This window comes from Rosa chinensis, chromosome 1, assembly GCF_002994745.2.
Source record: "Rosa chinensis cultivar Old Blush chromosome 1, RchiOBHm-V2, whole genome shotgun sequence".
NCBI classification, from domain to species: Eukaryota; Viridiplantae; Streptophyta; class Magnoliopsida; order Rosales; family Rosaceae; genus Rosa; species Rosa chinensis.
In genome coordinates, this window is record NC_037088.1 from 59,142,177 (window position 1) to 59,284,972 (window position 142,796).

General features: G+C 38.9%; 12 protein-coding genes and 1 non-coding gene across 18 annotated transcripts in view; 4 read left to right on the top strand and 9 right to left on the bottom strand.

The window, feature by feature from the left end:
• Nucleotides 1-2,204, bottom strand: part of LOC112170967 (subtilisin-like protease SBT4.6) — a 3,412-nt gene extending 1,208 nt beyond the window's left edge. The window contains exons 1-6 of the mRNA XM_024308231.2: nt 2,048-2,204; nt 1,694-1,895; nt 1,310-1,553; nt 694-1,204; nt 496-596; nt 39-281 (exon numbers count right to left, since the gene is read on the bottom strand). Of these exons, the coding sequence (XP_024163999.2) occupies nt 39-281; nt 496-596; nt 694-1,204; nt 1,310-1,553; nt 1,694-1,895; nt 2,048-2,140 (1,394 nt within the window). The 5' untranslated portion in view covers nt 2,141-2,204. The remainder of the gene's footprint in view (nt 1-38; nt 282-495; nt 597-693; nt 1,205-1,309; nt 1,554-1,693; nt 1,896-2,047) is intronic.
• Nucleotides 2,205-27,044: 24,840 nt separating this feature from the next.
• LOC112182904 (sedoheptulose-1,7-bisphosphatase, chloroplastic) lies at nt 27,045-29,410 on the top strand. The gene is made up of 8 exons (XM_024321462.2): nt 27,045-27,283; nt 27,418-27,537; nt 27,645-27,830; nt 28,046-28,127; nt 28,259-28,480; nt 28,611-28,711; nt 28,794-28,865; nt 28,947-29,410. Exons 1-8 carry the CDS (start codon nt 27,170-27,172, stop codon nt 29,226-29,228), a joined length of 1,179 nt encoding a protein of 392 aa, XP_024177230.1. The 5' UTR covers nt 27,045-27,169; the 3' UTR covers nt 29,229-29,410.
• Nucleotides 29,411-29,534: 124 nt separating this feature from the next.
• On the top strand, nt 29,535-30,368 carry LOC112182907. Its single transcript, XM_024321470.2, has 2 exons — nt 29,535-29,670; nt 29,760-30,368. The coding sequence occupies exons 1-2, from the start codon at nt 29,668-29,670 to the stop codon at nt 30,243-30,245; spliced, it is 489 nt and encodes a 162-aa protein (XP_024177238.1). The 5' UTR covers nt 29,535-29,667; the 3' UTR covers nt 30,246-30,368.
• Nucleotides 30,369-30,740: 372 nt separating this feature from the next.
• LOC112182902 (laccase-22) lies at nt 30,741-33,618 on the top strand. Its single transcript, XM_024321459.2, has 6 exons — nt 30,741-31,001; nt 31,083-31,234; nt 31,319-31,563; nt 31,664-31,792; nt 31,969-32,886; nt 33,104-33,618. The coding sequence occupies exons 1-6, from the start codon at nt 30,906-30,908 to the stop codon at nt 33,232-33,234; spliced, it is 1,671 nt and encodes a 556-aa protein (XP_024177227.1). The 5' UTR covers nt 30,741-30,905; the 3' UTR covers nt 33,235-33,618.
• Nucleotides 33,362-33,434, bottom strand: TRNAR-CCU. The gene has a single exon. It is a non-coding gene; the product is annotated as a tRNA-Arg (tRNA).
• A 10,865-nt stretch (nt 33,619-44,483) lies between the features above and the next one.
• On the top strand, nt 44,484-46,918 carry LOC112182908 (transcription factor DIVARICATA). Its single transcript, XM_024321471.2, has 2 exons — nt 44,484-45,559; nt 46,180-46,918. The coding sequence occupies exons 1-2, from the start codon at nt 45,165-45,167 to the stop codon at nt 46,694-46,696; spliced, it is 912 nt and encodes a 303-aa protein (XP_024177239.1). The 5' UTR covers nt 44,484-45,164; the 3' UTR covers nt 46,697-46,918.
• Nucleotides 46,919-49,269: 2,351 nt separating this feature from the next.
• On the bottom strand, nt 49,270-53,461 carry LOC112182909 (coronatine-insensitive protein 1). Its single transcript, XM_024321472.2, has 4 exons — nt 53,031-53,461; nt 52,349-52,829; nt 50,910-51,405; nt 49,270-50,411 (listed from the first exon to the last, which is right to left on the bottom strand). Exons 2-4 carry the CDS (start codon nt 52,825-52,827, stop codon nt 49,593-49,595), a joined length of 1,794 nt encoding a protein of 597 aa, XP_024177240.1. The 5' UTR covers nt 52,828-52,829; nt 53,031-53,461; the 3' UTR covers nt 49,270-49,592.
• An 11,722-nt stretch (nt 53,462-65,183) lies between these two features.
• On the bottom strand, nt 65,184-66,632 carry LOC112182915 (coronatine-insensitive protein 1-like). The gene is made up of 2 exons (XM_040507884.1): nt 66,495-66,632; nt 65,184-66,002 (listed from the first exon to the last, which is right to left on the bottom strand). The coding sequence occupies exons 1-2, from the start codon at nt 66,630-66,632 to the stop codon at nt 65,184-65,186; spliced, it is 957 nt and encodes a 318-aa protein (XP_040363818.1).
• Nucleotides 66,633-67,739: 1,107 nt separating this feature from the next.
• Nucleotides 67,740-73,704, bottom strand: LOC112182912 (protein FAR1-RELATED SEQUENCE 5). 5 transcript variants are annotated; one of them, XM_040509834.1, is made up of 7 exons: nt 73,337-73,704; nt 72,670-73,135; nt 69,918-71,362; nt 68,637-69,599; nt 68,476-68,543; nt 68,110-68,391; nt 67,740-68,020 (listed from the first exon to the last, which is right to left on the bottom strand). In XM_040509834.1, the coding sequence occupies exons 2-7, from the start codon at nt 73,131-73,133 to the stop codon at nt 67,952-67,954; spliced, it is 3,291 nt and encodes a 1,096-aa protein (XP_040365768.1). In that variant the 5' UTR covers nt 73,134-73,135; nt 73,337-73,704; the 3' UTR covers nt 67,740-67,951. The 5 variants fall into 5 exon arrangements, with proteins under 5 accessions (XP_040365768.1, XP_040365772.1, XP_040365774.1 ...); XM_040509838.1 differs by lacking the exon at nt 73,337-73,704 and adding an exon at nt 71,584-71,657 and having other exon boundaries at nt 72,670-72,806; XM_040509840.1 differs by lacking the exon at nt 73,337-73,704 and adding an exon at nt 71,584-71,657 and having other exon boundaries at nt 69,918-71,366; nt 72,670-72,806.
• A 5,288-nt stretch (nt 73,705-78,992) lies between these two features.
• On the bottom strand, nt 78,993-83,855 carry LOC112182914. 2 transcript variants are annotated; one of them, XM_024321475.2, is made up of 4 exons: nt 83,264-83,855; nt 82,953-83,068; nt 80,912-81,155; nt 78,993-80,586 (listed from the first exon to the last, which is right to left on the bottom strand). In XM_024321475.2, exons 1-4 carry the CDS (start codon nt 83,621-83,623, stop codon nt 79,204-79,206), a joined length of 2,103 nt encoding a protein of 700 aa, XP_024177243.1. In that variant the 5' UTR covers nt 83,624-83,855; the 3' UTR covers nt 78,993-79,203. The 2 variants fall into 2 exon arrangements, with proteins under 2 accessions (XP_024177243.1, XP_040365778.1); XM_040509844.1 differs by having other exon boundaries at nt 82,953-83,083.
• Nucleotides 83,856-84,858: 1,003 nt separating this feature from the next.
• LOC112182916 (probable signal peptidase complex subunit 2) lies at nt 84,859-88,292 on the bottom strand. The gene is made up of 5 exons (XM_024321476.2): nt 88,108-88,292; nt 87,864-88,015; nt 87,593-87,674; nt 85,417-85,559; nt 84,859-85,260 (listed from the first exon to the last, which is right to left on the bottom strand). The coding sequence occupies exons 1-5, from the start codon at nt 88,207-88,209 to the stop codon at nt 85,164-85,166; spliced, it is 576 nt and encodes a 191-aa protein (XP_024177244.1). The 5' UTR covers nt 88,210-88,292; the 3' UTR covers nt 84,859-85,163.
• A 338-nt stretch (nt 88,293-88,630) lies between these two features.
• On the bottom strand, nt 88,631-97,996 carry LOC112182917 (peroxisomal nicotinamide adenine dinucleotide carrier). Its single transcript, XM_024321478.2, has 11 exons — nt 97,773-97,996; nt 97,611-97,688; nt 97,421-97,495; nt 90,998-91,128; nt 90,649-90,703; nt 90,377-90,484; nt 90,229-90,297; nt 90,035-90,142; nt 89,856-89,924; nt 89,348-89,402; nt 88,631-89,071 (listed from the first exon to the last, which is right to left on the bottom strand). Exons 1-11 carry the CDS (start codon nt 97,851-97,853, stop codon nt 88,890-88,892), a joined length of 1,011 nt encoding a protein of 336 aa, XP_024177246.1. The 5' UTR covers nt 97,854-97,996; the 3' UTR covers nt 88,631-88,889.
• A 591-nt stretch (nt 97,997-98,587) lies between these two features.
• Nucleotides 98,588-101,784, bottom strand: LOC112182918 (S-type anion channel SLAH2). Its single transcript, XM_024321479.2, has 6 exons — nt 101,639-101,784; nt 100,997-101,161; nt 100,333-100,851; nt 99,462-100,235; nt 99,254-99,285; nt 98,588-99,153 (listed from the first exon to the last, which is right to left on the bottom strand). The coding sequence occupies exons 2-6, from the start codon at nt 101,126-101,128 to the stop codon at nt 98,778-98,780; spliced, it is 1,833 nt and encodes a 610-aa protein (XP_024177247.1). The 5' UTR covers nt 101,129-101,161; nt 101,639-101,784; the 3' UTR covers nt 98,588-98,777.
• Between the last annotated feature and the right edge of the window lie 41,012 nt (nt 101,785-142,796).

Here is a 142,796-nt window from a genome sequence, read left to right on the forward strand (position 1 = left end):
TATATCGTAATATCCATGGTTAATAGTTCATAAATTACCTTGTTTTGTTTATGTATTTGTAAATGTTGCTATTATCTTCTAAATTGACGTAAGATGCTGCACAAGGGTTATCAGCATATTCGGTTTCCTCGACAACTTGTTTGCCCGTCAGAATAACTCCCATTGAAGCATTCCACCATTTGGCACCATCCCCAGCCCCCTTCCCATCCTTATCGGGGCGATCACAAAGCACAATTTTACCTTTGATCTTATCTGCATCTAAGCTATCTCCAACACAAAACCTGTAGTTAATTTAGTAATATCAAATATCAAACAGCACCATATGTAGTTTTGAGAATGGTCAAATTTTGATGACGTAAAATATAAAACTTGATGTGTGAATGATAATTAGGGTCAACTTCAGCATATTGAACAACAATAACAAATTAAGTTAGAAACAATATTTACCCGAGCTTAATGTCTTTAATGAATGAAGTCCTAATTGAAGATTAATACCTAGAATCATCTCCTTTACCATCTTCTTTACTGGGTGCGTCTCCACCGTAAATCAACGGGTAAAATTTACCTTGGAGGTCATGTATATGTACGGAAAGTCCCTGACAGTTAATATACAAACAAAACTTACGGGATAGAAATATAGAGAAGTACTAATTAATGTGAGTAGCAGTAGCAAAGCTAGATTTAATTAATTACCTGATAGATTTTACCATTACCCAATTTAACCTTGGTGATGAACTGGCGGTTTGTGGTGGTAGCAGCCACAGAAAGTTGCCATGGTGCAATGTTTTCCACAGTTTTTTTTTGCGGACCTTCATTACCAGCGGCCATAGAAACCAATATCCCATTTACGGTAGCGTGAAATGCCCCAATTGCAAATCCGTCATTCAAAAAGTCAGCTGGCGCAGCGCCTCCGGTGGAAGCACTGATAATGTCGACACCGTCAGCAATGGCATCATCGATTGCCGCTAGAAACTCAGCAACACCACAACCTTTGTCCCAACATATTTTGTACACCGCAATACGTGCTGATGGCACCGCTCCTCTTGCTGTTCCCAACCCTAAACCATTTATGCTTGCGTTGCTCACTGCATTCCCAGCTGCTATTGACGCGCAGTGGGTTCCATGACCGGATGAGTCTCTTGGAGACTGAATATCTTCTTCTTCGAAGGCACTATCTTTGTAATACCGTGCTCCGATGATTTTACTGTCAAGATAATAAATTATAAATCCATATCAATACAAAGAGTCATTTATTTACATGCATGTTAGGTATGATGATTATCTTATATGGATCAATTCATTAGCATACTTGTTACAAGTGAAGTTGTTATTGCCTTGACATATGCCTTTCCATTTCTTAGGTGGAGGACCAAAACCAACATCATTAAAGCTGTCCAACTCCGGCCAAATTCCACTGTCGAGCACACCGATAATGATATCACTTTCAAAGGGGCCGCTCCCAATTGATTCTGGAAACCCAACGAAATTCCATGACGTTGTTGTTTTGACGCTCACCTTTGTACTTGGAAAGACAGACACTACACCATCCATTCCTGTATACATGCATTTGATCATATACTTTAACAAATGCATACATAAATTATAATATTTATACATACGTACCCTATGCCATCCATTCTCATACGAGTACTACTATTATTTGTTAAAGGCAAAGATAGGGTTACAGAAGTACCAGCCAGTTTTTGTGCTTCTTGTTCTGTGAGCATTGCAGCAAATCCATGGAAACTTCTCTTGTAGCTATGAAGAAGCAGAGCTTCATGTGCAATATCCTTATTAATGCTGCTATCAACTATGTCTCGTAGAATATTTACATGAAGATCAGGTGTTACTGGCATCCCGTTCTTTGGCTTGTCGCCCATATACACAATATAAGCCTGCATCCAATTACAAGATCGATTAACTTTAAGAGATACAAAGCTTTGCAAGATCGACGCAAAGAGATCTGATCGAAACTTTACATATCAAATGTATAAGCTCATGTTAGTTAATTTAGCTAAATATGACTAATAGAACTTGGGAGATATACCTTTCGGGCATCCCGAGCAGCTGAGTGAGTAACATCAACAAGAAATAGAATACTGCCAATGAGTCTAAGGAGGAGAAACCATCGAAGAGCCATAGAATTACTATGTGTATGGTACTAATAGAGCCTATAAACTGCAGTGTCCTCATCCAAGAACTTCAACATGAATTAATAGCACGAGTTGAAATTTTTCACGCAAGCCTATTTTTTACAATTCTGGACACGTGTAATGATTTCAGAACAATAGTAAACCCAAAAGAGTTTCTTCATGCGGAAGTGTTGCAACATAACCCCGGGATGGTTGATCATTTCCTATCCACAGATAAGAAAGATTGAATTTTAGAAAAAAAAACAGCTCATACAAGATGGAGAGAAATTTGTGGTTATTGAAAGTTAATTAGTTTAATATATAATAGCTAGCTTTTGGAACCAGCAAACAGATATATGATTTATTTAAAGAAAGGAGTAAAAAGCTTGTGTATGCACACAAATGAGGGTCACACATATAAGATTCTATATAAGAAAACTAGTCAATATACATAGATGATATTTACACAGATAAGATTTTGTATGAGAAATTTTGCGACACACACAGATGTTTGTGTGAAAACTATATTCGCACAGACATCCATGTGAAATATGTTTCTGTATGGTTCCGAGGGGAACCGAGAATCATCATGGGATCAATCATCTTAGGGTTCCATACCTGTCAACCATGAACTTAGGTCATAGGGAAGACCGGAGTTGCCGGCCTTCAACTCTCCGATACCTAAGTCAGATACATGTAAGAATGTAGATAAGGTAGGAGTAAGTGGAGAATGGATGCCTACCTTGAACGATAGGAGATGCATGTATATACAGTGTAGGTTTGGGCTTGTCAACCTTTTGTTTCCCATGTGGGCCTAAATGTGGCTTATTTTATTGGGAATGTGCGGCTTATGTACGCACTAGGCTTTGGGCCTGTCTTGTAGAATTAGTACTCAAGTCTCTTCTAGTGGCCAGTTGCCGTGTTCTTCCGGTGTTTGTGTATATGGTATAAACAAAATATATTACAAAACTAGGGCCACAAAAAATTTACACAGATTTCAGTATAAGACCTACAAGGATTCATGTATGAATTATGGTGATAATAGACGTCCATGTGAAAATTTAATTCTATCTCAGAGAATAATGCATGTGTCAAAAATTCACACAGATTTGAGTATGAATTAGAGTCGACACACAAATATCTGTGTGAATTTTATTTTAAAATAAAATTAAAAAAAAATTTAATTAATGTATTTACATTTAGCACATTGTTTGTGGCAAACATTCAATTACACAGAGATATTTGTGTGAAACTTTTTCAATATCCTCTTTTTTGGTCAATGAAAGATATGTATTAGATGGTCCAAATGGTACATCCAAATACAAGAGGTACAAAAGATCCCAGCAATAAGAGACACATAGGTCCCATCAATAAGAGGCACATAGGTCCAGCAATAGAGGCACTTAGGCCCAACATAAATAAAATAAAACCTGTCAAACAAGAACAATAACAAAGGAGGAGGAAAATTTGTGCTAAAAATTTGATGAAAAGATGATGTGAGATCGGATTTGGGTTGTGATGATGGAGTGAAGAAGTGGAGAGGTGATGGGGTTGGTGAGAGTGAGAGCTCGTCCAGTTATGGCAAAGCTCATGATGGCAACAACAAGAGATAGGTAGATGGAGAACTTGAAGGAAATAGAGGGAAGAGAAAGAGGAGGAAAATGAAGGAAAATGGCAGATCTGGTCAAGAAAAAGGTTAGGTGGATGGAGTGGAGATGGAGGTAAAAGTAGTAGTGGTGGTGGTGGTGGTGGAAACAGAGGTGATGGTGAGACTCTCAAAATGATGGCTGATTTGAGAAAATTTCTAAAGAGAAGGAGGACCCTTTCTCTCTAGAAATTTTCCCCTATTTTTCAATATCCTCTTCCAACACAGATTTCCATCTCACAAACACCTCTCTCTCTGAATTCCACTATCTTCTTTCTGATTTCTCTCTTTCGCAAAGGAGGGATAGAAAAAACCTATTGTAAAATCCTAAATCTCTTACAACCTGAATCTCAAGTGATGGGTTTACTAGTCTTTCGGACGGTAAACGACACATGCTTTTACTTTTGACTCCGTTTCGATCTTTTAGGCCCTAAAAGTTGACTTTTTGTATCGTTGGTCATTTGAAAAAAAAAATCTTCGTGAAAGTCATAAAAGACGTTAAACTGAGTCGGTGCATATATGGCACGCTTAAATCGGACTTCATATGCGAAAGTTATGGACAAAGTAGCAAAGTTACTGTTCATTGTAACTTTCTATATTTAGAAACCTACCCCTCGGTCACTTTCTCTCTCCTCTCCCTTTATCTCTCCCCGACCCCGTCAGCTTTGGTAGTTTTTGTGATGGTTACTGTGATAGTTTCGATTTTCAAAAACCTACCCCCCGGTCACTTTCTCTCTCCTCTCCCTTTATCTCTCCCCGACCCTATAATCGCTTTGGCTGGCAGTTTCTCCTACGTCCGACGACGGATTTGGATGCCGGCCACCAGAGACTATCAAACCCTCTCTTCTCCCCTCTTCACATCTGATGTACGTTGGTGGCTTGGTTTGGGCTAGAGGAGTCGCAACAAGGAGGAGAACGCAATGCATAATTCGGGTCTTCGGCGATTTCCCATTTTCCGGTTACTTCCGGCCGCGCCACCACCCATTTCTTAGAGTCCTTTCCTTCATGGTTCAACCCATAACAGTGGGTAGCTGCAATTTTGCCGGATTATGGCTAATCGGCGGCGAGAAGCATTGTACGGTTTTGAGGTAATTTCGGGTACTTAGACTTGAAATTGAGTTTTGTCACAGTTATGAAAGATGTTTGGAATGTTGAGATGATCGTGCTGGTGAATTTTGGTGGCTAGAATCGAAGTTGGCCGGTGGCGCATAATGCTGGTTTTTGATTCTGTTTTTGGTTAGATAATTCAATTGTAAGTTGTATAACATGTAAATGTGTTTTCAGTGGAAATCAGAAGAGTTTTGCATCGAATGTGAAATTTCTGTAATTTGGGATTTCGGTTAACGATTTACGAGAATTCGATCGTCAGATTTCTCTCGAATCTATCAGAGTCTATAAATTAATGAAATGATGTTAGTGATAAAGTTTGGGTTGAATCCGAGAAGAAATGGAGAAGTTGGTTTACGAATATTTGATTTTGGAATCGTTTTTAATTTGCGAATAATTGTGTACATGGCGATGTATCGAGCTACTGTTCGACGAAGAATGTATGGTCGCCAAAATAGTATTGTGAGTGGACTTTTGTTTTAAATAATGATGCATGCGTTTATTTCTTGAATTTATGCTTTAATAAATTATCATATTATTTTATCGAGCATTGAATTGGTTTTGGATTGTAACTTAATTTATTGATTGATTTTCCGTTATGAATTTCATATTTGAATTTATCATTTATGTTGATTTTCAACAAATTATTTTTCCGAGGTGATTTCTGGAATTTCATATTATATTTATTCGTCGATTTTGAGATTTTTGGAAGATTTTCTATGGAATTATATTTATCTATTATTTCTAGCCTATTTGTTTTTGGATTCGAGAATATCTTGGCATCTGGGACATGTCGACGAATAATTTGGATTTCTCATGAGTTTTTCCGAGTACGGTTGGGAATCGTACTCGTGATTTCATTCGCGGGATTTTGGGGAAGCTTGATTTGTTTTCAGTTTTCTATTGATTTTACTCCACCATACCTGGGTCGATTTATTTAGTTTTCCTCTTCACGTGGGTGTAGTCAAGCGTATTATTAGTACTCCTCCCTGCTTACTATGTGTTTGTGGGTGAGTTTAGCAAAGAGCCTGCGAGGCTCCTTTACTCGTATGGTGATTTCTTCTTCCCCATACTTTACTATTACTTGACTAGAGGGGTTGATATGTTTTCACGAGATTTCGAATTAAAAAAAAAAATATGTTTGATAAACATTGCATGCATCGAGATTTTTGGACTACATCAAATTGTGGGAAAGTATTAAAGCTTATTTCATTTAAATAATCTTGTTTATTTATTTTTGTCCACTCATGCTAACGTGTTTTTCAATACTTTCCCTCGGGTCCTTCGGTTTCAAATGCCCAGTTTGCAAACTAAATTAGTTGAGGTCGGGCGTACACAGAGTCGAGGCATAGTCAACACAGGGCCGACTCTGAACAAGTGGATAAGGGCGACAGCACAGGGCCCCAAATTAAGAGAGTCCAATATTTCTTTTTTTAAGGCTTTATGTTTACATTATTGAATATAAAAGACTAGGATCCAGACTGAAAGACTAACACTAATATGAAATAAGGCCCCAAATTTTATATTTTTATATCTATTTATATAAACATTAAGCCTTAAAAGAAAAAAGTAGGGCCCCAAACACTAAATCTTTATCCTCTACTCTTAGTTTTCTATTGAGATTTTTGGAAGATTTTCTATGGAATTATATTTATCTATTATTTCTAGCCTATTTGTTTTTGGATTCGAGAATATCTTGGCGTCTGGGACATGTCGACGAATAATTTGGATTTCTCATGAGTTTTTCCGAGTACGGTTAGGAATCGTACTCGTGATTTCATTCGCGGGATTTTGGGGAAGCTTGATTTGTTTTCAGTTTTCTATTGATTTTACTCCACCATACCTGGGTTGATTTATTTAGTTTTCCTCTTCACGTGGGTGTAGTCAAGCGTATTAGTACTCCTCCCTACTTACTATGTGTTTGTGGGTGAGTTTAGCAAAGAGCCTGCGAGGCTCCTTTACTCGTATGGTGATTTCTTCTTCCCCATACTTTACTGTTACTTGACTAGAGGGGTTGATATGTTTTCACTAGATTTCGAATTAAAAAAAATATGTTTGATAAACATTGCATGCATCGAGGTTTTTGGACTACATCAAATTGTGGGAAAGTATTAAAGCTTATTTCATTTAAATAATCTTGTTTATTTATTTTTGTCCACTCATGCTAACGTGTTTTTCAATACTTTCCCTCGGGTCCTTCTGTTTCAAATGCCCAGTTTGCAAACTAAATTAGTTGAGGTCGGGCGTACACAGAGTCGAGGCATAGTCAACACAGGGCCGACTCTGAACAAGTGCATAAGGGCGACAGCACAGGGCCCCAAATTAAGAGAGACCAATATTTCTTTTTTTAAGGCTTTATGTTTACATTATTGAATATAAAAGACTAGGATCCAGACTGAAAGACTAACACTAATATGAAATAGGGCCCCAAATTTTATATTTTTATATCTATTTATATAAACATTAAGCCTTAAAAGAAAAAGTAGGGCCCCATACACTAAATCTTTATCCTCTACTCTTAGTTTTCTGCGTTCACTCCCCCCCCCCCCCCCCTTTTCAATCTATTCCCATCGATCTCTTCTATCCTTTTTCATTCTCAGATTGCTGTAAAAAAATCCCAAATTAGTTCTCTCCCACTTCAAGTATTCATTCTTCAATTAGAGATTTAGAAGCAAAATGAAGCTCATCAGTAATCCCTATACCCTAGTCATGACTCGGGTATGATTAATTGATTTGTATCCACATATAAATAAATGTTTCTTTAGTATAGTCTTCCTAATGGTTTGATTTGTTTTTCAAATTGCAAAGGCCTGGCAATTTTCTGGGAATTGAGAAATGTAAATCATGGATTAGAGAGGTCAAGGAGTGAGGAAACTCAAGAGTCTCATGCTATACTTTGAGTCTTTGATCTTCAGAGAATCAGGTTCTCTCACTCACATTGATTTGCTTGGATTGTCTGGTAATCTTGTGTTAAAATTTAGAAGCATGCAGATCAAATAGACTAGCTTTGAAAAATCATTTGTGATAAACTAATTGATGATTTTGTAGGAAGGCAAGTAGACTGATTTACAAATGAAAGCCTGATGCTGATATATCAATCAACACTTTGCTGGAAGAATGTGTTATTTTGAGGGTTTTATGTGAGATCTTTCTGTAATTTTTTTTGCTGCAAACTTTTCATTTGTATTGAATATTTGGCCTCTTTTGTAGGCTCATCTAATGAAGTATAATTGATTAGACATTGTTGGATATTGTCAGTTGTTCAAATATAAGTTTCAATAATGAATTTGATGAGATTTTGATAATTTTGTCTTCCTAAATTTTCATACGAGACTACAACTTAGAGGACCGCATTTTAAACTTTTGCACAGGGCCTCTGAAAAGTTTGAGACGGCTCTAAGTCAACAGCACAGCTTCCGCATATTCATCTTATTTCTGTTTTCCTGGTTTACCTTTCATATTACTATTGCTCTGATAACCTGTGAGATTAATATTGTTTAAGTTGAGACTTGTATAATGTGAAATGAAAGATGTTGTGATTTTAGGGAGCATGGTGGCTTCAGGAGTTGAAGATGGTGTTTGATATTAGAAGTGTTTGCGGATGGTGTTTGATATTAGAAGTGTAAATGTCTTTCTACAGGTTTTGGGTAATCCAGTTTTAGGGGAAGTTCCGCCAAATTTTTGGTAAAATTTCTTCTAAGGTGAGCCCGCAAGGCCACTTCGGATTTCAGGGTGTTTGTATGTGGAGTTTATTGATTGTATGGAGATTACTTCGGATTTTAGTTTTTTGATTGTATGTGAATCAAACAAAAAAAAACTAAAATTATATATTAGTAAAAAAAAATTTCACGTACTTGTAAAAAGTAATTGTATGTGGAGTTTATAACCTCTAATAGAACTAAAATTATAATTTAATATTAAAATTTGTTCACATACTTGTAACAAGTTATTGTATGTGGAGTTTACTATCTCTAATAGAAGTAAAAAAATTTAAAAAAAAATCACATTACCAAAATAACAAGTTGTTGTTATCACGTATCTACATAGATGTTTCTTATCTCAATACCGTAAAAGTTTCTACCTAATCCTCAGACATTTTAGCTATCGCTTATTTTCTACCTCATGACTAAATGCAAAGAAATATTGATGCTTTAGTGTTTTACATCTACATCATAGATATATAGACACACACACACACATACACTTTTGGCTAATTATTTCCAACCTCATGGTATGGAGAAAATGAAAGAAAGTGGATTATTGTACATTGTCTTGTGTTTTTATTTCTGATTCTTGGATCTAACATGATCGATGATTCAGAACCTTAAAAAATGCTTGAGATTTTTTCTTTCCATGGTCTGGACTTTGACCTCATGACTTTAATCATATAATCGTAAGCGTACGAATTGGTATTAAGAAAGGAAAATATTAAGCCCGAAAATTCTAATACCTCGGGAAATAGATAACGGACTAATTGAGGTAATTAGTGTTAGGACAACTTGAAAGCATACAATAAAATTAAAATAAAATTCTACGAAAAGTATAAAAGGTGTATTCTTTGTTATTGCCGGCAACTCTTAGGATCACGTTGAGGGGGAATTGAATGCAAAAAGTTTGTATTGAATGCAAAACTAGATCATCAAGTAGAATTACAACAGGATTAGGAACAGTATATGGTAATTGAATCCCATTATAAAACAAAAGCAAATTTCAGACAGATGCTAAACGCTTAGAAATCTTCAATTTCGTATTCGAGGGGTTATAAACATGGTGATTTACACCAGTTGCGTGATTGCGCGGGCGGGTCGCTTAGTAGTCTAATTCCTCTATCTCTACGCCTCTTGATGTGAATTAGTGACCCTTGAACCGGCTCTAATTCATGCCAAGTGAGTTCTTACGGCCCTTGAACCGGAGTAGGAATACCATGAAAGGGAATTTCGGTCCTTGAGCCTTGAACCGCCTTGGATACGACTACCGCCAAAGTAGGGATTTACATCCACCTTATATTAGCTTCCGACACATAGAATTTGGGTGAAGGAACCTCCCTAACACCCAACATTCCCATTTATTTGGTTACACTTTTATTAATTTATTTTCATTTTTATTAATTGCTTTATATTTCATTACATTTTGTTAATCTAAAATCAACTCTCAAAATATTGAACTCCAACTCATTGTAAATATTCATTAGCCACTAATGCCCGTGGTACGATAAACTTTAGGTATAATATTTCCCTATCTTGACAATGATACGTGCACTTGAGTAAATCCAACTCTAAGCCACAACAGACCCCGTAGTCATACGTCAGATTGAACAAATGCGGATAACCTCTAATTGTAGACGTAACCATCCCAAAGTGAATTTTTTTTTTTTTCTGAGAAAAATCCCAAAGTGAAACAACATGATCCGGAATTTAGGATTAGCATGAATATGTAGAGTACAGTACAAAAAAGCATGTTTCAGCCAAAAAAAAAAAACACAGTTAAGAACATCCTCCATCAGTTAAACCGCAATTCCAGTAATCCAAAACGACACATTTGCAAAACGCTTTGGATCCCAGAGACCTAGAAGAAAGGAAAAGGAAATCCCTAATTAATCTGATAAAAAAAACCAATTGCCAATTCACAAAATAAAGTAAAAGAGATTGGATTCTTCTAAAAATTTAGAACCCAAAGCAGCCAAGTACTAACCAAGAAACTCCATGGCTGAAACAGTAGAGAATTACAAGAGAATGGAAGAGAACGATACTGGAGATGGCCAAGAAAGAGCGGATCATGAAGTAGCCGATGATTTTGAGGGGGGAGCGTTGCCGGAAAAGGTTTATTTCCTTTTCGGGATTGGGCCGGCACCGGCTTACAATCCCGTCAATTTGAATATGGCTGGGGAATGAGAACGATCTTCGGGTTCACGGTAGGAATAGGCGTTTCCAACCCCCATTTCAATCCATCCCAGCTCCTCCATAATCGCGAGCTCACTTCTGTCATTGGAAAATAGCTCGAGACAGATTTTGTGATTTCATAACTGAGCTGAAGCCCAACCCAAAAATGACATTTTAATCTTAAATGGGGTGAGTGACAATTCTAATCTTTTGGCGGGGTGACATTTTAACCTTTAACAATCCACAAACACTCAAAATAAACTTGTAAATGTTGAAGGATGTCGACATAATGTGTGCCTCTACAAACTAGGGTTTAGAGTTGTAATAGGAAAGTGTTCTAGGTATTCAATTGTATTCAGATTCTATTACCTTTTGGATACCTTGTAACTCCCTATTTAAAGGGCTCCTATTATCAATAATAAACACTACTACAATTCATCTACAACACGTTATCAGCACGATGCCCTAACCCTAAAAACCTAATAGCCAAAACACTAAATCTGAATACAAAACCTTGAAACCTTTTCATTCCCCGCCACATATCTTGATGCCCTCGACACCACAAGTCCAGAACCAGCAGAGACACCCCCAGAACCGCAGTAAAAATATCGAACCAGTAACCGGAAGAAGCGAAAGTTCTCCTACCCGGTTCGGACCCTTCCAGTCCACTTCCGGCAACCATATTTCATCTCCATCAGCGCCATGATTCCAGATTCCGGGAATCGAAAAAATTATTACCTGAACCGGCCTTGATGTTTCCGAACCGGTCACCAGATTTGCTGCATCCTTGAACCGCCGCCACAATTCTCCCCCTGTTCCAAACGAACTCAAAAAGAAAAAAAGAGGGAGAAGCAGCCCAATAAGAAATGCAGCCGAGAAGAATAAAAGAAAAGAGGAAGAAACATGGTCTGGCCCACTGCCAGAAAAGAAGAAGACGCGGCAGAAGAAGAAAGAGAAGAAAACGTGGAAGAAGAAGAAAGAGAATACGAAAAGGAGAAGTGGGCCCCAGAAGAAGAAAGCGTGGAAGAAGAAGTAAATGAGAAGTGGGCCCCAGAAGACAGCTAAAAAAAAAAAGGGAGGTGCGGGCTTGGGTCGAATCAGAAAAGAAAAGAAAAAAAAGGGAAAGGCAGGCCTGGGCCAAACCAAAAGAAAGAAAGAAAGTAAAAAGGAAGAAGAAAAGGAGGAAAGGGCAGCCCACCAAGCCAAGCTTTCCTGGTGACCACCTCCGGCAACGACTTCCAGTCAACCACCTCCGGCTGCCAATTGTTGCTGCTGCTGCCCTAACACGCCTGCGCCAACACGCGCGTGTTCTCAAGCCCCGAATCATCAAGTAAGCTTTTGTAATTAAAGTTTTCTGCTTTCTTGTCTTTTAAATTCCTTTATTTGCTGCAGGATTTGTATAATATGAACATGGGTTTGATTATTTAATAAGCGAAATTGTGGGGATTCACGCTTAACGAACTAAGAGCGTTCATAACCAATGAACTAAGAGTGTTCGTAATAAACGAACTAAGAGCGTTCGTATGAACTAAGAGTGTTCATAATGCTTGGACTAAGAGCGTCTGTAAGCATCAAATTGTGACCATATTAAAACATCATTGTTTGGTCTAATCCAATTATTCTTGGAAATTGATTTTTTGGTAGCATAGCTCGGAAATCTTATTATTATTAGTTTTCGTAGAAGTTTAGCTCCGAAACTAATTCGTTCTTGTTTCACCCTTTTTCAGGATGTCAAACTCGAACATACTAGATTTTGTTCCATTGGATTATGCAGGCAAAAGATACATATTGTGGGCTCAGGACGTTGAGCTCCATCTTATTTCCCGTGATCTATTGCACATAATCCAAGAGCTTTATTCTGAAGGAACTGCTCCAGACCCTCAAACTGAGATTGACAATTCTAGGGCACTTGCCCTAATGATGCGTTATATGGATAGAGACCTCCAGTTTGAGTTCATGAATGAGGATAGGGCCATAAAGCTGTGGCAAGTGCTTCGTGAATGTCATGGCAATGTTCGTGACTCCATCCTTCCAGATTTAGAAGCAGAATGGAATGATCTTCGCTTCTCTAACTTTGAGACAGTCATACAATTTTATTCGGAAGCTCTCCGCATCACAGGAATGATGCGCTTCTGTGGCAAGACGATCACAGAAGAACAATTGATTGAGAAAACCCTCAATACCTTCCCTGTCTATGCTATCAGATCCTGTGATTTATTTCGGACTCATATAAATGCAAGACGGATCACAAGCTTTCAAAAGCTTATTGAAGCTATGGAAATTGCTGAAAGGCAAGACAACGAGCTTGTGAGAAGAGAAATTGATAGGCTTTGAGATAGCTATCCAAAGCATTGTCCCATGGCTAGAGAAAGTCGCCATAGATGTCATGATCCATATGATCGAAATGCTCATGAAGGTAGTTGCCAAAGGCGACAATCAAGCCACCGTAGGAGCCGTGATTTTGAGGGACTAAGGGCTGGAAACCATAGAGCCAACGTTGGTCATGGTCATAATCTTCCAATGCCTCAGGTCCTAGAGACCATGCACATTGCGCCAATGCGCCTCAATCAAGGGAGAATCCTCTTCATGGTATCTATTTCTGATATGGAACGTCATCAATGGGCCTGAGTTTGCAATGTACGTAAGAAGGTAGTTGCCTCACAGTGATCAAGACATCAAGTTCACAAAGACTTTAAATCTGGCAATGAAGACAAAATGCCGTAGATTTTTATTTCGAATAGTCTTTTATTTTTCCAAGAATTATGAAATGGCAGTTATGCCTTAAATCAATAAATGACATTTTATTTTAACTCTTTCTCACTTAGCTCACCTAATTAAGTATGATGTCTAGGAAAGTAATTGAGATTAGTGGTACTTAAGAGAGCCTCGCTCCATCAACATCTCTTCCTACTTTCCTGGTCATATTTGATTGGAGTCACCGAACGGATTGAGTGACTACAACCTATCTAAGTTTGACTTTTATTTTTGGAGTAGACTTTGGTTAAGAAACTTTGATGTAATCATTGGCTATTAATAAAGTGTTGATTCTTTAATGTCTTGGACATACCTTAATTCGAACTTTATTTGAAATGTATAAAAGCCAATGGTTTTCATGTGGAAACACATTATGAGAATGGACAGAGTTCTTTTGCATCACCTCTAATGACTCCGGACATAAACGAGTATTAGAAAAACGTATGTGTCTCTCTAGTGGGTTGTATGCAACCACTATTCGAGTTATTGAATCAAACCATGTCATGAGAGACGACTTATGGGATTCTAACACATATAGGCTTTGGCATGATGATCCGTGTATTAAAGACTTTACACGGACATCCATTTTCAGAACGAAGAAAAGTAAGAACTAAGAATTGGTTCGAGGAGCTGCACATGAGCCTCATGGCGCCATGATTGTGCAATGACCGGCCACACATGGTCGGCGCCGCCTACCCCCTGCGGCAAATACATGGCATTGACACCATAAACCCTAATTCAACTCCTCTCCCTACTTCTCAAGTCCATTGTGACATTATGGCTTAACCAAAACCTTCATTGGTTGATTATAAGGCGCATGTTTCATTCTGTAAAGCCTGTTATTTAGGATTGAGACCATCCTATGCAAAGGAGATTGAGGAAATAATTCCATTCTTACAAAGAATCTAAAGGGAATTATGTGGATTTGATCAATCAACTTGCGGACCGTATAGATGTTTTATGGTGTTGGTTGATACGCAAACACGCTGGTCACATGTTGTGCCATTATCCACTTATAATGCTGCTTATACTACACTCCTAGCACATAACATATGGCTACGGGCCCACTACCCAGATCATCCCATTCAGTCAATTTGACTTGATAATGCTAGAGAGTTTACATCAAAAATTTTCGATGACTATTGCATATCATTGGGTATTGATATCAAGTATCATATTCCCATGTACACACCCAATTGGTCTGGCGGAAAAGTCACCATTAAAAGACTACGATGATAGCCCGAACTTTGGTAATGCACACCAATATTTCCGCTTGGGTTATGCAATATCGCATGCAGCTATGCTCATTCGTCTACAACTCATAGCATCCACTCAACTTTTATTTGCGTTACAACTAGTGACTGGGTTCGAGTCTAAATATCTCGTACTTATGCATATGTGAGTGCTCGGTTTATGTGTCAATTGTTCCACCACAGCGCATCAACATGAGTCATTGCAATGAATGCATATATATATATATATATATATTTGTGTTGGCCATAGGCCTCCAACTATAAGCCCGCTACATAAAACCCTTGATAGGCGATCTCTATTTCGCTGGTTTTGCGAATTGTCACTTTAATGAGACAGTCTTCCCGTCGTTAGGGGGAGATTAGAACGTCAATGTTCAACAGGAATGACAGGAATTGTCATGGTCTGTCCCCACTATGTCTCATCTTGATCCCCTAAAAGTGACGAGATCACATATACCTGCTGCAAACATGCATGCAAGGATTGATGTCCCCACAAGAGGACATGGTGCCACTCAGAGGAGATGGGTACGGCACCACTACCATGGATGGTGGTATGGTGCTGCCACAAAGGTGGCATAATGGCGTCATAGGCCATGGGTTCCACTAGAGAGCGTAGGAGATCTATAGGTTCGATGGATTCTCGCCCTAGGAAGAGAGCGAGTTTGGCACAACTTGATCCATTGATCATTGATACTCAAAATCAGTCTCATGAGAATATTTTGGATTATGGTTATGTCCAAGAGACATCGTTGGAGAACGCCTCAATGTTAGAACCAATTCCTAAGAATATAGAGATCTCTACGAACTACACTAGTGTACATGTGGACGTGGAATTGTTGAGACCAATGATATCGAACCTTACTCCGTTGAATAATGTCAACGTAGAGAAAATTGGCTTAAATTGAAAGATGCGATCCAGGTTGAATTGGATTCACTAACGAAGAGGAAGGATTTCGGGCCTGAGATGCCAATACCTCTTAACATAAAACCTATTGACATTAATAGGTCTTCGTTAGATAGCGTGATGAGAAAAATAGATGGTAATCTCGCCTTATGGCGCAAGGTTTCTCACAGCACCCTGGAATCGACTACGAGAAGACATATTCTCTCGTAATGGATGTCATTGCACTCCACTACCTTGTCAGTTTGGTAGTTTCCAAATAACTGAACATGCAGCTTACAGATGTGATCACTACGTATCTCTATGGGGATCTATATACGGAATATAATAAAGGTTCTTGTAGACTTCATTTACCCAAGTCAAGTGTCTCTCGATCACGGAGCGTATTTGCAACGAGGTTAAAATACTCACTAAAATGACTACTTGATTGAGAAGGGATATGATGAACTATGCCCACGCGTTTCCATGACAAGTTCCGGATTTGCAATTATCGCGGTTTAAGTTGATAAACATAATTGAAACCCTTGAGAGTTAAGGGAAACCGCTGAACACCTGAAATCCGAGTTTGAGAGAAAGGACCTTGGGAGAACATGGTTTTGTCTAGATTCAGAACTTGTATACCGTGTCAATAGATGTTTAGGCATTTTGATAAAGTCAAAAATGCACTCCCATGGTCGTCTGTAGTCTTGGCCCTAAAAGGGATCCATTTCGTCCCAGAGATGATGCCGAAGACGTGTTAATAGTAGAAGTGCTTACTTATGTACAATAGGCGCATTATTGTACTTAGCACAATACAAGACCAGACACCTCAATTATTATGAACTTGTTGGCTAGATATAGCCCTGCGCCAACGTAATGCCATTAGATTGGTATGAAGACAATCTTTCGATATTTGAGAGGTACGATTGATATTGGCTTATTCTATCCCTACAGAGAGAAGAAATGACGGAAGTGTGGGATCGGACCCCACAAGGCAAAATGCCACATTTTGTGCTCCTCCTCCCCTCCATCAAAATGACAACAAGCACTTCTAAATATTGAAGTGAACCAAATCCGATCAGAGAATAATGTAGCGGACTTATTTACTAAGTCGTTACCAAAATCCACCTTCGAGAAACATGTGAAGAGCATCGGATTGAGAAAGTTATCCGAACTCCCATGATTGTAGCAATCAGGGGGAGATATTGACATCAGGGGGAGGCATGATGTCTACATGTTCGATCTCGAAGAGTGAAGAACGTGTTGTGCTTTTTTTGTTCTTCGACCAGGGTTATTTTTGTCCCACAGGGTTTTTGTTACCTGGCAAGGTTTTTAACGAGGCAACAATCAAAGCGTCATCACCAAGTTTGAGCGGCACAAGGGGGAGTGTTGAAGGATGTCGATATAATGTGTGTCTCTACAAACTAGGGTTTAGAGTTGTAATAGGAAAGTGTTCTAGGTATTCAATTGTATTCGGATTCTATTACCTTTTGAGTACCCTATTTAAAAGACTCCTATTATCAATAATTAACACGACTACAATTCTCCTACAACAATAAACGGATTTAACTTCACTAATATAAAAACCATAAGAAAAAAATAATGCAAGTGAGATTAGAGAAGTACCTCAACTATAACTTGGCGGTAAGTTAAACCATATTCACTCAAATAAGGAGCTAAATCCTTGGTTTGACTCCAATAATCATCGGTGTCCAACGGCGACAGAACCGTCAAATGTGAAAGCTCCATTTCAGTAACCTATAACACCATTTTCACTCAAAACTTGAAAAATCAAATCGTGGCATAATGAAAACAAGAAGCTTAATTTTATATATCTTTACAATGAAGTCTCTGAATATTAGAACGAGAGCCTTCTCAGTGTGAATGTGTGGTGATGATGATAATGAAGGTGCAAGGTTTATGGTGAAGCAGCTTGGTGCGGAACTGTAGAGGAAGAGGCACCCAAGTCCATGAAGCTGGGATGGCTTCAGAGGTTTCAGTCTCTCAGAAACGAAAGATGAGGGATTTTTACAAGTTTAATCGGTGGAAACGAAAAAGAAAAAGAAAAACAAGATTTAAATAGAGCCAGTCGGAGAGGTCTTTCACAGTTTCACTTCCAGCACGTATTCGCGGTCATTTTGAGACTGTTTGGATTGGTTCATTCTAGCGGCAACGACTTTGTGTATCGAGGTCCACAGAAGGTCGCATTTCTTTATTATATGAATTTTGTCGACGACAGTCTCGTCCGTAAGGTTTTATAAGCAGAAAGTCGCCTCTCTCTTTTTATAAGCAGAAAGTCGCCATCATCGGCATCCGGCAATGTAACTTGTGCCGGAAAGATTTCATCAGCAGAAAGTCGCCTTTTTTTTTCCTCTTCTTCTCATATATGATTAGTTGGGACGTCAGCATGAACCCTTGTTTTATAAGGAAACTACAACCACCTCCTTGACCAAACCCCAAAACACAAAAAACTCCACTACATTTGTTTTTAGACACTTAAGGACATTTTGTCTTTAGTAAGTTTCACTTTCTCTTCAAAGTTTTTATCCTTCCTTTCAAGTAAAAAGAAAATTGACGGAGCGTAGTGGGCCCATGCTTTGAATTTGTTTGTCTAAACATTTGCAGGTATAAACTCATCCTCTATACTCGAAGGTAAACAGTTATTTTACTACTCATAATTTCGATTGTTGACAGACTAGAGTTACTTGCTATTTGTAAAAATACTAGCAAAGAATTAAAAACAGAAAGAGAAAAGTTGAGAAAATTGAAACTCTTTAGAGATAATCTCAACAGAAATACCCCCAACTATTGGGATATTATTTATAGACTCCAAACCAGAATCTATAAATTAGAGGAAGATATTGATAATCTCTTATATGTTCTAGAAATATAACAAAAACCTCTGGATTATTTGAGCATTGGTTAGATCCGCACACCACTGGTATCAGAGCTTGTAAAATAGCTCAAAGGAGAACCCCTCCTTAATGGGGACAATGTCAGAATTGTTATTAGAGAAAATAAATTCTCTACTGAAATCTTCTGATGAGAAATATCAGAAGCTGTTACTAGAATTATCTAGATGTCAAGATCATCTAGAAAAATTTCCTACTATAATCCACCAATTGGAAAGATTGGAAAACAAACTGGATTATATCAAGGAACTTCCAAAAACGGAAGAAGAAAAGCTGACAGTCGTCAGTAGAAAAATCAATGAACAGCAAAAAACGCTGGACTCTATGAAAAATATACTGAAGGACAAGAAAGTGCCTACAGTAAAAAAGAAAGCTAATGGATTCAAACCATTAGAAAGGCCAGACAAGAATCCTGTTCCAAACATGATTTTTCTGGATCCTTCAACTAGTTCAACTAGTATTCGGTAGGAAAACCCAGAAAAAAGAGAAATGAAGATGTTAAGCATCTTTGGAAAAAAGAAAGGAGTACAACTCTTAAATGCAGAAGAATTTGAGTTCAATGAGATTGAACAAGAAGTAAAAAATTCCTCAATCCCAAAGTTAGATTTCAAACAGATCTACAAAAGAGGAAAATTTGATTTACTGGATAGCCATTATTTCAAATTACTGGAGATTACAACCCCAGCAACGGCAGGTGGAGAGACTGATCTTCTACTGATCACTCCAGCAGAAGTTTCCAGAGCACAAGAAAAAAAATATCAATTTATGCATATTGGAGCAGTCCAAGTAGGCATAAACTTGCTTGCTCGTGAAGGTATAAACTGTTCAGTCCTATGTGTTCTACAGGACAACAGGTTAACAGACTTCCAAGCTAATCTGTTGGGAACACTTGAAACATCCTTATGCGACCAAGTAGCATATTTCAACTGCTTCCCCAACTTCACCACCAGCTTGAAAGATGCAGCTCACTGTCTCAGACTGAGAGTCAAGACAGATGGCATATCTATGAAAGAAGATATGCAAGAACTGGCAATAGTATACAGGATATACTATAAATTGATGAGTACCACAGTAGCCCCTAAGACGAGGATTACAAATATCCCAGGTCTCACTACTGGATTCCTCACCAATCAGAAGAACCATTCACAGCAGATCCACAAAGTTACTTAGAATGAAGTAACATTTCCCCCTGAATGGAAATTGTCCGGTCCAAAAAAGCAACCGGAAAGAGCAAAAGCAAAAATCTACGATAGTAGAAGAACTGGAGAAATCAGCCTCAACTTCGACAATCACAGAAAGAGTGATGTCTGTCCTGAGAACAACCTCAGGATAAATAGCAGTCTTCTGAGAAGAAGCTACAGCACTAGAGAAGCTAGTATCAGTGGTACAAAACCCACTATTGAATAGCCAATATCAGAAGAAGATCTGGAAGCTGATCTAAACAGACCAGTCCATATGCTCAGAGCTGAAAGGCTCTATGATCTTTATGAAGAAGCTGAGAATTGTGAAAATCCTGAACGATTAGAAAAACTAATCGAAAAAATGAAAGAATTCAAAATCAGAAAGACGAGAAAAGTCTTTCCATATCAAGATATTGAAATGGAAGAAGGAGAAAGCTCCAAGACTTCCATCGTTCGAGAAAAGGGAAAAGTTAAACTCCCTATACAGAAGGCCCCTACGGGCAGAAATGGAGAAAGAAATTCTCAAAGATTTGTCCCAGAGGACAAGATACCCAGAGTACCAATTTCCAACTATGGAATTTGGCTAGATCTGGATAAAGCTCTTGACAAAAGAAAAACTCTTGACCAATGGGTAGACAGCCTAATGATGGCCTCTGCTCTTACCCTTGGAAAATTTGAAGCTCCTGATCTTCAGATGTACTTTGAAACTACTCTCACCGGGGTAGCAAAAAAGTATTACTCCTCTTTTAAGGAAACAGCCAGAGGAAAAGAGTGGCAAGAAGAAATCAAGACTTCAAAGTCTCCGTATGATTTTGCAGTACCCATGTACGATCAGTTCTGTGGATATCTCTCAAATTTGAGTGAAAAAGCCAAAGAAACGGCAAAATCGAATATCTATGCTCTCAAAATTTGTGACATGAGATATTTTGAAGAATACCTGAATGAGTTTCAGGAATACTACTGTACAATTGGTGAACTAGAGAATACTGATCTAGTTAATCTGTTGCACAGAAAACTCCATGAACCATGGAGAACAGCTGTAAGAGAAAGCATAGCTGAAAAACCAATTGAAAGATTTTCAGTTGGAGGAATTGCCGACAGAATCCGGCAATTACTGAAGGAGCAATGCAAAGCCAATCTTAGAGCTAAGATGGCTAAGAAGCAACTCAGAGGAGTTGAAAATTTCTGTTACGGAATATTGGATATGCCCACAAACTGGGGATGTCATGAATCCAAGTTCCACAGAAAAAGAAAAGAAAAATATTACTCTAAAAAATTCAAAAAGAGTAATCAAAAGAAGAATTGGAAATTCAAGAGAAGTTCCAATTACAAGAAACAGAAGGATGAAGATCCAAAAAAGAAATTCTTCAAGAAAAAGAAGAATACTCATCAGCATAAACAACCTAGCAAGAAAGCTTGCAGATGTTGGTTGTGTAATGCTGAAGGGCACTATGCCAATGAATGCCCGGAAAATGGTAAAAGATCTACTAAAGCTCTCTTTGAAGAATATGAGCAAATAGTAGAGGTAGCAAACTTGAAAGGCTACGAAATAGCCTATTCTGATGATGAAGATGACGAGTCAGTTTATTCTGCCTGGTCTGAAGAAGAAACTTCATCAGATGAGTCTGAGATAGATTCTGAAGTAGAGTACTTCGAATCCAGACAAATGAATGTTTTAAAAATCAAGAATTGGGAAGAAAGCAAGACAGAATCTTTCATGTCTTCTTATCAGGTGAACCCTGGTACATTCGTTTGTGACTACTGCTTTTGTCACGAAAAGAATGGTCTCCCTATGTTTTGTGAAGAGTCTAAGAAGACTTATCACAAAGAATGCTTCATAGCTGAAGCTCGAAGAAAAACCAAGAATGGCCTTGTCAGCCAATTGGTTGAACAAGAATATGAAGAATATTTCTCTGAACAAAAAGAGAAAGAAGAAGAAAAAGAGGTAGAAACTCTGTTCCAAAAAATTATGGAACCTTCTCCTCCCTCTTCCTCAGAAAGAAAGGAAGAAATTATCGGTGAAGAAAACATCGATGAAGATATTGAACTGGTCGAAATACCAGAAAATGTAGAGCTGGTGAAACCACCAGAAACTGTTCATCTCTTAGAACGACAAGAGGAGGTTACTAACACATGGGATCTACTTGGCCAACCATCTGGCAAGTTTGATTATGAAGTCAGGTATGACCCTCCGTCATGGTTCAAGGATCTAGAGATCAAAGAGATAACTCCTACAAACTAGGATGATGGAATTGATAAATCACCCACTCAGGAAAATGTTCCAGAAGAATGCAAACCATTCATTCCCAAGGAACAAGCTCAGAAAAATGAGCCCCAACAATCAAAAGTCGTCTCTACAAGTAGATACAGCAACTATATAGAGATTGGACTCAAGTTCCCGGATCACAGGAAATATCATCTACATGCTTTTGTAGATAATGGATCGGGATTTACTGTTGCAAAGAGATTTGCAATTCCAGAAGAACTCTGGAAAGAAGATAAGAAAAAGTCAGCTACTGGTGTTACATTCGATGGCAGCCATCTCACCATGAAGAAAGTAGCAAAAAATGTTCATATCACCATTGGTGGAGGAACATTTATCATCCAGAATGTTTGGCAATCTGAAGGACAAGGATCTGATTTCTTGTTGGGAAATGACTTTATTCTCCAACAACGATTCATTCAGGATGAAGACGCGATAGGCTTCCGGAAAGGCGAACGGGTGTTCTGGGCAGACCGGCTCACACATGCATTCAGTGTGGTAGGTCCCGGTTTTACTACTCACTATCAGAGATCGCAACTGAATCGTGGTGATCGTAACCCCTACAAACCCAAATTTGAACCCATACTCCAAATCAAGCAACAAGAAGAATTGCTTGTTGAAGAATCTTCTGAAGAAGAAGAAGAAACGAGTGAAGATGAAGAAACCAGTTTCATCCATGAGCACAACCTCAAGCACTTTCAGAACAAGCTTGAGTCTCAACAAATTCCCACCCTTGAAAAAATCAAGAAACTACTAGAGCAGAATGTGGATACAAATCCTCAGAAGTTTTGGGAAAAAGACCCAGTGGTCTGTGAATTAAGATTGCATGACATGAATGCTATCTGCCATGTCAAAGCCATTCCTCAGTACAAAGAGGAAGACCAGAAAGAATTCAGAAGTGATATTGAAGATCTCCTAAAAAAGAGATTAATTCAACCTTCAACTAGCCCTCATCATGCTCCAGCATTCTATGTAAGAAATCATGCAGAGAACCTACGAGGCAAAGCTAGAATGGTGATTGACTACCGAGATGTCAACAAGAAGACTGTCAAATACGGTTATCAAATCGCTCAGGTGCGAGTACTGATCAACCAGCTCAGAGGAGCCAAAGTCTTTTCGAAATTCGATGCAAAGTCGGGTTTCTGGCAGGTCAAGATGCATCCTGAAAGTGTACCCCTCACTGCATTTGGAACACCACAAGGTCATTACGAATGGCTGGTAATGCCTTTTGGTCTAAAGCAAGCTCCCTCAATATTCCAAAGAAAGATGGACAACATCTTCAAGCATGTGGCGGAGTTCTGCGTCGTCTACATAGATGACATCCTGGTCTTCTCCAAGAACCGAGAAGAACACATGAAGCACCTCCATGAGGTAACAAAGCTGATAGTTCAGCATGGGATTATCCTAGGAGAAAAGAAAATCTTCTTTATCCTTGATGAAGTCGATTTCCTAGGGATAAACATCAAGAATGGAGTCATAAAGCTTCAACCTCATATCCTTGAAAAGATCTGGAAGTTTCCAGACAAAATTCCTGATGCTAAGAGTCTAGAGAGATTCCTTGGTGTCATAAACTATGGGAGAGACTTCATCCCTAAAATCTCAGGGTTAACAGCAATGTTATCTCCTAAGACTAGTTCCAAAAGGAAATGGAACTTCACAGAAGATGATGAAAAAATCGTGAAGCAGATAAAAAATCTCTGCAAAAACCTCCCTCCTCTTCAACAACCAGAAGAGAATGATGAAATTATCCTCCAAACAGATGCGAGTGATAATTACTGGTCCGGTGTAGTCCTTGCAAAAACGCCTGGAACTAACATCGAAAAGATTTGCAAATTTTGTAGTGGCAAGTTCAGCCCTGCAGAACTGAATTATCCCACAGGGGAAAAAGAAATTTTAGCTGTCAAAAAAACAATTTTAAATTCTCCAGCTTTTCTTGGAAAACCCTTTACTGTCCGTACCGATTGTGCTAGAGTAAAGAATTTCAAAAATTTTAAACTGGACAAAGCTGCTGATAGAGGAAGATTAGCTAACTGGCAATTATTTCTTAACCAATATGATTAGAATGTTGAATTAATTGCAGGAAACAAGAATTATCTTCCAGACGCATTGACCAGAGAACTGGCAATGTTCAGCCAGAGAGAAGACGACGAAGGTCGTAATCCCAGAAACAGAAGAACTGGGAAAGAACATGAACCTCAAGAAGATCCTATGGAAACCAAAGAAAAGGTTCTTAAAAGGTTTTTGCTAAGTCCAAAAGGCTTAGCCACAACTGATCAATCCCAGGGTAAAGGATTGGCTAGCCCGTCTCAAACGGCAGACGGTAAAGGCTCATCAAGACCGTTGATGGCTGCTGCTTTGCCAAAAAGCAGACCAACTCCAAATGGAGTTCTAAATGTTTTTAATTATGAATTAAGAACTTTTGATACTCCTGTGTTCAGAACTGGCAGGAGACTAGCTTATCACCAGAAGGCAATCCTGGATAATCTCTTATTTGCCTTTCAAGAAAGAAGCAGTGGTCTAATGTTCCCAGCACTCTTTGCACTAGCTGAAGAACTATATGAGAATGCCAGACCACAATTTGAAGAAAGTCATATACAGCAGAGTGCTGTAAGAAAAGAAAAAATCATCTTCCTTGAAAGTCCAGAAAGTGCTAGGGTTCCTGTCATGGCACTTAATGAATCAGACTGGCATGAATTCCATAGTCTGATAGGAAGACATAATCCAGAAGACCTGGTTCCTCCAACTCTCTTTATTGTTTCAGGTCCTTATGTTGGAAGATACCTGGTTAATGTTCAGAGTGAACATCCTCAAGAACACAAGCTCTGGCTTGTTGAAAATGGTTTTGTCCATAATCTATGGACTAAAACAAATGATGATCTAAAAGGTTTGCCGCCTATCCTTGTCAACACAGTCAAAAATATCAGAAAGAATGACTGTATGCTTCGACTGAAGTTCAGATCTACTCCTCCAGAATGGATACAGAAGGCAAACGGAGAAGTTGAATATATTCCTCCTTATCATTATGTAAGAATTATTCAAAGGAAATATCTTCAACCAGCCTGTGTAGGGTACAATGGCCAGCCAAACTCAAGCATCCCGTGGATGAAGGCCATGACTCTAGAATACATCAAAAAGATCATCTCTGAAGATGTTAACAATACCTTCCTGGCAGCAGGAGAAAAAATCATTATCACTGCTTACGATCATCCTGACGTAGTCAGCAGTGACTTATTCCTATCTCTTACCAGAAATGAGATAGATTCGACACTGGCATGCTTAAGATGGGTAGAAAAGCTTGAAACAGACAACTACTACAAAATGTATGTTGATATAGATGTCGAAGATAATGCAACAACAGTAAGGATGGCCCAGGCAGATAACGACTCGTTTGTCCTTGGTCATAATTCAGAAACCGACGAGAACATGTGAAGCAGCAGGTGTAGAAAAACACCGAAAGTTCTTTTGGACTTTTCCCAAAAGCAACTTTTGCTTTTCAAAAAAGCAGGTGAAAAACATTTCACCCGAATAATTCTGCTTTTCCCCGGTCGACCTCCACCAACAGGAGCACTAAGGAAAGCAGGAAATCACGGAGTCATACTGTACATTTTGTTGTTTTGAATCGTAATTTGAGTTCCGCTCCCTATATAAGGAGCTTTAGCTTCTCTTAGAAGGCATTCGAAAAAAGAGAGAACATCAGTTCTATATTCGAAAATCTCTAAGAGCAGTAGCAGTCCGTCTGTGGATACAGTTTGCTTTCTATTACAAGTAAGTCTTTGTAACTCAGCTATGAGTAGCTAAACAGCTTCTAGCTGTTTGCCCAAGAGTGAGGCTCTGAGTCCTGTATCTGTATTTATGTTTGAATAAATAAATTCAGTTTGTGCCCAGTACTCTGTCACAAAAATATTTTACTGTTTTTGCATCTATGTTTTGGTAACAGTAGCAGTCAGTAAGCAGTAGCAGTCTTTATGTTTTACTATATAGACTGAACCCTTTACCATACTAAGGCAGCAGTGATTCAGCCCTGTAAGTAGCCGTTTAGACAGGAAGTCGTTAGGTGAAATTGTGGCATGTTGAAGGCTAGTCCTTAGGCTGATACTGTGTTTAGTCTAGAACATTACAATATGAAGCTGATACTGTGTAGGAGCTGATACTGTGTAAAAATATAAAGAAGGTAAAAGGAGAATAGTGTCTGTCCTTAATTGTATAGTGGAAAAGGTTGTGGACTTAGTTGTCAAAAAATCTGTTGTCTGGTAGTGCTTTGTAGTTAACCCTTGTTTTATTTCATGTTTAACTTTTAGTCTTTTAGTGACCATATTTTCATCAGCAAAAAATCAATATTTAATGTGTATACCCTCAATTTTTACAAAATATAAGATGAATTCCTTTTTCTGTTTTTGCACAATACTCATCCAATATTTTGCAATAAAATTTGAGATTGGTAAATTTTTTGTCAAGCATGTGTACAGTAATCAATAACCATTTAGACTCCCAATATCATTCATTATGTTCAAAGTCGGTACTTTAAAATTAAATATCTCTTCTACCTAAAACTTTGTAGCATTATATATTTTCTTAACTTCGAAACAAATAAATGAATACACTATGAAGCACAAACTTCTCTTTGTCAATGCAGCTCGTCCCTTGATTTTCTTCTTCTTCTTTTTTTCCTCTATCTTTTTTAGTGTTTCGACTATGTATAATAAATTTTTTCCAATAGCAGTGAGATAAAAGGGTTTCTAACTTAAAATTAGTGTTCGCAAAATTATATTCTCAGATCCCCCTACATGAACAAAGTGCTTGCAAGTGATGACATACAAAATGGCAAAACGTAAGCAGAACAGAGGCCGTTGGGCACAAACTTACGAAGAGCTTGGACTCTACCATTGTCTCTTTCTTCACACAGAGCAACTAGAGCAGAGCCACATATTGGCTACCCATGCCTAATCCACCTCCATGAAAAAGAACCCTGATTGTCAGCATATATACTCAGCAGCCTCCACGTGTCGAAACTCCATTAACTGCTTATCCACTAGTATCCCACCCGAAGAAGCGACTGCTAGCTCAAACATTGCACAAGCTAAGCTAGCAACTTGTTAATCATCAGAACCAAGCAAACCTTGAAGGAAGTAGCTAGCTCTTTCTTTATTTTAAGCTTCCTAAACCATGGAGGCAACTATAGCCTGCTGTTCAGCTAGGGCATTCCTGCCCGGTGTTTCGACTCAGCATTCGACTGCACTGGCTGCTCCACCGGCCATCTCTCCATCTCTCAGCTCCAAGGTTTGTGTGTCAAAGTTATAGTTACCGATACAAGTTCATGCATTTTGGAGGTCGACCACATAGTTTTAGTAAGAAAATATGTGACCTTCTGTATCTGTCTCTCTATACTAAAGGAGCTTTCCTAATTGTGGCAGAGCCTAAAATCAACGTCCCTGTTTGGGGAATCACTAAGACAAGCACCAAGATCGTCATTTAAGGTTTCAAAGGCAAAACAGTCTTCTTCCGTCACCAAATGTGCAATTGGTGATAGCTTGGTGAGTTAGAATTTGAAACAGAAAAATTTGTCTGAGATATGCTGATTGATTTGAGGTGTAAACTTGACTTATATATGCTGATAAGTACTAGTTGGTTGCGAGTGTAGGAGGAGTTCCTTACAAAGGCAACCCCCGATAAGGGGCTGATCAGGTTGATGATGTGTATGGGAGAAGCACTGAGGACTATTTCCTTCAAGGTGAGAACAGCTTCATGTGGAGGAACAGCCTGTGTTAACTCTTTCGGGGATGAGCAGCTTGCGGTGGATATGCTCGCCGACAAGCTTTTGTTTGAGGTAAGATCATAAACCAACGGTAAGTTTCGATCCTGCTCGTGGCAGGATCATGAAATTTGCACACTTTTAAGTGAAACTCATTAGTACCGTAGTGCCACGCATTAGTACTTTTAGTGTAACTCATTAGTACTTGAAAGCATTAGTACATTTTGATATCAGAAACTTAGTTTAAAGATCAGAAATGAAATTAATATCTACTCCTATTTGATGCTTAGGCCTTAACTTACTCACATGTCTGCAAATACGCTTGCTCGGAAGAGGTTCCAGAACTCCAAGACATGGGAGGCCCAGTTGAAGGTATGCAAATCCTGGCATCACTCAATTATTGATCACAATTTTATGGTTAATTTCCCTCTGGTCATTAATTTCTCTTTTCTTATGAATGATGATCTTTTGGCACATAAATACGAGCTTTTGTAACATGATAGGTGGATTCAGTGTTGCTTTTGATCCACTGGACGGCTCCAGCATCGTTGACACCAACTTCACTGTGGGCACCATCTTTGGGGTGTGGCCAGGAGATAAGTTGACTGGTGTAACAGGGGCGGACCAAGTTGCTGCAGCCATGGGCATTTATGGTCCTAGAACTACTTATGTCCTTGCCATTAAAGGCTTCCCCGGAACACATGAATTCCTTCTTCTCGATGAAGGTGAGAACATTCTAAAATTATTATCAAATTTTCTTTATGCGAGTATTTGATGACTAACCCCAGTGTTCTTCATAAGTCATTGTAAAAGTTGTTGAAATTTAAATCAATATCCTACTTCTGTCTTGGTCAGGAAAGTGGCAACATGTCAAAGAGACAACAGAGATATCTGAAGGGAAAATGTTCTCTCCTGGAAATTTGAGGGCCACATTTGACAATCCAGACTATGACAAGGTTTATATTTCTCTACCTTGATGTACTTATCAGTAAACTGACCATCAAACGGATCCATTTATAACTTTTTCTGTTTTAACAGTTGATCAACTACTATGTCAAAGAGAAATACACATTGAGATACACTGGAGGAATGGTGCCAGATGTCAACCAGGTATCTTAACAACTCTTTCTTAATCAGTTTCTTTTAGCACTTTCAGAAAGATAAAACAATTTATGATTTCTTTGTGTGCAGATAATTGTAAAGGAGAAAGGAGTTTTCACCAATGTGACATCTCCAAGTACCAAAGCCAAGCTCAGGCTGTTGTTTGAGGTAGCTCCATTGGGGTTATTGGTTGAGAATGCTGGAGGTTTTAGTAGTGATGGTCATCAGTCTGTGCTAGACAAGGTCATCGTTAATCTAGACGACAGAACTCAAGTTGCTTATGGATCCAAGAATGAGATTATCCGGTTTGAAGAAACTCTATATGGATCATCAAGGCTCAAGGGAGGAGTACCTGTTGGAGCTGCTGCTTAAGCTATTTCATTTGTTTTTCATGCCTTTCTTTCTCTTTTTGTTTCTCTGAGGGAAATGAACAATCAGAGCTATTCATACAGAAGTTTGTAATGGTGTATAAATGCTCAAAGATGGTGGATAATAATTACAAGGCTAAAAATCTGTGGATTGATCAATCAAGTTGATTATAATGTTTAACCAAAGAAGTTGATTTTAATGGTTCGAAGTACTGTCTATTTTCTTAATATATTGAATGGCAAGAATAAAGTAATCAGTTAATAGGTTGATTCCAAATTTGTAAATCCCCAAGTAAAAGCCTTGGAGTATCAGCTCCAACCCCTTTGTCTTTTTCTTATAAAAACTAGAAGCCAAACCATATTAGGAACCTTTTGATAAGCCTAGTGCTCTGCATTCATTTTGAGGATAGAACAATAGAAGTGATCAGGACTCGGATAAAACCATGGTATGAATTCCACTTATTCTCTTTTTCTTATTGGTAAATGATAAAGCAATAATGTGATTTCCATTCTCCAAAATTCTCATTTTCTTCAGGCATCAGAGGCCAGAAGTGAGAAATGGCGCGGATCAGTTGGAGGAATTGTTGAAGCTCCCATAGAAAAAGTCTGGTGCATGGTGTCACAAACCAAAAGACTAGCAGAATGGATGCCAATGGTTGAGCGCTGCACTGATTTAGCCGGAGAGGAAGGTGTTCCTGGTTATGTTCGACTAGTCTCGGGATTCATGTTCCCCCAAGAAGATGGAGGAAGGTCATGGATCAAAGAGAAGCTGGTGTCCATAAATTCTTCACAACATATATATGTTTACAAATTGGAGGCAAGCAATGTAGGCTTAGATGGGTCTGTCAATTCAGTCAAGCTTGTAGATTATGGAAATGATTCGACACTAGTTGATTGGTCATATGAGCTAAACCCCTTACAAGGTATATGTGAGGATAGCATTATAGACTATCTGGGATTTCTATACAAATCTTGTATTAACAGGATTGAGGGTGCTATAGAAGCATCCAGCAAGGTCTGATCGATCAGTAGCAGGGTCACAGTTTATCTAATCAAGTACCTGGTAAAGTACTAGTACTACTTTCTGTTACTCTATCTTATCTTAATGGTTATTACTATATGGAAAATTTGAGTTGTTGCTCCAAATCCCATCTGTATCATCTTTTTCTTTTTGAAGTTTTTGGATAGGACAGCAAGCTATTTCCTAGGCCTTGAAAACCATCTCTCAGCTTTTTTCTACTTTTATATACTTTTTCTAAAGGTGAGAAGTATTATTCATTCATGCAAATATGTCCAAATATATGGTAGAAGATTACCAGAATCAAACATGATCTGAACGAGCACGTACGTTAAACAAAATTCAGACAGAGATGGATAGATATCATTGTACAGTTGGGGACTGCTGGCTTTGCTTCAATTGTGTACATGGGCAGATTACTACTTCAAGCATGTAGTGTAACACTGAAGAAAGATAGCTAGTAGAATTATTAACAGTACATATGGCTCACATTTCTCATTCACCTACCTATCACATATTAAAGAATATCATTTACGCCTTCTTTATAAGATTAAGGTAGCAAGTCATAAGCATGTAATGTACTCCATATAGCTAGCTAGTACATAACTCAGAAACAACATATTAACACACAGCTCAGACTCTGGGAGCTGTCTACTGGCAAAGATGAAGTTCTCAACCCGGATTCAAGCGATTTTGTTGGTTGCTTTCCTCTATCCGGAACTAATGGTTCAGTCCTTGGTTCGACACTATAACTTCAGGGTAAGTACATTTCTCGAGGAACAACTTATTGGAAAACCAAGAACAGGTTTTATCTGAAAGTTGCTATAATATGATATGCAGGTGGTGTTGAAGAACACAACAAAGCTCTGTTCAAGTAAGGTCATACCCACAGTGAATGGGAAGTTCCCGGGACCAACTCTATATGCAAGGGAAGGTGACACCGTAATTGTTAGGGTCACCAACCATGGCAATCACAATTTGACAATCCACTGGTGAGAACTATTAGTTAGTTTGATATGCATCGTTTGTTTGTTGAATATTCTTAGAACTATTGTCTATTTTAATAATGGTACTAGGCATGGGGTGAAGCAACTTGGAACAGGTTGGGCAGATGGACCAGCATATATCACACAATGCCCAATACAGCCTGGACAAAATTTCATCTACAAGTTCACACTTACAGGACAAAGAGGCACACTTCTTTGGCATGCACATCACTTGTGGCTAAGAGCCACACTACATGGTGCCATTGTCATCTTGCCAAAGCTAGGCACTCCCTACCCTTTTCCCACACCTCAAGAGGAAAGAATCATCATATTATGTAAGTGCTCATTCGTTTCAATTTAAATCATTGCAATATATAAGGTGTGTTTGCACAATTGGGTAATTAATTTGATTTTAGTTATTCTTTTGAACTGTAGCCGAGTGGTGGAAATCAGATGTTGAAGCTGTGATTGATGAGGCTACACAATCTGGCTTCCCACCAAATGTTTCTGATGCTCACACTATCAATGGCCATCCAGGACCCGTTCCTGGTTGCTCTTCTCAGGGTACTTGGTTAGACTCTTGATTTTTCGTAATTGTTCGAATACATGTCATTTTTCCTTGTCAGACAATCTAGTTATATTATTAGACCGACACATCCTTGGCAATAGTACGTACTGTCATTCGCTTGTAAGTGAAGCAACCTGAGGAATGTAATGGTTTTGTACTCGCACATTTGCAGGCTTCACTTTACATGTTGAAAGTGGCAAGACTTATTTGCTACGCATCATAAACGCAGCGCTGAATGATGACTTGTTCTTCAAGATTGCTGGGCACAACCTAACAGTTGTTGAAGTCGATGCTTCCTACACGAAACCATTCCAAACCGACACGATATATATCAGTCCAGGCCAAACCACAACAGCACTTTTAGAAGCAAACAAAGATATTGGCAAATACTTAATATCAGTCTCTCCTTTCATGGATATCCCAATTGGCATTGACAACTTCACCTCAATAGCTACATTGCGCTACAAATACACCCCTCCAAATCCCACAACCTTCTTGACCAGCATCCCTCCTCAAAACGCAACCCCATTAACACACACATTTATCGACTCCCTTCGAAGCCTCAATTCGAAACAATACCCAGCTAATGTCCCATTAACCATAGACCATTCTCTCTTTTTCACCGTAGGAGTTGGTATTAATCCATGTGACACATGTGTTAATGGTAGCAAGCTAGTGGCTTCTGTTAATAATGTTAGCTTTGTGATGCCAACTATAGCTCTTCTTCAAGCTTATTACTACAGGATAAAGGGAGTCTACACACTTGATTTTCCAGCAAACCCACCAAACTCTTTTAATTACACTGGTACTCCTCCAGTTAACGTCCAGACCACAAATGGTACAAGGCTGTATAGGTTGGGGTACAATTCGACGGTTCAGATTGTGTTACAAGACACTGCTATCATACTACCAGAGAGTCATCCTACCCATCTTCATGGGTCTAATTTCTTTGTGGTTGGGACAGGATTAGGTAATTTTGATCCAGACAAGGACCCGAAAACGTTTAATCTCATCGATCCGGTGGAGAGGAACACGGTGCCAGTGCCAACTGGTGGATGGACTGCAATCAGATTCAGGGCAGATAACCCAGGTAATATATCTACAACAATTTAGTGGCTTAGTAGTGCTAAACTCATGGTCTGAATGTAGAACTTCCCTCTTGCCTCTTTTTTACTAGATGAATTAGTTATTAATTCAAAGTACTAACGATTTTGATTGATTAAGTATATTATTAATTTAAAGTGATTACTATTTTAATTGATTGAGTGTAATTGATTAGAAATTTACTGGCTTTTTGGTGTGTCCAGGAATTTGGTTTATGCATTGTCATATAGAATTGCACACAACATGGGGGCTCAAGATGGCATTTTTGGTTGACAATGGGGAAGGCCCAAATGAGTGTCTGCAACCACCTCCTTCTGATCTTCCAACTTGCTAGGGATGCTTGAGGTTAGACAATCATACAAGTGACCAGAAGAGAAAGGAAAGAAGCACCAAAAGAAATAAAGTCAAGGTTTAGAAAGTGATTTGAGTTGAAAAGATAAAACAAAAAAAATTAAACAATACGCGCCAGATAGGGGTCGAACCTATGACCTTCTGCTTAGGAAACAGACGCTCTATCCACTGAGCTACAGGCGCTTGTTGGTAATCTATCTTGTCTCATATATACTTATTGTATTTCTGAGTCATGTGTATATTCAAATTCAATTCAATCCATTTTTTATGGAAGGCAATGTAAATAAGTGACAATATAAGTGAACATTTTGTCGAGAAAAATTACTATTACACAAATAATGAAGCAATACTTCTATATTTTTAAGGGGTTATGCCCGTTTGCCCACAAACTCATGGTATTTTGCCCAATCAATCCAACATCCTTGTATTTTGCCCAATTACACAACTTTTAGGTGAAAAGACTCATAAGGGTAGTCCTTCCTAAAGTAGTGCCTAGTGTATCCTATGCTGACTTTTAGGTCCAAAACTCATTTTTCTTAGAAAACCCTGTTCCAACTTCTGAGAAAAACAAAACTAGCCTTCAACATGCCCAAGTTTTTCACCTAATGGCCTTCTGCCTAACGGTTACTTTAACAGGCGGAATCACTGCTGCTTGTTTCTATCCTAAGCTGTGGCAATTTTTTCTAAAAATCAGAGATTCTGAACTTAAAGCAAGTATAAGATATTGGCTGAACACGATGAAGATAACAGAAACACATAACAGAACTTTTTAACTTAAAACATGATGAAGTGGGTGAACACACTGAAATTATTTATATAAACATAATTACAAGCTATAAATTCAGAGCCTCATTCTCAGGTAAACAGCTAAAAGCTGTTTAGCTATCCATAAGAATGATTACAGTACTTACTTGAAATCAAAGCACACTTCTTCACACGGACAGGAAAGAAAATCACACTGCTAATATGACTAATATGAACTGATGCTTTCTATTTTCGAATGCCTTCTAAGGGAAGCTAAAGCTCCTTATATAGGGAGCGGGACTCAAAACAAAACAACAAAATGTACAGTACGACTCCGTGATTTCCTGCTTTCCTTAGTGCTCCTGCTGGTGGAGGTCGGCCGGGGAAAAGCAGATTCCTTTGGGTGAAATGTTTTTCACCTGCTTTTTGAAAAGCAAAAGTTGCTTTTGGGAAAAGTCCAAAAGAACTTTCGGTGTTTTCTACACCTGCTGCTTCACATGTTCTCGTCGGTTTCTGAATTGTGACCAAGGACAAACGAGTCGTTATCTGCCTGGGCCATCCTTACTGTTGTTGCATTATCTTCGACATCTGTATCAACATACATTTTGTAGTGGTTGTCTGTTTCAAGCTTTTCCACCCATCTTAAGCATGCCAGTGTCGAGTCTATCTCCCTTCTGGTAAGAGATAAGAATAAGTCACTGCTGACTACGTCAGGATGATCGTAGGCAGTGATAATGATTTTTTCTCCTGCTGCCAGGAAGGTATTGTGGACATCTTCAGAGATGATCTTTTTGATATATTCTAGAGTCATGGCCTTCATCCATGGGATACTTGAGTTTGGCTGGCCATTGTACCCTACACAGGCTGGTTGAAGATATTTCCTTTGAATGATTCTTACATAATGATAAGGAGGAATATATTCAACTTCACCGTTTGCCTTTTGGATCCATTCTGGAGGGGTGGATCTGAACTTCAGTCGAAGCATACAGTCATTCTTTCTTACATTTTTGACTGTGTTGACAATGACAGGCGGCAAACCTCTTAGATCATCATTTGTTTTAGTCCACAGATTATGGACAAAACCATTCTTAACAAGCCAGAGCTTGTGTTCTTGAGGATGTTCACTCTGAACATTAACCAGGTATCTTCCAACATAAGGACCTGAGACAATAAAGAGAGTTGGAGGAACCAGGTTTTCTGGATTATGTCTTCCTATCAGACTATGGAATTCATGCCAGTCTGATTCATTAAGTGCCATGATAGGAATCCTAGCACTTTCTGGACTTTCTAGGAAGAGAATTTTTTCTTTCTTTACAGCACTCTGCTGTATATGACTTTCTTCAGATTGTGGTCTGGCATTCTCATATAGTTCTTCAGCTAGTGCAAAGAGTGCCGGGAACATTAGACCACTGCTTCTTTCTTGAAAGGCAAATAAGAGATTATCCAAGATTGCCTTCTGGTGATAAGCTAGTCTCCTGCCAGTTCTGAACACAGGAGTATCAAAAGTTCTTAATTCATAATTAAAAACATTTATAACTCCATTTGGAGTTGGTCTGCTTTTTGGCAAAGCAGCAGCCATCAACGGTCTTGATGAGCCTTTACCGTCTGCCGTTTGAGACGGGCTAGCCAATCCTTTACCCTGGGATTGATCAGTTGTGGCCAAGCCTTTTGGACTTAGCAGAAACCTTTTAAGAACTTTTTCTTTGGTTTCCATAGGATCTTCTTGAGGTTCATGTTCTTTCCCAGTTCTTCTGTTTCTGGGATTACGACCTTCGTCGTCTTCTCTCTGGCTGAACATTGCCAGTTCTCTGGTCAAGGCGTCTGGAAGATAATTCTTTTTTCCTGCAATTAATTCAACATTATAATCATATTGGTTAAGAAATAATTGCCAGTTTGCTAATCTTCCTCTATCAGCAGCTTTATCAAGTTTGAAATTTTTGAAATTTTTTACTCTGGCCCAATCTGTGCGGACAGTAAAGGGTTTTCCAAGAAAAGCTGGAGAATTTAAAATCGTTTTCTTGACAGCTAAAATTTCTTTTTCCCCTGTGGGATAATTCAGTTCTGCAGGGCTGAATTTGCCGCTACAAAATTTGCAAATCTTTTCGATGTTAGTTCCAGGCGTTTTTGCAAGGACTACACCGGACCAGTAATTATCACTCGCATCTGTTTGGAGGATAATTTCATCATTCTCTTCTGGTTGTTGAAGAGGAGGGAGGTTTTTGCAGAGATTTTTTATCTGCTTCACGATCTTTTCATCATCTTCTGTGAAGTTCCATTTTCTTTTGGAACTAGTCTTAGGAGATAACATTGCTGTTAACCCTGAGATCTTAGGGATGAAATCTCTCCCATAGTTTATGACACCAAGGAATCTCTCTAGACTCTTAGCATCAGGAATTTTGTCTGGAAACTTCCAGATCTTTTCAAGGATATGAGGTTGAAGCTTTATGACTCCATTTTTGATGTTTATTCCTAGGAAATCAACTTCATCAAGGACAAAGAAGATTTTCTTTTCCCCTAGGATAATCCCATGCTGAATTATCAGCTTTGTTACCTCATGGAGGTGCTTCATGTGTTCTTCTCGGTTCTTGGAGAAGACTAGGATGTCATCTATGTAGACGACGCAGAACTCCGCCACATGCTTGAAGATGTTGTCCATCTTTCTTTGGAAGATTGAGGGAGCTTGCTTTAGACCAAAAGGCATTACCAGCCATTCGTAATGACCTTGTGGTGTTCCAAATGCAGTGAGAGGGATACTCTCAGGATGCATCTTGACCTGCCAGAAACCCGATTTTGCATCGAATTTTGAAAAGACTTTGGCTCCTCTGAGCTGGTTGATCAGTACTCGTACCTGAGCGATTTGATAACCGTCTTTGACAGTCTTTTTGTTGACATCTCGATAGTCAATCACCATTCTAGCTTTGCCTCGTAGGTTCTCTGCATGATTTCTTACATAGAATGCTGGAGCATGATGAGGGCTAGTGGAAGGTTGAATTAATCTCTTTTTCAGGAGATCTTCGATATCACTTCTGAATTCTTTCTGATCTTCCTCTTTGTACTGAGGAATGGCTTTAACATGGCAGATAGCGTTCATGTCATGCAATCTTAATTCACAGACCACTGGGTCTTTTTCCCAAAACTTCTGAGGGTTTGTATCTACATTCTGCTCTAGTAGTTTCTTGATTTTGTCAAGAGTGGGAATTTGTCGAGACTCAAGCTTGTTTTGGAAGTGCTTGAGGTTGTGCTCATGGATGAAACTAGCTTCTTCGTCTTCACTAGCTTCTTCTTCTTCTTCTGAGGATTCTTCAACAAGCAGTTCTTCTTGTTGTTTGATTTGGAGTATGGGTTCAAATTTTGGTTTGTAGGGGGTAAGATCACCACTATTCTGTTGCGATCTCTGATAGTGAGTAGTAAAACCGGGACCTACCACACTAAATGCATGTGTGAGTCGGTCTGCCCAGAATACCCGTTCTCCTTTCCTGAAGCCGATCGCTTCTTCATCCTGAATGAATCGTTGTTGGAGAATAAAGTCATTTCCCAACAAGAAATCAGAGCCTTGGCCTTCAGATTGCCAAACATTCTGGATGATAAATGTTCCGCCACCAATGGTGATATGAACATTTTTTGCTACTTTTTTCATGGTGAGATGGCTCCCATCAAATGTAACACCAGTAGCTGACTTTTTCTTATCTTCTTTCCAGAGTTCATCTGGAATTGCAAATCTCTTTGCCACAGTAAATCCTGATCCATTATCTACAAAAGCATGTAGATGATATTTCCTGTGATCAGGGAACTTGAGTCCAATCTCTATGTAGTTGCTGTATCTACTTGTAGAGACGACTTTTGATTGTTGAGGCTCGTTTTTCCGAGCTTGTTCCTTGGGAATGAATGGTTTGCATTCTTCTGGAACATCTTCCTGAGTGGGTGATTTATCAATTCTATCATCCCAGTTTGTAGGAGTTATCTCTTTGATCTCTAGATCATTGAACCATGATGGAGGGTCGTACCTAACTTTGTAATCAAACTTGCCAGATGGTTGGCCAAGTAGATCCCATGTGTTAGTAACCTTCTCTTGTCGTTCTAAGAGATGAACAGTTTCTGGTGGTTTCACCAGCTCTACATTTTCTGGTGTTTCAACCAGTTCAATATCTTCATCGATGTTTTCTCCACCGATGATTTGTTCCTTTCTTTCTGAGGAAGAGGGAGGAGAAGAAGATTCCATAATTTTTTGGAACAGAGTTTCTGCCTCCTTTTCTTCTTCTTTCTCTTTTTGTTCAGAGAAATATTCTTCATATTCTTGTTCAACCAATTGGCTGACAAGGCCATTCTTGGTTTTTCTTCGAGCTTCAGCTATGAAGCATTCTTTGTGATAAGTCTTCTTAGACTCTTCACAAAACATAGGGAGACCATTCTTTTCGTGACAAAAACAGTAGTCACAAACGAATGTACCAGGGTTCACCTGATAGGAAGACATAAAAGATTCTGTCTTGCTTTCTTCCCAATTCTTGATTTTTAAAACATTCATTTGTCTGGATTCGAAGTACTCAACTTCAGAATCTATCTCAGACTCATCTGATGAAGTTTCTTCTTCAGACCAGGCAGAATAAACTGATTCGTCGTCTTCATCATCAGAATAAGCTATTTCGTAGCCTTTCAGGTTTGCTACTTCTACTATTTGCTCATATTCTTCAAAGAGAGCTTTAGTAGATCTTTTACCCTTTTCCGGGCATTCATTGGCATAGTGCCCTTCAGCTTTACATAACCAACATCTGCAAGCTTTCTTGCTAGGTTGTTTATGCTGATGAGTATTCTTCTTTTTCTTGAAGAATTTCTTTTTAGGATCTTCATCCTTCTGTTTCTTGTAATTGGAACTTCTCTTGAATTTCCAATTCTTCTTTTGATTACTCTTTTTGAATTTTTTAGAGTAATATTTTTCTTTTCTTTTTCTGTGGAACTTGGATTCATGACATCCCCAGTTGGTGGGCATATCCAGTATTCCGTAACAGAAATTTTCAACTCCTCTGAGTTGCTTCTTAGCCATCTTAGCTCTAAGATTGGCTTTGCATTGATCTTTTAGTAATTGCCGGATTCTGTCAGCAATTCCTCCAACTGAAAATCTTTCAATTGGCTTTTCAGCTATGCTTTCTCTCACAGCTGTTCTCCATGGTTCAGGGAGTTTTCTGTGCAACAGATTAACTAGATCAGTATTCTCTAGTTCACCGATTGTACAATAGTATTCCTGAAACTCATTCAGGTATTCTTCAAAATATCTCATGTCACAGATTTTGAGAGCATAGATATTCGATTTTGCCGTTTCTTTGGCTTTTTCACTCAAATTTGAGAGATCTCCACAGAACTGATCGTACAGGGGTACTGCAAAATCATACGGAGACTTTGAAGTTTTAATTTCTTCCAGCCACTCTTTTCCTCTGGCTGTTTCCTTGAAAGAGAAGTAATACTTTTTTGCTACCCCGGTGAGAGTAGTTTCAAAGTACATCTGAAGATCAGGAGCTTCAAATTTTCCAAGGGTAAGAGCAGAGGCCATCATTAGGCTGTCTACCCATTGGTCAAGAGTTTTTCTCTTGTCAAGAGCTTTATCCAGATCTAGCCAAATTCCATAGTTGGAAATTGGTACTCTGGGTATCTTGTCCTCTGGGACAAATCTTTGAGAATTTCTTTCTCCATTTCTGCCCGTAGGGGCCTTCTGTATAGGAAGTTTGACTTTTCCTTTCTCTCGAACTATGGAAGTTTTGGAGCTTTCTCCTTCTTCCATTTCAATATCTTGATATGGAAAGACTTTTCTTGTCTTTCTGATTTTGAATTCTTTCATTTCTTCGATTAGTTTTTCTAATCGTTTAGGATTTTCACAATTCTCAGCTTCTTCATAAAGATCATAGAGCCTCTCAGCTCTAAGCATATGGACTGGTCTGTTTAGATCAGCTTCCAGATCTTCTTCTGATATTGGTTCTTCAATAGTGGGTTTTGTACCACTGACACTAGCTTCTCTAGTGCTGTAGCTTCTTCTCAGAAGACTGCTGTTTATCCTGAGGTTCTCAGGACAGACATCACTTTTTCTGTGATTGTCGAAGTTGAGGCTGATTTCTCCTGTTCTTCTACTCTCATAGATTTTTGCTTTTGCTCTTTCCGGTTGCTTTTTTGGACCGGATAATTTCCATTCAGGGGGAAATGTTACTTCATTCCAAGTAACTTTGTGGATCTGCTGTGAATGGTTCTTCTGATTGGTGAGGAATCCAGTAGTAAGACCTGGGATATTTGTAATCTTCGTCTTAGGGGCTACTGTGGTACTCATCAATTTATAGTATATTCTATATACTATTGCAAGTTCTTGCATATCTTCTTTCATGGATATGCCATCTGTCTTGACTCTTAGTCTGAGGCAGTGAGCTGCATCTTTCAAGCTGGTGGTGAAGTTGGGGAAGCAGTTGAAATATGCTACTTGGTCGCACAAGGATGCTTCGAGTGTTCCTAACAGACTAGCTTGGAAGTCTGTTAACCTGTTGTCCTGTAGAACACATAGGACTGAACAGTTTATACCTTCACGAGCAAGCAAGTTTATGCCTACTTGGACTGCTCCAATATGCATAAATTGATATTTTTTTGCTTGTGCTCTGGCAACTTCTGCTGGGGTGATCAATAGAAGATCAGTCTCTCCACCTGCTGTTGCTGGTGTTGTAATTTCCAATAATTTGAAATAATGGCTGTCCATTAAATCAAATTTTCCTCTTTTGTAGATTTGTTTAAAATCTAACTTCGGGATTGAGGAAATTTTTACTTCTTGTTCAATCTCATTGAACTCAAATTCTTCAGCATTTAGGAGTTGTACTCCTTTCTTTTTTCCAAAGATGCTTAACATCTTCATTTCTCTTTTTTCCGAGTTTTCATATCGGATACTAGTAGAACTAGTTGAAGGATCTAGAAAAATCATGTTTGGAACAGGATTCTTGTCTGGCCTTTCTAATGGTTTGAATCCATTAGCTTTCTTTTTTACTGTAGGCACTTTCTTGTCCTTCAGTATATTTTTCATGGAATCCAGCGTTTTTTGCTGTTCATTGATTTTTCTACTGACGACTGTCAGCTTTTCTTCTTCCGTTTTTGGAAGTTCCTTGATATAATCCAGTTTGTTTTCCAATCTTTCCAATTGGTGGATTATAGTAGGAAATTTTTCTAGATGATCTTGGCATCTAGATAATTCTAGTAACAGCTTCTGATATTTCTCATCAGAAGTTTTTAGTAGAGAATTTATTTTCTCTAATAACAATTCTGACATTGTCCCCATTAAGGAGGGGTTCTCCTTTGAGCTATTTTACAAGCTCTGATACCAGTGGATGCGGATCTAACCAATGCTCAAATAATCAAGTGGTTTCTGCTCTATCTCTAGAACATATAAAAGATTGTCAATATCTTCTTCTAATTTATAGATCCTAGTTTGGAGTCTATAAATGATATCCCAATAGTTGGGAGTTTCTTTGTTAAGACTATCTCTATAGTCTTTCAGCTTTCTCAATTTTTCTCTTTCTTTTTTCAACTCTTTACTAGTATTTTTACAGATTGCCACCAATTCAAGTCTATCAACGATCGAAATAATGAATAGTAAATTTTACTGTTTACCGTCGAATGGAGGATACAATTTTGCTGCAATTATATTTAGACAAATAAATTCAAGATGGGCCCACCACGTTTCATCAAAAATAAAAGAAAACAAAAGAATAGTAAAAGCTTAGAGAAAGGGGTATTAATGGGATAAACATTAAGTGAAAGGAATAGTTGGGAGAAAAAGAGAAAACTTTTGTGTGAGTGGGGTTGAAAATAAGTTGGTGGAGTGTATGGGGTTGTATTTGGTATTCTATGGGTAAGTGGTCATTATCCCTATTTTTAATGCAATGTTTAAAGCTAAATTTTGACTTTAATGTTGTCTCATGTTATTCTTGGTAAAACATATGGTTAAAATTGGTCAACATTTTGGAAAAACTAGATCACATAAATTTGTATAAAAACATTGAGAAACTACTTGGTTAGACAATACTTGCGTCAATGAGGCATTGATTTCATTGTGTCATCACGATAAAACAAGAATAGTGTATAAAGTCTCATAACACTTCAAGAATACAGATGATTGAGTTTTTGGGGGTGAGTGGGGATCATTTGGAGGGTGACATTGCAGGGATCCCTCCTATAATGGGTTTGGTGAAAATTAATACAAATGGCTCTTGGAGGAGTGCCTCAGGTTAGGCTGGCTATGGTGGTGTGTTTTGGGATTTCAAGGGTACAATTCTTGGTGGCTTTTGTTCTAATCTTGACATTCCAAGTTCAGTGGTAGCTGAGGTAATGACGGTTATTAAAGCAATTGAGCTAGCTTGGATTCGAGATTGGAAACATGTGTGGTTGGAGGTTGACTCAACTCTAGTTCTTCATTTTCTTAAATCACCCAATTTGGTGCCTTGGAAAATTCAAGTGGAATGGGGTAATTGCTTACACCGCATCTCTCAAATGCAATTCCGGTGCTCTCATATATTTCGGGAAGGGAATCAAGTTGCAGATGCTCTTGCAAACTTTGGTCTCACTTCAGATATTATGGTTTGGTGGGACTCGCCCCCGGATTTTGTTGCTTCTTTTTGCAATAGAGATTTTATGGGGTTTCCTAATTTTCGCTTTCGGTAGTTTTTTGCTTGGTTGTTTGATCAGATGTCTTTCAACTATCTTACTGGAGGGGTTAGGTTCATGTCCGCCCTCCTCTATCTAGTTAGTCTTTTTCTTTCTTTCTTCTTTTATTAATAAATTTGGGGGGAATTTTCCTCTCTCATTCAAAAAATATAAATAAATAAATATCTAGAGATAATGTTCGATTTACGATTACTTCAAGCTATAAATGTACCATACCACCTTCAATGAAACTAAATTCCTCTTTCTTATCTTTGTTGCTTTCACAATCATTTTCTCTAACCTGAGCGAAAACCTTCTCTTACACACTCAAATACTTGAGAAGATAGAATAGGACGATCTACATCCAACACATTTTAGTATGAAATTAAGTATTACCAAATCTACGAAACAACTATATGTATTTATATATTTGTAAGTTTTTTTTTTTTACAAGAAGCTCATAAATTAATGTGGGCCTAGTTCATTGACCAAAGAATAGTACAAACTAGAGTACTCTACTCAGACATTGATAGGTCAATTTAGTATATGCTAACAAAATCTACTCGCCCGTAGGCAATCTATTTTATCAAACTCTAGACGTTGAACACGCCATTATGGTACGCTAAAGCCAGATACTTCTATAAAGGCTTTTAGAGAAGCTTCTACTAGCATAGACAAACAATCTAACAAAAACAATTAGGCTAAAAACCTGAAGGCCCAAACCCTAAGACCAAGCCCAAAAGCCGAGTCCCAAGCCCAGGCAAAATCCGAGCTGGCAGAAGAATGAAGACCCTGCATCTCCTGTCGATCCATCGCCGCCACTGTCTCCAAGCTTTCCAGCGGCCGACCTTTCTAGCACCTCATATAGGCCGGAATAAAAGAGCAATTCCACAGCCTCCCTTCTACAATACGACCGGTAGAGAATATCACCTATTACACCAAACCACTGCGCCTCCAAAAAGCCGCAATACCACCAGATCAGCTTGCCTTGGTTCCACTGCCTACACAGATCCCGGAGCCGATTGCAAACATCATTTGATGATCACACAAACCTTCTACCTCACAACATGTGAGCGACACCACTCAACCCACAAACAGCGATCCCCGAGAGAGAGATCTCCTTACAACTCTATAAGATCCACTCGACCTAATTGAGACTCGCTCCTCCAACAAGACACCTAATGTCCGATGTCCTGAACACAACATACAAAGAGGTGCTGTTGTTGGACTCGAAACTTAGCGTTTAGGTTTCGGCTCTATATATTTGCAAGTATTGATTGTTAAACAAAAAAAAAATTACTTTAAATTTTTATATTCTTAATATACCTTTGAGATACGTTTGTCCTTCTTAATTTGTAGTATTGTCACCATACCCCCGATCTCTTTTTATGAACATACAGTTAATATTTACAAATATTGCTCTCACATGGAATTATATGCAAACAAAAAACAAATGTTATATTTTTAAATTGTTTCTTATCCACTAGCATAACAAAAGATTATCAACCGTACACATAATTAGTCTAGTGTCACAGGATTTTAAAATGAGAAAGTTTTCAGTCAGGCGGTCGAACTATCAAATTTATCCGAATAATAAGTACGGAAAATCACAAGAATAAAGAAGAATATTTTCGACACTTGGCAGGAGAAAGATTAGAATCATTAGATATTTTCCCCTCAACCTTTCTTCTTAGAATAAAATTTAAAAACTATATTTAAAAAAAAAAAAAAAAGGTAAAAAGATTTCGATTTACCTCATTTTTCTGTCTTTTGAGCAGGAGAAAATTCTCTAGAATAAGAGGGAAGCTATGACCAGTCACACTCCAACCAATCCAACTGGCCACCTGTAACTCGCCCATATTATCTCTCTCTTCCTGTGAACTCGTTCACAGCCCACCATAGATTTGTTCTCGTCTGATTCATATCTTTCATTCTCAGACCGACCTCTCGATTTTTCTACTCTATATATACACGATATATATATACATTCCCCTTTTCTCTCTTCCTTCTCTTCAAAGAAACGAAGCTCAGTAACTGTTTCCCGCTTTCCCCATCCTCGATTCTTCAGAATCTCTACCTTTTCTCAACTGGGCCTTTGCTTTTATCCCCCTCTTGCCTTCTGGGTCCTGCAAATATTTCACCCTCTTTTTCTAGTTAGTTTCCTCAAGTTTCACTTTTGCAGCTGAGAGTTGCTATAAAGACCTCTCCTTTGGGCTTATTTTTCTCTCAAAACCTCCAAAATTTCTCTGGGTTTTGCTTGGGAAGAACCAAATCAGATTCTTCTCGGATTCTCTTCGATTCCCAGAGGTGGGTCTTTTTGGGATTCTTTAGTTTATGCTATTGCGAAAAAGGAGATTCTTGATTCCCAGTAAAAGATTCTGAATTCAATGCCCTTTTAAGCCATTGCAAGACTTCAATCTCAGTGTCTTTGCTCTCTCTCTCTAGTCCTAACTTTGATATCTCAGAAAAATGAGTGTGTAAAAGCCTTGTTCCATATTGGGATTTCTGAGCATGCAAACTCTGTACCCACCTTCATATATGGCCGATACTAATTGGTTTGTCCAAGGGAGCCAGAGCTCAGATTGGACTAGAGAAGAGAACAAGCAATTTGAGAGAGCTCTGGCTATCTACGATGAGAAAACGCCGGACCGGTGGGGAATGATTGCGTTGATGATTCCGGGGAAGACGGCTGTCGATGTGTTCAAGCAGTACAAGGAGCTGGAAGATGATGTTAGTGACATAGAAGCAGGGCTGGTCGAGATTCCAGGGTACCAACAGCCGTCTTCTTTCACATTGGAGTTGGTGGATGACCGAAATTTCGATGCTAACCGAAAGAGGTCTGCAGCAACTAGAGGTTCTGATCAGGAGAGGAAGAAGGGGATTCCTTGGACAGAAGATGAGCATCTGTGAGTTTTTTTTATTTTTTATTTTTATTGAACATCTGTGAGTTATTCTGTCTTGCCTTCTTTATTTTTGTTAGTATATTTAAAATTCCTTCCAGTTGTATTAGTTAAGAGTTTTTTTTTTTTTTTGGTTTATATTTGATCTAGTAGCTAGATAAGTAGAATATGTCTTGATTAGTATGAAAAAGATGCCATGATGAACGTGAAAAGCATAATCTGACTTTATGGAGACAATTTCCCACCTGGTATAAGTATTGGAAATCAAGGCCTGATTGAATATGTAGCAACTATAAGTTATAACCATGATCATAGGTTGAATACTTATCCTCATGCTTAATTATCATTTGTCTGTTATTTGATTGGATTTGCTAATAGTTTGTCATGACTCCAAATGGGGTTTCTGCATTGGTGTTTGAGAAGTAGTTCAGAAATGACTGGTTAACTCTTAGATTTCAATCGAAGATTCGAGATCAATAATAATGTTGCAAATCTTCAACTTAGTTTTAAAGTATCCTTGGTGGATTAAACTGTTAAAAACACAATGAGTTTACAAACACGTTGGTCATTTCTGAGTATGTAGCGTTAATTTGATATGTTTTCATGGTTTATGTATTTACTTGTAGGCGGTTTCTGAAGGGACTTCTAAAATATGGGAAAGGGGATTGGAGAAATATCTCCAGGAACTTTGTTTTTTCTAAAACTCCAACTCAAGTTGCTAGCCATGCTCAGAAATACTTTATGAGGCAACACTCAGGAGGAAAAGATAAAAGGAGACCTAGCATCCATGATATAACAACTGTCAACCTCACGAGCACTACCACTACTAGTCCATCACAGAATAATAATAGGCCTCCTTTAGACCAGTCTCCACCACCAGAGCACAATAACAAATCCACTGAATCACCAAGAGTCGTACCCGACTGGAATATGCCTAATGATGGATTAGCAGGAGCTATGATCTTTGGCGCAACACATGGCGATCTTTTTGAGTCATCGTCTCCATTTGATGTTGGATCTCCAGACGATCTTAAGCTACATTGGCAAAAACTTTACGCAAGTGCCACTCATTATGCTGCTCATGCTAGATCCCCGAGTTCAATGTATCTAATGCAGACCTCAAGACATCAGATACATGGATGACGCTGATGGATTGGAGATCCAAGTAAATAATCTTTTGCATAATTTCAGTGTACCCTTTTGTTATGGTAGTGTGTGATTAGCATAATAAGGATTTGAGCTGTTGCATAATGCTTGAGCATTGCACAATGGTAAAAAACCCATTAGCCCGCAAAGTGTAATGTCACAACTGTACAATTGAAATGAATGGTAAATTTGCTCTTCCCTTTATGGTCTTCATTTTGATACGGTTTGGTTCTGCTAGCATCTGATTTTAAACAGAATCAGAATTTTGTGCAATTTGTAGTGCTTGATCATATTACACACTGGATTTGCACTTGGAATGGCTCTGGTTTGATCTCTATGGTTTACACCTAGAATGGTTCTGTGGCCACTTTGGTAAAGCAGCCATGTCATTGGATGATGTGGCCTAACAAGCTGACTCACTAGGCACTCTTTTGTGAAATCCACAGTATCTGAATCACTGAAATGCTTTAGCTTTTTCTATCAAAAACTTTCCGTCTTATTTTGCTTTACACACCCCCAATATGGCCAAATTGACCCAGTTATTGCCCCCAATAAGTAGATGCTGAGTTTGCATTCCACTCATTAAGCATCCCCCGCTTCATTCCATGGCTGGATTTATGATGATCCACGTAACAAATACTATTGCATTTTACAAATTTGAATCCAACTTGGCCTTTCCAATTGATATTTTTGCTGTTTCCTCCTATCCCATTTGTAATGGTGGCCAGACTTTTTTGCATCAGCATAGTGCCATTTCTTTTAAGTCTCTAAAAGCATCATGCTTTATTGAATCATTAAGTTTAGTTCACAACCCAAAAGTTGATTTGGCAGACTGCGTTAATGGTAATTGTTTAGTACAGCTTTGAACTTTTGCAGATGAAATCTTGACCTTGAAGACTTTCCATTTTATTCAGACTCGAACTTCTTACTCTAAGCGTCTGACTCGCACCATGTTGGACAACTATTAACCTCAGAACACAATCCACTTGAGAAATCAGTCACTATCTATATCAAGCTAACCATAATCTGATAACAGTTCAGTTTTCATTTTTTCCCAAACTTCTTACTACTACCATGATTGATAATCATTATCAGAGAGTTAGGCATTCCTAATTCCACAAATGACAAACGAAACAGACAAATAATGTCACTGTAAAATGGTCTTACTGTGTTTGTTTTCTCTCAAGTTTGTTCCACCAACCTATGTTTGAAAGCCTGAGACTGTTTGTGAAAACCACTTAGTGCTCTTGTTTTGTCACTTTGCACCTATAATTTTGTAAACCACACTTTTAAGAGAAGCATTAAAAAGTTCCAAAGCAACATCAAACATGAGCAATATGATTATCTTTTTCATTAACTTTTTCTCCTTTCCTTTTGGTAAATGACATAACCCCTCCACTTTTTATCATTTTTATTATTAAAGAGAGGTCATATCTCTCTGCAACTTGCATGAGAAAGCATTCTTGCCACTTTCTTCTAATTTTGATCAAATCTTTGAAAGGTCTACTTAAACCCTAAACTTTTTTTTTTTTTTTTGAAACGGGGTTTGGAAAACCCTAAACTTTTTGGCCTTCTTTTTTTTTTATTTTTTGAACAAAATATTTCTGAATTATCCTCTCTTTTAAGAACAAAACATACAGAGGCCACTTTCATATCAGAACTTCTGGTATAATACACGTCTCCAAATCTCCAGGACTCTTTCATTGACCCACATGATACTTAAGGATAAGCTTCCAGTTTTGTTCTCACATTTGACATCAAATTAGTGGATAGAACTGGGTGACCTTGTCTTACTTAGTGGTTGGACGGTTGGTCTTCAAGGAAAGACAGAGAAGAACTGGAAAAGAAATTATGCAAATTAAATTATTGATTTGTTGTTGTTGGAAAGAATAAATTGACTACAATTCAGTAGGTTGGAATATTGGATATATATGATTGAGGAAGTACTTGGTCCTCCATTATAAATTGGGAATTGACTTAAAACCCTAAACCCTTCTCTCAATGGAAGTCGGTACTCACCCACTCATTGTTTTTTTTCTTTCCTAAGCATAAAGTCATAAGATGAACTGAGTATTGATACGTTGACATTTTTCCATTTGATTTTGGGTACTCATTCATATCTCATATTCTCTTAACTAATGCATTTTATTCTAATTCCTACCCTCTAGGCATGTCAACATCACAGAAACTTGTTCCCAGTTTCTGAGAGATCATTTTCTTGGGTCAGGAATCTTATGATAGTCAAGATAGTGCAAGCAAGGATCATAACATTGAACCCTGAAAATGCTTTTGAATCAAAAAGCAGACGAAACCCCAACTGATCTACGCTTCTGAACCAAAATAGAGACACCAGACATTCGAATTCAGTAGGAGTTTCTGATGCCACTGAACTCGATACCTGTTCGTAGTTGCAATCGCGTAGCTGACTGCTCCACACTTCCAAACTTGGTGCTCAGCATGAATCCAGTCAGTACTTGTATCAGCAACCAAGGCAATTAAGACAAGTAGCTATTGTTGAAACAAGAGATATCACGCTACAATTTTATTCAAAGACTACAAACATATCCAGATTATGCTCCAAAAACTACCCAAAAATTCCAGTAAGATCAACTCATCAGACTAACATAAGTCACCATAGTACTGAAACTTTAGCTAACAGCCCTGCATGTAGATTTGATACAGTACCTCATCAAAGAGTGCGAGGTGCTTTCAGATTACAGAGCAACAGACTTATTGCCAGATTAAAGTCTAGAAATACAATACAAAATGAAATTTAAAAATTGAAACCCTCAACTAACCAAAAAGAAAAGAAAGTTGCATGAATTTATGAACAAGGTGGGTGGAACTGCGATCTGGAAAGGAAAAAAAAAAAAAGGCTTGTATGTACAGCTCTCTATGCGTTAATCAAAGACTCTGGATCCAAGGGGATAACAGTATTTGGAAAATCTGTTCTTGGTCCAGCAAGAGAGTAGTATGCAAGAATATGAGCTGGATGCTCAGCCACTGCTGCCTCCCCGTTCGGATCAAGAACATTAACTCGTCTAGGAGGAATCAACTCAATATTCCAATACGGGCGAGTCATTGCCAAAAGATCACGACCCGTTTGGGATCCCCTGTACCCTTGCACCCACAAGTACCTTAGCGCAGTCAGCTGCATCACTGCAACAGCCAGTGCACCCTCACTGAAGCAACAGCCCCTCATTTCTAGTTTCTGCAGACTAAGGCAACCCTTTGAAAACTCCAAAAGCCCTGCATCAGATTCACCAACATAACCTAGAAGCATCCATCTCACATTTTGACTATACCGGCCCACGTAACTAAGCCCCAAATCAGTCAAACCCCCAGGACGGAGATACAAAGCAAACCTTCGAAGCTTTTGGCATCCCCTCAATAGAGCTCGAACGCCATTGTCAAGTGGTAAATCTGTTATCGTCTCTTCACGGTCAAGCAGGACAAGGCGAAAATCATTTAGATTTTTAGAGTGAGTCCCAATGTATTCCAGCGATGCATTTGTGATATCTGACACGTAGACAGCCAAGTACTCCAGTTCCAGGCAGCCCTGTGCCAAAGCCATCAGACCCCTCTGTGAAACAACACCATCTTCGTCCTCCATACCTTGCTCATCAGCACCTCGCTCAATTCGGAGCCTCTGCAGTCTCTTGCAACTCCGAGCAAGGACTTCTAATCCTCTATCTCCAATGACATTCCTTGTCTGCCCATAAAAGAAATAAATTAGAACTCAGATGCAAGTTTCAAATACGGTTCCCGTTCCAAGATAAGGCACATATCCAGAAGATGTATTGATTTAATAAGGGTCTTTTGGCATTTGGACTCAAAGCTTACTAATTCTCTTTAGCACAAGAAAAAGGAGGTAAACGCCAGATGTAAAACTTACTTTAACTACAAACAACAAAGAGAGTTTTGAACCAGATCCTATAAACCTCAAGAGGTAATTGCAGAGGCTTACTAAAGCAGGTCCAAATATCAAGAATAACAGATAGATGAAATAAGAAACTTCGGAGGATCAACTTAAACATATAGAATAGATCGCTCAACAAATAGAGAACTATATACCAAAGGGTTAATACCCACCCCTTCTGCACCTATACTAATATTCACATGGAAATGTTGTACACACAAAATCACACATGCACAGATGACTACACATAAAAGTCAGATTAAAAAAGAACTAAAGATTTTGTAATTCTACCTCAAGAACTTCCAAGTTGGGGCACTTTTGAATTAAAGTACAATGGTCTTCAGTGTCGAGCAATGCATATAGGAGATCCAACTTTTTGAGGGCAGCTGCTAATGGGAATACAATAGGCATTTCATTCTTCCCCAACATCGTTAGACCCAAAAGACATATCTTTCGTGGCAGTGATACAACTGAGTACTTCTCTGATTGATCATTTTCTGCTTGATCATCGAAGGAACCTCCACAAAATTCTTCTAAAGCAGTTGCATGGCGGAAGAAACCCAGAAGATCCAAAATTTCACAATCGCTAATTTTCACAGTGGTTAAGGAGGGGCAATTCCTGGCTATGAGTTCAAGGTCTTCAAATCTGATTCTGCCAAGATCCGTCATATAGAAGTTTAAAGTCTCGAGTACAGTGTTGTTTGTAGCAAGCTCATGTAGCCATTCACCCCACTCATCCTCTTTCTCAATTATCGAGCTCTCCTCCAAAAACAAGGTCCTCAAATCCCTGGCAGACAATATAATAATAAAAAGTTAACATATACCCAGATGACAGGTACAGAACAATAGCTTGTTTCAGAATCACTGCATAAGACGCCTACAAAAATCAAGGATTTGTTTCCGTGTGTGCGCTGTGTGCAGACATGCATGTAGAGTTTAAAACCATTCCTCCATAAGTTCCAACTATAAAGCCCTCAAATTCTGCTAATTTCTATAAGTAAAATAATTTTTTTTGTAGTGATTCGATCATCCTTCTCAAAAAATAAGAGTTATAGTGGGAAGGCTTGGTTTTCTTTATTGCTTGGGTTTTGGGGTTGGAGTAGGGGTGTGCGTGTGTGTGTGGAGCAAAGAGAAAAACTTTCCCCAAGTAAAAACCTTTGGGAGTATAACAAGCATTGCACTCAAGGTTACAGTTAAGCTCTCGATTCTTAGATGTGAAGCATAATACTAAAACTAAGGTTTTAATCTGTAATGTAATCCACACTGCTGCAAAATTAGGCTGTGTCAAAAGAAAACAATAAACAATCCTAAAGATTTTGTTCATAGTATTTCGTAGGAACTCAAAATAATTTGATTAGTACATCTCAACTAAGCTCTTAATTCTTAGAAGAGAAGCAGAACTAGAACTTTAGTGTCAATCTATAATGTAATCCATACTGCGGCAATTAGGCTGTGTCATAAACAAAACTAAAGATTTTGTTTTTTAACTTCTTTGAAATGAATTCAATTCAATCGGTACATCTCAAAATGATTTCAAGCTAGGAGTTGCTCAGATTTGAATAATGTTAAGTAATCAACACTTATAGTATGCATACAACTTTACCCTAATCAATATGCAATAGTGACAACAGTAGGCAATATATGAAATAGTTTAAAGAACTGCAGCCCAACATTTCCACAATTCAACAAAGCATAAACGAAAATTCCAGCAAGTTGTAGACTTGGAATACCTGCAGAAGCGGGCGATGTGGACAAGGCCGTCAGTCGAAAAGCCGGAGCACTTGTCGAGCTTAAGCGATTGGAGCTCACGGCCGCGTGACCGCGCCAATAGCTCCAGGTCGGAATCACTCACAATCATTCTCCGGAAATGCAAGGCCTTCAAGCTCTTAAACGACTCGGCAATCTCCTCCACCCACGGCGTCACATAGCCTCCCCAATCCTCCGGTATCAGATTAAACATCGCCGCCCTCGGCTTTCCCTTGAGCTTCAGCGACTTGAGCTGCCGGAACCGCCTCCTGAGCCTCTCGGGAGTCGTCGTGTAGCAGAGCGCGATGGTCACGTGCTCGCGCGTGAGCGCGTCCAGCTCGTACCACCGTCGGCACACCAACGACACGGCGTCCCGGTCCTTCGAGTCTTTGATATACGGCATCACGCAGCCGGCTACCACATCGGACATTCCAGTATTCATTCTCACGTTTCGATCTTCCATATCTAAAAATCCAAACAAAAATTCGAACTCTTCTGAAAAAATTCAAAAGATTTAAAAGCTCTTTTTATCAAAGATCCACGACGAAGCTTCGAATCGAATCTCCAACCTCTCAGACTCTCACCGAGATTCCAAAACCACCACAGCACACAGTAAAACCACTCTACTATAACAATCAAGAAACTACAGAGACTGTAACTAAAAACCTTATCTCGGAAGAACCGCCGGACCGAAACTGAATAGAGAAACTCCGGCGACGCAAGATCTACTCGGAGCTGGCGGCGAGGACGAACCAATCCGATCGATGACGGGGAGTGAAAGAAGACATGGCCTGAATGGAGGAGGATCCGATGAAGAGATGGCCGGAGAGAAATCGGCGGCGACGGTTGGGGAACGGTTTTTGTGGAGCAGGGATTGGATCAGAGTGAGAGAGAGAGAGAGAGAGAGAGAGAAGAGAGAAGAGAAGAGGGGGAGTTTGGGGAGAAGAGAGGGAAAAGATAAAGATAAACGACAATAAAATATAGGGCGTCACCGAGGGGGTGCTGAAGTGGAGGGAGTACGCGTGGCGGGAGGTGAGAGGGCGGTGGTGTCAGTGAGGGTAACAGTGGTGTGGCTGGAGAAGATGCTGTCTTGGGAGTTGTTATAGTAGTGATGTATAAAGTGGGGAGAGGGAGGAGGGAGGAGGGAGGAGGGGGAGGGATAGAGAATAATAAATTATTTTATTTGTTTAATTAAGGGAGGGGATCAAAACTCAAAAGATTAGATTGAACCAAACAGATTTTTTTTTCTTTTCTTTTTTTGGTTTTTGTGTTAAAGTGAGGACCAATATAAATGCAACAGATTTGATTATTTGAATGTTGGGGTTTGGATCTTTAATCATTTAAGTGCTATTTATTGCAATGAGTGAGGGTAACCGTAAATGTACTCTTTGTTTTTAAAGACAAAAGTAATTTTCTCTGATGACATCAGATCAAAATCTGAAGTGGTGAATACCGGTGTTGGCGGATTAATCCATCTTATTAGAATAATCTCTGTCAATATCAGTACTGTTATAAGTCAGATTTTTCGAATGAACTGTTATTGATTAAGGAAAAGCAAAACAGTGTGTTAGTAACTATTTAGGATATTTTCATTAACAACGCTCTTTAAATTACAGCTATCAATTTCGACACGACTTGATAACACGACTCAAAACCACACAAAATAAAGTTGGGTTGAACCCGCATGATTAAAAAGCGGGTCGGCCATGGGTCAACCCTCCATGACCCATTTAATAAATGAGTTGGTCACGGGTCAACTCAACACCAAGTGAACCCGTATAACCCGATTATACTTCTTGAAATTTTGGACATTTAGAGTATTTGATCATACTATTAGACAATTTGAAATATCTTGCTTTATAATTATTGGATTTAATTATTTATGTATATAAATAATTATTTATAGTATTCGTCTTGTGGAGTTTTTAGTAAATTTAATCAATTTAACCCATTTTTTTAGTTAAATGGGTTGCATTGTTAACCCATTTTTTATAAATAGGTTAAGCTGGCTGGAAACGGGTAACCTGTTTAATAAATAGGTTGGGTTTGAGTTTAAATTTTTGACACGATTATTAAATGGGTTGGGTTTTGATTTATATTTTGCGACACGACAAATACTTTGACCCGACACGACCCATTGACAGTCTTAATTTAGATATTTATCAAATTTTAATAAGGTAAAATAAATAAAGAATTAACAAAGAGTTTGTCGGTCCAGCAATATTTAGAAGTTTCGACGAAACTACAATACAATGAAGATTCACTATGAATAGCATTAGTATCGGCAGAAAGAGAATTTAAAAACCAAACAAAATTTTTGAGGTAACTATACTTTATATTTGCAGCATATTGGGTTCTCGCAAAGTGTAATAAATGCAAATAGGAGGAATCTAAGCACTTAAGTGACTAATATCCAAAATTATTTGTTGATATTCTCAATAAAAAAAAATTTAGCATATGCAATCATCTATTTCATTTATAAAAACTAGCAGGGTCCACGGTTCACCCACTATGTGTGTGGAGAGAAGTTAAAGATAGTGGAAAAACTTCTCGTACAACTATCACATTTTCTGCTTTTATTTTTTATTTTACAATTTATCATATTATCATTAATTATATTTCATAATTTTTTAATATATAAAGGTTAAATTAGTAAAAAAAATTCAATTTTGGAGAGTCATCTCTCATCTCTTAATGATACTATAGATAATGACTCGTATCTAGAGACACATTAAGTATAATTTTCAGCCACCTAAGTGCTCAAGATATGTGGTAAGCAGCTTGAGCAAGCTGATGGGCTGCAACGTTAGCCTCATGACTGACATGAGCTTTTGTAGAGACACATTAATTCGATATGTAACAACAAACTCGACAATAGCTTTCATCAACAAAAAAAAGAAAAAGAAAAAACTAGACAGTTGCTTTACCTCTGGTGATTTACTACTCCCGACAAAATTAAAAGTTTTCTACAAAGGTAAGTGGCCTATCTTTTCAAATTCTGCTACAAAAACTGCCACACATGTAGTAACTTTTCTCCCTCTTTGTTTTTCCTGTGTCTTCCTTTTATCAAGCAAACAGAGGATTTCTGTACTGGTGAAGATGGCTTCTGTTTGTTTCACTCACTGTTTCAGTTGTAAACCCAGCAAACAAACTTCGCAGTTTCAGTCCTAATTTCTTGCGTGTGCAAAGGGGCAGTAACAGTGAGTGTGACAAATGTTGAAATGTGAAATAATTTCTTTATCCAAATTGCAAGCATTTAATTATTATCTTTTCTCTCCAGATAGGGATATTTCAATATGCAAGTGCACAAGTCGAAGCAATATGATTCGAGCCTATATATAAGGTTATAATCCCATCTTAGCATATGACCTCATGGACGTTCTACTGATTCTAGTTAGTTCTATGTGTTTCAATTTCTTTGCAATTTCCATAATTTGGCTTTATCGATATTGGATTCGTATAGAAATATTTTTAAAATAAATTTTTAAATATTAATCTATATTATACTTAACAGAACTTAATTTGTCCGTCATAGTAGATTTGAAAAGACTTAATAATCCTCATATCATATGTTAATTTTTTTAATTTAATTTCAATGTTGAAGGAGTAATATGGTAAATCACAAAATCAAAATTTAAAATTAAAAGAGATAAATATATAATCCACCCTCTATGTAGATAACTACCCACTATCATATAACTTCATAACGTTTTTTTATTTTTTTTCTAAATAACTTTTACTATTTTTTTTCTAATCAATAAATTTTCTTATACTTGAAGAGAATGTGTTTGCATTGACTAACAAATTCACAATTAATAAATTATATTTAACTCCTAAAAATGCAAGTTATGAGAATGCAAAGGCATGGTATGACTTTTCTTTCCTCTTGGGCGACGGTGCATGTGTGTAAGATGGGTGGTTGGCAATCGACGCAGGCTTGGAGAAGGTGGTCAGAGGCCAGATTGTGGCGGCAGTATACCATGGATTGTATGGTGCTAGCTATCTCTCTGAGATGGGTCGATTGGCAGAGAGTGCAAGGATGGTGTCGAGCTATCACGCTGACATACGAAGTTGAGCGGCAAGGCAACGCGAGTTTCTTACTGGGTCTCAATGTGGACTCGTCGGGGTATGGATTTGAGTCTAGATTCGGCCAACAACAGCTGAGGTCGATGTGGCTTGTTGTGTGGATTGTGTCTTTCCAGCATTGTGAGTTTGATGGGAGAGTTCTATGGTGGTGGTTTGCCTGCGAGCCATCTGAGGAGAAGGAAGATGGTTGGTGGGCAGCTTTATGTTTTTGTTTAGAGTAATTTTTTTTTTTTAGGGTTTTGGTTAGGTCTTTCTGGTCTTTAGCATGTCTGTACTCTTTTGAGTTAGGGTTTGGTCAAATTGAGGTGTCATGGATTTGGTGTCTTTTCTGGGGACGAATTGGTTTATTTTCGGTTTTATCTTATGGTCAATGTGCTGACGAGCGATCCTTGCACGTGGTCTGGCTTCTTTGGGACACGATGTAGAAGATGACGTTGGTTTTTTTTGCAGTTGTTTATGAGGTGGTATCGAAATTCTAGGAATTCTCGGTAGCTCGAGAGATTGGGCAGTATAGGTGGTTAGGGGTTGAGCCCTTTCGGCTCATGGAGGTCATTTATGATGACGGACTCGTAACTGGTTTAAATTTAGGGAGGAGAGTGGGGAGTTTAGATCTATATCACCGGTCATTTCCATGCTTTGTAACTTTGACTAAGTTTAATAGAGATTTCTTATTCTCAAAAAAAAAAAAAAAACTAGCAAAGTCCCAACTGGTATGTATAGTAACTAGTTTCATAGATGCGCGAAACTATCACAAGGGTTTGTGCACAAAGATTTTGATTTTTGTTTCTATATAATACTATAATATATATAAATTATAGAGAAACTATCGACCAATTGTACCAAAACATACGAGTCACTTTTCCAAAATTTACTCGGATCTATATAAGTGAGTGCTTTGATTTCTTTTTGGGAAGTACATTTCTAGAGGGGACCAAGTACCAATTATACTAAAAAAAGGCCAGTGTACTCCAAGTTACCAAAGTAAATAAAATCTGGGTGTTTCAATGTGAAGCTGATTTTGTTGTTTTGTATGGCACTCTGCAGATCCAGACAATCTTGTCAGTATGTGCGAAGGTTTGGTTTTATAGGGTTGGAATGACTTGAAGATGCTCTTCCTATATGGAATTCCATTTAAATAACCCATAGAACTTAAACAAAACCATGAGGGTCCTAGCAACTTATCATGGTGATGAAGCCGTTGAATAAGTAATACCTTGTTTTCATTCTGAAATTTACTTAAATGAAAAAGAATGTTGTCCCAACTCCTAAAAGGAGTAAATCGATAACTCTCATACTCCGGCGATAAATTCCTATGATGAAGTAAGTAATGAGTATTTTTTAAGTCGCGTAGAAGTTGTCTGGTTATTCAGCTAAGTGGAATATTGTGATTTTTTCTTATTGTTCCGATCATGACTCCCTAGGCTAAACCCTATTAAAGTGTTATTAGGACTATATTAGGGTTGTATCGCTTTATAGGATCTTTACATTTCGTTTCCACTAATTTGTTGGGAGCTATTATTTTATTGTGAAATTTCCTCCACTTGAAACATAACACTATAGCTAACATTATTGTTTATCAACCAATGGGGTCATACTATGTTGTGTTAATTGACATTTTCAAATCTTGTCTGCCAGTACACCACACTTCTTAAGCCTGTGATAGCGAAGATCTTTTCAGTTAGCTAGATTGCAGAAAATGTTACGAGCGATATATGCAGTGTGTTAAGAATTTAACAATGATAATATACATAAAAAATTAGTCAATTCTCGTGATGACTTAAATGTTTAAACTTTAACATATATGTTTTTGGTTACCATCAAAAGTACACATAAGGATGACAGTTTTTTTTTTTTTTTTGGGTTGTTACATAAGGATGACAGTTTGAACTCGTAAGCACTCATTTTCATACACGGATCCCTTGTTGATTAAACAAGTCCTATTGAGATGCTACTTAATCATTTAGTTAATGTAATCGAGTCAGGGTACCCTCAAGGAGTGAACAACTGACATATAGAACATGATCAGCACAATCCACTTAATCTCATATAGTAGGATTAACATTTCTCCTTCAAGAGGGACATGCATTCCCACATAAAAAGATTTGACTAAGTGCTTTAATTTTCTACTAATCTCATGGATTTCATCTTCTAATAAGGAAGTTGAATCGTCTCTTTTCAATATCTTTACTCATGATCATATTTACATTTCAATATTTGATCGACTATCTATTACTCAATGGTTTGATAATTTTTGAAAGCAATCTCAAAATTTGAAATATTTAAGTTTGCGTGAATAAATACGCACATAATAATTTGTATCGTATCATATAACTAATTGATTCACTTTAAAATTCTATTGATTTAGTATATATCTATATAATTATATTTATTATTATTAAGAGAAGATAGTTTGTTAGCTAAAATTAAAATTTTTGACAGAAATGAACCTAGAAGATTAAAAAAATTTGAGAATTGATTAAATCACAAAGACAATTATGACATTTATAAAATATATTTTTATTAAAAAATAATAAAAAAACCCATAACTCACTTTTCTCTCGCACTATATTCTTTCTGCAATACCCGTTTTCTTTTTTATTTCTTACAAAAAAAAAAAAAAAAACTACTTGTGCATGTAAAGCATGTGTGAAGAAATGCTAGTTTGACATTATTGCTGGTAGAAGAACTTATTTGCATCATTATGGCAGAGAAAGTCAAGTAGTGCAAAGCCATGAGGCCATCAATATTCTCTTGGTACGCCACCTTCTCATATTAGTATTACTCTTATTATTATTATTCTCTTGAAAGATGCCATAAAAGTCCTGATTCTTTGCCTTCCTTTGTCTAGGAACAAATAAATACCATACCCACATCAGAGATGAGCTGGCCTCTGTCGACAAGCTTCGACCAGGTCGGGCAGCTTGAACATCAACACGTTAAATATCTAAATACAGGTAGCCCGAACCGACGGAAATCAGAGGTTCATGGAGTCATAATCTAAAGTTAAAGCCTATTTGTCTGTTCTTCATATCCTTCTCAGTCAGACTCGATCGTTGTCCTTCTACGTACCAAACTGTGTGTATAGCAGATTAGCAGTATAGGTTGTTTGGTGTAGTACGTAGTCGCTTCAAAACTGTATATGCTAAGGTTTTAGAGTAAAACTATAGACGTTGACAGCGGTATGGAATATACAATGATACATGCAGATATGAACCGAGGATTAATGGCTTCTCCCTCAGCTAACCAAACTCATCACTTAATTAAGCTTACATACATAGTTAATAGTTGATGCTTACTGGGTTCCTTTTGATTAAGACAAGATATACCGATGTAGTACTTACAGTTGTTAAGCCTATATATTATGCCCCATTATCTCAGACAGTGACAGTACCGCGTTCTTGACAACCAAGACTGTACATTTTACATTTCCGATGTTGATGGAAAGGAACACCATCGACTTCCTCTTGGGGATGAGCGGCTCAATGCATAACTGGAGATGTGGAAAGAAAATACGTCTCGTATGTAAAAAGAATACAATAATATAAAAGGAACATAAGCGGGTGAACGGTTTTAATATCCAGATGCATTAGGGCTGCCATTTGGTTTGGTAAATACCGAACCGACCGAATACCGACCGAATATTTGAGGTTTGGTAAACCGAATCTTGGTAACCGAAATCGAAATAACCGAAATCGAAATAACCGAAATCGAAAAATACCGAAAAAGTTGGTTTGGTTTTGGTAAATACCGAATTTACCGAAATGCTAGGGTTATATATATATATATATATATAATTATGTAGTCATTTATTTTAATATGTATGAATATGATACATTGATATGGAAGATATATTTAATTTGATAAAGTATGTATTTAGTTTTATAATGAAAGATTATTATCTGTTTTGTGATATTTTGCTATCATATGATTTATTTAATTTGTCAGTTTTAATTTTAATAAACTACATTTCTTAATAAGATTTTTAATTTTTTAGTTAATTGAAATTAAATCATTTACATTTTATTTATATTTTTAATTGATTTGGATGTTTATATCATTTTAAGTTACTGTGTTTCTAAGGGTAACAAAACTGCAATGATTTTTCTCCCCCAAATTTTCTACCCAGGTAAACGTATATTGATCCCATGAGAGGGTAGGGGTGAACCTTGTCCTTGGTAGGATTTGTGATAGATTGACTACTGGTATTTTAGTTGTAAAGGTAGTAACGCCATTACAATTGACCATGTGCATCGAGGTTAATACGAAGATGAAATCGGCTTATATTTTTACCATAGGCGTATCTTATCCCATTCTTTATATCCACCAGTCGGTTATCCAATGTATTGATTTTTTTTCACTTGTTGGTTTTGATAGGTATACATTTCTACATAACCGATGAATATGGTAGACAACACTAGTAGACATATAAACATTTCGTGCGAGCTGATAAATAAAAAAAGTCTGATGGTAAATCTGACTTCATCCACGTATTCATAGCATAGTAATAGACATGATATGAAATAATCGGTCTCGTTTGTCGTCGTTTCGGTCTCGGTCAATGCAGTCAATCTTCTTTTATAGTCATTTACCAAAATATCCTTTTCGCAAATTTGGCCTTAATAATTCTTTCTCAAATCCGATTTTTGTGCCCTTTGAAACCACAGGCTCATATAGACGAGCTCCATCTACCAATGTGAAAAGTTGCAACTCAAAATCTTGTTTCAGTGTGGTTACCCTTTAAGAACTCTAATTAATAACTATATGGACAAAAACGACTATTGTTAGTGATCATATGGATTGAAGTCGAAATGAGAACGAAAATGATCAAATTTTTAACTGTATGTTTAAAATATTTAATCATCAAATCCAATCAACGTAGGAAATTAGCATAAATTAGCATTTTTAACTCTATATAGAAGACTAAATTAGCATTTTTGTACCTTGGAGGTAGCTTTTGTTTATATCAGAAAGAACCAGGGATGCTCATATTTAGAAAGAACTTAGCATCCTCATTTCAGCAGCAGAAGCTGATCATTTTGTATTTTGGAAAGTAGAGTTGCACAAAGATCTCTAGCTATGTATTTAAGGACAATATCTTTTGTATATGTCAGTTATGAGACTCTAGATATAAGAGTGTTATTCAGTTTCGGTAAAGTCGTATTGTTTGATTCTAATTTATATTTTGAAAATATATTTGTTGTAAAGTTTGGTAATACCAAAAACCGAAATACCGAATTTGGTAAAAATAATTAATAACCGAAAGTTTTGGTTGGTAATTGGTAAGTCAATTTCAAAACCGAAAGCTTTGGTTTTGAAGTTGGTAATGCCCATAACCGATTCGAACCGACCGAGTGGCAGGCCTAAGATGCATCCATGCATCGAATTTTAGTGTGTCTTGCATGTTATACTTCTAACTTAAATTTAAATCAAATGATAATGAATAAAGAGATATATTTTGATGATTACGGATTAATTACCAATACAAAAATTAAGCGACATAAAAACTTGAATAGAAATACGTATTTGCATGGTGTGGCAATTGGCACGTCAAGAGGTGACATAGGGCACCCGTGAAATACAATAGCATGCCAAAACATGTTCAACCTTGTTATATGACACCTTATTCTTGAAATTATCATGTACCGATAAGCAAGCTCAACATTCGTAGACCATGATTTTAGAATGTGTTCTAATTGATGGACACCGAAACCTCAAACGTTTTTGTTTTAATGAATTTTAGCGTTTTTTTTAAATCATAAACAATATATACTTTGTTATTTTAAGTTCCATCAGTTGAAGAAGTGTTTCAAAGTCATCATAGACCACAGTTTTTAGTTAACATGATGCTCTTGAACAGTTTTATTTTTATTTTTTTATCTAGTTTTCACGAGATTGATGCATGAATAGTAGTTAGTTCATGCTTTGAAGCTTTTTAGTTTCTTTTTTTAATCCTAAGAATAAATAAACACTAATGATTAATTAAAATTAAATTTAACAAGTTAAAATATTAGTTAGTAACTATGTCTTTTTTTTTTTTAATCGAAATAGGTCAGTTCTTTTATTAAATTCAGCAAGCAATATAAAAACGAAACACCCCTATGAGGTCGACAAAAAGAATCGTTCCTCAAAACCTCATGAAATATCTATTCTAGAAGAATAAAATGGCGAAAATCCCCAGTACACCTACCTTTTAAGAAATCCATGCACCTTTATTCTAACAAAACCAAGAAATCTCGAAGCAGACATAAAATGGAACCAACTAAGGGCATCTCCAACAGACTACTTATTTCAAAATAAAAGCTAATTTTAGGCTAAAATTCTACTCCAACAGAATACCTAAACAAAGGTTAAATTTAACATTTGCTAAATTCTCTAGCTATATTTAGCTAGAGATGAGAGAGAATTTAACTAAAACCTAAATTTAATTTAAGATTTAAGATTTAGGTATTCTGCTATAGCATAACTCAATAATTAACTAGCTATATTTCACCTTTAGCTACTTTTAGCTATGAATATAAGTATCACTGTTGGAGATGCTCTTAGGCTCTGATTTTTGCCACCTAGATAAACTTAAGCAATAATTGGAGCAGAAGATTCCACTCCCTTGACAAAGTCAGCCCGACCCTTAAAGCTGAGGGCCCAGCCCATCCAAGCCCAGCAAGTAATGCTCACAAACCAGAATGAAGCCCAGAGGGCCCAAGCAAAGATTGCTAAGGACACCCCATAGACTCCACCCCCCTGTTCCAGCCCATCATCATCTCTGATTTGCAAGTCACTGCCGCCGCCACTGATATGGTAGATCCCGCCACTGTACCAGCCACTGTCAAGTAGAACCAAGCTGTCATCCCCGCCAACGAAGGGTCCGGGCCAGAGGAAAGCAGGGCCATCCTTACCTCCGGTAGTCGATACAATTTGACAGCCGCCCTTGCCTCCACACTTGCAGCCATTATACCCAAGAGCACCGCCATCAAAAGCAGCAGTCCCCGAGTATGAGCAAAGCAGTACACCTTCCACGATGGCGGCACGCCAAATATCAACATGCACCTGTAGTAGGTGCACCATCGTCCCTTCGACCTGATCGGAATCAACCCTTCCGATCCGATCTTGACCAACCCAAGACCGGATCACCACTCATTCACCACCTTGATGCCATCCCCGCAAATGAGGCCGCATCTTGCACTTCACCGTCGAGCTTGGACGCAAATCCAATAGCGCCCCCAACCCCCGACATCAACACAGCCTCAGCGCTACCCAGCGCAACGAGGAAGAGAATAAGAAGACCAAAATCTGCCATAACAGCTATTGACGAGCAACGGCGAGAATTTGAGAAGCTGCCGCCCTAAGGAAGAGGATTCTTAAACCCTAGCAGAGCGCTAGGTTCAAGATATTTTTTTAGTTAGTAACTATGTTATGTAAGAGCATCAATACAAGAAGTGCACTGTCTAATATGATAAAGTTTTTTTGTATAAAGTCTCGCATATAATTGGACAAGGTAAAGCTAGTGTTCTTCACCGATCTTGCATCTCGTCTTCTTGCAGATCGAAAACTGTTCTGCAACACTCCCACCCCAGAAAGTCGAACTAATGTCCCCTACGGGACCGGTACCATCATTCTTCACTTTAACTTTGTTGGCCACTTAACATGAGCATACCAAACAAAAGAACAAGAAAGCACATCGTAACAAGGCCAAGGATGTGATTCAAAACAGCCATTTCATGCACATGTAATCATGAAAAAGAACAATAGAGGCACAACATAGAACACAACCATAGAGGTGGGGATTACCCCTAATTACAATCGGAAAAGGCAAAACTACAGCCAACAAAAAGACCCCGTTCCATTACAACATTATTCATCAGTCCTTTTCATCCCATAATTCGAACAAAAGGTACCCTGATCTTCCAAACAGGATCCACCCAATCCACTAGATCCCGCATCCTGTATATCAAAACCATTGTTGCTGCCACAATTCTCCAAAACAGTTCCACCAGTAGATATCCCAGGCAGTGAAACCATACTCATGGCTGCAATGCTATTTGCAATTACATCAACGTCGCTGGTTCCAGTGTATAGACCATGGCTCCCAACAACAAGCATATTTCTATTCTCATCTGCATTTGTTAGCATGGCAGGTAATACATCCATCAGCGGTGAGCTACTCTGAGTTGAACCGCTTATGAGCAGCCAACGCAGTCTCTCTCTAGCATCCTTCTCCAACATGGAAGCAGTTTGAGGAATCAACGGATTCATAAGGTTTGAGTGCAAGGGAGGAATGCCAGTTGAAATAGCAAGGCCAGCACTGACAAGGTAGCCATGACCGGAAGAGCAAATATCCATAACTGGAATCTGAACAATCGGATCAAAAATCAAAGGCTTGAAGGTTGGGATCTGCTGAGAAGTTGGCATTGGCAACCAGATGAGTGGGTCTGGAAGAAAGGCAGGGAAATCCAACAAGGGACAATCTGCCAAATTAAGTGGAGGTTTTGCTGTCAACATACAGGAGGGCATACTGGCAGGTAATATAAGAAGAAAGTTGTGGGAGCAAAGCTGATTCAATGGATGGGCCAGAGATTGCAGGAGGTTCTTGTGAGTACTGCAAACCCGATGATCCGGGAGGGCACCAACAATAGTAGCAAGACAAAAGAGGAGTAACCATGTATGGAATTTGAGATGCAGAGTTCAGGGTTGGTTGGGCAGTCAATTTTCCAAGTGACTCCAGAAATGTACAGCTCTCTATGCGTTAATCAAAGACTCTGGATACAAGGGGATAACAGTATTTGGAAAATCTGTTCTTGGTCCAGCAAGAGAGTAGTATGCAAGAATATGAGCTGGATGCTCAGCCACTGCTGCCTCCCCGTTCGGATCAAGAACATTAACTCGTCTAGGAGGAATCAACTCAATATTCCAATACGGGCGAGTCATTGCCAAAAGATCACGACCCGTTTGGGATCCCCTGTACCCTTGCACCCACAAGTACCTTAGCGCAGTCAGCTGCATCACTGCAACAGCCAGTGCACCCTCACTGAAGCAACAGCCCCTCAATTCTAGGTTCTGCAGACTAAGGCAACCCTTTGAAAACTCCAAAAGCCCTGCATCAGATTCACCAACATAACCTAGAAGCATCCATCTCACATTTTGACTATACCGGCCCACGTAACTAAGCCCCAAATCAGTCAAACCCCCAGGACGGAGATACAAAGCAAACCTTCGAAGCTTTTGGCATCCCCTCAATAGAGCTCGAACGCCATTGTCAAGTGGTAAATCTGTTATCGTCTCTTCACGGTCAAGCAGGACAAGGCGAAAATCATTTAGATTTTTAGAGTGAGTCCCAATGTATTCCAGAGATGCATTTGTGATATCTGACACGTACACAGCCAAGTACTCCAGTTCCAGGCAGCCCTGTGCCAAAGCCATCAGACCCCTCTGTGAAACAACACCATCTTCGTCCTCCATACCTTGCTCAACAGCACCTCGCTCAATTCGGAGCCTCTTCAGTCTCTTGCAACTCCGAGCAAGGACTTCTAATCCTCTATCTCCAATGACATTCCTTGTCTGCCCATAAAAGAAATAAATTAGAACTCAGATGCAAGTTTCAAATACGGTTCCCGTTCCAAGATAAGGCACATATCCAGAAGATGTATTGATTTTAATAAGGGTCTTTTGGCATTTGGACTCAAAGCTTACTAATTCTCTTTAGCACAAGAAAAAGGAGGTAAACGCCAGATGTAAAACTTACTTTAGCTACAAACAACAAAGAGAGTTTTGAACCAGATAAACCTCAAGACGTAATTGCAGAGGCTTACTAAAGCAGGTCCAAATATCAGGAATAACAGATAGATGATATGAAACTTCGGAGGATCAACTTAAACATATAGAATAGATCACTCAACAAATAGAGAACTATATACCAAAGGGTTAATACCCACCCCTTCTGCACCTATACCAATATTCACATGGAAATGTTGTACACACCAAATCACACATGCACAGATGACTACACATAAAAGTCAGATTAAAAAAGAACTAAAGATTTTGTAATTCTACCTCAAGAACTTCCAAGTTGGGGCACTTTTGAATTAAAGTACAATGGTCTTCAGTGTCGAGCAACGCATATAGGAGATCCAACTTTTTGAGAGCAGCTGCTAATGGGAATGCAATAGGCATTTCATTCTTCCCCAACATCGTTAGACCCAAAAGACATATCTTTCGTGGCAGTGATACAACTGAGTACTTCTCTGATTGATCATTTTCTGATCAATCATCGAAGGAACCTCCACAAAATTCTTCTAAAGCAGTTGCATGGCGGAAGAAACCCAGAAGATCCAAAATTTCACAATCGCTAATTTTCACAGTGGTTAAGGAGGGGCAATTCCTGGCTATGAGTTCAAGGTCTTCAAATCTGATTCTGCCAAGATCCGTCATATAGAAGTTTAAAGTCTCGAGTACAGTGTTGCTTGTAGCAAGCTCATGTAGCCATTCACCCCACTCATCCTCTTTCTCAATTATCGAGCTCTCCTCCAAAAACAAGGTCCTCAAATCCCTGGCAGACAATATAATAATCAAAAGTTAACATATACCCAGATGACAGGTACAGAACAATAGCTTGTTTCAGAATCACTGCATAAGACGCCAACAAAATCAATGATTTGTTTCTGTGTGTGTGCGCTGTGTGCAGACATGCATGTAGAGTTTAAAACCATTCCTCCATAAGTTCCAACTATAAAGCCCTCAAATACTGCTAATTTCAATAAGTAAAATAATAAAAAATAAAATAAAATAAAACATTAACATAAACAACAACATATAGATTAAGGTACCTGATTAGAACTTTCCATACAGATGGATGAATATACGGTTCCCAAGCAGAAATAATTTGTTTATCAAAATAATATAGTTGTACACAGAAGTCTTATTGGGAGTTTGAATTTGCTCACCATGGGGTTAATGGTGGTGATGCCACCACCCAATCAAAATCTGCCACATGTTAGTTCATAACCATAGATTAACTATGGTTAACCCTTAATAATATAAAACTAATTTTCAGATTATTCATTATATAATCACACACTACCTTTTTGTCTTCTACTTGCTCTTACTTTTCTATTTCTGCTACCAACATCTTCTACCAACATCTTCTTTATTTCTTTTTTCTCCACTCCACTCCCATATATGTCTACATCTTCTTGATTTAGTTTTTTAGTTTTTCTACAAAAAGCCTTACAAGACTAACATAAAAACAACATTTGTTCTTTTCAATTATTATTCATAAAAAAAAAATGACTTACCAGGTCAAAATGAAATAGCTAGGTAGCTTGATAAATGAAATTAAGAAAACATCCAAGTTGAATGTACATTTCACTTCTACATAAATTCCTCTATCACTTTAATAGTTTGATAGAAGTAATAGACATACTACAAATATAAAAAAACAGACCAGCTACTCATAAAATGGCTTCAAAACTTCTTTTCTTTTCAATTCTAGCTAGCTGCAATATTGGTGCTTAAGATGTCGATGGATCTGGAAAATTCAGTTGGTGAGCTGGTCCTTGAGGTCTTGGTTGGATGATAGCCTATCAATTTTTTTTCCATAAGTAATAGTTATTATTTAGATAAACAAATCTAAAAAAATAAAATAATAGATACATACAAGAGAGCAAACCTGTGAATACATAAGTGAATAATCAAACATTGGACGAATAGGTTGGTAACCAAGTGATTGACTTGGAATTGCATGAACAATAGAAGCTGTTGGTGGAAATCCATAAGGATAATGCGAGGGAATGTCATGTGATTGATTAGGCATTGCTTGTACACTGGAAGTTGTTGGTGGAAATCCATAAGGATAATGCGAGGGAATGCCTTGAGGACCAAAAGTTGTTGGAAATCCAGGATTTATGAAGGGCATATTTGATTGATTTTGATTAACCAATCCAATTGATCCCTATACATTATATACACAGTAATATAAGATTATTTCAACTTTCACAAAATATGAGCTATAGATTTCATAAATGACAAAAATAACCTGAACATGTTCATATGAATTTGAAGGGCCAGTCTTCTCATGTTCATATGAGTTGGGTTCCTGAGAATCTATATATTGATAATGATTGTTACAATGGTTAGATATTGTATAGATAAACAAATAATGCAAGATAAACAATACACAGAGCATTTTCTACTAACCTTTTCTTTTAGATGGAGTTTTCCTTTTCCTTGATACAGAGACATTTTGTTCTTTAAGGGGTACTGGACCATCCTCTTGTTCTCGCCGCACTGATGAAGATCTCAGTTTTGATTGCTTCTTAGATCCCAAATCATTATTTCTCTTACCTTTGCCACGCCTTCTACCCCTCTTAACTTTTGGATCACGCAAAACCAGATTTGCATTATTTTCATTCACTTGATCGTTTGAATCTATATCACCATTTGTTTCATGTTCTTGTCCAATGGATAAATTGCCATCCAATTCTGCCTCCAACTCCAACAATTTAGACTCCACCAAGGTGGACGATTGTTTATCCTTTGCACCTTTCGCTACAATTCTTTGTGCTATATGAGACAAGTGACTATATTGGAGTGCAGAAGATGCGCTCCGATCACTAAAATTTGCTTCCCCATAACATTCAAGATCAACTCCTTGTCTAGCATCTCGTCTCCATCTTTTTAAGTAGTACTTGGATGGTAATGTTGACAAGCCTAACTCACGGAATAATTTTAATGCATGTGCACAAAGAATCCCTTCAAACTGAAATCTCTTACAACTACAATTAACTGACTGATTTGAGGGGGAATAGATGACTGACCTTCTCAAGTTTGGATTCCCTGGTCTTTGAACCACATATGTTTCTATTCTCCCATCATCACTCTCTAATTCCAGTATCAAGTCCAAACATTTTCGAAACTCTTCTTGAAAACAATTGAAACTTGCTTTTGTGTACATCTTTGCTGCTTCAACCTCCACTTTCCAATTAGACAGAAGTTTTCGCTTTCTTTGCGTAGTTGCAACTTCTGCTAGCCTCTCCTTTTCTCTTCGATCAACTAAAGCACGCTCATAGTGTACCACCCACTCACAAAGAATAAGGTTCTTATAAAAGAACTTTTTCAAAGTCTTGTTTATACTTTCACTTCTCTGAGTTGTTGTCATACCTACAATAAAGCTGATGCATTATTTAAGCCAACCATTATTACATTCTCCGGTCATCTTCTTATGGATCTTAAGAGCTTGTTATATAAGTATTGATTTGCTAGACTTAGAGTACAATAAAGTTTGTTGTGGTCCATATATGTCTAGTGCCTAACCTTTGAATACATATATATATATATATATATATTTTAATTGACTCATAGTTAATAAACATAATGTGATAAACAACTATATAGAAGCAAGAATCCCAGAAAGCTTGATCTACATTATAAAAAAAAAGAAAACGATCAAAAATCATAATGTGATAAAAATGGTCATACCTGCACAAAAGTTGCATCGGCCATAAATTTGTGCCCACTTCTCACGCAAGTTATACAAGTCTTTTAGCCACTCATTTTCTTTCAAATCATAATAATCAAGTAGATCTTTCCAACTCGATTCAAACTCTTCAACACTCTCTGGATCATATATGCAACTTTTGAAAGCTTGTGAAAATGTGGAGAACTTCGTAAAGACTTGACTCAAGTGTTTTGCAGCATTTTGATATATGTGCCACAAACAAAGACGATGGTGAGAATTAGGTAGTACTTCCCTAATTGCACTAGCAATCGATGCAGCTTGATCTGTAAATATTGTCTTTGGTTTTTTTCCTCCCATAGCTTGTAGGAAAACATCAAAGAACCATTTGCATGCCTCTGTGGTCTCCCCATCTAATAATCCACAGCCAAATAGAATTGTTTGACCATGATGATTAACTCCAACAATTGGAGCACAAACCATGTCATACTTGTTGGTTTTGAAGGTTGTATCAAAGACAACCACATCACCAAATATAGTATAATCACTCCTTGATTTTCCATCACAAAAAAAACAACCACATATTTCATTGTCGATGTTTGTTCGAATTGCATAAAAAAATGACTTATCCTCCATTTGCTTCTTCTTAAAGTAATCAAGCAAACATTGAGCATCACCTTTTTTCAAAAACTTTGCCCGCCTTCTTTGAATGAAGTTATTGCAATCGGTCTGAAGGAAATTTAGATTTTCCGGTCCTCCTGCTTCGACGGTCAGGTATGAAAAGATCTGTGATGGTTTGAACCCTGCAAAGTGCATTTGATTCATCAAACCACCTTGAGAAGGTTCTATGGTTCTTTGTGACCTTAAGACATGTGAACTTGATTCAGGAACAAGATCATGGGTATGCTCAGCTTCAAACTTTGTGACAACAAATTTCCCATCTTCATTTAGTTTGATCTGAAGCATTGCCTTACATCCAAATCTTCTTTCTTCTCTTTTCTTCTCTGGAGTGTTCTTTTTTGTATAGAATCCTTCACAAGAGCAACAAAATTCTCTTTTCCATGTCACATTAGTATGCTTATATTTGTTGCTTCTCAACCTTCGCACACTAAACCCAACAACTCTAGCATATGAATTATAATAGTCATATGCATCTTGATCACTTTCAAAACTCATACCAAGAACTGGGATATTCTCACCTCCTGCTTGCTTCTTACCATCCAAGATACATAAACCTTCTAAACTAGAATCCCCGTGTTCATCATCACTGGGCACTTGAGTATCGCTACTGGCCTCTTGAGTATCATATTCAGGTTCCTCATTAGTCTCACCATCAATTGCATCATCTTCACATCCTCTTTGCTCATTCTCAGTGTTACTACAATGTTGATAACAAGATTCATCGTCTTTATTTTCCATGAATTTGGTGGTGTAGGCTTGTGTCCCAATTACTATGCACTCTGTCAATCTAACTAAAACAATTGTGTCAATACGTTTATGGATTACGTTTATTACCAAAAGCAATCAAATGATCATCACCTTTTCTTTTCTTTTTTTGAATAAATGATTATCAATTTTTCTGGGTAAAACAGATTTAGGCAGATAGAAAGGTTGAGAGAAAGAAAGTGCTACAGTGTAAAAGACAAGTACAAATAAAACAAAATATAGGTGGAGAGCACAGTAGCTTACCGTTGCCAATTTAGATTATGCAGAAGATGAAGAACCAAACAGCCAAAAAAAAATGAAGATGAAGAACCAAACGTCTGTGAGAGGAGAGTGGAGTGGAGAAAAAAGAAATAAAGAAGATGTTGGTAGAAGATGTTGGTAGCAGAAATAGAAAAGTAAGAGCAAGTAGAAGACAAAAAGGTAGTGTGTGATTATATAATGAATAATCTGAAAATTAGTTTTATATTATTAAGGGTTAACCATAGTTAATCTATGGTTATGAACTAACATGTGGCAGATTTTGATTGGGTGGTGGCATCACCACCATTAACCCCATGGTGAGCAAATTCAAACTCTCTTATTGGAGGAGTTCAATCTTCCAGGAACAATTTTTGTAGTGATTCGATCATCCTTCTCAAAAAATAAGAGTTATAGTTGGAAGGCTTGGTTTTCTTTATTGCTTGGGTTTTGGGGTTGGAGTAGGGGTGTGCGTGTGTGTGTGGAGCAAAGAGAAAAACTTTCCCCAAGTAAAAACCTTTGGGAATATAACAAACCTTGCACTCAAGGTTACAGTTAAGCTCTCGATTCTTAGATGTGAAGCATAATACTAAAACTAAGGTTTTAATCTGTAATGTAATCCACACTGCTGCAAAATTAGGCTGTGTCAAAAGAAAACAATAAACAATCCTAAAGATTTTGTTCATAGTATTTCGTAGGAACTCAAAATAATTTGATTAGTACATCTCAACTAAGCTCTTAATTCTTAGAAGAGAAGCAGAACTAGAACTTTAGTGTCAATCTATAATGTAATCCATACTGCGGCAATTAGGCTGTGTCATAAACAAAACTAAAGATTTTGTTTTTTAACTTCTTTGAAATGAATTCAATTCAATCGGTACATCTCAAAATGATTTCAAGCTAGGAGTTGCTCAGATTTGAATAATGTTAAGTAATCAACACTTACAGTATGCATACAACTTTACCCTAATCAATATGCAATAGTGACAACAGTAGGCAATATATGAAATAGTTTAAAGAACTGCAGCCCAACATTTCCACAATTCAACAAAGCATAAACGAAAATTCCAGCAAGTTGTAGACTTGGAATACCTGCAGAAGCGGGCGATGTGGACAAGGCCGTCAGTCGAAAACCCGGAGCACTTGTCGAGCTTAAGCGATTGGAGCTCACGGCCGCGTGACCGCGCCAATAGCTCCAGGTCGGAATCACTCACAATCATTCTCCGGAAATGCAAGGCCTTCAAGCTCTTAAACGACTCGGCAATCTCCTCCACCCACGGCGTCACATAGCCTCCCCAATCCTCCGGTATCCGATTAAACATCGCCGCCCTCGGCTTTCCCTTGAGCTTCAGCGACTTGAGCTGCCGGAACCGCCTCCTGAGCCTCTCGGGAGTCGTCGTGTAGCAGAGCGCGATGGTCACGTGCTCGCGCGTGAGCGCGTCCAGCTCGTACCACCGTCGGCACACCAACGACACGGTGTCCCGGTCCTTCGAGTCTTTGATGTACGGCATCACATGGGACATTCCAGTATTCATTCTCACGTTTCGATCTTCCATATCTAAAAATCCAAACGAAAATTCGAACTTTTCTGAAAAAATTCAAAAGATTTAAAAGCTCTTTTTATCAAAGATCCACGACGAAGCTTCGAATCGAATCTCCAACCTCTCAGACTCTCACCGAGATTCCAAAACCACCACAACACACAGTAAAACCACTCTACTAACAGAATCAAGAAACTACAGAGACTGTAACTAAAGACCTTATCTCGGAAGAACCGCCGGAAAGGAAATGAATAAGCGAAACTCCGGCGACGCAAGATCTACTCGGAGCTGGCGGCGAGGACGAACCAGTCGGATCGATGGCGGGGAGTGAAAGCAGTCATGGCCTGAATGGAGGAGGATCCGATGAGGAGATGGCCGGAGAGGAATTGGCGGCGATGAGGGACTGGATCAGAGTGAGAGAAGAGAAGAGGGCGGGAGTTGGGGAGAAGGGAGGGAAAAGCAAAAGAGAAACAACAATAAAATATAAGCGTCACCCGATGGGTGCTGAAGTGGACGAGAGGCCGCGTGGCGGAAGGTGGTGTCAGTGAGGGTAACAGGGCTGTGGTTGGAGCAGATGCTGTCTTGGTTATAAAAACCGAGAATAATAAATAAAGTGGGAGCATCAAGGACACTAGTAGTGGCTTCTTCCTCAGCTAACCTCATCACTTAAGCCTCCATACGGAGGTAATAGTTGGGGGTTCCTTTTGATTAAGACAATATATACCGATATAGGACTTACGGTTGAGGGTTAAGCCTCTATATTATGCCCATTATCTCAGACAATGACAGTACCACCTTGGTTGTCATTGTACGTTTTGCTTTTCCTATGTTGATGGAAAGGAACACCATCGACTTCATCGGAGTGGCTCAATGCATAACTAAAGATGTGGAAAGAAAAAAAAGTCTCCCATGTAAAAAAAAATACAACAATCTTCGAATTGTAATGTGTTTTGGATGTTATATTTTTAACTTACATTTAAATCAAATTATAATAAATAAAGACATATATTTTAAATATCACGGTTTAATTATCAATACGGAGATTAAGCGACATGAGAATTTGAATATAAATAGGTATTTGGATGGTTTGGCAATTGACATATTCAAAGGTGGCATATGGTCACCCGTGAATTACAATAGCATGCCGAAACATGTTCAACCTTATTAACACCTTGTTCTTGAAATTATCATGTACCGATAAGCTAGCTCAACATTCGTAGATTGTGATTTTTAGAATGTGTTCTAACTTATGGATACCGAAACCTAAAACGTTTTTGTTTTAATGAATTTTAGTGTTTTTTAAAAATCATAAACAATATTTGCTTCGTTATTTTATTTTAGGTTTCCTCAGTTGGAGAAGTGTTTCAAAGTCATTATAGTCCACAGTTTTTTATTATTTTTTTGGATCCCGTTTTCACCAGATTGATGCATGAATATTAGTTAGTTCATAGTTTGAAGCTTTTTAGTTTCTTTTTTTGAATCCTAAGAATAAATAAACACTAATTATTAATTAGAATTAAAGTAACTAGTTAAAAAAATATGTAAGAGGGACAATACAAGAAGTGCACTGTCAAATATTTTTTTTGAACTCAATCATCAATTTCATTCATGCGTAAGCCAGAATGGCACGGATACATACATTCCCTTGCCATAACAAGGATAAGTTTAGGACATGGTATGCTAGCACCACCCATTAGACAACCAGTGCTCACTTATTTAAGAAAAAGCGAGCCTAAGAACTATGACAAACTAGCACATAGTAATTAGGCAAAGTTTAGAAGAAAAAACAAAATTAAAATTGCTCCTTGCCCTTAACAATTGGGCTAGGAGGTTTAGAAAGATAAGCAAAGCAAGTTTCTTGCGCCTCAGTCACCTTCTTCGACTTTGGAGGGTTCTTATTCTTTGCCCCTAATGGCCTTCCACGTTTCTTTTTGGCATCAGAGTGGGCAAAGACCAGCTCCTTGGGGACGAGAATATTGCCAGGCGCTTCAACCATCCCTATGGACTTAGCAGAGAACCCACTGGTGAACATGGGGATCTTTTGTTTCTTGGCATGAACCTCGGGGAGGAGAGGTTTGAACAACTCCGGTAGCAGGAAACTGAGCTTTTGGGGAGACTTTGTAGGAGAGGGAGGTAGGTGATGCTTGTCACTCATATTCTCCTTGGTCCCTGCCTCCAACCCTGCAGGTATCCCTGTGTTGGTTGAAGTGTTCAGGCTAGGAGTGCTCGCGGCCAGTTCAGATGGTGACACCTTCTCAAGCTCCAAGCCCTCAGTCAGAGTTGTCGACTCAGAATTGGATACATGGTTATCTGGGTCTGCAAGCACCGCCAGTGCTAAAGGTTGGTGGACGTCAGCATCAGTCTCAGATAAATTGAGGTCTCTTGCACGCAGTATAATTGGCTTGCGTGGTTTGTGTGCTTTCTTGGGTTGGAATAGAGACCTGAAAATATTCGGTAGGATCGGTGTTTGCACACCTTGAAAGCGAAAGGTTCTGTCAACAAACTTGTTGGCAGCAAAACCCAAAGATGGACCAACAATATCCTTTCTCTGGTCCCCTTGATTCGCAAAAAGCTTTTCATCCAGTTCGAGGAACTCACCAGCCACTAAAGCAATGTTTCTAATCATGGCCGGCTCCTCAAACAGCAGTGGGATGTTGTTGATGAGAACCAATAAGAAGAGTAGGGTTAGAGCGATATCTTCAATGGGCGCAACACCATCATATTCCATTATTCCTGAAATACGATCGGGGCTTGTTGGAACCTCCACGGTCCACCCTTCAGAACCATATTGCGATCCTTCCTCAGATCAAAAGCCAGCACGAACCGATCTGGTGCACGTTCTTGAATCTTAAAGTCCTTATCCAGGACCTATACTTGCCGGAGAAAGCGTTTCAGGTCATTCAAGGCGACCGACTTCTTGACCAGAGGACGTGCCAAGAGAAAAGACTGCTTGGCTAGTCGTTGGATTCCACCAGAGGTGTGGGAAACATCAATGACGTCCCTGCTAGCAAGTGCCAGCGACGCAGCAAAGGAGGAGGTGACGGCGTCAATGTTGGACATGTTGGCGGTATTGAGATCGGAAGGTGATCGACAGACGTCGCTCAGGTTTCTAGGGTTTGACGGCTGCACACAGAGCGCTGCCTTAGGGTTATTGGACAACTAGAGTGTTTCTATAAAGTTTAGAGGTGTGTATTAAGTATTTAGCACGAGTGTGCACTGTCAAATATGATAACTTGTTTTTGTATAAAAAATATTTCATATAGTTGGCCAAGGAAAGGCTGGTGTTCTTCACCGACCTTGCATCTTGCATATCGAAAACTGTTTATAACACTCCCACCTTTGAAACTCGTTGGGTAGGGGATTTGAAGGTTTCAAGGAATTTTAAGGTCATAGGAGCTTGAAGTGAAGGGATATAAGTGGCGGAATATACAGATGACTTATTTGGGTAATTTTTTTGAGTGAATGGATTTAATTATGAGATTATGTATACAAAAATCATTTTTGACAAAATTAATTATTATTTTTTAAGTATTAATGTTATCTATTTTGCCACGGAATTACTGCAATATAATTACTTTTATTTTTCTTTAACTAAATTATGTTAAAAAAAAAGGTGGCTCACCAATAAATAATAAAGGGAGCACTAAATGAAATATTAATTCCAAAACTTCCATTAAATGAAAAACAAAGAAAAGCACTAGAAATTTAAAAAATGCAACTACAACAAAATTGATGTTGTGACCACACCGTCTTTTGTTGGCGATCTAGCATGCAAAATTCTCAGTTTCTCTCCATTCCAAGCTTGAAGGATGTGTACTCGTCCTGCAACCTTTGATCCTTAGATCTTTTGAAACTCGATTGAGGTCCTCGGCTAGTTTCCTTTTGCGATTTCTTCGGTTTTAATTTGAAGTAGCAACTTCCAAGGTCGTGAATGTGGTTCCTTTCCATGGCCAATTCAGAAATCTAGCATTTTAACAGAAACATAATGAGAATAATGAAAAGCAGACAAACATAGAAAATTAAAAAAAAAATTATGGGTTGAAAAGAAAAATATTTCCCAATACATAATAAAGCTTGCATTAGTACATGGTAGGGAAAAGTGTATGGACCAATCTAAGACATAATGTATACCTTCTACATAACTCAATCAACAATTAGCATATCAAATAAACCGTATCTTTATTGCTATAATCAAATTCAAATTATACCAATTAAGTTCATTCAATTGCTACTATAGGCATAAGAACAAAAACAAATCAAAAGAACGAGCTGACTGATGTGACAGTGGGATGCAAGTCTCATCACCATATCCAATCCTAGAGTAAGTAGAGGGGTCTGCCAAGTCTCATTTCGTAAGTAGTCTTAGAAGTCTCACCCATAGCTGAAAGAAGGGAAGCATATGCAATCATACTGAAGATTACACACCAGATTCCAGCAACATCGATCGCTTAATCAACAAAAGCCTCACTACATATGTTCTTCGGCCTTAAATAGCTATATGTAATGGCATCACCCATCCTATAAAGTGAAAAGAATAGCTCTTTTTAGTTTACGACTCTTCTGAAAATAATTCAGGACAGATATTAACTACATGAAAGAATCATTCCCTAACCTACCAACCATCATCAATATGGAATGCCGATCGGTGTGGGTAACATAGATCGATCAAGACTAATGGAGTGTATTTTCTCATAATAATGTCTGACTGTGCATGAAAAATAATGAGAATATTCAGTTATGTGAGTGTGAGTATGCAAAGCATGATTTTTCTGTTAGTATTGGTCTAGTATAACTGAGCAAAATATAACTAAATTTCATATGACTGATGTTAACGGTATTTGCATGTCTATATCAGAATATATGCACACAAGTATAGTAGTTACATAGTAACATGCACCAACAGAAAACTCATCAGTAATAACACTCTTAAGAATAGTCTCAAGCATAATCTAGCATTAGTAGCATCTCCTTAACATGTTTTTATAATTTGATTCCAAGTTAACACCTGTGCAGCCTGGAACCATCTAATCCTCTAGCCTAAAGGGTTGCCATTAAATCAAACTGTTTGCCATATAGAATTACAACAGTTAAAGGCTTGGACAGCTGCCCAATTGGCCCACAGACACCAGCTGCAAGTCTGCAACCAAATCCTATATAAAAACACAGAGATGACCACAATCTTGAACTTTTGTGCTGCAATAAATAAAGAGTTTCTGCAAACTACATCGATACATTATAATTAAATCCAGTAGCTCAAGTTTTTTTTTTTTAAATACGATTTTTACAAGTGTAATCAACTTCATCATACATTTGGTGTAAATTTTTGAATTCCAATTCATACATTTGTAATATCTGATTTCAATTCAGAAACTAGCAAAAAGGGAGCAAAGAAACCATATCCAATCCCACCAAGACTATTCAAATGCAGACTTTATGGCCCATCTAGATGATTCTGGGGTTAAACATATGAATATGTCGATTGGGTTTACTTCCATTTGAAATGTAGATATCTCACATTGAGTAAGAAACAAACACTAAGCCTTTATAAGATCGAAACTTAAGCACTGAGCTTCTTGTTTACTCGACATGTATGAAACCCAAAACTCAAAACACCGGCAAACAATCAACATCCCTCAAATTGAACGAATGCAAGCTAGCAGGCCAATCACATCAAATTTGATGTAGAAACCGCAGAAGCAAATGAAGAATTATCAAGAATAATAACACATAATTGAATCGCCCATATTGAAAGTCCAAAATCCCCAAAATTAAACGATGAAACCTAGATTACAACGAGAAACGAAAGCCCATGGTGTAGAAGAAAGCTGGAGATCAGCGATGGAACCGGAAAGCACATCGTAACAAGGCCAAGGATGTGATTCAAAACAGGCACTCATTCATACAATCATATGTAATCATGAAAATGAACAATAGAGGCACAACATGGAACACAGCCATAAAGGTGGGGATTACCCCTAATTACAATTGGAAAAGACAAAACTACAGCCAACAACTATATCTACATCGGTAGAACTAAGAAAGAGGCCTACAAAAGAAACAACAAAAAGACCGTTCCATTACAACATTATTCATCAGTCCTTTTCATCCCATAATTCGAACAGAAGGTACCCTGATCTTCCAAACAGGATCCACCCAATCCACTAGATCCCTCATCCTGTATGTCAAAACCATTGCTGCTGCCACAATTCTCCAAAACAGTTCCACCAGTAGATATCCCAGGCAGTGAAACCATACTCATGGCTGCAATGCTATTTGCAATTACATCAACGTCGCTGGTTCCAGTGTATAGACCACGGCTCCCAGCAACAAGCATATTTCTATTCTCATCTGCATTTGTTAGCATGGCAGGTAATACATCCATCAGCGGTGAGCTACTCTGGGTTGAACCACTTATGAGCAGCCGACGCAGAGTCTCTCTTGCACCCTTCTCCAACATAGAATCAGTTTGAGGAATCAATGGATTCATAAGGTTCGAGTGCAAGGGAGGAATGCCAGTTGAAATAGCGGGGCCAGCACTGACAAGGTACCCTTGACCGGAAGAGCAAATATCCATAACAGGAATGTGAACAATCGAATCACAAATCAAAGGATTGAAGGTTGGGATTTGCTGAGAAGTTGGCCTTGGCAACCGGATGAGTGGGTCTGGAAGAAAGGCAGGGAAATCCAACAAGGGACAATCTGCCAAATTAAGTGGAGGTTTTGATGTCAACATACAGGAGGGCATACTGGCAGGTAATAAAGAAGAAAGTGGTGGAAGCAAAGCTGATTCAATGGATGAGCCGGAGATTGCAGGAGGTTCTTGTGAGTACTGCAAACCCGATGATCCGGGAGGGCACCAACAGTAGTAGGGGGACAAAAGAGGAGTAGCCATGTATGGAATTTGAGATGCAGAGTTCAGGGTTGGTTGGACAGTCAATTTTCCAAGTGATTCCAGAAAACTTGATGAAGATAATGAGCAACTTGCGACAACTTCTACACACTTGTCATTTTCAGATTGATTTGAACAAGATGCATTGATTGCCACTGGTGAAACGATTGTTGGGTCATCGACCGCTGAAAGATAAATGTCCCCTCGCCTCCTCAACTTTTCCCTGGATATATTCCTCAGGGATGACAAGGTTCTGGGGAGACCCTCTTTGAAAGAGCTTGACCTTGGACTCAGGCTACCCTGAAACGATGAATTTGCCTTCATTGACTGATTCACACTATGTCGAGAACGCAGCGACTTTGATGATGTTGACGAGAGTTGTCCATCTTGAGCTGTATCAAATAGCTCCATATTGGAGGTATTAACATCAGTATTTGAGGGTGCAGAACTTGATCCGCTTCCAACCACTGTTGATCCCACCAGATAGGCACGAAGGTGAGTTGCAAAGCAACCAAGACGTGACTCGCTGATTCCAGTTAACTCGGCAATAGAGGGCTTCCTCCTGATCAGATCCTTCATCTGTAACACAGGTGAAAAGTCAATTAGCAACCACTTTACCAGACTAATAAGATCAAATGATGTTCAGAAAAGAAATAGCATGAGAAACAAACACACTAATTTTATGACAACTCAGACAAGTACCATAAAAACAAAAACTGACAAAATGAATATTGTGCATCCACTCATGTTATAGCTATCTCCACTTTCTAGAAATCAACGAACAGATACTAAACTTCAAAAGAGATGCAAACTTCACGATCCCCCTTTATAACTTCAGCGTTTAGCACCCGTATAATATATCAATGGTCAATGCATAAGTGTAAGCCCACAAGCTTATACGTACCTTCGAAATCAATTCAATTCCCAAAAGCTTTGATGTCTCAGAGCACCAAAAGTGAAAAACCCGACCATCTGGGATTTTGATAATGAAAGACCGGCCAGAATTGTCTGCTGGAATCTCATTGACTTCTACAGCAGAGCACTGGGATTTGCTATTTAAGGTGAATAGTCTATCTGTATGGCCATCATCCCCAACAAATGAAAGACGTAGATCGGATGTTGGCAAGACTGTAAGATTCAAATTACCCCTGTGACAGAATAAATTTAACAGGAACTTAGCAATAGTAAATGAAGTAAAAAAAGAAAATAAAATAACAAAACAGCACAAACCGCAAACTCTCTTTAAAGTAGTTTCCAATAGAAAGAAAGATAAGCATAAGACTGACTGCATCTTCAAAAAAAACTCCTCCAGAACTTGATCCATTGCCCTCAGACTCGACTATTGTAGTTTCTATATTTTCTTGTTTCTTTTTCTTCTTTTTTTGGGGTGAAGAAAAGACTAAATTCACAACTAATTTCAATAAGGTGAAGTTAAAGTTAAAGGTCTTAGAGACAAAGGTCATAACAATCCTCATAACTTCTAATTATCCATTCTTTATTTTTATCTTGATTAAAAATTGATATTTAGAGTTGTATAAACCTAGATTTTGAATCTCAAATCCAAAATCACAAAATGAAAACTAAAGAGTATCATCAACAATGGTTGAGCTCCTTCCAGTAACCAGCATAAAGAAAGGTACAATCAATGAAAAAAAGGTCTTTACTAGTTTCACTGATAAAATATTGTGAGACATAATTATAATTATATCAAACAACACCATTTCAGACATATGTTTCTTTTCTGTGGATAAAGAAACAGACATAAAAATAAAGGTAAAAAAAAAATGGTGACTAAAAACCATGTTATGGGAAAAAATAGTCCAACAATGTCTAATTAGGAATAGCTATATGTGAATCAGAAAACAGATTCTGGATTACAGTAGGGAGACAATGAAAATGTCTCAGTCGATTTTGATTTCCATCAAAACGCCAATCATATATTGAAAAAAGCAGCAGCAGGCTATTAACATAGGGGCTTGAAACTACCTTTAGTTCCTCTTAATTCAGAGATCATAATAGAATACGCCCACATTACCTACAAGTCAAAAGATATATTTACTTGGAAGAATGAACATGGTTACCATTAATCAGCACTAAAACATTATGACTTAATATACACCCCCCATGACATTACATCTGTACACCTACTCAATACTATCAACTAAACGTTTTAGTTGGTATACCCGCTAAACTCATGTTTCATCCACACGTTAAATTTAGTAGCACTAGTTGATATTGCCACTAGTTAACTAAACCATTATGAAAAACAATGTGAGGATGACCAGAACATGATTCATTTGCAAAATGTTGATAACTACAAGATAGATTGAAAACAAAGGCAGACCACAGAAGATTCAAGAAAAAGTACGCTTCAGGTCATGACTTTCTGCTAAATATTCAAACATGAATGTCCAATTCTTTTCATAACTAATATGGCAATACATCATCAAACTAACCTCCACAATGTCTTGCCATGTCCGGCTGCAAAAACCACCATGCAGTGCAAGGTGACATCAAGATACATTAATGTTCACAACAAACATTAGAATCTACAAATCACACATGGTTAATTTATTTTCTAACTACTACCCTAAACAATCCGCAATCAGGGATTAGGCATTCCAAAATTTGCTATTATGCTAATCTGGCAAATCTGAAACTCTGAAATTGTTGTATTCTAAACAAAAAGACCAAAACTACAAAAGACATTTGACGTAAAGATGGTCTTTTCAGAATGAATACTGCTCAACAAAACATAACAGTTCTGTCTTTTAGATGGTTTAGCCAACTACAATCTTTCAAATTGCATCCAAGATACAATATAATCAACTAGAAATATGCAGTAGTGTTCCAACTTCTAGAGGAATGATCAAATTAACCATAAACACCGCAAAGGCACATACAACTAAGAAAAAAGGACCAGGAACTCAATACTATATACTTACTTTGAATTGGTAGGGCACAACAAAATCCCTTGCTTGTTGATCTTTCCAACACGAACAGAAACAAGTGGTATGCAGAAGCACCTCGCTAGCATTCCAACTTCCGCTGGCTCAAAATGCTGTTTATCAAATATCTTAAGACCATCAGTTTACCAAACCACAAATCAATATAATAAGTCGAATCTCAAAAACAATTCTCCTATTTCGATCAATGTTCAAAAAACCTAGCTCAACCAATTCACCAAGCATGCAGCAATCAAGTTAGCCTAATTTCTATAACTCAATTATCTTGGATCGTGGTTTATAGCATATACCTGAGTCAACTGAGCCAGCAACCGACCTTCTGCGGCATCGTTCGAAGCATTCATCTTCAGCAAAGGCTTCAACCTCTCGTCTGCGCGACACGCGCCCATAACCTGCATATCAAGCGCTTGAAGCCACTGCAAAACCCGGTCCTCTCGGTTGCTCTGCTGCAGCAACAGATCTCCGTCCCCTCCTTCAACCAGTATCCCTGTCAACCGCTCTTCCAGCCCAATCTCACTCCCCGACGACGTCGCTCCCTCGTTCGCGGCCGACGAGTCCTCAAATTCCTCGGCGTTTGACCGATCGGAAATGCGATCGACGCCGTCGATCTCGTCGTTAGCGTGAAAGTCTTCGTTTCTATGACCGGTCATCGGAAAAAGAAGTTTAAATCGCCGTGGAAAGATTCGAAACCCTAATTAGATGTGATTATTATCGTTTCAGCTTTCAAAATCTCAATCGGAAACTAGAATTGAATCGTAGAATTGGAGAACGGAGATGATTAACTCGCGTGAGGATGAGGGGAGAGGGAGAGGAGGATAGGGAGGATTTTAGAGAGAGAAAAAATATCTCCCACAAAACCGAGTCTTGCAAAAATGGAAGGACACGAATGGCGATAGGGAGTCATATATACCCAATACATTGAGAGGGGACTAGGGCGGACGTGAAGGCCGCCTATAAAATGCGACTCTAATATCGGTATCAGATCCGGGGCGGGATTGCATAGGCACCACGTCAGAAACTTTTGCTTGTGTTCAACGAGAGGAGCCACGTCAGTCACTTAATTTCGCAAAATGAAAGCATAGGTGACGAGGTTAAAGATGTTGTTATGAAATTTTTTTTTTTTTTTTTTTTTTCGATGTAAAAATATTGATAGTAATTACTTTAACTAAGTGATATATAGGACATATCTTCTCATTCTGACACCCAATTTCATATAGCAGCCGGTGGGGGTGTGTGTGTTTGGTGAGGTGGTAAGGCTTTGGTCTCATATATAAGAGGTCAGGAGTTCGAGCCCTATCAAGGGTGGGAATGGGGTGGGTTTTTTTTAAAAAAAAAAAAAAAAAAAAAAAAAAAAAAAAAAAAAAATATAGCAGCCGGTTTCACCCAATTTCATTTAACTAAGTGATATTTAACTAAGTGATTACTTTTCTTCTCATTCTGACACCCAATTTCATATAGCAGCCGGTTTAACTATCAGCTCATAATTTTCTTCATCCACAATGATAAATATTAGTTCTAAAGTTGCCATGGTCGAAAGATCGAGTTTCTACTGTATTTACATATTCCAGTTTTGGCATCATATTTCTTCCTTTAACTTGAAGTGTGGAAAGAAATGCATCAGGTATGAGACTAATTTGATTGGTAGTTTGGTACCTTACCTTTGTTTCAGGCCAAACATTGATGTTTTCATAATGCCAAGGACTTCCAGTTGGCTAATAATATATATCTTGTCTCTGTTATGTGCTTTAATATATCTTTATTGAAGCCAGAGTGTATTGTTTTCTATTTTCACCTTTTTCTTACCTTGATTGGGGGATAAGGAATCAAAGGCAGGAATATTCCGACGCAATTAAACAAAAGAGAGCTTCACAAGAAAGAAAAAGACTGAAGGTTACCTTTTGCCTGAGGAAAGATCTACCATTTAAAAGTATATCTCACCTCCGAGGAAATGGATAACAGAAGGTATACTTTAAAAAGTTCTAAAGCATTTCATACTTGACTCGATCAGCTGGGAAACAAAATATGGTAAATGTTCAAAATTTTCAGACTCATTCAGTTTTACGCTAAAGTTACCGGTGCAGAAGGCCATATTGTCAATGAGCAACATCCATTAATGAGGTGACAGTATAAGTAGAGCTATTCAGGGTTCCAACCAGCGTCCCAACAAATGGAGTAGGCGGTAGTTTCCTCTCACTTGCCCTTCTTTGGTTCTTTCTGGTAATCGTCGATCAGCGCTTCAACGTCTTTCCAGAAGAGGCCCTCCACCAAAATTCCGTCCTTGGTGAACCTACGATGTTAAAAAATTAACCGTTTAAGCATGCATGCTCATATAATCCTCTCCCCTGTGCAACGTAAGCTTTTCGTGGGTGCATAAAGAAAAGATCATTGTGTTTTGTGTGTGTGTGTGTGTGTGAGAGAGAGAGAGAGAGAGAGAGAGAGAGACCACTTGGTGACACTTTTGGTAAACTGTACTGGTGGATTTGCAGAAATAGATTTGGGGTCTGCACTTGCTATCTCAAGTGTGTACATATCAGAGAATCTTGGAAGTTTGGAAGAGACCACCAATCCAGTGCTTGTGAAGGAATCCTGCAAGAATAACTCACAAGTGAATACAGTTCATAAACATTTCAAGTTCCAATCACACTAGTCAAGTATTCTGAACTTATAAAACTTCTAGGAAGAATCATGTTATACATACATGTTGAATTTGACTGTGGCGTGTGCAATTCAACAGCGCTCATGTCTGGGTTTAGTAAATAAATAGTCAACACTAACAAGACGCCAAGACAAAGAAACCGTATACTCATAAAAGTTAAAACCCCACCTAGAGAAAAACGTAGGAAACAGAAATTGGCAACCCATTTCTATAAGTTGTAACTCTATCCGTGCACAAAATTCCAAGGAAGACTGATACCAAAATTCCAACATGTCTTTGTCTTCTAAAACCCCAAATGCCGCGTTTGGCAGAGTTGACTAGATTGGATTGGTAATTATAACCAAATTGGATTGGTTTGGGATTAGAATTTGCTGTTCTTATCTAGTGTTTGAAACAACAGATAATGGCATGACTGGATAAGGAATTTGAACAAAATCAATGAAATTAAACAACTAAAAGAAAGTTAATTAGAATTTCTTTTCCTACTCCAAAAAGATTTTCATACCATGAAAATATACAATTAAATTTCAAATTATTAATAAAATTGGAATAAGCTGCAGCTGCAGATGCAGATGAAATTCAATTTTCATCGGAAAGGGTATCTCCAGAATAAGCCATGCTTTCGGATAGAATCCACGTCTACCGGCGGCACAATTCTACCATTCCACTGATCTCGATGTGTTGCAGAGCACCGAAGATCAGATACATCGGCGAAATTGAAAAGCCGGCAGGAAGTACAATGGAGGAAGATGATGAGACAGAGGATGGTTATAACTAAAGGTTGAAGACGATACGGAAGGCTCACGCGTTCTATTGTTTTTTTCTTTTTTATTTGAATTTTATAGTGGTTGGAGTGCGGGGTTTCAATTGGATAAGTTATATCAGACCTTTTCAACTGGATTTGATATCAAGGTTTGATTGGATATAAGTAATCTGCCTGGAAGTTGTCCATACATCCAAACACAATTCCTAATCAGATTGGAGATCATTAATCAAATCCACCCTCTGTATCCAGGTAAACAAACGCAACCAAAATGTTGTTTCAAAATCATGCTCCTAACAGGGATAAACATGTTCTGTCAACCAGAAATAAGAGCCAAAATCTCCCGATCATTAAGGCAGTAATCTGTCTTGGACACACAACACATGTAAAAACACCTAACTACAGTCAGCTTGGCAAACACAAGCTAAAGGGAAACTAAAATCCTTGACGGGCATTTGACTAGAGACATCTCCATAGTCCACCTCTACCTCTGAAAGACTTGAGCAAGAAAATTGTACTCAGAATACAAGATCTGAGAATAAGGCATACATACTCACCTAGCCACATCTGTGTCCTGACCATTTAACAATTAGTTACAATAAACTTTCATCATTAAATATTTTATCCTTTAAAGTTTGACTACTAGAATAACTGAGACAACTGTAGATCATAGCACTTACAAATTAAAATTTGATAGCTTTCAGCATCATTTATTAGGTGGTCATGCATGTCTATAGCTACAACAGAGCACCCTGAATTAAGTCATCATTCAACTTTCACTCAGCAATCCCAAGCAAACACTATATCATAAATTTAGGTGCTAGAGCCACTCTTTCTGTAACAGAAGCTACATTTTAAATTTCAAGGAAAGGCCTTGAATGGGCTGGACTGTCAGACAAGGGTAATGAGGTGACACTGAATTGGTCATGGACAATGTCACAGGTAGTGCCAATAAACTCAATAATCAGTCTAACAAAATGAAGCTACACCTGAGGAACCAAAAAAAAGAAAAGAAAAGACAATCCTAGCATATCTACTGATATCATAGTTTATCAAATCAGACCCCTACCAACAAATATACTATGATCGTATAAAACTGAGATATTGGCGAGAAGACACATAAAAATTCAGTATTCACAAGTAAACTTCAACCTTCAGTTCAGCACTTAGCTACATTTTCAATCCCAAAGAGAAACGCACCTTTGGAGGATAAGTGAAGAGGATGGCATTCTTCTCCTTCACGTAGATAATAAGCTGCAATATCCCATTCAACACCACATACTTGCCAGAGTCAAAGATAAAACACATTTTCATCCAACATCAATACACCACTAACCACTATGTGTCTGTGTGTGAGTGCTCATGCCGCTAAAACCAACCGAAATACAAAATCAAATCAGTTCTCCATACAATTCAATCGTTTTTCTCATCAACTTAACAGAAATAAGCACAATTAGGTCAAAAAGGATATAAGGCGATGCAGAGGAGGAGAAAGTCTCGGTTCTCCGGGAACTTCTTCTTGTAAAACTGAGCGAAGAGAGCAATCACAATGATAACGGTCCCCATAACCAGCCTCAGATTGCTCATCCTCACGTCTTCCACATATCCACGGCTCGTTACGATCTGATTCGAATTGCAGAGAAAAATGAACAAGAAGAAAAAAATCGAAAAAAATAAATAAATTGAAATCAAAGAGATCGAGGGAGAGTGATGACCTCAGTTACAGACTCGTCGAGGACGTGCTTGATGGAGTGGTGGTCGACGAGGTTGGCCTTCTTAGGGTTTTTGGTGGCCGACTGTGATTTCTGTTCTTCCATGGTTTGGGAGGACTGGGTTTTGACGACTTGTGTCTGAAACTGGTTCAAAATAGAGTTGAGAGAGAAAGGGTAAGGTTTTTCAGCTCTCACTATTTTTTCACTATTCTCACCGGAAATGTTAGTCCTACGTGTAGGAAGACTATTGGTTACACAATCAAAATTTACGTGTTCACACTTCACAGCGTTGATTTACATTTGCATGTCTACCCTCTTTATAAATGAAATGTCACACAAGCACTTAACGGTGAAATTGACGGAAATACTTTATCACATTTGATGACAGACCAGGTACCCTGTTCGATAGGAAAACACTAGATTAATCGCATTATATGGTGTTTATGGTACGAGCAGCTCTTAAACCCGGGAGTCATTCAAAATTATGGAGAGAAATAACCAATGTGAATGTAATTACTATTCAGCGTCTGAGAACATTAGAAATGTTTTCTTGGATTTAAAAAAGCCTAATTATTCGCTATTCTCATTACCTCAAATGGATCCCCCCACCAAAAGTCCCTTAGTGTGTATGTTATCTGAGTTTGCCGATACGGCGATAATGGCAATACATTTCTAAACATACATTTGAGCATGCATGCCATGAAAATATTATGATAATCAAAGAATTGTGTATTGGGGGAAAGGGTGTGACAGAGAATGAGAACACCCCTAAATGAGGTTTCCATCTATGGAGGCTTTGATTTCGCTTTGTTAGTGAGCATGAACCGAACACCCCTGACGAGTTCTTCCTTGACCATGAACAAAACAGCAGCGGCGAGTACACTTTGTACTATTTTTGTGCTCATCCCTTTGTAGAAACCATAGAACCCTTCATAGCGAATCATCTTTAAAATGGCATCCAGAGTTCCTGAGAGTAGACACAAATATGCATCTTTACCAACAAATATAGAACTTTTGCGACTGAAATAATACATAATCAAAGTTCTGCGGTTTTAGCTTCTCGATGAATTATCCTATTTCAGGTCATGTATTCCTCAATCACCTGCGACTGATCATTAAGATTGGCATACGGCTCTATATCCTCTTAGGTTGTCACACATTGACAGCAATGCAGAGGACAAGATACAAAAGTTGTGAATGATACTTCTATGATTCAAGGTATAAAATAGTTGAAAGTTCAAACCTTTATAATGATGCCTTTTGTCACCAGTTGTGACCTGTTTCGCTTGAAGTCTCGCCTGCAACAGCAAGGAACACAATAAGAAACTGAAACAACCAGTTGTTACAAAACAAAATCATAACGTACTTCTGAATATACATATAAGGTCAATGCAACCACATCCAAGATAATAGCAAGGTTGTCTCATCCCTTCCTAGACCCACTCCTCCTCACTCTACTCCTATTCTTCAAACTCGATTAACCATTCCTGTCTTTGTGGAACCCTTTTTTATTCACCATTGTCTACCGATTTCCATATTCCAAAACCAACACAAGGGTTGGTACTTTAAGGAATTAAAACAAGCCAAAGGCTTTTCTATTGAAAAGAGATCAAGAGTTGAAGACATTACAGTCCAGACTACTGAGTCAACTTGAAATGGCTTGACCAACATTTTGCAATTGATGAATTATGATATAATTCAACTATGCATTGCTTCACAAATACAGATGCATATAAGCTCACGTAATTTACCTTCACGACTAAAAGAGGATATGTCACGACAGTAGCACCTAGTTTTGCCAAAGCACCAAGCAGGAATATCTACGGAAATTAGCCAATATATTAGCTCCAAAGGAAAAATTGAAAAACGGTTGGGAGAGACATTACAGAAGGATAGTAATGACGAAAAGTTTAAGATGTAGAAACCTAACCTCTACAGCAGTAATACCATTGTTATTCTTCTTACTCAAGGCACGTCTTTTCTTCAGCTTATTCAACATAGTTTCATACAGCATAAACTGCATGGAAGGATTACTCACCTGTGATCAAAAGCAGGAACTATCAGTTATACTCCCTTAGCATGTATAACAGTCATACTCCCTTGGTCCTTAGCATGTATACATACCATGATCAATGTGGGAAATACACCTCTCCAGAAACCGAAAAATCCACCTTCATCATAAACTTCTTGTACCTGTATGTGTTGCATATAGACTCATCAGTAAATCAATACATCACTCTGCAGAACATAATAAAGAATCTATTGTACCAACCGCATGACTAGTCCCGAAGGGAGGAGGCTCAGCTGCAGCAACAATTGCTTCATCTGGATCAGTTGACAGCATCTGATCAGGCTGGGACTTTGAAGTTTTTCTATGAGTCTGCAGTATGCAACGACAGAAAGCAATAAATTAATTACATCACATTTTAATGCAATAGTGGGAGAGATGCCTAAGCTTCAGTCTGTTGCTCTTTCATGGAAGATTAAGAAAAACTACGTTGAAATTGAAAGTTGAGGCTCATCAATTAGCTCTTTAATATTTACCTGCATGCGTGTAACAACTACCCATATAGGATTTGTCAATAGTACATTCACACACCTACAGAAATAAAATTGTGATAAGATTTTCTGAAAATCTGAAGAATAAAAAAAAGAAACTAATAACATTAATACAAAATTTACAAATCAATATTGAGCCCCAAGGTCCCAACACACTGCTAATACTTTTATCTGCTCCTTGCATTTATGAAAGATTTTCTATTTTCTTTTTTGATAACAAGAGTTTTTCTATAAGCCAGAGAGCTATTTGAGGAAATGTTTACTTCATAGTCTAGACTATATTAAGAAAGAATAAATGCCATGAGGCCAATAGTCATATGAGCAAAGAAAATACCCAGATAATGCAGCCACCACTAGCGAAGAGAGCATTCCAACAGATCCATCACCAATGCCCAACTTACTACGTTCAAGGGCAGCAACTTCAGCCTTGTTCCTGAATATTTGATAGAAATAATAGTAAACACCCTGTACCAATAAGAATTGCAAATATATAAGAAACCACATGACCAAATCAACCATATATGTAGTTATATGCAATGCAGGTTTGTACAACCTACTTTTGACCTGACATGTAACACTAGGGAGGTTCTGTCTGTGACAAACAGACTCAGAAAGAGCATCCACACTGTTTCGTAGCTAGTTTTTATCAAGTATGTGTAGTAAATATGCACCTTTTACCCCAGAACCTTGTTTCTCTTTATAGACTTATGACTGCAAACAGTAATAGGATGATGATGCAAAATATCACAGCAAGACAAACCACAGCACACCAACACAGAATTTTATAGAGGTTCGACAAAAACTTTTGCCTACGTCCTCTGTGTGATCTCTCTTGAGAATCACTAGCACTATGGAGAATAACAACTTGATTACAAGTACTTATTGAAATCCCTATGCTAATCCCCAACCTCTTTGCTAGATCTCTCTATCACCCTTGGCTCTCCCTGCCCCTGTGTTTGTATGATAACTGAGAACTCTCTGAGATCTCTCTTTGATCTCTTCTCTGATCTGAGGACACATTATATGAGCTCCCTGCAGCCCTATTTATAGATTATAGGTGCTGGTTACAAACATGTCACATTAGGATTCCTAAAACTATTAGAACAAGGAAAGAGAGCTAGCTTTCCTATTCCTAACTAGAATAGAACTTACTTTCCAAGTCTAAATCAATAGGAATAACTCTTCCTATTCCAAAACCCATTAGGATACTAGAAGAATTCCTGTGCGCACTAATCTTCACTTACCCATCTGGTTTTGCCTTGAATCCTAATCAATTTAGGCATATCAACGAGCCAAATTCACAACAATCTCCACCTTGGTGAGTTGATACCAAACTGATTGCTGCAACCTCCAGGATATCTTGTACTTCTTGAAGTAATCCTGAAACCTTCAAGAACCTTCACCTTGGCAAGACTCTTCTTGCCTCAACACACCTCAAGTGAGGAGGTGCTCCACCTCAATCTCAACATGCTGTAAGATCGAGCAGGTTCAAGTAACACTTGAACTCCTTCCATGGCAATGGTCCTGGTCAAACAATCTGAGACATTCTCCCTTGAATGAACTTTCTCAGTTGTTATCTTCCTTGAGATGACCCAATCTTCGCTGCGATGATCATGAACATCAACATGTTTTGTCTCTACTTTAAACACTTGATTCCTTGTCAAATTGATGACCCTATTCTTCATCACAACTTCTTGTTGAATTCCAAACTCACTCATTAATCCATTAAGCCATAATGCCTCTGCGGAAGCTTCTGTTAGTGCCATGCGATCTACTTCAGTGGTAGACAACGTCGTAGCTGATTCTTTGGTTGTTCTACAGCTCACTAAACCTTCACCACAAGTAAAGACATAACTTGTTGCAGGTATTCTCTTGTCTAAGTCTCCTGCCAAATCTGAACCCTCAGGACCAGCGATGCATGTTTGATCTTGTTGTCTTTCAAACATAGATTCATGCTCCTTGGTGTCTCTCAAGTAATACAGAATCCACTTCACTGCTTGCCAGTGTCGTCTTTCCGGATTTGCCATATAATTTGACACAGTGCTCAATGCTTGGGCTAAACCTGGTCTTGTGCAGATTCTAATATTGATAAGACATCCCACTACTCTTGCATAAGACACATTCATCATCTCATCTAACTCCTTCGTAGATGATCTTTGCACACTCAATTGGAAGTGTGCTACTGGTGGAGTAGACACGGGTTCAAATAATAGCCCTATTTTTCCCGCTTCTCTGTCCCTCCTTATCTTCACTCCTAGGATCTGCTGTGCAGCTTCTAGATCCTTTATGTCAAATTCCTTCCCTAGTTGTGTCTTTAACTTCGAAATTCTAGACATATCCTGACATGTAGTTAAGACGTCACCTAAATAAAGTAGCAATAGTAAAACCATACTATCCTTGAACACATGATGATAAATGCAGCTATCCACTGGTGAGATTTGGTCAAAATCGACCTTTACTTTCTGCGAATACTCCTTGGCCAATATCCGAGCTTTGAATCTCATGGCTTCCTTATCACGCATTCCTTCCTTTTTCCTATAAACCCACTTACAGCCAACCTGATTTCTTTCTTTGGGCTTAGGAACCGACTCCTGAACCAAGTCCTTATGTATGGACTTCTTCATCTGTTCTAACATAGCTCCCATCCAACTTTCCCGTACATCATTTGCTATAGCTTCCTGATACGTGGTTGGATCTCCTGGACTCAAACTTAGAGCATACTTGTCCAATGCTATGCTTCTCTGGAACTCCTGCCCAAGTGACTGACGAACCGAGTCGTAGGTTCGCAGTGCTAATTGCTCCACCTGAGCTTGTATTAATGACTGTTGTTGTTGCTCTAAGACTTCTTCCTCGATAACCCCTTTATCATGCTCCACTTGCTCAATTTGCTCCACCTGAGCTGGAGTTTCTTCCATGATCCCTTTGGTTAGAGGAACTTCGGTTGCTTTCTCTACAACATCAGTCTTCTTCTTCACCTCACTTGTCTTGACTTCATTGAACGGCATTGTCTCCTCATCAAAAATGACATGTCTACTTAGAACCCTTTTCTTGCTTACAATATCCCATAACTTGTAGCCTTTTACTCCTTTCTCAACACCAAGAAATATGCACTTGCGTGACTTTGGCCTGAGTTTGGTTTGCTCATTGTTGGAAATATGAGCATATGCACTGCAACCAAACACCCTTAAGTTAGAATAGTCAGCTGGTTCTCCAGACCATACCTCCTCTGCACACTTGAAGTCCAAGACTTTTGATGGTGACCGATTAACCAAGTAACACGCATGGTTAACTGCATCTGCCCAAAACGTGTCCGGTAATCCTGCATGCAGCCGCATGCTTCTTTCTCTCTTCAAGAGAGTTTTATTCATCCTTCTAGCAGCCCCGTTTTGTTGGAGATTCTCTTTCACCGTGAAGTGTCTTGTGATTCCTTCATCCTTACAAAATTGTAAGAACCTTTTCATTCTATATTCACTGCCACCATTACTTCTCAAATACTTGATTTTTCTGCCTGTTAGATTTTCTACTTCTGTTTTCCACTCCTTAAACTTGGTGAAAACCTCAGATTTCTCTCTCATAAGGTAGACCCAAATCTTCCTCGAAAAATCATCTAGAAAAGTAACAAAGTACTTGAAGCCTCCCATAGACCTTACTGGTGCCGGGCCCCAGACATCTGAGTGAATATAATCCAGCAATCCTTTGCTTTTGTTCTCACAATTTGCTAACTTGAATGCCACCTTCTGCTTCCCAAGAATACAATCCTTGCAGAAGTTCAGTTTGCAAACACTGATACCTTCTAGCTTACCTTTCTTGTGGAGTTCTTGCATTCCTCTTTGACTCATGTGCCCAAGGCGATGATGCCATAGCTCAGTCTTGTCTTTTACCTCAGCAAAAAATTACAACTCCACCTATTATTGTAGTCCCTTGAAGCTTGTATAAGTTGTTAGGTTGAATGTCGCCCTTCATCACAACAAGTGATCCCTTGAGAACTTTGAGTCTTCCCTCTTCAGAGCGATACCTATATCCGGCCTTGTCCAAAGTACCCAAAGATATCAAGTTCTTCCTTAACTTAGGAATATATCTGACATTCTCTAGCATTCTAACAACTCCGTCATGCATTCTGATTTTCACTGATCCAATACCTATGATCCTACACAGTGAGTCATCTCCCCTAAAAACCTCTCCGCTGCTACTCTCCTCATATGTGTCGAACCATTCTCGGATTGCACACATGTGGAATGTACAACCGGTATCCAAAATCCAATTTCTGAAAGCATTGGAGCTGGCTGCTACCACAAGGAGTTCACCGTCATCTTTATCTTGTTTGATGACTACATTAGCTGTGTTTGAACTCCCTACCATCGCCGCTGCTTTCATCTTCCCTTCTTTGCAGTTTCTTTTCAAGTGGTTGGTAGCACCACATTTGAAGCAACCTTTCTTGTATTTTTCCTTGGATTTTGATGTACCCTTGTTACCAGATTTATCCTTCATACTCGTCAACTGACCTGTCTCATTGCCTTTGACATGAAGGCCTCCTTGAGAGCTTTTGGTCTCCCTACTCATCTTAAAATAAGATTGAATAGCTTCGGTAATCTCATCGTACTTGAGAGAATCCTTACCGGAAACGAGTCTGGTGATGAAGTGCTCAAATGAAGCTGGTAAAGATCTTAGCAGCATAAGTGCTTTCTCCTCATCTTTATACCTCACATCCACCTTTGATAAATTGGCAACACAAATCTGAAATTTATTCAGATGATCCTGCAGATCCCCGCCTTCATCCATCCGAAGACTATAGAGTTCATCTTTCAAGAAGAGTTTATCTGCGTCAACCTCTTTGACATTGTCCAATGTCTTACTGCTGTCCATATTCTCACCAACATGAACCTTACTCGCGTAAACTTTCTCGAGATAATCCCAGGTCTCCTTGCTGTTCATATTCCCACCGGCACTAGCCAATACATGAACCAATACATGATCAGCAAGATGTAGCTCTATAAAGCTCCTTGCCTTCTTGTCCATCTTCTGCCAAACCTTGTCTGCCATATCAGTTGCCTTATTCTCTATCCCGAGAATAGCCTCATACAAACCTTGTAGAATCAGGACACTTCTCATCTTCCTCTGCCATAATGTGAAGTTATCCTTCCCATTCAATATAATGGGCATCACATTGCTGCCTGCATCTGCCTTGTCATCTGCCATTTTAGAAACACCTTGAGCCTAAGCTCTGATACCACTTTGTAGTAAATATGCACCTTTTACCCCAGAACCTTGTTTCTCTTTATAGACTTATGACTGCAAACAGTAATAGGATGATGATGCAAAATATCACAGCAAGACAAACCACAGCACACCAACACAGAATTTTATAGAGGTTCGACAAAAACTTTTGCCTACGTCCTCTGTGTGATCTCTCTTGAGAATCACTAGCACTATGGAGAATAACAACTTGATTACAAGTACTTATTGAAATCCCTATGCTAATCCCCAACCTCTTTGCTAGATCTCTCTATCACCCTTGGCTCTCCCTGCCCCTGTGTTTGTATGATAACTGAGAACTCTCTGAGATCTCTCTTTGATCTCTTCTCTGATCTGAGGACACATTATATGAGCTCCCTGCAGCCCTATTTATAGATTATAGGTGCTGGTTACAAACATGTCACATTAGGATTCCTAAAACTATTAGAACAAGGAAAGAGAGCTAGCTTTCCTATTCCTAACTAGAATAGAACTTACTTTCCAAGTCTAAATCAATAGGAATAACTCTTCCTATTCCAAAACCCATTAGGATACTAGAAGAATTCCTGTGCGCACTAATCTTCACTTACCCATCTGGTTTTGCCTTGAATCCTAATCAATTTAGGCATATCAACGAGCCAAATTCACAACAGTATGTTACAGAGCCCTGTTCCACTTTGTAATTCAGAGGGTTCAACACTCTAACAAAATACCTCGGGTTGTCTCCTCTGTTTACAAAGACTTCAATGTTTAAAGAAGTGTGCGGCTATTAAGAGATTATTATTATTATTATTATTATTATTATTTTTTACCAAGCTATGTATGAGCATACAAATGTAGTATTCTCAGTTTTAGGGTCAGCAGCGGTTAGCTAACAATCTAGCATGTATCTCAAAATGATGAGGTATCCGTAGTAGTTGGCAAAACCTCATGAATCAAACCCAAGCTTCTTTGGGAGCTAAACAACAGATCCTGTAGGCATAGATAAGGTAGCCAACAAAACAGGAAGAGTTCCCCTTGGGGAACAATTCCTGGATGACATAAGTAATTAAGGGCATGATAACTCCAAGATGTCTGACTTATGCGATATGGGTAAGGTAGGCTCATCCAAAGTTAAAAATACTCTTGCCAGTGATAACACTAGCTTGCTCACTAGCCATAACTAGTAAAATTGTCTCTATCAATGCATAAGGGTGCCAATAATACAGAACAGAACAGACATAGTAACCAATGCTGTCCTCAAATTTTTTTCTTTCAGGTTCTGACCTATTAGGGAATACAATTCATGCGGTTGTATAACAAACATCAGTGCACTGAAAATTGTAGCATTTAAATTCACAGCTTTCTGTCCTTTTACATCAAGTTATCACCTACTAAACATAATTTCGAACTTCAGGCACTACTCGAACACACATAGAATTCGCTCATACGCTATTACGCTCCTACTTTTTAACCTTTGTAACAAGGATGAAATTACTATCAGTAAAAGTAAAACAATCCCAGCAAAGAGCTAAGCTCTGCTCACCTGAGATGCTGCTGTTCCCACCAACGACGGCGTCAAACCTCCGTACAACCGTTCCCATCCTTCATTCTTTATAACCTGCAACATCAACCAAATTTTCATTCCAAATTATCATACACAGTCCATTTTCTCAGCAACCAAGTCTATATAGAAGTGCACGAAAAAGGAAGCCGAAATTTAACGAAATTCAAACCTGGCCTATTTGTTCAACAGTTCCGAGCTTCCTCTTCTCCTTTTTCAGATCACGTTCCGTTTGCTGACGAGTGTTCACCTACAGATCACGGCCAAACCTTATTTAAACCAAAAGGCTCAGGAAAAATTGATTACGAAATATAACTGATAGAACAGTCCTTACAGTCTGGAGTGGATATGTGATGAGCTGGGCGATGATCCCTCCGCCGGCGCCGGCGAGGCCATTGATCACGGCGTCCGACATATTTTCAGGAGAAAATGAACGGAAGTTTGTTATTTTCCGGCCATCAAGGGATCAAAGAGATCTGAACTTTTGGGAGAAGACTATCTCGGACTTTGGCCTTATCGAACCTCTCCAACTAAATGCAGTCATTTATGGCACTCGCTATCACCAAGGGTCATTATCCGTGGTGCCTTTGTTGTTCCGTTCAAGAAAGTTGGTAGGCCATTTTGCTTGAATGACGAATTTACCCTTCCTCTATCCTCGTATTTAATCAAAAATAGTTTTTCTCTTTTCTTTTTGCTGTACATGGCCTCTCCTCGTTAGATTATAAATGGAGCCCCATGTTGGCTTAAACGCAGCACATGACGTCACATTTGAAGGAGAATTTAAAATTTGGATGCACCTGATGCAATTTGAAAGCGTGGGGATAATTGTGATTAAAAAAAATTATAAACCAAACTGATTTTTCGACCTAAAATCTGAAGGAGTAAACCGAAGTAGGACTTAATTTCTTACATGCACTACTCATTCCGTGAATGATGGGCCTAAATACTCTATCACAAGGTCAATCTAACTCGAAATCATATCCATTGAAATCTGATAACTGAGCCCAAGTTTTAAGCCCATAGTCTTAGTAGTAAGTACTAGGTTCACCATCAGTGATGTTGATGCTCACTTGTTCAGTGGGTAGATTAGATATATAGGATCGATGAGTGAAGAATTCAGATAACTAGTTGGTTTAGCATGTTAATGAATTAAGCAAAATCATCAATCAGTTTATTCTTCTTTCAGAGAGGTTCTCAGATGCTAAACTAGCATACATTATACACAAAACCCACCAAAAATGCGTATATTTAGCTACTCTTTTACATATGCTAAATTTGACATGTTCACTGGAACTAAGAAACTTGCTAACTTATGTTCCTCTCATGTACAAGCAGCTGGCTAGAGCTTAGCAGTTTCAAGGGATGTTTTAATTTCCAAATCCTTGTTTTCTGAGCTTGTTGCTGACTTCAAGAAATTCTCAATGTCTTTCGAATCCGAAGAGGTTCCCTTTATTAGATGGAACCACTTTTTGCGTGGTTTGTTTGGGCTTCTGTCGCTGATGGCAATTGCAATGTCATTGGGGAAGAGGTCTTGGAGCACAAAGGCATGCAAGACGGTAGTTATGAAAAGAGCAGTGACCGTGAGCGTGGCAATGATGGAGAGTATGACAGCCAAAGCTTGAGTTGCTACAGTCGTTACTTCATTCGAGTACCTGATGGTTGTAATGGCAGCACCAGTCATTGGGAAAGTGTATGCCCACCATGCCAACGAGAACCTATTTGAATCGATGTTAGAAGCTAATTTGTTGTACGAACTACTGATGGAAAATTTCTTTCAGTACTTCAAAATAATGAAATTGATGAGTGATATCTTACTTGAATCCTCGGAAAAAATTGATCCGGACTGCCTGTACGAGCAGAGAAAAAGGATAGACAAAAAAGTTAGGACCGGTATACTAGTCATGAGACTTAACAAAGTGAAGATGAAATGTCTCTGAAAATATATATCATCATGCCACATAATCAGGTATGTTTGATAACAATGATAGGTGCAACTTAATTGATGAAGGTTATATGTACTTGCCAGTGAGAGGTAAAGGAACATGGAAATGAAGTAACCAATCCGCGAGCCATAATCAAAGGAGCCTTGGAGTCTTGCCCAAGCCATGGAAGCTACGCTAGGTGCAGCAACAAACAGAAAGAACACAGGATGGAGCTCCTTTGGGATTACTGTCTCATTTGTTGGAAGTCTCTGGTAGAGAGTTACAAATAAGACTATATAGTGAGCCATCCCAACAGCGAAAAAGAATATTGGTCCTTCTTTTAGTCCCATCGAAGCACCTAGCAGAGCCCCAACAAAGTTGCCAACAATGGAGAGATGGTTAACAGGATTGGCTACTTTTGAAAGCCGGCGTTGCCCTCCTGACATCCACTGTCCATAGATTTTAAGCTCAAGACATAAAAATGGGGTCATGAGGATGTACCAAAGAGCTGGATGGAGGTTGCTAGAAATGGAAGGTGGCACTCCTAGAGCCAAGAATAAGAGGGCTATAAATGGGGCAAAGAAGAAGTTGATTCGAATTGGGTGGTAATACTCGCGACGAACTGCTTCAAAGTAAAAGATGATTTTAAGCAGGTAGATGCAAGCAACACCAACTAATGTAGCAACAGCAATGCACCACAGAACCAAATTTGTTGTTAAGCTCAAGTGGAGAAATTTCGTGGAGGTCGAGGTGGGTAGGGTTTTCCACAAAATAGCTTGGCTGCTGACCCCAAGGCAGATGCTAAATGAAGAAATGGGATACCGGAGAAGAAATGGCCACTGCTTGTCTTCTGGAAGCATTATTTCCTCTGAAGCCTGTTTAGTTTAATACCAAAATCATTTTATCATTTCTAAGATATTATACAATTGCAACTGAGAATACTGAATAAAGAACATAGAGAGCATGAATTACCCTAAGAGTGTCTAACTCAGGCCCTTCCAATGCATCAAAGTAACGTCCTGCAGGTAAAGGGTCAACTTGATCTGTACTTTGAGCAAAAGCATTCTCTGGTTGATCACTTTTTTGCGGTGTCTTTCCCCGGAGTAGTGATATCTGCCTTTCAAGTTTCCCAGACCAAGTCTTGAAATTGTCAAACCTATTATCTCTCAGCCTTTTAATACTTGGATGATAAGGGAAATGTCCAGTGTGCATTGCCTGATCTTCAAATGTGGAGCCTTTTGGCAAGGGTTGAGAGTGAAACTTTGCTGCTTCCAGAAGTTTGCGGCTACTACCACTCTTAGTTGCAGCAGAAGAAGAATCTGGAATTCCAGTGTTGAAAATTGTTTCAGGACTGAAGAAAACTCCTTTTATTTTCTCTAAATGAACTCCCATGGGTGATGGTGGCATACTAATAGAAACAGAGTGCGTCCTTTGATGAATTGGTTGTTCATCTTTATCAACTGTGCTTTCTAAAGTAGCTATCTCAATTTCCTGGCATAACAGTGCAAACAGAGTTACTATATGCACAACCATATAAACTTTTTTTTTTCCTTCTCACTGAATATTCCTATCAATGACAAAACAAACATGATACGAAATTCCTTTTCGTAGACCTCACTCTTTAAGACAAACTTACCCTAGCTGATGGCTGATGCTTATCATTGAGAACGGTATGCTTCTCAATATTATCGAAACCAACCACTTCATTTGAGGATATGTATTTGATGAGAGATGGAATTTGAATGGAAACCTGTTCTTCAGAATCCATATTTCGCTGTTTTCAGTCCCAAGGAGTTTGCAGCTGAAAAGTGATCAAGGACAGTTCAACCATTCAACTTCTATGATAGATGGTAAATCACTGAAATTTCTAGTATAGGGAATTTTTCAAGCTTACAATCAGTTGTCTCATACTATATATCCAGCAAGAAACCAGACTTGGTAATTTTCTAGTGATTCCATATACAGAGCTGGTAATATGATTTCTGTTCTTTTTCATTTAAAATTACTGATACCAGCATCAAGAGATTTTACATGTCTTACGAACTGCAATGTGTATTTGATCATTTGGGTTGTCAGTCATGTCACTGTAACATAGGCGTTGGATCACAAGTTCACAACTAACCAATAATCTACACCACAGGATCAATTGGCAACCAATACATTTCACTGACGTGTAATTCATATTACAAAACAACGCATAGCATAAAGAATTCTGTGTACGCAGAACTCACAATTTATAACCAGATACTGCTGAATCAAAAGAAAAAAGAAGGCTAACCTCGAAAGAAGATGGATAATATTGGAAGCAAATCTAGGCAATCAACACTTGGGCAGACAAACATAACCAGGTTCAACTAGTTAGCTTATTGCATGTGTCTGCTTCTTTCTCTAGCAGATGAGTACTATTACTATTAAAGAAGATGCAGATAATTAAAGACCATATATTTATAGACATTGCAGAAGAACAAAGGAGCACAAGTAGCACACGTCTTTCAGCTACATGAAGCCGGTAGCAGCTGTAATCTAATTTAGACTACTAATTACTTGAAGTCATTATCAGCTGTACTTCATCTTTGATAGCGACATGGCTGCTTAAATTACTTGAGAATTAATACTCTTTTTGCTTAAGGCAACCATATTTTGGTTGTTGCAATCAGAGACAGGCTTGAAATGAACTGTCATGCTTTGATCACAACCTTTAGGTTTGACCACATAGGCGATTGCAAGATCTACCCTTCAGCTAGGTAGCAAGTAGCTTTAAACAGGGAAACAAGACAAAGCTATGGGGCAACAATTATTTGGAGACTAAAACTAACTAAGAGCACTTTGTCAGAGTTAGAAATTTGTCAATATGAGAATATGATGTACAAATAAAGGAAACTAAACGTGCCTAAATTTTCCTTAGATCCCGAAATATGTCTCAAAAAGATTTCGTCTAACACATACCTATGCCTTAAGATAAGTGCCAATATTTTACATGTATAGGTCTCGATACAAGACAGACGAGTGTGATTTAAATGTTACATGAGGATCCATGCATAGGTAGTATTCTAATTGATACAAGACAGATGAGTTTGATTTAAATGTTACATGAAGATCCGAGGGAGAGGGTAAGGAGGACTGATTCTTCCCGCAGTATTTGTATAGATGAGTGCGATCTGAATGTTACATCGGGGTTTCAATATTAGTGCAAATAGAAAACTACGTGAACGGAAACTTACGTGGATTGATAATATACTCAAATTTATTAAAATAGCCATGTAGTCCCAGGTATATTGGTGATCTACCGCTAATTAATGCATAGTTTATTAGTTTAACATGATCGAGAAATTAATTTAAGAAGTTCATACCCCATCGGACTTGGGACATCTTCAATTTCATTGAGTAAACACCATCAATTTTTCAACTGAAAGCAAAATTGAGACAAAATGTGAGGAGACAGCATATACAAGGCATATATATATATATGGACTGCAAATTCAGCAAAAAATAGGGACCGTACACATCGATTTACAGCTACAGGGTCAGCTATGCTATAATAAGGGAACTATGAGTATTTTATATATAACCCCATAAATTATTGCTCAGAAGATGGTTGCAAGTGAAAATCATAAACTATTGTCATTTAAAACTTGGAGAGATGGATACATAAGCAACAATTTGTTATTTGTTGTCACTATACTAATTAAATGCTTTGAACGTGTATGCTACCTGTTGGATGAAATGTCTAGAAGGAATGTAGTGTCCTTTATCTCGGAGGGAGATAATCTTTGATCATTTCAGATATAGATGCGACGCAGTCGGAAGTAACGGGATTTACAAGCGATAAGTTCTAAAAAAATAAATCTGGAATCTACCAGAGAAAGAGAAAAAAAATCTCTAATTTTTATTAAATTTGAAATCATAAATTGATCCTAATACAAAACATGATGGTGTTTATATAGGCATTCAAGACCTAAAATCATAATCTAACAAGAAATCTTAAAGAATCCAAATTTAAAAGGAAACTAAAAACCTAAAATAAAAGAATTATAAAACAAATGTAAAACTAACCTAAAAATATTAAATCCTGAATCGGATAATTAAAACAACATATTTTGGTCGTCGTTCCCATTCCATAAAGGTATCATGCGTCTCAAACAGACATTCTGGCCAAATTTTACTCTAATCTGATTCACAATCCAGAACCTGACATTTCGCACGAGAAACCCGAAAAGTCTAAAATCAAATTTTCTTGGATATTGCAGCGGCTAGTAATCTCATTATGCGTGAATTACCTATTTTCCAATCATTCTTCTTGATTCCATGCCGCTTCTTTATTTTTCTAGTTTTCCGGCTAAACCAGGCTCATTCTCGTTCTACATCATTCTCCTCCACTAGAAAGAACTCGCCCTCAAGTTCCGCTTGAATAAAGGACAAGTATAGATAAACAAATGACCTGAGAAAAAATTAGATAATTGAACCTGTGGATTATTGACCGGATCTTCTACATATTCTGATGGCACGATCATGAACCCAACACCATAGATGAGTCTGTCATATGCATTTTGGCTTTCATAGGTAACCTTAGTAGATTCTTCTTGGCTCTCAAGTTTGCATTTTTGAATGACATCGGGTTCTGAATGATTTATTTCAGGCTCCAAGACTTCATCATTACAAATAACCATGTCTTCATGAGCAATTTCATCTTTAACCTCTTGTTGGTCATCATGGATAATGTCTTGTGGAGCTTCTTCCATTAGAAATTCTTCTAGCTTTTCTTCACATAAACTATTAATCTCAATGGGCAATGCAAACTCCTTAGACTTTAACTTCTTCTCGAAAACCTTAGGAGATCAAGTAATTCTTGATTGAAAAATCTCTAGGTATAAATTTTTCACTAAGAAGACCTTTTATCTTCCGCCATGTCCGAACACGCTTTTTTCCTTGTCTCTGACGAGAACTCAACTGATCCCACCAATAAGCAGCATATTTCTTCAGCTTCCGAGAAACCATCTTAACATGCTTGTGTTCTGGAACCTCCATGATCTCAAAGAATCAATCAACTTCAACCTACTAATCCGGAAAATCCTCCACGCTCATGTGACCAAAAAAGTAAGGAATATCAGCCTTGGTTATGAGATCCTCGAAATCACAATTAATATCACCTCCACCACCACGTGGAGCTCTAGCACGTTGTCCTTCCCCGCCTCTGTTACAGTTGTTGTTGTTGTTGTTCGTTCCTTCCAACAACCCACGAAATTCTGCCATTTGAGCATTCATGGCTGCCATTTGAGCGTTCATCTGAGCGGTAAGGGCATCCAAATTCGCTCTTGTAATTAGAGCATGTTCTTCAACCACTGCTACAAAGGTAAATAAAAGAGACAGGAAAGACCTACTCTGATACCACCTGACGCAGTCAGAAAGATCACATAAGGTTTACAAGCAATAAACCCTAAAAAGATAAATCTGGAATCCACCACAGAAAGAGAGAAAAATCTCTAATTTTTATTAAATTTGATATCATAAACTGATCCTAATACAAAACATGATGGTGCTTATATAGGCATCTAAGACCTAAACTCAATCATAATAGAAAATTACATACAAGTGTTAATTTGAAACTTAAATTAGCCATAAGGCCACCAATATTTTCTTGTATACATAAGGCCACTTGTAGCTTTAAATTATTTTCAACCTGACAATTTTACCCTTCCACTAACTCCATAATCATCCGGCCAAAATGAATAGAAATTCATTCCCTCTCTCTCTCTCTCTCTCTTTCTCTCTCTCTCTCTCTCTCTCTCTCTTCTTCTTCTTCTTCTTCTTCTTCTCTTCCCTCTGCAATCACCGAAAAGAATCAATTCCGGCCATCATCTCTCACCACCGTCACCATCAATTGAACCACAACACAAACCCGACCAAAGCCCAGCTACCCCTGCCCCGATTCCGACGACCACTGCCTCTGATATGGTGAGATTCCAATTGATCCAAGCTTACAAATCTCGAAACGGCGCTGCCACGCCTGAAGACGATGAAGAAACTTCGATCGGAGCTACCTCACTGGAGTCCAACTCAGATCTCTCTGATTCTCTACTCATCTCCGATTCTTTCCGATTCTCTCACTGGAGACGATTCTCTACTCATATCCGATTCACTCAGATCTCCAATTTCGACTTGAGACTCCTCACGTGGCTCAGCACCGGCAGCTCCCTTCCTCACCATCTAGCTCAGCTCCGGCAACACCCTTCCACCACCGCCACCATCGCTTCTTCCTCCACCTCACCTGCATTGGAAACCTAAATGAGCACTGGTTCTCTGGTAACGACGACAAGGCCCGCGACCTCTTCATCTCCAACCGGAAAGTCTGATCTCCAGCTCTTCGACATGGCCTACAGGTCAGACAACGACTACCACTTCAAGGTCGTCTTGATCGGCCATTCATGTATCGGCAAATCCAATTTGTTGTCCAGGTTCATGCGCAATGAGTTCAACCTCGAGTCTAAGTCCACCATCGGTGTCGAGTTTGCCACCCGGAGCATCCACGTCGATGATTAGATCGTCAAGGCCCAGATTTGGGACACCGTCGGCCAAGAAAGGTGATAAGCTTTTCAATTCCATTCGTTATTGTCATTGTATTTAGTTTAATTATTGAGGTTGAGACCAAACCCTTCTGGTATTTTTGTTGAAATTAATTAGACGGCATGATTAGAATTTGTTTAGTTTGGTTTGATTTGATTGTGATTTATTGGAATAAATGGGCTTGGATTTGTTTGAATTCATCTGTTGTGAAATTTTGCAGGGGAGAGAAAGAGAGTTGTGCTCTTGTGTGATGGGGGGATGGTTTTGTGGTTGAATTATGTTTTCTGATGGTGTTGTGATGTATTTTGATTGATGAATAATGAATCATTTCTTGTATGTTATTTGTTGCAGTTAGTAACTCTCTATAACTGTTATAGCGGTTTTTCAACATAGTGATAGTATCTTTCTATAGCTATGTTAGTATTTTTTCAACATGATGTCAATAGCTTCTATTTTCATTTTCATTATTTCAAGTTAGCAGCTCTGTGTAATTGTTCTAGTGGCATTTCAATATCATGACAGTAGCTTTATGTGTCTATGTTAGCATATTTTCAAGCTAATGTCAATAGATTTTTTTTTTTTCAAATCAGTAGCTCTCTGTAACTATTTTTTTTTTTCCATCATAGTGATTGTAGCTTTCTGTACCTATGTTAGTAGCTCTTTAATGTTGGTGAGAGTAGCTCTCTAATGTTAGTGAGAGTAGCTCATTGCTGTTAGTGACGGTAACTTTTGTTGTTGGTAAAAGTAATTTTTGGTGTTGGTGAGAGTAGTTTTCTAGTGTTGGTGAGAGTAGCATTTGTTGCTGATGAGAGTAGTTTTTAGTATTGGTGACAGTATCTTTTGTTGGTGGGGAAAATAGCTTTTCGTTTTGGGGAGCATAGGTTTTTTTTTGTAAGGAGTAGCTTTTGTTGTTGGTGATAATAGCTTTTGTTATCTCGCCGGAGGTTGCCGGAAATCTCACCAGAGTAGCTTTTGTTGCTAGTGACAGTAGCTTTTGTTGCTAGTGATAGTAGCTTTTGTGACCTCGTCGGAGGTGGCTAGGCATCTCATCAGAGTAGCTTTTGTTGCTAGCCACAGTAGCTTTTGGTGTTAGTGACAGTAGCTTTTGTGGTCGCCGGAGTTAGCCGGAAGTTGCCCGGAGACCTTGCCGGAGAGGAGAGAGAGAATGATTGTTGATTTTGTACTCTAGTGACATTTATGTAAATATGTTGGTTTTTAATATCCAAAATATAACACTTTTTTTAGTCTAGTGGCCTTATGAGGGAAAAAACTAGTTGGTGGCCTTATGGCTAAAAAAACAATCAAATATGCACTTAAATGTAATTAACTCAAATCATAATCTAACAAGAAATCTTAAAGAATCCAAATTTAAAAGGAAAATAAAAGAATTCTAAAACAAATGTAAAACTAACCTAAAAATATTAAATCCCCAATCGGATAATTAAAACGACATATTTTGGCCTAAATCCGTTAGGGCTCACAAAAGTGAGTCTTGAAGATCTCATCGTTCCCATTCCAGAAAGGTATCATGCGTCTCAAATAGACATTCTGGTCAAATTTTACTGCAATCTGATTCACAATCCAGAACCTGATATTTCACACGAGAAACCTGAAAAGTCCAAAACCAAATTGTGTGAATTACCTATTTTCCAATCATTTTTCTTGATTCCACGCCGCTTCTTTATTTTTTCTAATTTTTCGGCTAAACCAAGCCTATTCTCGTCCTACATCACCGAATGACAGAAAGAAGTTACACTCTCAAGTCTCAACTTCTTAGGACTCGCTAAGTAAATAGGCTTGGATTTGAGTCGAGACGATTTCTTGGCATGAAAGGAATGTCTTTCATGATTGCACTGAAGAGACTTGCAAGACTTTTAATTACCAAATAGTATCTAATATTTTTCTTCTTTGAACTACTCATTGTACATATGTTGAGGAGTTCAAATTTTCCCCAACCAACCTCTGATTCATGTATCAAACCGTAACTTTAACATGACCATAACTTGCATATGTGGGTGTCAGATTCCCCAATGGATTAACCAATTTGTGTTCTAAGCGGAGTACTATAACCTAAGCATAACAATCAAGATTTACAGAATGCATGACTGCAATTCAAATATCGACCCAAAAAAAAGTTACAAAGAAAATTTCCTGGAAATGTAAAACAAATGACAAGATCCTGACCACTATGCTCCAAAGATAGTAAAAACGAAAATCTGAAAATCCAATAAGCAAGGCCAACACTACTTGAGAATTTGATGCACCATTACATGAACTATGATAATGACAAGATAAGAATATATTGAAATTTGCAACTACCGAGTTTACACTAGGGCAAGAGTCTTCGTATAATAATAAGCATCCCATCTAGTTGATGACAGTCTTACAGGTCCCATCTCTGATATTATTAGAGATCAGCTTATCCGAAATGCGCAGAAACATGCATAAATCATCCTCAGCAGTTTCATTTTCCTCTCTAGCAACAAATACGACTGCAAATCTAGAATAGGCCAAGTTCTCAAGATTGACCTTGTACTTAACAAACCAGCCAGAGTACGCAGTCCCTCTCCAACTCCTGCACATCAAATTGTGAGAGGCCGGTTCATGATGATAAGATGCAAACGGCCACCGGATTCCCCTAAATATGATTCCACTTCCCTAAAATCATAGTTATAGTCACTATAATCATAGTCCTCATGAAAAGCAAGGCGTAGGCACCACTCCAACTCTACCATACTCCAAGTCATAGTGTGCCATTTCATATTTCCAGTTCATCCAATGAATTCGATTGTTGTAGATTCGCATTGAAGCGCTTGTTGATGGGTTCTTGTAAGGGGGTAAAAGAGCACTCGATCATTCTCCAACTTCTAGTCTCAGAACAATATATCTGAATCTGCAGCCTTCTTGGTTTCTGACATGTTGACACACAACACGTACACCACCTTGTAGTGATGTGGTTTCGGAGAATCAACCGCCAGAGATACACCAACTACTTCCTTGACGAATCAGAGCGAGAGCTCCTGATCATCATAACTGGGGACTTCATAGCGCTGGCTGGTTGTGGCATTCACAACGACGTAGAAACTATTAAGGTCTGTTTCAGCGCAGCACAGGGGCAAGCTAGCCATTGCGCGAGTCCAGAATACGAGTAGAATGAGAGGAATGAGAGACTTTTCGGAGCGAAAACCAAGAGCAGAAATAAAGTAGTAGTCCCTACTTCCCTTTTTACTAACGAAGAAGGCGGCTGCGGCGGAGGATTTGGGGTTAGGGTTTTGGAGGGTGTGGGAGTTGCAGAAGTTGGGACTGGAGATGAGAGACAGCTAACGCTTGGAGACGCATTTATAATGAGGAAACACACATCATGTCTTTCTCACACTTAATTATTGCTTTATTATTATTATTTTTATTTTTTATTTTTTTATAAACCCCATCCCACTCCCATCCTTGATGGGGCTCGAACTCTTGACCTCTCATATGAGAGACCAAAACCTTATCACTCCACCAAACACATACAGCCTTCACACACTTAATCTAAATTATTGAATGTTTTAAATTCTAAATGCTCATGATGAGTGTAAGACATCCCTTTATCCGGATCCTTAATAAAATAGTTCTTTTTTTTTTGGTCACCACTAAAGTCTAGTGGCATGGTCTTTTCTTGTTAGAGATTCCTATTTTGACTCTCGGACTCTCATAGTAGTCTTGATTTATCAGTTGTTGAGTGATTTAGTGGCATGGTGAAAGTAACAGTGAAGACCCCGTCTTTAGAAGGGAGAATTACATAAATGATTACTGAATATAACATATTCGACATTTTGGACACTAATTTTTCAAAAGTATCGTCAGTCAAATTCAACTTTGCAATTTAATGTTAGTCATCACTGTCAAATCGATCATAATACACCATTAAACTTGAGGGTGTTTTAGTCCATTCACCCAAAAAACAAAATTTGTTCATTTGCTCTTTTTTGTATTTATTTTTATTTTTGATGGAGCATGGTCGAGATTGAAACTCAATCAAAATCTTGGGCCTAGTGATTCTTGCCTAGTTGGGTGTGCTCCCCAACCTAGGTTCGAACCCTGAAGCTGTCAAAATGGCCAGGCACTGTGCTGCAATGCACAGTTAGAGTATTTCACATGCGTCGAAGGGGTTTATCTTGGGCCTAGGAAGTCTTTGGGTTCCCCTTGACAAAGTCAAAAAAAAAAATTTGTGAGTATCTTGCAATAGATGAACATTGGTGTGGTTGAGAGGAAGAAATAAATAAAGAGCAAAAAAATAATTAATTTTTAACATCTTGACCAAAATATGCTTCAAATATTTGATATTTATAACTTTTTAACGGACAAAATGACAGAATAACTAAAGTGAAAGACAATATCTAATTAAGCTGAGTGACTAAAGTGACATTTTTGAAAAGTAAATTACCAAAGTGTCAGTGTCGAATGAGTCAAAATTCAGTGATCATTTATGTAATTTTGTCTCTTGAGAAACAATGATATAATAACATGGGGCTCACCCTATAATAAATTGTTATGGCTTTTAATTAAAGTGGGGGGGGGGGGGGGGGGGGGGATGCAAATACATAGGAATCAAATTCTAAAGTAGTTATGGATTTTGACTAAGGGGTTGGAGATGCCTGGATCGGATATAGAGATATACAATATGATTTAACACTATGTCATTATTTACTTGTGTTTTAGTATTTTGCAGTCCCATTTCTAAAAATAATAATAATAATAATAACAAAAAGTAATAAACATTCAATTATCACCACCTTTTGTATGAGAAATTAAAATTTATCGATACCATTGTCAAAGGGACTAGGACTATCTATAATATTTTTATTATTTTTTTGTTGTCGATGCAGATTAATGCGAGTTGCTCCTACAAATGATTTATTGACTGTTTTGACACGGTGCAAACGGGGTAAAATTCTTATTTAAATTCGCCTTGAGAATATATATGTGTTGTAATTTTCAAGATTATATAGATCAATAGCCCAAAGTATTGAGATATTAAAAGGTCAGAGACGTTGGGACTCCTTCACTATTCAAGTTTCCTGACCTGTAACCAAGTCTAGTAATACTGTACTGGAGTCCTAGCAAAAGTGCAAATCCATAAGACCATAAGATCATCAAATAGCTGAGACTTGTGTTATAGATCCAAAGGCACTCGAAAGAAACCAAGTGCCAATATTAATTGCTGGTAAATCACGTTCTTGTTCAGAGGAGCTTATGAGGTACTTAACTGATCCAGGGATCGATATCTTCATAGTTATGCCCTTCCCCTAACATCAAAAGGAACCCAATTTCTATAGAAACTCAATTTCATACTCTCTCCAAATAAAACTTTAATTTCGACCCTAGTACGTATATATATGATAATATGATTTCAAAGGACTTATAATAAGGGACTCCATGATGACGTTACTATCAAAACTTTATTCTGGACTCCATGATGACGTTACTATCAAAACTTTATTCTGGACTCCATAATCTCAAAAACTTATGCACATACAGCTCCGCAAATATGAAAACAAACCCTGAGAGCAGCCACCGTTCTGCTTACACCGGCGGTTTCCGGAGATCCTCGGCACTGATGAAGAAGATGAAGATGAAAGAGAAAGTTATAGAAAAGAAAGTACATGTTAAGTCCTTGAAGATTTGGATCCATGAAGTCGTGGGAATCGACCCCCCAAGTCGCAGCACCCTACCCGACTCCGAACGGGTCTACCAAATCGTGTGCCGGGTTGATGGACCCGAAGAAATAGAAGTCAACGCCTTTTATGAAAAGGCAAAAGGACCAAATCCTTCATGGTTCAAATATACTACAGTTCCTTTGGATGGCCACCCCTTAGGGGAGGGCTTTCTGAATGTGGAGGTATTGAGGTTTAATAGTAAGGAAAACCTCACCGACCCTGGAACTTCCGACTGCTCTAGCATAGGGGCTGTCAGTCGGGTCAGGATTCCGTTGCCGGCGACGATCAATGACAGAATAGAACGGCGGTGTGAACTTGTGAAGCTTGATGGGTTTGGCAACCTCAAGCTTGAAGGGTTTATAATTTTGTCAATGCGTCTGGAAGGATTTACCTATTAGTAACGTAGGCCAAATTTTTTTAACTAATAGTTTTCTTTAGCTTGTTATCTTAGAATTGCTGGTGGTTGATTTTAAGTTTCGACTCACTTGTTGTTTTTTGTTGGCAATAACAATCAAATTATGAGGAGGCTCTTCTCTTTTCATCATCACCGCAGACATATAGGCGAGTTCAACTCTCACCACCAATACGAAGTGAAAACATTAATGTTCAGAAATTGGTGTAAAACGGAAGTACGTAAGTCGGTATGTGTGCTAATGGCATGCTTACAGGTCTAGATCTTAACATCTGCGTTACACCCTGCGAGGGAGTGTAACAGGGTCACTCGCTCATAGTATTGCTAAATGTGTTCTAGGTGAGCGTGAGCGTGGGACGATCTTTATTTTTGTTAGAAGATATATGAGCTTTCTTGGCAATTGGATGTATACATTGTGCATCTTTCGCATGTTTACCTATGTTCGCCTTCCAGACTCTACATTCCCATTTTACTCTTTGCATCTTTGTAAATAATAATGATATGGGCTTGAGGCTAGGGTTAAATATATATATATATATATATATATATATTTTGGATCTGTTCATTATTCATTGTAATCAAAGATTACATGCATCATGTTAGATATGCAGCATTATAAAGATTACATACATTTCAAAACATCTGCTAATTCATGACTGAGAAGGTTCTGTTAGTCACCATGCATCATTCTTTGTTCCACTCCGAACACACCATCAATATCCCACCAAGGGCCATCCTCAAGTATATCCCAAAAAACATGTGTACATACCGCCTATCGCCAAGCATAATCAACGACTTCATAGGTGGGCTCCGCGGCATGGTTAACCCTACCTATGATATGCATCTGGTAGACCGACACCCGAGCTACGTTGCCATGGTGGAGGTCAGCCAGTAGCTAGTCGGGAGGCCACTCTCCCATGCTCTCCAAAAGGCTTCAAGAGAAGCAAATATGTATTATTGTCCCACATCGGAAATATAAAATAGGATGGGACTTCCTATAGTTATAAGAGGAAGTCCTCCCCTTCTTGGAAAGGGATGGATCCATGATCCCATACTTGTATCACTACAAAGGCTACTTGGCCTCACTCATAGTGAAATCTCTAAGTGGACGTAGCCTTGCCTTAAGGGCAAGGTGAACCACTATACATGCTTGTGTCATTTCTCTCTCCCTCTTTACCTTGTCTCATACTTAGTTCCCGTTCCGTATTCTCACACAGAAACATTGGCGCTAGAAGGAGGGTCCCTAAGAGTTTGGGTAAGAGCCTCAGACCTTGAGCAAGGGTCATGTACGGGAACCACCAATCATGTATGCGCAAGACACCCAGCACCTTGAGCAAGGGTCATGTGCAGGTACCACGAGTCAGCGGGTACGTACAAACCCTCCCGGCACTATGTTCTTCTCGCTGACTCTGCAACCATGCAACAACTCAAGTGACCCCAACCTCATACGAGGAATCAAGGTCCAGCTGCATATAGTCCCCACACCCACATCTGCTTTGGGTACCCGGGTAAACTCTCCAGCACACAACAATCACTATTGGGCAACATGTTGCCGTTCGGCAACGTCACCACACAGCGGGACCCATTAACCATCTCATTCGGGTTTTCAATCAACAATTCAGTCATTGGGCCAACCTCCTCCATCCGGGAACAATGTGAGTCATAGTGAGTCCCCGACTAAGTGGCATCCGCTGACCTTTCACCCCTTCAACTCAGTTGCGAACCCGGATCCTCTTCTCGAGTTTAAACCCATTCATAGTGGCAACTTAGATCCGAGACCTACAAGCCCGACTACTCCAAAACCAACCTGGCCAGGTTCATCAACCCATCTAGATTCCAGGCCAGCGTCAACAGTTCCTGGTTCACCTGCAAACTTGTGCTAGCATCGAAAGCAAGACTTCATGTCCATTGCTATTGGGTATGACCCAGTTAGTTCCCAACAGGGCCAAACTCATCAATCAACGTTGTCTCAGTGACTCACAGATACCACCTTCACATCCGGGTCAAGTCGCACTCACCTGTTCCGGTTGACTCACTCCAAACCTCTCGGTAATCAAACCCGCAAGCCTTCACCACCTCTGTGACCCAACCCGGAGATGAGGCCCTGCACCCGGTGGCCTACTTCACCAACTCATTCAAGCATCAGACACTCTTGGATTAAAAAAAAAAAAAAAATGGTTCTCCACCAACAGCCAATTACTCTGGGCACGGAGACACTTAATTTGGACACCCGCTGGTTCACCCCTTCATCTACGACGACCCAATACGGTAACACCGAGCATCGATGTTAGTCACCCCAACACCTCCTGCCGGCAACCCATGCCAACACTTCTCGGTAGCTTTGCTCCAAACTCAACCTGTCAGTGAACTCCCGACCCCAGTGGGATTTAAGGAGACCTTCGGTGCCCGCTGGTCTTGTCCGGTCCCTGCAAATTTTCTCTTCACACCCAACAATTCAGTTATGAGACCCGGACTGCTTCCTACAGATGAGTACTTTCGTCTGATCTTAAGTGCTTAATTACTCTTGATACTTCAAATACATGCATGCTTTGAACACCTGGCCCCTATGATTGTTATATGACTCTGTATTCAGCTAATCCCGTTGACCAAACTTCCAGGCACACAAAATGCAATTCATGCATAATTATCATTTTTACAACACATGTCAAGCGTGATCAACTCTATGACTACAGTAGTACTTCATACATGCCAACTATCTTGCCTATGCACATGCTGACATACTACCGGTACCACGTATCAACATGCATGGTCAAATATGACTGCTAGCTCAGGCACACATTCATCTTGCCAACTAACGAATTTCCTATGGAAAGTCCTAGCAGGGGCTGGTCCCTCCCTACTTAACCTTTACAGAAGAAAGTTGATATCTACCCAGTTGTGTCCCATCTGTGGGGAGGAGGAGGAGTCAATTAAGCATATCTTGCTCTTGTGCCTATGGGTGGAAGTGATATGGTTTGGCTCTCCGCTATGTTTCAGAATCAACAGGCAACAAATCACAATCTTTGACAATTGGTTTCTAAAGATAACTGCCTCAGTCCCTAATGCAGTTGATAATAAAAGAATGCTTACCTTGGTCAGTTGTATCTGTTGGGCAATCTGGAAGGCTCGGTGCAGTGCAATATATCAACACAAGGTTGTGTTCCCGAGCCTTATACTGAACTTTACTTTGAACTTGGCTTGCGAATACTGGTCGGCAAATGTTTTGAAACCAATATGTTCTGCTTCCTTGGACCCGATCCATTCTCCTCCCCATAACATCAGATGGTCTCCCCTGCCACTGGGGATGAGCAAGGTCAATGTTGATGTAGCTTGGAGGTCCCCCCCCCCACTCATCCGGCCTAGGGGTTGTAGTGCGCGACTCTACTGGAGCATGGGTCTATGGCTCCTCCACCATGTTCCTAACAGAGTCGGTGGAAGTAGCAGAAGCTAGTGCAATTCTAGAGGGCGTCAATCTGGCTATTGATAGTAACCTAAAGAACATCACATTAGAGTCTGATTCTAAATTGGTTATCACAGACCTCAATCGATCTCAGACTTGCATGAATTGGAAAATCTTTCCAATTTTGGAGGAAATTTGAAGAAAAAGCACCTGGTTTGAGAAAATTACCTGGGAATGGATTCTCCGAAAAGCGAATTGAGCTACGGACACTGCAGTATGCATATCATTCACACCACTCTGAACAAATTCATGATTAGCCTATCACATAATAACTATATGCCTTTTGCAAGCTACTTCTGCTCTCATATTAATCTGTGCACAAACAAATTATGTTTAACACGCCAATTCAAATATATGACTAAGTTACTAATCAATTATTTATTTTTGAGGAGGTATACCCAACGGGCCACTTACACAAACAAATTATATTTACATTCGTCAATTAAATTATATCATATAAGTTGATAATCACTTATTCTATTTTGCCGTTGGAGGAAGCATCCTCTTGTGCATACAAGGCTAAGCAAATTATCGACGATCATTCGTCGCTCACATGGAACGTCATGCTTGAACAACTCCAACATGATTTGGCATTCGGGTCAACCCCAATTATCACCTCCTTCAATCGGCACAAGATAAGTTTCATCTTACGCTCCTCCAATTTGATTTATCTCATGCTTCAAATAGTGATTACTATTATCTAAACATATCTTTAAATGTGTTAATTTTTGATAGCATATATGTTTATGCCTACGTGTTAACTCTTAACTTAATTGCAATCAATTAAATTCCTACATGTACACAAATGACACTACACAATGTGTAACATGCGGCACTTAAAATCCTCGTCCGGAGTGAGGTATCCTTTCAGGGTAAGTCAAGGTCAAATCCTTGCATAAAACCCCTCCAATCATGTGAGGTACCCCAACGGGGTTAGAAGGTTCAAGCCTTCATTCTACCCTGGGCCACGCCACCGGGTACCCCAACTGGGTTACGAGGCACAATCTCTCATTCTACCCGGGGCCACGCCACTGGGTAAATGAGGCCTACCGGCCCTCATTCAACCCTATTGGGTTAAGCAGGTTCAAGCCCTCATGTGATCCCACTGGGTCACGAAGCTCGAGCCATCATTCTACCCAGGATCACGCCACCGGGTCAAGGAGGTTCACTCCCTCATAAACTCTCTACTCTAGCGAGGTATCCCAATGGGATAACTAAAAGGGTAGCTTCCTTATATTAAGCCAAGGTCCAGTCCCTTGCAATAAAATCCTCACCCTGAGTGAGGTACCCCTAAGGGGTAAGCCAAGGTCCAATCCCTTACTTTTGAGTCATCTCACCTCCTGAGCGTTCTCTACACATAGGAGACTTATTCATACCACTTATCACAAGTGGAGGTAGTACCCGACCGGGACTATCATTAAGCTTCACGCTCATACTTTTCGTGTTATGGTCAATTAATGAAAATATTGAAATTTTTCTCCTATTGTTGATCGCAACAATTAAATTCTTTTTACATCCCATTAATAAGACCATAGGACAAAACTCACACAACCTATCACCCGCTCGACACAAGCGAACTCAAGTATAAACTTCGATTTTACTAACTACATAACTTTAGGGACTCGGTGAGTAAACAGACTCCCGATCCTAACATGTGCATCATATGCATACAACATATACATATCATTATGTACGCGTCATCGTGTTCATCACACATCTATGCATCATATGCACTTCGTTATACTTTCACAACCACATACATTTTCGAAATTGTACGTCGTATGTCAACACTACATAATACGTGCATACACACGTACAATGTGTAACATGCATCTCATATAAACATTCATGCACCTCGATGCATTTGACTCAAATTTCACTTAGATTGCCCTAACGCAATCAATATGCTCTTCGCACACTCTTATCTTATTTGTAGGTACTAGCTCGATGATGAGGGCCCCGTGGCACCAACCTACCCGTCGAGTCCCTTCTTACTTACTGAGTTGGGGGACTAGTATGGGTATGGTGTTCAACAAGGTCGTCACTCATACTTGGCGGCATCATATTTAAACTCCCCAACCAAGAAGCGCCTCTTACTCGGGGACTTGTACATACCGCCTATATTACATACCGCCAAGCATAATCAACAACCTCATAGGTGGGTCCCGCGGGATGGTTGGCTCCGCCTATGGCATGCATCCAGTAGACCAACACCCGAGCTAGGTTGCCATGGTGGAGGTCAGCCGGTATCTAGTCGAGAGGCCATTCTCCCATACTCTCCAAAAGGTTTCAAGAGAAGCAAATATATGTATTATTGTCCCACATTGGAAATATAGAATAGGATGCATGAGACTTCCTATAGCTATAAGAGGAAGTCCTCCCCTTCTTGGAAAGGGATGGATCCATGATCCCATACTTGTATCACTACAAAGGCTACTTGGCCTCACTCATAGTGAAATCTCTAAGTAGACGTAGCCTTGCCTCAAGGGCAAGGTGAACCACTACTACTGTAGAAATTGAATCAGACAACAGCTAAAAATTGTAGTCTGATATGGAGGCTGATTGTCGTCTATCTCGGTGACGTTTGATGAATGTGCATTTAGAGAACTGCTGTCTGACGAACTCGACATCCATATTGACACCATGTCGACAGGCTCTCGATAGCACGTCGGCAAGCTCTCGACAGCATTAACTGTTGTGTGAACTTTAGTCAGACAACGGGCAACTTAAACATCTGTTGTATGATTGCGATTAAGAAGTCGCTTTTTTCTATAACCGTTGTGTGACTTTTATTCACACAACTGCTTTGTGATAGCAACTGTGATCTGTTTTGAATTCAGACGACAGTTTTTATTTTGCAGTCGTTATGAATATTGTGTACATACGACAGTTTTTTGTGTGGTTATTGTTGTACTAATAGAATGATTTAATGCATTATATATGCTAGAACTGGAATAAAAAATGACCAAATTAACAGTAACTGATCAATATATAGAAGAAATTGTTATAATCCACATGCACCAAAATGGATTGCGCTGTGGTAATTTTTTTATCCATAAAAGGTGTGCGTCTAATCATACTCTCCTAGCAATATACATCCAGAAATTTACTTAAAAGAGTCTAGCTTTGCTGCTCTCATAACCTCATTGGAGTCTAGTTTTGGAAGCTTCCAAACACTAATTCTGTAGGATTGCAAGCACTCTGAACTAAGATCCTATCCTGCTCCCTCAAATATCATAGATGCTCCTTTCTGATTTCCATCACCTCGAATTATGTAAACCTGTATCACAAGTAGAGAATACCATGAGTCTGACAGTGTGTATGAGGTATGAGCTATAACGTTTGAATTTACAATGTATGGAAAATATACACCTGAGCACATCTAGAACATTAGAACTTGAAACCATCTTAAAAACATCATAGAACCAGGCTATGTCCTTTCATGTCCTGTGCCGGATAACATCATAGTACTAAAGAACATATCACTCAAAATAATACATGAATGAGTTTAGACACACCAAGAACTGGTCATCCTCAATCTTCTTCACCAAAATTTTGTTGGGAACATAACCCATCAAATGCATAAATTCATATATCTGTATCAGGCATGCCAATGTCATAACATAACTCCATATGCGATACACCAAAACTCGAGAGAAATTAAAAAACAATAACCAAGTAGCATGTACTAGATAAGTGATCAACATCCAGTAAGCTCAGTTTGGGAGCATAAAAAATAATCAGACAAATAAGAACATAAGCTAAAACAGCTACTACAAATCCCCAAATAGCCACGTGAACATCTATTGCAAAGATTATAAGCTTAGCAACAAAAACCCCAAAACTGTATTTCAACAACATTATCATTGTTCTAAAACTCGGCCGCCCAGGCCGCCTAGGCGCTGGGCGGCGGCTCTCTGCCTCGACTAATGCCAAATCGGAGGGGTTCGACGGATTGAGGTTCGGCGGCTGTCTTGGTGGCCTAGGCGGGCGACTAAGCACTTGGGCAGTTGAGCACTAGGCGGACTGAACGACGGCGTAGATCCCGACTAGCTAATTTTGGATGCAACCGATGACGAATCTGGAGTTAGACGTGTTGGTCGATGGATTCAACCGACGGCGAAAATCTCAGTTGTGATCCCCGAGGTTTCCCTGTGGAGGAGTTCGGAATAGATCTTGAAGAAGAGGAACCGGTTGTTCCACGTCGGGTTCTCACCTCCATGTTTGTCGATCTAATCTGTTGGGGTTCTCTGAGTTTTCTTTGGCTGGTGTCCATTTAATCTGCTGGGTTTGCATGTACGTGTTGAATGAGGAATGGTCAGGTCGTGTACGTTTGAGTGGCATTGGACTCTGGGAATAAAAAAATATATATTCTTATCTAATATTATTATTATTCTTATCAATAAATTGTAGCAAGTGTTTATATATCCTTAGGTCTATAACTCTATAGTCATTATCCTAAAAAAAAGTCTATATATACTGAGATTTATATTTTTATAGGGAAAATATCACAAATGGTGTATGAACTTTAAGTCATTCTACATTTTGGTGTACCAACTTTCAAAACTATCAGAATTGTGTATCAAGTTTGCTCCAATCTTTCATTTTGGTGTACGCCGTTAAATTTTCCGTTATCTTTACAAAAAAAAAAAAAAAAAACTGACAAAGCTAAAGGAAAGATAACGGAATTTTTTTTTTTGCAAAGATAACGGAAAATTTAACGGCGTACACCAAAATGAAAGATTGGAGCAAACTTGATACACCATTCTGATAGTTTTGAAAGTTGGTACACCAAAATGAAAGATTGGAGCAAACTTGATACACCATTCTGATAGTTTTGAAAGTTGGTACACCAAAATGTAGAATGGCCTAAAGTTCATACACCATTTGTGAAGATATCCCATTTTTATATGCTATAAAAATAAATTAAAAATTAAAAAATTTAAAACAGCCTGGGCGCTAAGCGCTTGACCACCGCCCGACTAGCGCCTAACGATTTTTCGAACCTTGAACATTATATATAACAAATACAGAGGCATAAATTGAGATACATAAATTCACATATACAGATACAAATGCATATATATATATATATATATATATATATATAGAGAGAGAGAGAGAGAGAGAGAATTCTCATATCACTTGATTCAAAGATCATGGTCGGCTGATTCTGAGACCTCTCAAATTTCCAGTCATCATGATCTTTAAAGTATATAACTACCTACACTTTATCTAAAGAACGAAACTTGAAGTCACAAGTCACAACTCTATGACATCTTAAGGACCAAGCAGATTGAATCAGCCAATATATAAAGCAGAATATATATATATATATATATATATATATTTATATATTTTTGGTTTACCTACACTATATCTTAAGCATTTTCAGGTTCCAACCACTAAAAGTTGTAACACTTCCCAAGTAACCTGTTGTCAATCCAATTGCCAAAAAATCTTACCTATATGATATCTGGTTTGAAAACACCGCACCACCCCATCAAGAACGAGCCAACCTACAAAATGCATTGGAACATTATCCACATCAATGCCCAACAAGTATGATGTCAAAATGATATTATGAAGAAGAGCACTATGGAAACAAAGATCATAGGGAAGTTTTAATTTAGGCCATGTTCAATAAACTGATTCTTGTAATTAAATTATCTTATGGGAAAACATGATTATCAATAAGTTACTACCAAACCATGGGGCTTACTACATTTGCTTGGGTGACTTTGTGTGTGTGGGTTGGGGGGGCGCACGCGCAAGAGAGATACCATATTAGAAGGAAGATCAAGGTAAAGCATTGTTTGGTCACTTGTCATACCAGCAACTCCAAGGCCAACCAATTTTTGCAGTAGATATCTCGTTAAGACCTACATACTATAACATGTCAAATAATCTATTTGCCAAGTAGGTTTGCTGCTATGAAATAAAGAAATAACAAGTTATATTTACAATGGTACAATCACTCTTGTCAAGAGAAACAGAAATCTAAAACTTTTATATTTACAATGATATAATCACTCTTTTCTACATGATATATGGTAAGAGTTGGTTCTCGCAAGTACATCAGAATGAATATGAAGCTACGGAAATTGCCAATTGTTTTACTAATGCAACAAGTATCTGAAGATCCAATTTTTGTCAAATGAATGATGCCAATAGCTATAAAACTCAAATGGTATTAGCATTGAAACAAGATGCACCATATATACACTGATCACAGTATTTAAGTGTGTTACCTTAAGAATGCCAAAGAAGGCTAGATGAATCATACATGAACCATACTCCAACAATTTTGGTATTCTTTCTGTACATGCCTACACATGTAAAGAACCATAAGTGTAGTCAAATTGACAAAACTACTGCTGCTTCTAATGTTGAAATGTCATAATTTGTTCCCTGTAGGAAAATGCCAAGATTCCCATGCCACCTACTCTACAGTTTAAACAAACAAAATTATGTCAATTTTTTCAGCTCTGTAAAGAAGAAGTCAGATCTAAGAACTTAAAAATAATAGTTGAAATTGTTTGATAGCATAGCTTTGTCAGCTATGACAGCTAGGAAAGAAAGAGCTGAACTGACTCTTCAATATGTCCCTAGATCATTCAATAATAATACAACCTAAAATCCTAAGCTCAACAACATATAATAACTATCTTATGCATAAGATTTCAAACCTTGCAGTGTAAACTGAACACCAGTATCATCAAAAAGCAGCTTCACTTCATCAACAAAAATCTTCGAAGCCGATTTGCTCCCTCCAAACAGATTCACAAAGACAAACAGCCTCTTTGGCCGTCCTGTTCATTTTCAAAGACAACAAAAGTTAAGAAAAATTCAAAAATAAAAAATCTAACTTCAAGATTAGCTTAAACTAAATGAAACTGAAACAAGAACATCTCGACAATTACCGAGAGAATCAATGAATTCAAGGAGCTTCTAGCACCAGAGCCTTTGGGAGTCCTTTGATAAAGGCTAGAACACCAAGTCCTTCCTGACTGGAGCTCCTCCGCTACTCCCAACGCAGCAAGTTCCACCTCCGCCGTCTACCAGAGCTCCGATTCTGATCTTCGGACCCTCCAATTTGAGCCTGATGACCTCCCTCTTGGTCCTCTTACTGTAACAAAGAAAACAATTGCATCAGAAATCAAAATGCAGAAAATCAAAAAGTTAGGTCAAAATCGAAAAGAAGAGAAATTAGATACCCAACGGTGCTGGAAAGTGAAGGCTTGATTTGAGCCAAGAGAGGCTCGAGAGGCTCCTCGCAAATTAGGTTGATGGGGAAACTGGTTTGGTTGTCGGAGATATGGATTTGGGGTATAGATGTGGAAGATAAGAGGGAGAGAGGATAGAGGTCTAGGTTTTGGATCTGATGGATTTGGTGTCGGTGTAGAACAGAGGTCTTGGATCCGATGGGTTTGAAGTGTAGGCGGTGATGGTTGTAGGTTTTGGTTTTAGGGAGATGCTGTCGAGAGAGAGAGAGTGAAGAGGTTTATGTGGAAGTGTAGGGGTTTCAAGCCCAGCCTATATCAATTTGGACAAGGACTCACACAACAGAAATTCATAACAATGTGGTCTGAAAGCATCAGTCTTAAATTTGGGGTTTGTCTCCTATCAATTTGACTTCCTCCTTTGTGGAGTAGGAGAAAAATAGTGGTGGGAAATCTCCCTCCTTTCTGTCAAAGTATTTGATCAGACCACAGTTATATTATTTCTCGCCGTATGATCAATACATGTTGGGGAAATTTTGGGGTTTCATATGGGGTTTGGCGCCACTAACATGGTGGAAACTTAGAGCTCAATTTTTTTTAGCATCACACAACAGTTTTTATTTTAAATGTCGTCCGAACTAATTCCTAAGTCCCTATCAGACGACGGCTCTTACAAAAACGACGTCTGAAAAAAAAAAAAAATTAATCACACGACAAATAATTACATATATAGCATTGTCTGAGAGGTGTTGTTTGATTCAATTTTTGTAGTAGTGCACACTCATGGTTACATGCTTGTGTCATTTCTCTCTCCCTCTCTACCTTGTCTCATACTTAGTTCCCGTTCAGTATTCTCACACATAAACAACATGCATTTTTTTTTTGGTGAATCCTCAAGTATATCCCAAAAAACATGCAGCTCGTTCAATTGTCCCTGATATTTCTGCAAAACTTCGAAATAATGGACTTGATCCCCAAATTCAAATCTGCAAGAACAGTGTGGTTTTTTAAATGTTTGTTCTAAACTCAAATGATAACTCTTCCCTTGAAACAAGGGCGTGTTCACCAAGATCATTATATATCTTTCGATTTACAGTGGAGGGTCAAGGTCACAGTGTCGTCTTTCAATAAGTTTTGGATCTTAACCACCGTGTGCTTTGGCTATCCCCATCCGGCTGGTACGGTACTAGTTGCTGAAAGAATAACAAGAAGCACGATCCCTAAAGAGACCAATATTTCTCAGGAAAGGACTCATCTTGCTTGCTTTTGGATGAAGTACGATCGACGAAGTTCAAGAAGCACTATACCCCACAATAATTATTGGCGTACATGAACAATCTTTTAACAAATCTAACTACTAGATTTGAAATTCACTCATGTTTTCCTTTCATATAACTAGGGAGGATATCACACTAAAATCCAAAATTAAAAGGGCCTTTTCCTTTTTAAACATTTATGAGATATTTTTCCCATTGAAAGAACTTTTCATTTAACAGTTGGTTTTTCCTAGTATCCGCAGGAGTTCCTTTCCTACAGAAACTCGATTAACTACCTTTCCTACAATCCTATTCCATATATGAATATAAGATCAGTGTGCTTTTAAATACTCTTCACTAGTCCTTGGTATCTCCCAGATCGACTACCTAAGATTTTAAGCTTAATTTCTTTGCAACTCACCATCAATTCTTCTTCTACAAATCTCACATAAACTTCCTCATATAGCTACACAACTATGAAGAGAAGCTATGACGACAGCCATTGCTCTGCAAACGCTACCTCGAACAACAACACCAGCCGTAATAAGTGCAGAGCAACGGCCGAGATGAAGAGGAAAAAGATTATACGACAAAAAACATTTGATGGTGTTGATTTGTTTCTTGAGCTCGACAGAGTCGTCCTACTTGACCCCCCAAGTCTCTGGACTTTACCCCTTTCCGAACGGCGCTACCAAGTGGTGTGGTGGATGGAGCCCGACGGAGAAAAGCAAATGTCTGTCAAGGTTACAGGGTCACCAAACCCTAAATGGCACACAAGGTGGTTCGTTGGATTAAAGGGCAACCCTGTGGGTGAGGACCACTTTGTGAACATAGAGGTCTTGAGGTATAACAGCAAGAAAAACCGCTGCGACCCCGGAACCTCCGACCACCCCAGCATTGGGGAAGTGATTCGGGCTAGGGTTCCGTTTCCGAAGAGGCTCGAGCAGACAATAGAAGGGCGTTATGAACTTGTGAAGCCTGATGGAGCCGGGAACATGAAGCCCGCTGGGGATATAGTATTGACGATGTCGCTGGAGACCTGGACCAAGGACTATTACAGATGGGAGTGAAGATAAGGGATTGTTTTCGTGACATTTATTGAACCCAAGCCTTCAGTTTATAGATATCAATACTATGGGATAGATTTGTGATCAACTTTTTCTGATGTAGTTAATGCTGTTCCTGTGTCCCATTTCCATTCGTCAATATCTGTAGAGTTAATTTGTTGACCATATGTGTTTGTTCTGAGGCTCTGAGCCCAAATACAATTCTCAACTATTTTAGTATTTTAGTACTGTAACTTGCTATTTAATCGGTGAGTTGTGGCTCGGTGGTTATTTAGAATAATATATTAACTCCTATATTGAAAATCACATTGATTAATTTGAGCGCCCTATTATGGAATCCTATGTCTAGTGTTTAGGTCTCAATTTTTACTAGTTTGTGGCCACTGGCCAGCTAGTTTTGAGGGTCATTCGGATTTATGTCCCTACAGTGGAGGATTAGTCTCGCTTTCCTGAGATGTCTTCGTGGACCCCAGTCTGAATACTAACTACTTGTATGTGTTACTAACTTGCTAATGTTATCTAAATGACTTTTTATCTCATCTCAATAAATAAATAAATAAATCTCATTGACGTAAATTATAAAATGGGTGGGGTGGGATTAAAAGTAGTCATTTATTCTCAAAAGAAAAAGAAAAAAAATATATTCTCATACAAATACAGGAATAAGTTTTATTTTGTTCAAAAACATAACCCTTGAAGGGTATGTTCAACAAGGTCATGGTCTTTCGATTTACAGTACTAGTGGAGCATCAAGGTCTTAGGCCTCGTTTGGTTCGCGGAAAGTAAGCATTAAGAAAGGAAAGTTGTTCATTTCCTGTGTTTGGGATGCAAAAGGAAAGGAAATACTTTCCTGAAGCAAAGTTGGAGGGAAAATGGTTCCTTCCATACTCCAAGGAATCACTTTCCCCCCTTCTTTCCTTGCATTTATTATTCACAACATATTATTTTATTCCATTAATTACATACTTTTTAACAACTTTCCGGATAACTTTCCTTACAATACCAAACATCGGAATGGAAAGTTCTTCGAAAAGTTCATTTCCCTTCCCATGGGAAAGACAAAGGAACTACTTTCCTTTCTGCGAACCAAACGAGGCCTTAGTGTCGTCTTTCAACAAGTTTTGAATCTTAATTAACCACCGTATGCTTTGGCCATCCCCATCCCGCTGATACAGTAGTATGTTATAACAAGAAGCACGAGGACAAGAGGAACAACATTTCTCGAAAGATGATTCATCTTGCTATTGACTCTGAATGGATTACAAGAGGCCAGCGCCATACAATACATGCATGAGCAAACCATTTCCCTCACATTGATTCTTTTAACAAATCTAAATACTAGATGCGGAATTCAAGGAGGATATCATATATATGTACTAAAATTAAAAGGGCCTAGCTTTTTTTTTTTTTTTTTTTGAATCAACCTCAAATCAAGTGCCAATATATTGCATCACAAGCCAGAATAAGCTGTTACATACCCTTCTGCAGTAAACAAGAAGATAGTGGTAGTACCCACAGTGGTACATAGCTATAGACCTACTCATTAGACAATTAAATACTTAGACCAGCGAGAATCCTTCTTTGTTACTACTCCAGAGGTGCTAGAGGTACATAGAGTGCATAGAAATACATCACTTTCTAATACAAAGAAATTATTCTAATTAGATAAACTAAAGACATAATAAAGGAATAGGGCAGAAACACCCCAGCCCAAGAGGGCAACCCCAAGAAAAGAGGCCCAACTCATGCCCAGCAAAGATTGGCTTGCCCCAAGCCCAAACTTCATCTTCGATTCCTCACCCACTAGCCGCATGTATAGCTCCAATGCAATTCCATCGGTTCCCTCCACCGCGACCCAAAGCAGTCTTGACTTGCCGCGACCCTCGCCATCTCGGCCCAAGCCGCCACGCCCCACTCCGAGCCGCGCCACTATGAACCAGCTTCGCCACGATGTCGAGCCCCCCGATCCAACATCCTTCACCGCCGTCCAGTACCTTTGACTCGTCTGATCTAGAAGTGCACGCCTCGATGAGGTGCGCCCTCTTTGTACACACAACCACCTCATGGAAGACGTCATCCGGCACTCGTTCCAAACCCATCCTGCCAAACCCTTTTCAATAAGCTCCCAGGCATATAGGATCCAATGTCCCGTCCGGCAGCAGTCCCTTACCGGCGAGGGAAACCAACGCTGACCAAGAGCGCCGTTGTATGAGGAGAAATTTGCAAACCCTAGACGCAAATCAGTCCGAGTTTTTTTGATACGCCTAGCTATTTCTTTTAAGTGATATTTATGAGGATTTTTTCCCATTGAAACAACTTTTATTTTTCGCAACAACTTACTCTATTCTTTTTCCGGTCTTCATTTCAAACAATGAAATTTTCACGAGAAATTCGTTGAATGTAATAATTTACTGTAGTACAATAAATTTCTTATTTTCAATTTAATTTAAAAACAAGCTAATAATAAAATATCATATATGTGTACTAAAATTAAAAGGGCACATTCCTTTTAAGTGAAATTATCATATTTTTTTCCCATTGAAATAACTTTTCTTTTTCCCGACAATTTACTTTATATATCATTGCTTCAGAACAAAACAATTTGAATTAGTCATTTTTTTCTGGAGTTCATTTCAAACAATGAAATTTTCATGAGAAGTTCGTTGAATACAGTAATTTATTAATTGTAGTACAATAAATGTCCGATTTAATTTTAAAAATAAGTCAATAATAAAATTTTCAAAATTCTACCTAGGTATAGTACTAATGTCCGGTCAAATTGAAAAAAAAAAAAGGGTTTTTGTCAATTTACCCAATTTCTAGGGATTTTTTTCCCACTAACCCCATCAAGTTTTTTTAATTCGCTCTCACCCAATACACTCTAAGGGAGTCTTCCCGAATACCCCATTAAGAGTTTTTTTTTGTTTTTATTTTTTTTAAATACCATTTTACCCCTCACCCCTTTATTACTTAGAGAGAGAGACAAAGAGAAAATGGAAGAGAGAGAAACCATAGGAGACTTCACCGGAGCCTGTCACAGGTCGCCGGATTCCAGCCAACTTTGGCCTATTACAGGTCACCGGCTGCTGCCCACCGGATTTTTTTTAAAACCTCTATTGCCCCCTAATAGATGTCTACTGCCCCCCAATATACGCCTATTGCCCCCCAATATAAGAGCAATAAGGTCTATTGCCCCCCAATAGACATCTGTTGCCTCTCAATAGACGTCTCGATTACCGAAATGAGAACCAATATTCTTAAAATTACACAAAAAAAACTTTGATTAAAGAAAAAAAACGAGGAGATTACATAAATTCAAAACGTTTATTGCCCCCCAATAGACTTTTCGATTACTGAAATGCGAACTAATTTTCTTAAAATTACAGAAATAAAACTTTGATTAAAGAAAAAAAAAACGAGAGATTACATCAATTTAAAACATCTATTGCCCCAAATAGACATCTATTGGCCCCCAATAGACGTCTATTAGCCCCTAATAAAACCTTTTTTTTTCTTTGTTCTTTCTTTCTATTTTACCAAAAAAAAAAAACAAATAACCCATAAACTGATTTGTGCACCCATAAACTAATTTAGGCACCCAGGAACTAGTGACCTCTAATCCTCCGGTGCGGCAACTTCTGCCACGACTGGTCAGCATCCCAGAGGCCTTCCTCATCCACTCCACGTCCTGATTTGGGCACCGGAGCTGCGAAATTGGCCAAATCATCTTTCTCATTTCTCCTTTCTCCTCTGCCACCGGCCTGCATTTAGCACTGGAGGATACGACACCGAAGCAACAGCATAGTGGATCGAACGTCGGTGACGCACAGTGGAGTGGATCGAACGCTCGGTGAGGCCAAGGAGACTGCGGAGTGGATAGAACGCCGGAATCTGGGTAAGAACTCAACGTCGTGCCAAGGTGAAGATCGGGGAGTGGATCGACGCAGGAGATGCACAGCACCAGCGGGTTGATCCTCGACACCAGAGTCTGGAAGAGAGAGGTAGGCTGCGTGGGTTGAGCGCCGGAGCCGGAAACGGCATGGCTCATGCGTCGGTGCCGGAGGTCAGTAGGAAGTGAGGAAGGAGGGAGAGAGAGAGATCGGGACCAGAAATAGATTGATATTGAGTGGTAGTGGTTGTAGTTATTTAATTGAGTTGAGGGTAGAATGGTCATTTTGTGTTAAATTGTGTGTGTGGGAACAAAACTCTGTTGCTGGGGTAAGTGGGATAATTTTTTGTTATTTTGGTGCTTTGGGTCAATGATCCAAAAAAAAAAATGTGTACTTTTGTACTTATAATTGGATAAGTATCCAATTAACTTTCTATTTTTCCTGTGTTGTCTTCATGAATTTAGCAGTTTCTTTTCCTAGTTAATATCAAAAGGAGTCCCTTTCCTACTGAAACTCCATCAACCAACTTTCCTAATCCATCACAAATAAAGCTTTCCTACTCCATCTTTAGCGTGCTTTTAAATACTCTTCCACTCTATATAGCTAGTTCAAAGAATGTAATGCCCATTAACAAGACTTCTAGTTCTCTCTCTCTGTGAAGGCGCCGCACGCGCACCAACTTTGGTCGAGTCTTCAGTTGAGATCCTTTCATCCGGTGGCACTCTAGGTCGGTGGGGCTTGCCTCGTCGTCGCTGGGAGGCTACCGGACGGGTGTTGATGGTCTAGGGTTCCCTGGTTCATAGATCTGCAATGGCTCGAGGTTTGTGTCTGATATGGTCTTGCTTGGGTCAAAACCACTCTATGGCTGGGGGAGTCATGGGTCTGCTTCAGGGGACGGCGTGGGCTAGCGTTTGTCTTCAGGCAACGGTGGCAGTGCAGCGGTACCGCCGGGATGCAGTCAGTGCTCAAGGGGCACAGGGGATCCTTTCTTTTTGGATCAAGTATGGTGTAGTTTTGGGTTTTGTTGCCCTCGCGGTGGTGGCAGTGTAGTGAAGACGATGGTCCTTGAAGTGGTGGCGACGGCATGGTGCAGGCGTGGCAGCGGCTGGCTTGCGGTGTGCGGCGTCCTCAACACAGAAAGGCTAAAGCTCAACAAGCTGGGTCAGCTAGCTGGGCATTATTTGGGCCAAATGGGCCGTTAGTTAGCTTTTATTGTTTTCTAGTTCATTTAGGCCCTTTTTGCGGCATCTAGTGGTTTTTTCCTACCTAGTTTTTAGCATTGGGTTTGGTCTTTGTCGATTTAATTCTCAATATCTCTAGTTGTACACCAATTGAGGTCTCTAGGTGACTAGATTTACTGTTTTATGAGTTAGGTTGGGAGGACCGGGCCTTCTAGCGCCACCGACATAGTACCAAAAGGGGATCCCGCTTTGTCTACGTACTTGATTGTAAAATGAATATGTCTATTTTCTATGTATCACTATAAGTACTACCACTGTCTTCTTGTCTGTCTAGATGACAGCACAAGAGTTTGTAATGACCTATTCTGGCTTCTAATGAATATATGCTCGCCTACTGCCTATATTTCAAAAAAAAAAAACTATTCCACTCTATTCTAAAAAAAAAAAGATAATTACATATAAGTGCATATTTGAATGTTTTTTTAGTTATAAGGCCACCAACTAATTTTTTCCCTCATAAGGCCACTAGATTAAAAATGGTGTTATATTTTAGATATAAAAACCAATATATTTACATAAATGCCACTAGAGTAAAAAGTCAACACCATTCTCTCTCTCCTCTCCGACAAAGTCTCCGGTCAACTCTGGCCGACCTCCGGTAGGACTCCGGCAAACTCCGGCCACCACAAAAGCTACTGTCACTAACACAAAAAACTACTATGGTTAGCAACAAAAGCTACTCTGATGAGATTTCCGGTGACCTCCGGCGATGTCACAAAAGCTACTTTCACCAACAGCTATTGTCAAAAACAAAAATTAAGTTGGTGAAATTTTCAACGAGGTCAGAAAAGCTACTGTCATCAGCAACAAAAACTACTGTTACCACACAAAAAACTACTGTCACTCGCAACAAAAGCTACTGCTACCAACAAAAACTAGTGTCACTAGCAACAAAAGCTACTCTTGTGAGATTTCCAGCAACCTCCGGCGAGGTCACAAAAAGCCATTGTTACCAGCAATAAAAGCTACACCTCAAAACCAAAATCTATTATCCCCACCAACAAAAGCTACTGTTACAAATACCAAAAGCTATTGTCATCAACAATAATAACTACTGTCATCAACACCAAAAAACTACTCTCACCAGTAACAAAAATACTGTTACAAATACCAAAAGCTACTGTCAGACTGTATATTCCTTTGAAACATGCAGAAACTATATGGTCTCAACACACAAATCTACCAACTGAGAACGCTAATCACTACATGTCCATAAATCAACCACAAAATCTAGTGACAAAAGCCAACAATGCATCAAATCAGGCACAGGGAACAAATAAGTTTCTACCTTTTCCAAAAACAGTAACAATACAAAATTCAAACCACAAATCTATATCCAAATCAAAAACTTAACAAAATGAATGGCATTGAGGACAACTCGTCACCGGAAAGAAGCATAACAAAATCGTGCTCCAGGGGAAATCAGGGACCGGTGCTGGAATCTCATTTTCAGATGCGAAGGACGACAGCATCAGCTACACTCTCAATTTTGAGGACGACACCACATGCATCGACGACATCCTCCTCCGGTCACAGCTGTTGGCCTTCGCCTCTTGGAGTTTGACCCCGCCGAAGAAGTCGACCACGAGCTGGCGTATTCTGGACGACGTTCTAGAGGAAGATGAGGACAACTGGAGCTGGAGGTCACCGACGAGGAACAAAGCTGGAGGTCAGCGACGGCGAACAATCTTAAGGAGAAGCGTCACCGATCGATGCGTCGACGGATCTCCCGAGCTAAGATCTGCTTCGAATAGACGTCGAGATCAGAGAAAACATGGGAGAAAGAGGAGGAGGTGGTGAAATGATGCCGTCTCGTTTCGCTCCGATCAACAACAAGGCTTCTCTCTGTCGAGATTGTCCAGCTAACACTGAGCTTCTCTGCGCAATCATCAATTGCTGCCGAGGAAGAGCTTCCGACGTCAGAGAGAGAACATTGAAAGAGAACCACGACGAGAAGCGAACAAGCTCGTCGGAGAAAGAGAACATTGAATCACCGACGAGAGAGAGAAAAAAGAGAAAGATGGATCTGATTTTTTTTTTTGGAAGAGAATGATTTGATATCCTATTTAGTTGGCTTTAACGTTTTGTTAAGTGGAAGGGTAATCTTGTCAAAGACCAAATAATTTGAAGGTGAAAGTGGTCTTATGTATATAAAAAAATTAGGTGGCTTTGTGACTAATTTAAGTTTCAAAATTACAGTTATGTGTAATTTTCTATAAAAAAAATACTCTTCCACTCTGAATCTCCCAGATCGACTACCTCATATTTTACGCTTAATTATAATTTCTTTGCCACTCACTATATTTGTTCTCCAAATCTCACATAACCTTCCTCACACAGCTTCGCAGCTATGAACACAAATCATGACATACGCCATTGCTCTGCGAACTTGAAATTGAACCGGAACACCAGCCGTTATTTCCGCAGATCACCGGCCCACAAGAAGATCAAACAGATTGTACGACCAAAAAGATTTGATGGTATTGATTTGGTTCTTGAGCTCGAAAGAGTCGTCCTAGCCTACTCAACCCCCCCGAGTCTCTGCACTCTGCCCCGTTCTGAACGGCGCTACCAAGTCGTGTGGCGGAGTGATCCCGGCGGCAGAGAGCACGCGACTAGTAAGTCTGAAGGCGAACCAAACCCTGAATGGAACGAAAAGTATATCATCGGCTTAAACCGCAACCCTGTGAATGAGGGCCTCTTTGTGGACGTGGAGGTCTTAAGGTATAACAGCGTGAAAAACCGTCGTGACCCCGGAACCTCCGACGTCATAGGGGAAGTGTTTAAGAGAAGTTCCGTTTCCGAAGAGTCTCAATAAGGGAGTAAGAGGGCGGTATGAACTTGTGACGAGTGATGGGGCTGGGAACAAGATTGCTGGGGATATATAATTTTGTCAATGAAACTGGAGACCTATATCATACAAAAGAGGAAGAAGTGATGTGACCGAAATTGTTTGTTCTTGTACTCGATCGGTGCAGGAAATGTTTTAAGGCCTCGGATTTGACTAGGATACGTACTTAGCTTCAGTACATTTATTCATTAACACTAGTGCTGATTTAGTTCAATGTTTTTTTTTTTTAATTTGTCAATATCAGTTTGTTGACTGTGTTTGTTGAGAGCACTGAATTCTGAAGATGAAAAAACTTATTTTCCTGCAATAAAAATCTAGTTATCAATGTCAGTTGGCCATGCATAGACATAAACATAAGATCCAGGGTGTATATGCCATTTTCTGCATCAGTTATTTTCTATTGCAACTTGTAACTTGTAAGTGTGCTTATAATATTTCAGTAAAAGATAAATTTGGCATTTCAATCTCATTATATAAATACAAAAGTAAATAAAAACTTATTCAAAAGAATAAATGAAAGAAAGAGCACCTACCTTGCACTGCAGATATCACAAGAATTGTAAATTTACTGCCCACTAAATGGCATGCTATACATGCCAATTTTTTTAGATTTTCTTGTTCACTTCTACTATAATTAGATCGATACCGAAATTTATTAATTGGATATCAAGGCCGTTTATATACAATCCAATGGTGATATAATACTCTAAATCAAGAATTATATCCCACTATTTCAAGAACATGAGTAATTGCGAGCGTGTATTTAAAGGTCGAGTCAAATCTCAATTTTATTGGTCTTCAAATATCTATTTCTCAGTTAAAGCATATATTCCCAAAATCTTTTAGTTTTACGTGGAGCGTCACAAAATTTTAGTTGACATTTCATTATTGATCGATTCTCTTTGGTAAGTTCCTTCACTTATAGACTTTGTTTTTTGCATAACTATAGCCAACCCTAAGAATCTCCCCAAGATCTTACGCCCGATTTGAGTCTAAATAAGATAAGAAAATGTATGCACTTGTTAATATTAGTAAACACTGCATACGTTATGCACCAGGATTAGATTTCAATGTTGTGTTTGTTTAAGGATATCTCTATTTGTGTTTAATCCAAACTCTAGGTTACTTGACCTAGTGGTAATATGGTTCAATTAGAAGAATCTAGATATTCTCTTTCTTTGTATGATTCTAACTCTATGCATTGCAATCCTCTATATAAATAGGCCTCTATTATCAATGAGAATACACAGCGAATTTCTCTCAATTTCTTATTCCCTAAAACACGTTATCAGCAAGAATCTCTAGCCCCAGCTTGCAAGAATCTTTTCTGCCGCCTTCATTAAAAAAAAAAAAAAATTCCCGTCCGGCCTTCTCCCTACCTTGCAACAGCCAGGCACTTTGCAGCAGCCCGCCTCCACGCATCGTCCTCAGCAACCAGCGCACGGTTCAGCTCCTGCACGAGAGCACAGCAGCATCTCCACCTGCGCTGCCGCACCGGCCTCACCTGCACCTGCCTCGTTGGCACCTTGCTGCTACCTCCGCCAGAGCTACCTGCAAATCTGCAGCGCCTTGTCGTGCCCACTCAGCCTACTCATTGGCGCGCCTCCACACCAACACCCATCTGCACACCAGGAAAAAAAAAAAAAAAAAAAAGGAGGTAGCTGCCCTGCCGGAGATCCAGAAGGAAGAAGACGCGAAAAAAAAAAAAAAAGGGAAAGGCCCAGAGGAAGAAGGCTGACGCGGCCCACTGACATTCCTGGCCCACTTCCAGCCAGGCCCAGCTTCACCCCAGGTCAGCCCGCCACGTTTGCAGCCACGTCAGCACGTTTTCTACCACTTCATCACCGGTCAACAAAAGTCAACGGCCAGTCAAAGCCGGTCAACACTTTCCGGCGACTTTTCCGGCCAACTTTTCGATCAAGTTTTCCGACCACTTTTTTAAGTAATTTTTTTTCTAAAAGTTCCCGTTTTTGAAGTTTTTTTTTTCTTCTTCTTTTCTCGGGGACTTTCAACGTCCCTTCTTCTACCCCCTTTTCTTCTACATAGGGGAAACCAAAAGCCGAATTGTGGGGGTTCGTGCTCACTCCAAGCTTAGAGCTTGTAGAGTCCTCCAAACTTAGAGTTTGTTGAGAAGAAAACGATCGACCACATACATCGTTGTTTTGATATAATCCAAAACCCCTCTTGGAATCGGATTTTCTTGGAAGCGACTATGCTTAGAAAATTCCTAATTTCTTGGAAGCGACTACGTTTAGAAATTTAATAGTTTTAGCCTTTTTCGCTCCGAAACTAACCCTAACGTTGTGTTGTTTTTCAGGATGAGTTACCTGAACAAGTTGAACTTTGTTCCACTAGAGACAACTGGTGCTGGATACCATAGATGGGTCCGAGATGTGCGCCAACATCTTAAGGCTGATGGACTTCTGGAAGCCATCCAAGAGCCTAGTCAGAACGTGCTCTCCATTGAGCAAGCTACTGCTTTTGAAGCAAAACAAGCTAAAGCCATAATTCTCATGACAAGGCACATGAATGACTCGTTCCAAAATGAATACCTCAATGAGGAAGACCCAAGAAAGCTATGGGTAGAACTTGAGCAGCGATTTGGCAACGTTCGTGACTCCTTGCTTCCTAATTTAGAAGTGCGATGGCATAGCCTCCGCTTTTGTGATTTCAAGTCTGTGCTTGATTATAACTCGGAAGCTCTTCGTATCAAGTCTCTGATAGAGTTTTGTGGCCAAGCCATAAGTGATACGATGTTGATAGAGAAGACTCTCTCTACCTTCCCCGTCTCTGCACTGATGATTTCAAAGAATTATCGGATTGATGTAAATGCAGGACGTATCACAAGGTTTCATGAGCTCATTGGCGCCATGAACGTAGCTGAAAAGCACGACAATATTCTTGTGAAGAACTATAATGTTAGACCTGTGGGAACTAAGCCTATTCCGGAGTCTAACCATAGTCGCGCCCCCAATGGAGGACGCAAGGAGCGAAACCCTAAGAGTAGGGACAATTCTGGACATATGTTCGCCCTAAAGAGGAAGGAAATCGCTGAGAGAGGCGTGCACGGAACCGTGAAGGTCAACGTGTGAAGAGAGAGAGAGGCGGAGCCTCCGACCATGGTGGTAACGCCACCAAGAGCATAGGTCGTCCAAATCGCGCCCCAATGGCACCTCAATCAAGGGAGCCTGACCATAATGATGTTTGTTTTCGATGTGGATCAACTGAACATTGGGCCAAAGCATGTACAGCACCCCAGAATGTTGCAAACGCATACAAGACGTATCGTGAAGCAAGGGAAGCAAATTACATGGAACAAGAAGATCAAGATGGCGATCTCGATCTAAGGGTGGAAGACTACAAGGATCAAGACCCAGAAACTGGCGATTTTGATTAAGTCTTTTTATTTTCCAAGAGATGTAGGCGATTGCCATATTACTTTTGTAGTAGATGCCAGTGATATTAGTCTTTCTTCAAAGTAGGCGTACTCAATGTAAGTATGATGTCTAGGAAGGTTTTGAGATAAGTGGTACTTAAGCGAGCTTTGCTCCACCAACATCTCTCTACTCACCTGGTCACATTTGCATTGGAAATACCGAAAGGAGTTAGACGACTACCATTGCTTTGCATTAACTAGTTTAATGGATTAGATTTTCTTTGATAAAAGAAACAATGATGTACTATGTTGGCTTATGAATAAAATTTTGAGTTCTTTTCATTATGACTCCATTTTGATTCTGAGCATATGACTTTATGACTACGATGGTTAGGCCATCAGTATTAATTCAAGGACATAGAATAGCCCAAGTTCCACTTGCCCAATGGCACCTTGATTACAGCTGTCACAAAAACTCTCTACGCTCTTAGGGCAAATCGTACCTTATGAATAGCCAATGAATTCCATACGAAAATGCATGTAGAGAACGGAAATGAGTTCCTTTGCAATACCTCTAATGATTGCGAACAAAGACGCATCTTAGAGAAGTTTATGTGTCTCTCTAGTGAACTCTATGTCACTATTCGAGCTATGAAACCAATAAAGTTATGAGAGAAGATCTCTTGGATTTAGACACATATTGGCTTTGTCACGACAAGATAGGTCATCCTAGTCATGATATGATAATCCGTCTACCAAAGACTTCACATGGACATCTTTTCTCTAGAGCGAAATGAAGCATGAATCAAAGGTTGATTCCTGGACTAAGTGTGACCGACGCTGCTGCCTAGGGCACTGCCTCCATCTACCACCAGCCTAAGGCTGGCGCAGTCACTATCCATGACGCCATAGATGGCGTCCATCATTGTGATAGCGCCCTAGGTGATGCTACAATCACCAACTTGCTTCGAATAACGTTTAAGATGCTCAGGCCTAATCAAAATTCTCATTGGTTGCTTCTAAAGGCTCTCGCTCGTTTTTACAAAGCCCGTTCCTTAAGGAAATTAGGACTGAGACCGTCCTATGCAAAGGATATGACAATACTCATTATGTTCTTACCAAGAATCCATAGGGATTTTGTGGATTGATTCAACCAACATGCAGACGCTTAAATATTTCATGATATTGGTTGACACGCAAACACGCTGGTCACGTGTTGTGCCATTGTCCACCTATAAATACTGCTTATGCTACACTCCTAGCACATATCATATGACAACGGGCTCACTCCCTAGATCATCCTATTCAGTCAATTGTATTTGACTAGAGAGTTTACATCGAAAGACTTTCGATGGATATTGTAATGGGCTTGATGTTGGACATCACATTCCCATGTACACACCCAAATGGTCTTGCGGAAACGACTACGATGATAGTCTGGACATTGGTAATGTGCACCAATCTCCTTCTATCCGCTTGGGGTAATGCAATATCGCATATAGCTATGCTAATTCACCTACGACCCACCGCCACTCAATGTACCTCTGCGTTACAGCTAGTGACTGGGTACAAATATCATACTTACTCATATTTGAGTGAGCCATTTATGTGCCAATTGCGCTACCACAGCGCTCTATGATGGGTTCTTACAGACGAATGGGCAACTACGTTGGATTTGAGACTCTAACAATCGTCTGCCACTTAATGCCCTTGCAAGGCGATCTCCTTACCGCTAGATTTGCTGGTTGTCACTTTGATGAGACAGTCTTTCCGTCGTTAGGGGGAGATAAGAACACCGATGTTCAGCAGGAACGACATGAATTGTCGTGGCCTGTCCCTATTATGTCTCATCTCAATCCCTGTTAAAGTGACGAGATCATACAAATATGCTGCAAACAAACCTGCAAGGAAGGACGTCCCTACGAGAGGACGTAGCGCCACCCTACATGGAGGTGGGTATGGCGCCAACGCCAAAGAGAGTGGCACTCTGGCGTTATAGGCCATGGCCCCAGCTAGGATGCGTGGGAAGCCCGTGGGTTCGAAGGATACCTTGGCACAAACCAATCCTTGGATCATCAGCACTCAAAATCCGTCTCATGAGTATCTTTCGGGTTATGGTTATCGTTGGGGGACGCCTCAACGTCAAAACCTATTCCTGAGAATATAGAGCTCTATGAAACTTACACTAGTGTACATGAGACGTGGGATAGAAACTCCATCATGATTTATGATGTAGTTGCGCATTTTGTTGCCCATGAGTTTGTTGAGTCAGATGATATCGAACCACGCTCTGTTGATGAATGAATGCCAACGTAGAGAGATTTGGCCTAAATAGAAAGATGCGATCCATGTTAAGATGGATTCTCTAACGAAGAGGAAGGTTTTCGAGCTAAAGATGCCAACACCTCCTAACATAAAACCTGTTGACTAATGGGTCTTCGTTAGAAAGCGTAGTGAGAAAGAGAGATGGTAATCTTGCCTTATGGCGCAAGGCTTCTCATAAAACGCCCTGAAATCGACTATGATGAGACAGATTCTCTCGTATTGGATGTCATTGCACTCCACTACCCTATCAGTTTGGTAGTTTCCGAATAACTGAACATGCAGCTTACAAATATGGTCACTACGTATCTCTATAGGGATCTAGATACGGAATATACATGAAGGTTCATGGTGAACTTCATTTACCCAAGTCAAGTGGCTCTAGACCATGGAGCGCGTTTACAGAGAGGTTGAAATGCTCGCTAAAATGACTACTTGATTAGGAGGGGATATGCCCACGCATTTCCATAACAAGTTTCTAATTCCATCGCGGTTCATGTTGGACATGATCTTCATTAGAAGCCCTTAAAGAGTTAAGGGCAACCGCTGAACACTTGAAATCTGAGTTTGAGATGAAGGATTTTGGGAGAACACGATTATGTCTCGGTTTGGAACTTGAGCATCGTGTTGATAGATGCTTAGGCATTTGACAAGGTCAAGCCTTCAAGCAAGCCCATGATCGTCCGTAGTCTTGATCCTAAAAATGATCCTCTTCGTCTAAAGGATGATGATGAAGATGTGCTAGAGGCAGAAGTGCCTTACTTGAGTACAATAGGCGCATTATTGTACTTAGCTCAATGCACAAGACCGGACATCTCATTTGCAGTGAACTTGTTAGCTAGATATAGATCTGTGCCAACGCGACACCATTGGATTGGTGTAAAAGATATTTTTTTATACTTGAGATGTATGATTGATATGGGCTTATTCTATCCCTACAGAGAGATGATGGATTCGGATCCATCACACACCAGAAACGCCGCCAACGCTGGCCTGCGTTTTCTATCCCCATCCCAAAACGATATAAGTGTTTTGGAAAGTTTTGCTGATGCTGGGTACCTCTCTGACCCACACAAAGGTCGCTCCCAAACTGGTTAAGTGTTCACCGTGGGAAAAGACCGTGATATCTCGGAGGTCTACAGAACAGACCGTCGCTATATCTTCGAACCATGCAGAGATTATTGCTCTTCACGAAGTAGTTCATGAATGTTTATGGATTGGATCCATAATCATGCATGTTAGAACAATTGTGGTTTGAAGTCTACCATAAGATGAACCTACAAGCATTTAGGATAATGCTGTTCGTTTTGAACAAATGAAGCTAGGCTACATCAAAGGCGACAACACCAAGTATAATCAGCGACAACAAACTCTCCTCAAGATCAAAGATCAAAGTGAACTAGATTCGATCTGAGGACAATATGGCAGACTTGCTCACTAAGTCATTGCCTAAATTCCACTTTCGAGAAACATGTTGGTAGCATCTTTTGCGGAAGTTATCCAAACTCCCATGACCGTTGTCATCAGGGGGAGATGTCTACATGTATGGTCTCGAAACGTGAAGGGTGTGTTGTGCTCTTTTTCCCCTTCGACCGAGGTTATTTTTGCCCCACAGGGTTTTTGTTACTCGGCAAGGTTTTTAACAAGGCAACGAGAGAAGCACCGCGTTTGGACAACACAAGGGGGAGTGTTTAAGGATATCTCTATTTGTGTTTAATCCAAACTCTAGGTTACTTGACCTAGTGGTAATAGGGTTCAATTAGAAGAATCTAGAGATTCTCTTTCCTTGTATGATTCTAACTCTATGCATTGTAATCCTCTATATAAAGAGGCTTCTATTATCAATGAGAATACACAGCGAATTTCTCTCAATTTCTGATTCTCTAAAACAGTGTTTTATATTTAGATCTAATGTTGTTATCAAAGGGTGAAATTGATACCCCCTCTCTTACAAACCACACTCCCTATATGCATATGTCCATTGAAAAAATATTACACACGGAATGGAGTGTGGTTTGTACAAAACAGGTGGCAGTTTCAGTACCCTAGTTATTTTATGGGTATGTATGTAATATTGTTTGTTTAGATTCTTTTATACCATTATTTGGATTGTGTTACGTGTTTTGGTCAATAATTAAATGAAAAAAAAAATGATATTTCCGACTAGTCATTGTTTATCCGGTAGTGTGGAGTGGTTTTGGTATGTGGTGCAGTAAGAGCATCTTTAGCAGACTATCTATTTTTGCTCCTTAGTTATTTTGGAGAGCATGTTTATCTTTTTATATATTTTAGTTATTGCACCAGACTCCTAAGTAGCTCTCTATTATAACTTTAGCTATCTCGCTCTAAATATAGAGAGCGAGATGATGCTCACTATAATTTAAAACATTCCTATTGAGTTATTTTATATAACATATAAATATATTTAAACTATTTAATCTTCATTTAAAAAATAATATAAATTCAAAACTAACTAGAATAGAGAGCACTGATACATATGTATTTCTAAAATAGCTAGCCAAAATGACTTTTTAGCTACTTTAGCTAAAATTTAACTAAAAAATAACTAGCATGGCTAAATATGCTCTACGCATATTTATCAATATTCAATCTCAAGATATCCATATTTGTGATTGTGTATTGAACTAAATCCATAATTGAATTAATCCTCTTGTTCTTTATTGATTTACAGAGAACAAGTTTCTGGTAACTTCATCATTTTTTTTCTAAATTCACATGAATATTTGCACATGTGCAGATATACGATGGACATGAACAACAATAACGCAAGTGGTTACTGGATGAGAGCCTTGAAGAAGAACAAGAGGGCACATGAAGAAGAGGAGTTTGATCTTTTTTTTTTTTTTTTTTTAGGGGCAAGACGACAGTAGAGCCTTTACACACCCACCTTGAGATGACAAAGAGCCGGGAACTTCTGGCGGCATAAAGACGTCGGAAAATTCCTATGCCAGAGCATCGGTGAACTGGGTCAGGATCCCTCTACCAATGTCCAATGAGAGGAAAGAAGGGCGATTTGGGCTTGTGAAAAGCGATGGGCCTGGGTTGATAGAGGAAGGCTATATATATGTTACGATGCAAATGATTAGGTGACCAAAGTCAACTTGAGGCTCGAACTGCATTTCTTAACAATTTCTAAACAAAATTCTAGGTTTTTTTTTTTTTTTTTCAGCTAAGTTTTTGTCGTTAGAATGTTCTGATGAAAGTACCTAAGTTTTTGCTTCTTAATTTAAATTTACAATGATCAACTTCCAATGAAAATACAGTATTATTCAGTGACAAGACTTACCCCGCATTTCACCATGAAATCTGAAGTCTGAAATGGTCATGACTCATGCGTGGACCACCTTAGGAGAAATCCTACAAAAAATTTGGTAAAATTACCCTTAAAAATGGACTACCCAACCCTGCAATTCAACTTTATTATCAACGACCACTCAAACTCTCAAGAGCCTACGTGCTCTTCTCCACAATTCAACTCCCACCAAGTAAATAACAAGAAAATCTTAAACACCAATCTCGTATCTTAATTGTAATACAACTTAAATTTGGCGATCAGAGCAAACTAGACCAATAACTGGAATAAAGTGCAAGTAGATAAAGATATAGCCTACAATGCCTCAGAAGCTTCATACCAGAGACCCGCTGCAGAAACCCCTTGCTAAACTTCAAGCAACAACACTCCGTTGCAGAAACCCCTTGCTAAACTTCAAGCAACAACACTCCCAATGAGTCTCTTTCGAGCACTTGCATCAAATCACTTGTACGGCAGCAGACCACATAACGTTGGCGAGGCCAGAGACCAACGACCTCGACTTCCAGGCGCCGCCAACCGAGCGTGATTTCACTGAATTTGAAATTCAGCCGTAGGAACGCCTGTGGCTCGTTTTAGGGGTGACTCATAGAATAAATATTTGACAGTTGTGGATTGAAAATAAATGACTTCTTATTAATAAATAAATAAATAAAACATATAAAACACAAAATTTGGGTTTATCGAGCGAATAAAAGAATAATAATAACAAAGTTAGGGTTTTTTCTCATTGGTATTCAGGCCTTG

What these genes read in the sequence shown, in the direction of transcription:
- LOC112182904 (XM_024321462.2), top strand. Translation starts at nt 27,170, where the DNA reads ATGGAGGCAACTATAGCCTGCTGTTCAGCTAGGGCATTCCTGCCCGGT. An exon ending in CCGACAAGCTTTTGTTTGAG is followed by an intron (nt 27,831 to 28,045) that starts GTAAGATCATAA and finishes TTTGATGCTTAG; the next exon opens with GCCTTAACTTACTCACATGT. An exon ending in ATTCCTTCTTCTCGATGAAG is followed by an intron (nt 28,481 to 28,610) that starts GTGAGAACATTC and finishes TGTCTTGGTCAG; the next exon opens with GAAAGTGGCAACATGTCAAA.
- LOC112182902 (XM_024321459.2), top strand. Translation starts at nt 30,906, where the DNA reads ATGAAGTTCTCAACCCGGATTCAAGCGATTTTGTTGGTTGCTTTCCTC. An exon ending in TTCGACACTATAACTTCAGG is followed by an intron (nt 31,002 to 31,082) that starts GTAAGTACATTT and finishes TATGATATGCAG; the next exon opens with GTGGTGTTGAAGAACACAAC. An exon ending in TCCTGGTTGCTCTTCTCAGG is followed by an intron (nt 31,793 to 31,968) that starts GTACTTGGTTAG and finishes GCACATTTGCAG; the next exon opens with GCTTCACTTTACATGTTGAA.
- LOC112182908 (XM_024321471.2), top strand. Translation starts at nt 45,165, where the DNA reads ATGCAAACTCTGTACCCACCTTCATATATGGCCGATACTAATTGGTTT. An exon ending in TGGACAGAAGATGAGCATCT is followed by an intron (nt 45,560 to 46,179) that starts GTGAGTTTTTTT and finishes ATTTACTTGTAG; the next exon opens with GCGGTTTCTGAAGGGACTTC.
- LOC112182909 (XM_024321472.2), bottom strand. Translation starts at nt 52,827, where the DNA reads ATGGAAGATCGAAACGTGAGAATGAATACTGGAATGTCCGATGTGGTA. An exon ending in CACATCGCCCGCTTCTGCAG is followed by an intron (nt 51,406 to 52,348) that starts GTATTCCAAGTC and finishes ATTGTCTGCCAG; the next exon opens with GGATTTGAGGACCTTGTTTT. An exon ending in CCAACTTGGAAGTTCTTGAG is followed by an intron (nt 50,412 to 50,909) that starts GTAGAATTACAA and finishes TTTTATGGGCAG; the next exon opens with ACAAGGAATGTCATTGGAGA.
- LOC112182915 (XM_040507884.1), bottom strand. Translation starts at nt 66,632, where the DNA reads ATGTTGGGGAAGAATGAAATGCCTATTGCATTCCCATTAGCAGCTGCT. An exon ending in CCAACTTGGAAGTTCTTGAG is followed by an intron (nt 66,003 to 66,494) that starts GTAGAATTACAA and finishes TTTTATGGGCAG; the next exon opens with ACAAGGAATGTCATTGGAGA.
- LOC112182912 (XM_040509834.1), bottom strand. Translation starts at nt 73,133, where the DNA reads ATGGAAGATCGAAACGTGAGAATGAATACTGGAATGTCCCATGTGATG. An exon ending in CACATCGCCCGCTTCTGCAG is followed by an intron (nt 71,363 to 72,669) that starts GTATTCCAAGTC and finishes TGTTTTAGTTAG; the next exon opens with ATTGACAGAGTGCATAGTAA. An exon ending in ATTCATATGAACATGTTCAG is followed by an intron (nt 68,392 to 68,475) that starts GTTATTTTTGTC and finishes TATAATGTATAG; the next exon opens with GGATCAATTGGATTGGTTAA.
- LOC112182914 (XM_040509844.1), bottom strand. Translation starts at nt 83,623, where the DNA reads ATGACCGGTCATAGAAACGAAGACTTTCACGCTAACGACGAGATCGAC. An exon ending in TGCTGGCTCAGTTGACTCAG is followed by an intron (nt 83,084 to 83,263) that starts GTATATGCTATA and finishes GATGGTCTTAAG; the next exon opens with ATATTTGATAAACAGCATTT. An exon ending in GAATTGAATTGATTTCGAAG is followed by an intron (nt 80,587 to 80,911) that starts GTACGTATAAGC and finishes CCTGTGTTACAG; the next exon opens with ATGAAGGATCTGATCAGGAG.
- LOC112182916 (XM_024321476.2), bottom strand. Translation starts at nt 88,209, where the DNA reads ATGGAAGAACAGAAATCACAGTCGGCCACCAAAAACCCTAAGAAGGCC. An exon ending in TCTTCACTTATCCTCCAAAG is followed by an intron (nt 85,560 to 87,592) that starts GTGCGTTTCTCT and finishes TTATTCTTGCAG; the next exon opens with GATTCCTTCACAAGCACTGG. An exon ending in ACCAAAAGTGTCACCAAGTG is followed by an intron (nt 85,261 to 85,416) that starts GTCTCTCTCTCT and finishes TTAACATCGTAG; the next exon opens with GTTCACCAAGGACGGAATTT.
- LOC112182917 (XM_024321478.2), bottom strand. Translation starts at nt 97,853, where the DNA reads ATGTCGGACGCCGTGATCAATGGCCTCGCCGGCGCCGGCGGAGGGATC. An exon ending in TGGGAACAGCAGCATCTCAG is followed by an intron (nt 91,129 to 97,420) that starts GTGAGCAGAGCT and finishes TTATTGGTACAG; the next exon opens with GGTGTTTACTATTATTTCTA. An exon ending in GTGGTGGCTGCATTATCTGG is followed by an intron (nt 90,704 to 90,997) that starts GTATTTTCTTTG and finishes TTATTTCTGTAG; the next exon opens with GTGTGTGAATGTACTATTGA.
- LOC112182918 (XM_024321479.2), bottom strand. Translation starts at nt 101,128, where the DNA reads ATGGATTCTGAAGAACAGGTTTCCATTCAAATTCCATCTCTCATCAAA. An exon ending in CTGAGTTAGACACTCTTAGG is followed by an intron (nt 100,236 to 100,332) that starts GTAATTCATGCT and finishes TAAACTAAACAG; the next exon opens with GCTTCAGAGGAAATAATGCT. An exon ending in TGTTCCTTTACCTCTCACTG is followed by an intron (nt 99,286 to 99,461) that starts GCAAGTACATAT and finishes CTGCTCGTACAG; the next exon opens with GCAGTCCGGATCAATTTTTT.